This window comes from Podarcis erhardii (assembly GCF_964252035.2).
Source record: "Podarcis erhardii genome assembly, chromosome: 1".
Classification (NCBI taxonomy): domain Eukaryota; kingdom Metazoa; phylum Chordata; class Lepidosauria; order Squamata; family Lacertidae; genus Podarcis; species Podarcis erhardii.
The window spans coordinates 34,727,912-34,838,263 of NC_138497.1; the positions used below are offsets into that span (position 1 = coordinate 34,727,912).

General features: G+C 40.8%; 4 protein-coding genes and 1 long non-coding RNA gene across 12 annotated transcripts; 3 read left to right on the forward strand and 2 right to left on the reverse strand.

Annotated features, from left to right (window-relative positions):
* Positions 1 to 976: 976 nt before the first annotated feature.
* SRP54 (signal recognition particle 54) lies at positions 977 to 16,005 on the reverse strand. Its single transcript, XM_081862827.1, has 16 exons — positions 15,800 to 16,005; positions 11,649 to 11,758; positions 11,226 to 11,317; positions 9,875 to 9,959; positions 8,069 to 8,173; positions 7,177 to 7,243; positions 7,035 to 7,092; positions 5,984 to 6,134; positions 4,703 to 4,851; positions 4,139 to 4,239; positions 3,935 to 4,021; positions 3,716 to 3,789; positions 3,449 to 3,557; positions 3,040 to 3,210; positions 2,217 to 2,312; positions 977 to 1,431 (listed from the first exon to the last, which is right to left on the reverse strand). Exons 2-16 carry the CDS (start codon positions 11,724 to 11,726, stop codon positions 1,340 to 1,342), a joined length of 1,515 nt encoding a protein of 504 aa, XP_081718953.1. The 5' UTR covers positions 11,727 to 11,758; positions 15,800 to 16,005; the 3' UTR covers positions 977 to 1,339.
* A 1,306-nt stretch (positions 16,006 to 17,311) lies between these two features.
* LOC309343687 (uncharacterized protein) lies at positions 17,312 to 34,074 on the forward strand. Its single transcript, XM_081865462.1, has 8 exons — positions 17,312 to 17,738; positions 25,396 to 25,517; positions 27,276 to 27,414; positions 28,837 to 28,958; positions 30,641 to 30,751; positions 31,733 to 31,839; positions 33,104 to 33,194; positions 33,782 to 34,074. Exons 1-8 carry the CDS (start codon positions 17,642 to 17,644, stop codon positions 33,896 to 33,898), a joined length of 906 nt encoding a protein of 301 aa, XP_081721588.1. The 5' UTR covers positions 17,312 to 17,641; the 3' UTR covers positions 33,899 to 34,074.
* Positions 34,075 to 51,492: 17,418 nt separating this feature from the next.
* BAZ1A (bromodomain adjacent to zinc finger domain 1A) lies at positions 51,493 to 94,010 on the forward strand. 7 transcript variants are annotated; one of them, XM_081858385.1, is made up of 28 exons: positions 51,493 to 51,894; positions 52,751 to 52,879; positions 57,704 to 57,982; positions 60,091 to 60,234; positions 60,675 to 60,776; positions 62,089 to 62,176; positions 62,996 to 63,130; positions 63,580 to 63,682; positions 64,343 to 64,497; positions 65,693 to 65,788; positions 66,935 to 67,073; positions 67,668 to 67,814; positions 70,597 to 70,692; positions 70,818 to 71,042; positions 71,861 to 72,026; positions 73,386 to 73,496; positions 74,041 to 74,165; positions 74,917 to 75,522; positions 77,473 to 77,636; positions 79,460 to 79,614; positions 81,321 to 81,469; positions 82,555 to 82,638; positions 87,166 to 87,413; positions 87,506 to 87,735; positions 88,433 to 88,917; positions 90,505 to 90,647; positions 92,117 to 92,204; positions 92,823 to 92,963. In XM_081858385.1, coding segments are annotated over exons 2-28 (4,578 nt in total). In that variant the 5' UTR covers positions 51,493 to 51,894; positions 52,751 to 52,766; the 3' UTR covers positions 92,825 to 92,963. The 7 variants fall into 7 exon arrangements, with proteins under 7 accessions (XP_081714511.1, XP_081714507.1, XP_081714506.1 ...); XM_081858381.1 differs by having other exon boundaries at positions 51,495 to 52,097; positions 92,820 to 94,010; XM_081858380.1 differs by having other exon boundaries at positions 51,496 to 51,894; positions 92,820 to 94,010.
* Positions 94,011 to 94,134: 124 nt separating this feature from the next.
* On the reverse strand, positions 94,135 to 96,670 carry LOC309345646. Its single transcript, XR_014158336.1, has 2 exons — positions 94,590 to 96,670; positions 94,135 to 94,349 (listed from the first exon to the last, which is right to left on the reverse strand). It is a non-coding gene; the product is annotated as an uncharacterized lncRNA (long non-coding RNA).
* Positions 96,671 to 97,833: 1,163 nt separating this feature from the next.
* Positions 97,834 to 102,415, forward strand: CFL2 (cofilin 2). Of its 2 annotated transcripts, none has more exons than XM_081866847.1 (4): positions 97,834 to 98,228; positions 100,823 to 101,130; positions 101,220 to 101,296; positions 101,486 to 102,415. In XM_081866847.1, exons 1-4 carry the CDS (start codon positions 98,226 to 98,228, stop codon positions 101,596 to 101,598), a joined length of 501 nt encoding a protein of 166 aa, XP_081722973.1. In that variant the 5' UTR covers positions 97,834 to 98,225; the 3' UTR covers positions 101,599 to 102,415. The 2 variants fall into 2 exon arrangements, with proteins under 2 accessions (XP_081722973.1, XP_081722974.1); XM_081866848.1 differs by lacking the exon at positions 97,834 to 98,228 and adding an exon at positions 98,340 to 98,486.
* Positions 102,416 to 110,352: the final 7,937 nt, after the last annotated feature.

The following is a 110,352-nucleotide window of genomic DNA, read 5'->3' on the forward strand; positions in this document are numbered from 1 at the left end:
AAATTAGTAGGTTATGCAGCATAGTCCATGGAAAAAGTGACATAAAATCACTTAGCTCTTTATTTTAAAAATCTGAAAATGTGCTAATTTAGAGATCGTGGGGCTTTATTGACCCCCTCCTATACAGCAGACCCCTATGCAGTCTAAAACCCACTTCTAAGGATTGATGGATCCTCTGAAAATATATGGAATGAGGCACAGGGGGCTACAGCCAGTCAGGGGACTTGGAGCAACCCAGCAGGACCACCAAGCTAAAAGTGGTGCCTGCTCATGCGTGAATCTCTGTATCTAAGGCAGGGTGTTGATAGACAACATCTATCCAGGTATTAGTATAATTAGCTTGGTAGTTAGGCTCTGAGATTGTACTTCAAATTAACTGAATATAGTAATGAGGCTTGTTAATGGACTTAAAAACCGGTTGATCAGCACTTTGATTATGTAGAGCTTAACTAGCGCAGGCCCTCGAGTGCCACACATTTGCTTTGCCCCAACCCCCACCTATGGGAAGCCTCCCACCATTTTAACCAGTTGGTTCAGAAAATTGAAGCCGCCTCTGAAAGAAAAAGCAGCTTTGAGAGGTACACAAGCATTATTAGATCTTTGTCTATAATTGGTTTGGGGCCTTAAGATGCCAGTGAGAAAAGCTCTGGAAAAGGTAGCATGAAATATCAATTGGGAAAGTAGTTACCTCCAAAAGAATGCCAAAGTGAACGAGACACATCAACGTTTCTAGGTGACATGGCTCTTGACATTTTGGAAAGTTCTTGGATCTGTTACACAGAACTGGAAAAATAGTAGAGATTCGGTTCCAGACAGAATCTCTCCATTGAGCAATCTTTGTCCAAAGTAAATATTTGAATCAAGAAAAGCCATCCAGGAACACTTCAATACACTCTAAAGTTAACACTGGCAATGCTTCCCTTACAAGCAGCTTACTTCTGAAGCCCAGTGCAAAGTCACAAAGAAACCCCCACTCTTAAATTTACAACCACTTTATTTTACAGTATATTTGTGACATATTGGTATTAACCAAAGTTCTGAATTGTTTACAAATATAACGGCTGCCATGAGGCAATTAAAAAGTTCCTCTAAATATTAAATTTGTACATGATTTGATTTTTAACTTAATTCTCCATGTAACATCAAAATTAAAACAGAAAAGAACCAATTTAAGCAAAAATATAACCACTTTCTAGAAATAAATCTAGAAACTCTCAGATTGAAGTTTCAAAAGCATCACTTGTTGCATTAACATTCTCCTTCACTGTAAAAAAAGGAGATCTCATTCTTTTAGTGATGTTCCAGCAAATGGTTAATCAAGTCAGTTTATTAAGGCTTTTTACATGTTATTGAATCCCATCATGCCTTTCATATTTCCAGCAGCACCTTGTTGAAACTGCCGCATCATTGACTGCAGTCCTGCCATGCCACCTGGAATAAAAGAGGAATATTAAATATGGACACTTCAACATTACAGTTTGGAAGAAGCCTAGTAAGATGGAACATTTATATAAGAACCAGTCAACTGGAATCCAAAGAGTTGCACAATTAGTTCAGTGTGTGCAATGTAACTTTTGGCTAGCATTTATCCAACAGAAGCCCTTTGTGTCATATTGCAAACAGGCGACTTTTCATAGCATGCTGTGATATCTATTGCTCTTCAAAGACAAAAAAGAATGAAGATTCCACAGGGCATACAGCATGGAAGGGATAGCTTTGACAGAACAGAACAAAGTGTATTAAGCATAGGTGTGTGCTAATGCTGGTAGCACAAGCTCTCATTTAACAGTTGCTAAAGTACTTGAGCTCTATTAAAAATTTATGGAAGGCAATAGCTGTTTACTCCTGCTCCAATTTGTTTTAAGAGGAAAAATTCAGTTTCAAACTGTTTGAACCCCACAAGGTGTCCTCAGCACTGATATCCGGCACCAATATGCTACTGATAGATAATTTCCATCATTCCTTCTGCAGAGAAACTGAAATTTGGCAACAACAATTGAACTGTCCTTTAAATTTTGAAACATAACCACATAACCATAGGCGTGTAAGTACTTTAGAATTCTTGTCAAGATAGTTGCTTTCCAAAGCAAGTTAGACTTCAGCATTGGACAATGTGAAATTATGAGAATTAAAATAGTTGTTAAATTACTGTACATGATGTACCTATTTTGTTAGCCTCCTACAGTAAGCGGGGGGGGGGGGAGAATAACAATTACCCATATGATGAAGAACTCTGGGATCCATCATCTTTGCCATCTGTTGGTTCAATTTTGCCATCTGGGATGGATTTACGTTCTTTGACATATCACCTCCTTAAAGGGGGGGGGGGGGAAACAGGAGAAGGGGAAAGGGAAATGACAAACCCATCAGAAACATTACATGGTATTTATCCTCTTAGTGTGCTGGCAGTTGTGTATTTTAGAGATAAGCACAAGAAAAGTCAGTAATCTCAATTTTGCTAGAAATCATGCTTATTCACTCTAGAGAACTGGATTGACTGTCTGGCTTGTACAATACTATTAAAACTTATTTGATTGTCTATAGATTGCTCCTTTTCACATTGAGCCTCCACAGCATGGAAAAATATGGCATTTGAATCCAAGACATTATCGGTGAACTGCCCTGTGATCTTTGGCTGCAGGTTGGTATACAAATTTATTAAACAAAACAATGAATCATAGTCTAATTAGAAAAGTCTGCTTTCTTTTCAGAGAGACAAGCAAGACCTATTATCTCTACCACGTTTCAGCTTCATCTCTTAAACAGGGTCAAACACAATTCTCTAGTTCGATTCCAAGGGAAGTAGAAAAATACTGTTTGTGTCTTTTTCAGGACATGTCTATGAAACTGATGTTTTAAAACCAAATTTACATACAGCTTCTCTACACGGCGATGCTCATGTAATCTATTTTTAACATGGGAATTCATAAGCACAAAACATTATTTGTTTTTACAATTGGTCCAGAATTGGGGCTTCTAAAGTTATGCAACTGATTAAATTGGAGAACATGAAAGCCATGCAACTGTAATTATTCTCACCTTTGAAAAGTCCTTTTATGCCTCCCATCTTTTTCACCATTTGTGCAAATTTTGTGTACTGTGTCAGGAGTTCTTGAACATCTCTAGTTGAAACACCAGAACCTCTTGCTACTCTTTGGATTCTTCCTGGTTGTTTACTGAAAACTTTGGCCCCGTCTGTACTATCAAGTTCTACATTAGAGAAGCCATGGGAAAATAAACAATTTATTGTGCACTGTTAAAATGCTGATGAGTCAATTACAGGTTTTTTAGAAGGGCAACCACTCAACATTCTATACTAATAGCTTGGTATTTTAGTTTTATAAACAGTAAAGATTAGGTATAATTCATTTAGGCTTTTATTCTGACAATGTAGTAAGTACACTTCAACACATCGGTCACTCAGTTGCTCAACTGCAAGAAACTTTACCTTGATCATTCATACTGTCCATTATTGTCATCAGTTTCTTTAGCCTTGCCATTGATTCCTGTTCGTTGCCTTTACTCATAAAATCTGTTCCGAAACCTGGGATCATACCCTACAACAATTATAAGTAAATATGAAATGCCATTTTCAAATATATGTAGCATTTTAGTTCAGACTGAATTTTAATGTTTTAGTGCAGAATTTTCTGAACTCAGGAGAAAAAAGAATCTTATCAGACTGCAAAAGAAAACAAGTTTCAGCCATAGTTACCAGGATTTGACTGAAGGGCCCCATTTTCATAATGTTTTGGAACTGTTCATACATATCTCTTAAAGTAAATTGACCTGAAGAGCAAAAGAAGTGGGAGTCAACGATAAATAGTTACATTAAAAAAATTAGGTTGCTACACTCAGTCATTCAAAACACACTTATGAATAGGTGTTTTGAGCTGTTACACAGCGTATTAGTAATACTTTTGGCACAGCTTACCATGTTTTAATTTCTCTATGAGTGCCTCATTGTCATCCAATTTCAATTCATTTACTTTATCTATCAGTCCTTCAATATCTCCCATACCTGTAATACAAAAAGGCATCTTCAGGAGCTAAAATAAAAACCATATGAGATTTTTAAACACTGAAGAATATATTTTTAGAGAGGGTTTTTTGGGTTCTATCGGCAATTAATACATACCAAGAAGCTTGCTGATGAAGGGTTGTGTTTTAAAAGGTTCAAAGTCATCTATATGTTCTCCAGTACCAATAAAAATGATTGGACTTTTAGTGGCAGCCACTCTGCAATGAAGGACAAAGTCAACTGTAAGTCAATTCAACACAGAGCATTCTAGTGTGCAAGATGGATTTTAAATAAAATTTATCATTCTGAATTTGAAAAACGTTAAAAATTGTGAGCCAAATCACAGTAGATACAGCATAAACCTACTTAAATTTATTTATGCTTAAAGAATAGGTAAAGTAGCCTCATCACAATACTTAAGTCACTGGATTCTGCTGCTTGAAAAATGGATTCCACCTTATTAGAGACAGTTTAGCACAGAGCCAAACATGCACACCCCAATGTAACAAGAAGTGGCAATTACTCAATGATTTATTTCCCCTTGAGGGAAAATAAGGTTCTTCAAAATAATATCACCAAAGCAAAGGATTAGCATTACTTTCTGAACAGTTTTACTGTACTCAGCTATTTACAGTCACTGCAGTGCTACTTAGTTCCATAATTAAGTGAAAATATACTTACGCACTGAGTGCTCCACCTCCCTTTGCATGGCCATCCAGTTTTGTTACAATCACAGAAGCAACATCAACTTTATCTTTGAAAGCCTTTGCTTGAGCTTCACAGGCTTGACCAATAGAGGCATCCATCACATAAACAATATTGTCTGGTTGCTGTAAGTATTTACACAAGTAAGAGCAAACAATTAATTTCTCTCTTTCCAACTGCTTTTATATCAGCAAGTATAAAGAAAACACGCAGGAAAGTGTTTTACCATTTTTGCATGTTATCAAAGGAGAAGACAAATCATTTGCAGTACTACACAATGCTAATAATTACTTATAACCAATAATTATTCCGATCTTAATTTTAATATGGAGGCCCAGTTTAAGATTTCCTAAAATTTTGAACTTTTAAAAGTTGGAAGGTTTACAGTGCCCTCAAAAGCTAGTTCAGCATGACTAATAGGATTATTTTGCCATTAAAATCATGCATCTGCAACATATACCAGACTTATCGGTAATAGTCTGCATAAATATAGCCCAGCATCAGTCTATTTAGCTCTGTATTAGATCTGGATCATCAAAGAGAGACCAAGTTGAGGGACTCAATTTTATGACTCCTTCAATTAATACTATTTATTAAATTTGCATACTGTCCTATATCCAGCCTCAGGGCGGTTCACAGGATAAAATCAAAATATAAAACCACAAAATATTTAATCAAAATAAAAACAAAAGCAACCCAATAACCCTCCAACACATTTTAAAAGGGCATAGGATATCAATCAACCAAAGGCCTGGTTAAAGAGGAACGTTTTTGCCTGGCACCTAAAGGTGTATAATGAAGGCGCCAGGCGAACTTCCCTGGGGAGAGCATTCCACAGACAGGGAGCCACTGCAGAGAAGACCCATTCTTGTATTGCCACTCTCCGGACCTCTTGTGGAGAAGGCACATTGAAGAAGGGCCTCAGAAATTGATCTCAAGGTCCGGGTAGGTTCATATGGAAAGAGGCAGTCCTTGAAATATTGTGGCCCTGGGCCATTTAAAGCTTTATAGCTCAAAACCAGCACTTTGAGTTGGGCCCTTCAAAACAGTCCCTGACCCAAAAAGCAAAAATTGTTCATGATCATTTGCCCTATGTTATGCACAGACCCAAATTTGCAATCCTGTGCACACTTACTAAAGAGTAAGCCCCACTGAATCTAGGGATTCATTTTGATAAGGCAGTACGTACTTCAGGATTTCAGCACGACTAATTTCAGCACGGTTGTCAAAACTAAAGCTATTGTGTACAATACTTACTATGGCATTGGCAACTTGTAACATTTCTTCAAAGAGTGAGTCTTCCTGCTTGTGACGACCACTTGTATCGACAATTATTATTTCAAAGTTTTCATTCTTAAATTTTTCAACACCTTCTGATGCAATGATCACAGGATCCATTTCTGTGTAACTGTTCCAACAGGAACACACATGCTTCAGTTACATGGACAATGTTACCAAGCAGATTTCAACGAGATGGTTCTCTGACAGGAAACACCCCTATCACTGTGTGCAATTAAGGGGAGGGGGAAGAGTTCCTCCTTCCTATAGTCAGCAGGTGTCCCAGCAGCCACAGTGCAAGTATGTAGTTGTCAAGCAGACAGCATAAACTGTTGCTATCAGCAGCCTGCTTGCATGGTGCTGACACAGCCCAACACTTAGTAAGGAAGGGCTTCTTTGGCCCTTCACTGCCTCACTGAAGCAGCTCACTGCTTCCACACGCGAACTGCTTCACCAACCACTGCTATTCTAGACTATTTCCTATGACACTAAGAGTCTGCAAATTTTCTGTGCACAATCAAATGTTTTCAAACGCATTTCCAAAGCAAGTTATTGACTGGTTTACAATCCCCACCCCAACACACAAATGCACACACACTTTAAATTTCAGCCTGTAACAGTAGAGGAAAAGGAACGAGCACACTGGGTGCACTATGAGTGCCAGTGCAATGAACGCAGGCTTGGAAACAAAGTTAGGCTAAGGTCCTGTTACTGAAACCCCAACTGACTTCCTTCTGGATGTAAGACATTGATTCCAAGTTACGAAGCTTCTCTCACAGCCATGAGAAGTACTTTAAAAATCAGAAAGAGTGAAATAGTTAAATTCTAGCACGCTCTCTCTCTCTCTCTCTCTCTATATATATATAATGCCCTCCAGATGTTGTGGCCATCAGCCTCAGCCAACATAGCCAAGGGTCAGGGGTGATGGGAGTTTGAAACAACTTCATCTTGGGGGCAGCACATTGACTAATATTGTTCTTCAAATATCATTTCATAATTTTTGCAACAGATCTTAGTTAAAGATACATACCTGCCGTAGAATGGAATTCTTGCTTTTGTTGCGTTCTGTTTTAACTGGTCAAAAGCACCTGTAGAATTCAGACAGTATTTGTTAGCCATGTAGAATATGCACATCTAGTGAAAATGAAATCGCTGGGGGGAAAGTATTTTACCGGCTCTGTAAGTATCTGCACATATCAAGCATGTCTTCCAGCCTTTCCTCTGGTAGTAGTATGCCAACTGTTAATAAAAAATCCAAAGATGTAATGATAGTGTCAAGTTTAGTATTAAGAACTCTCAAGAACATTACATCATGTTTTCATTAGTTTTCAGTGCCCAATAGGAAGACCAAAATGGGCCTTGTGGCACAAAAGCAATTAAAGCTAATCAATATGGTGCATGAGAACAGTAAGGTTCTTTCATTTCAGACTTGCTTACATTTGTAAGCTCTTAGGGCAGAATACTGAGCTGCAGAAGATACGGGTTATGCTGCCTTTATATGACATTTACAGTGAAGTTTTACTGTCATGCAGTGACAGGTGGCTTGCACTATATGCCACTATTTTCAAGTCTTGTCAAGGTATGGCTATGTACAAGATGTAGACTCTATAAAAGGACAACAAAAGTGACCTTCATTTTATGATCTCCTGCAATGATAGGATTAGATCCATCCTTGACCAGAGAGGAACACACTAACTAGATGCCACTCCAGTGCTAAGAGACCTTCTTAAATGGTAATAGTCATGCTAGTGGCTGCAAAGAGATGTTGGAAACTGATGAATGTCATGTCTTTCCCTCTTCAAGAAGCAGCTTCCACTGGATCAACATTCCTTTTGGAAATGAAAGAAGCCTTTCTGTTCATGGACCAGAAGGTCTAGATTCAATCAAAAGTAGTTAAGCTCCAAGTCCCAGAGATCTATCTGTGGCAAATTCTTTATACAAGAAAGATTTTGCCTCGTAACACCTCAATGCACCCCTAAAATTTAGTTCAGTTTTGTTCATAGTCACAAATGTCTATCTGAAAGCAAGCAGTCTATATTAAATATTATGAAGAATGCAAGTTACCTTTGAACATGATGTTGTTTTGCCACTTCCTTGCAGCCCTACAAACATTATGATATTCTGTTTTCCTTTTGTTGGTGTCCAGGCTTTTACTCCAGGATCTACGAGCTATAAAGCAAAAAGTATACATGTGTGCTACGAAGCAAAGCTTCAGAATGACAGTAACACATAAGATTTTCAGTGTGCAGTTTTGCTTGAAGATTTAATATATTTTTCCAGCATCATGGATGCTTTCTTGGAAATCAAAGTAAAACAACGGTAAATGGTAACATTGCCCAGTTCTGTGCCACTCAAAACCCCTCCAATTACGTAGCAGTGATACAAACCAGTGCCAGTGAACAAGTTTAACAAGACCATCCTTACAGTCATTAAGACAGGGGTGGGTAAACTCTGGCCCAGCACAGGTCCCAATTTCTCCCACAAGGTCACATTCCCCACTTGCTCCTCATATATGACATCACATGCAGAGATGGTGGAGACACAGCAGGATCAGCTGTGAGACTAACACACCACCAATCCCTGGAGAAAACGGGCTTGAAGTCTTTGAAGCAGTGTTTCTTTGCAAGCATGGTGCACTAATGTCCCTACAATCATCACCCCACTGTGAAGTCAGGTGAACAGCACATACACCTGCTTTTGCAGTACTCTCAACTGGGGTATTCTAGCTATACAATTGGTATAAAATCCAGTTATTCATTTAAACTACACCATTGCTCCTTTTGGACATCACACTTAATCACAGTTCAAGCTAATCATAGTCTGGAAGTCAACCAGCCATAATTTCAGCTCCCAAATGTGCAGGCAAGCCACTGATTAGAACCATTTGTCTTTCCTCCGCATCTGCTAAGCACTGTTGCTTCTGTGCACAATAGACTCCAGAAGCAGAGCAATTGCTGTAACTACAGTTTTGTCAATATAACCACCACACTAAAACGGAGGTAGCACAAACTTTGGTTTGGTATTAATTTGAGCCACTGTCAACTGTATAAAGGGTATAAAGATGTCGCCAATGCTGGCTAACAAGCTACTCCACTCAACAGATTATTGCAACCCATGTAACACAATGCTTAAGATTATAGCTTCTGCAGTAGAAAGAAATATGTAAAATGAGTAAGAATAAAATCTGCATTGTAGTATAAAGATGTCCCATAACCATTGTTGTTTAATGTCTGTCAGATGCGGGTGGTGGTTGCTCATGAGTAACCAGGCAGAACTCCGACCTGTTTTTTACAGGTTTCATTGGTGCAAACTATTTACAGTGCAGAACCAACAAGTTCATGTCCGTCTTAGTCACTTGCAGAATCCGGGAGTGGCCTCTTCTGGCTTCTCCCCCACAATAAAAACTTAAGACACCCCAAATCTCCGCCTCCCCTCCTTGCATTTCACCCCTGCGCAGGCTGAGCAACGGAAGTGGCGTGCCTGCCTCCCAGCAGCATCTTCGAGCCCTCTCCTTGCTTGGCTGCCCCCTTCCCTCTCTGCTCCACTAGAGGTGTGGCTTTCCCCACCGCTGGGCGAGGAGCTGCTCCTCAGAAGCCTTGGAGGCTCTCTGTATTCCCCTGCCCCCCTCCCCTGTTCCGATGGCAGTCCCCTGACAATGTCTTAGCGAGATTGCACATACCTACAATTAGAATGGCAATGGTCACTCAATATTCATATAGAAATGTGGCAACAACCTTCATATGAGAATGTGAGGTAGAAACAAGGAATGTTTGATCAAAAAAAGAAGGAAACCTTGAGTGCTAGGCTGTATTAAAACAAGCAACATATGGATTAGAAAAACCAAGTGTACTACTATTTAATATATTTTACCTTAACAAGTTCTTTAAAGACAGCATGTTGAATCATTTTCCTTTTATTTAGGCCAGAAGCCATTTCTTCAAGATCAATAGCAGATCTATAGTTCAAACAGAAAATAAGCAATACAAGATCAAAAGCAATACAACAGAAATGTTATGTTAAATTCAATGGGAATTGCATCCAAGAGCATGCTTAGGAGCATGGAGTTATCAAACTTACTCAAAGACCCCCTCTCCCTACAATTTTCAGTAACAGCTGCTCATCATGTGCCCACTCTGCAGGAGGCATGAAGAATGGCAACATAAGAACAGGCCTTCTCAGTGGCGGCTTTTACAGGGAGGCATGCCTGGTGTCATGTTTATCTATTTTTAGGCATAGGCAAAGACTTTCCTCTTTACTCATTTTCAGGCCTTTTTGACCCTTTTTTGTGGGGTGGGATCTGTAAGGCCTATGCTTTATCCATATACTGTAACTGTTTTTAGATTTTCATTATTTGTGTTTATTTGAACTGGCTTGAATGCATGTCGCTTTGTGGATAACAAATATAATAAATAACAGAACAACAATGTTAATGTTAATCAAGTAAAGATGGACAGATAATCAATATAGTATACTTTTGGGCAAAAACATTTGTGTATTCAGAATAGTGTTTTGCTCATCCACATATAAAACAACTAACACCTTTCATATGTCACTCATACGTATTCCATGCACCAAGTAAATTTCATTGCAAGCAGGATTCCAGCTTGCTATTTCAGTTCGGTCTTGGCAGCTTGCCCAGAAGTACATACAGCTACTCATGTCTCCTACCCTTCCCTCCGAGCAATCAATTTGTTATAGAAGTGCTGTATCTTGTATTATTCTGAAGGTCCTGGATGTTAGGACTACTTATAACAGAGTTACTACAGGCAGAATTCAACAGGCAAACTTCTACTTGTGGAACAAGACTTCTCCCTAGCACCACCTCTGCAGCCATATACTCACATTCTAAATCTGCCCTGGAGGCTCATCACCCCCAACTCTCTGGAGCAGATTTTGAGGGTGCACTGCTGGGAGGAGAGGATGGAGAAGTATTGTTGCACAAGAGGAAGTCTATTCCATTTGCATATGGGCAGAGTTGTATAATACCCCATATTTTTACAATGATTGTACTTCGATTTGTGTGGGGCAGATAAGCTATGTCAGAAGAGCACTTATTGAGACATCAGTTATTCCTCTGAAACTAGAAATTGAACTGATTTAAGTTGGGTATTAATTAAGTAGTATGAAGAAGTCACCCATGGCTCTCTCAAGACACAAGCAAGCAAAGATAATCACTGCAGAAAATTGTACATCTTTATGTTATCTTGGTTGGATCACTTACTTGACATTTTCTCTCAGTTGTTTCACTAACTTAATGTTGACATCAGCTTCCAGTAATGCTGTACATACTTCTTTTAACATAGCATTTAAAACCTTGTAAGGAGAAAACAAAGACAATTCAGAAAATGTTAACGTCCTGAATTTTGTTAATCCAGTATTTCAAAGTAAATTACATTTGTAGTAGAAAGTTGTCGTTCAACCATTCCAACAATACAAATTAAGTCTCAGTTAATTAGTTGCCACAACTGCCACACAGTATGTTTTAAGCAGCTCTCACATGTTTCATGATATAGTATGTACAAATTTAACCTTATTACTTTAAGCTTGGGCCATTTTCTTCCAAAGCCAAATTTGATTGTGAAGAGATAATTCTTACCTTCTAGTTAACTATCATCATTACAACACATATGGAAATGCTACGTACCTCTTCATTGATAATTGTAGCATTGCTCAGAGAGCGCAATGCTGAGGTTATTTTTCTCCCAAGATCTGCTAAAACCATTTTGGCAACTTCAAAGACAACTCAAATATGATCTGTAAAAGAAACATTAAAATATCAATGACATATTGTCCCTCGTGAGAACTAAACTTTCAGTATTATGAACATAAAAAAAAAATTAGAAGTAGCACATGAAGATTTTTTAAAAGGTGTGGTACAAAAGAACAAAGCTAATCAACAAGGTACTGAGATAGAAACATGCTCTGAAAATTGTTCTCACTAATATATTTTGATTTTTTCATAGAGTTAACATGTTGAACAATTACAGCCATCATATTTTGCATGTTAAATTATTCAAATATTTAATGCTTCAATGTTTATATAAAATTTATAGCTGCAAAGAAAGACAAGTTCTGTTGAGTTTCCTAAGCTTCCTTTTGTCAAAAGATAAACCTTCCATAATCACCAGATCAAGAACATTTAGACTGCAAACCTATACACACTTGCAAGTCCCACTGAAATCAATTAGGCTGAATTCTGAATATACATGGATGGGACTGTAGCGCACATTTGAAATGCATTTAACTTTCTCGAACATTTTCTAACTATTTTTTTTCAATGTCAACTAGTATTCTTTAAAAAACAGATTTGTGATCATATTCAAGTGGGATTTGTATCTTTCCTTTCAACAGCAGGCCCCCACCTGAACTGCATAAAGATCCGACTACTCTGAGAGCTTCCTCTATTTCAAAAGTTGTTTGCAGCATTAGGAAATGCTATTGCAGAAACATACCTAAAGCCTTTGTGGGCACACAGGAATAAATGCAGTTCTTTGGACCCCAACCTGCGTTGTGCCTCAGCTAAAAGACTATATTCATTTCTGAGGACAGGTAATGTGAGAGGAATCAAATCTTAAGAAAGGAAACAATGAAAGCTATCTAGGTTACTCTGCTTTACTAGATAAATGATGGACTATGGATACAAGCTGTGAGAAAGGTAATAGCATATTTTCCTATGGGAATGAAGAATGCTTAAACAAGTTCTGGATTATGCATCAAGTATTCAAATCTACTACTGGCAAAGCCCAATGTTACAGCTGTATCAATTTTCAAGAGTAAAGGAATCGTAAGTTAACACAACCCACAAATTAACCTGAGCAATCAAATTACTCATGCCAAAGAACGTAAGTACTTGTTGGATCGGGCCAATTCCCCATCTGGTCCAGCATCCTGTTCCCACAGTAGCCAAACAGCTGCTTGTGGAAAATCCATAAACGAGGACTCTCCCTTCCTGCAGTTTCCAGCAACTGGTATTCAGAAGCATTATTGTTCCCATCAAGGCTAGTAGCAACTGATACCCTTATATTTCATGAATTTCTCTCATTCTCCTTTAAGGCCATCCAAGTTGGTCATCACTTCCTCATGTGAGAGTAAGTTCCATAGATTAACTATGTGCTGCATGAGGCCGTAATTTCTTTTACCTGTCCTGAATCTTCCAATATTCAGCTTCCTTTAATATCAACAAGTTCTAGTATTATCAGAGAGGCAGAAAAACTTTTTTCTATCCATTTTCTCTAGCTGATGCATCATTTTATAAACTATCATGTCACCTCTTGCCTGCCTTTTCTCTAAACCAAAAAGTCTCATGTACCGCAGCCTTTCTTCATAGGGGAGTTGCTCCATCCTCTTGTTTTTGTTTCAAAACTTTTCCAGTTCTACAATATCCATTTTGAAGTGAGGCAAGCAGAACTGTACGCAGTGTTTCAAATGTGATCACACCAAATATTTCTATATGTGTGTATAATTATGCCTGGTGTGGAATTTGCCATTTTCACAGCTACCACACACTAGGTCAACGTCTTCATTCTGTATTACCTTAATTATCTGCATATTTTGTCACAAGTAAGTCTTGCTATATTGAGTTAAGAGTTACTCCCAAGTTATTGTGTATGGAATAGTAGCCAAAGGTAAGCTTCTTTGTTTTGGACTGTCTAATTAAAGGCTAAACATCATGCTTCAAATGGCAGGCATTAGAGATAATGGGAAACATTTCATAACCTAAAACAAACTCATCAAATTAGGTTTACTGCAACTATCTTACTTTAACTGATTTCTTTTATGTATAAAAGTAGATACAAATTTGATTCAATTTTAGTTGCTTAATTTAAAATATATCACAGCAATGTCGGGGGTTTTTAACCATTTGAATTAAGCAATATTTTGGTGCGGTTTTTAAAGTCTTTTCAATAACATTTATTATGAAAAATCAAAGAAACTAGTCTATGCTAACTGTATAACCAGAAAACATAAAAACTGGCTGGGATTGGTAACCAGCCTTTGTTTACAGAGTTTTGCTAGATAAGCCAAAAACTGTGGCCTTAGTCCGGCTGTGCATTTGTGGTGCTCCAGACACATTGGCCTCAAAACAGCCAAGGAAGCTCCTGCCATCCTCCTTTGTAGGAAAGAGTATAACAAGCTTCAGCAACCAAGGAGCCAAACCACACTTTCCTTTTAATCTTGGCACTAGGGAGGGGACAGGGAGCACAAGTTCACCAGAGAGTAGAAATGGACTCCACAAAAATGTTAAAAAACCAGTAAGACTTGCATTTCCTCAATAGTTCAGAACAGTATTTGTTAAGAGTCCCTTATCACCAGTAGCAGAAATTGAAACTGAAAGGTAAAAAAATGTGCAACCTTACCTCTAGTGCAGATCATCTTAATTTGTTCAACTCATGAGGGAAACATATGGTTAAACTGGCAAAATATGTCAGTGCAGAAGGAAGCAAAGCTCCCAGTTCATCTCTACTTTTACCTTCAGGTAGCTAGTTCAGCACCTACCCACTATACCTTCTAGTGAAAAGAACCAGCAACAACCTCCATGGATCACAATAATTCTTTATGACTTAGTTCCCTGCTGACTGACACTTCCTGATACCTGCAAATGTGATATCTAATTGTGGTGTCCCACTTACACAATGGATGTCTGCTTGTGAACTTATTCTCCGCCCCACCTGCAGCTTGCCCCAGAGCTCACTGTGTGTATGGAGGGAGGGCTGGATATGGAGGGAGGAAAATTCTGTTGCACCTGCTGGCACCACACTGGAGCTCCCAAAAAGGTACTAAAGATGGGGCTGTTACTTTTAGTAGGTAAGTATTAGCATACTGTTGCAAACTGAAAGAGCTTAAGTGTTCCCAGAATAAAGGAGGAGACCTGGAACTATTTACAGTACGATTTTCTTGGACTACAATCTTAAAAACACTTAGTAGAAAGTATGTTCCAACAAACTTAGAGGGGCGTAATTATAAGCAACCTCATTTACAACTGCACTACCAGTGGCTAAACTTTTTATTTTCACTGTAAACAGATTGCTTTTATTATGTCTTGTGAGCTGCCTTGGAGTCACGGATGTGATAGAAAATTGAAGTGTTTTAAATAATCTACACACATACAGGATTTTTTTAGTTGAACTAGCCATTGATTTCACAGGTAACAAAAAAACTGAAACTAGCTCAAAAACTTTAACAGCTGATGAAATACACCAAACAACTCGGGGCCACTTCACATATAACATTTCTCAAGATGGTTTAAACCTCTATAAAAGAAAAGCTGCTGCATTTCACGAGTTATATATTTTTAAAAGGTCACTGGGAAGCGACTGCACACACAAATTTCCCAACTGAATACTTTTGGTTAAAAAAATGAGTATTTGTGTTGTACTTTGCACTTTCACGGAGGTTTTTTTTGAATGTGGTCCTTTGAACTATGTCGTTGTTAATCTGAATGGAGGCTCAGAATCTGTTTTGAATGTAATAGCACAGCCCTACATCGCGCGGAATGAGAAATAACGAGCATATGGGATTACATACGGAGAAAAGCTTCGAGATTATACAGCAAGGCCGCCGAGGGCTTAAGCAACAACTGTCTCGCCCGATTCAGACTGAGGAATTTTGGCCTCGCCGCAAAAGCAAGTTTCACCTCACCAAGACACCACCCGGCGATCTCCTCCCAAGCCAAGCTGCCCACAGCCCTGAAGTTTGGAGAGATCCAGGGCAACAGCTGGGCAGAACCCAGAAAGGAGCGCCAAGTTTTTATTCGCACCCAAGCGCTGCAGCCACCCGCCCCGTCACAAGACTCACCCAGAACAGCGGCTTCCCCCCTCCTTTTGCCTCTAAAGCGGCGGCGGCCTGGCCCGGCCCGGCCCCGCGACGAGAGCCGCGCGACAGGAAGCCCTCACGAAGCCGTTAACTCAGGCCCAGCACCGGTAACGAGCACCGTCCCCTCCAGTCTCCCCCAGCATAACCGGGAAGAATGTCACGTCACCACTACACGGAGCTTGCGAAGTTAACAGCCTCTCACACAAAAAGGGGGGGAAACACCCCGCGCGCACTTCCGCTTCCGGGGCATTTATAAGACCCCGCCCACTATGAGTCCGGGTATTGAAACCATGCGTGCGCCAGGGAGTGCAGAGGTGGAGGGAGGGTACTGCACGCCCGTAGGGCGCAGCCGGGGTTGGCGAGGTTTCCTTTCGATTCGGAGCTTTAGAGCAATTGTTCAGCAGGGGTTTTAGACTTCTAATCTGTTTTAGTATTTTGTTTTGTTTTAAAGCAGGGTTGAAAATTTGTCTTAGTTTTACTTTTTGTCTTTGATAAACCGCTTTAAAGTTTTGTTTTGTTTTTTTACGTTCCAGCGGTGCATGTGTTTTATGAAATAAATAAGCAGAAAGGAAATGGTATGATGACCTCTTAAGTGTGAGAACGAAAGCGGTTTGCCCCATCAAATGTTGATGTGCGTCATCTGGCTTTAATCTTTATGAATGAACTTTAAGGATTTTAATTTTATTTGCGAACCACCTATATTATGCTTAAGGGTCGCTGGGGTTTTTTTATTTAAAAAAAACAAGCGTCTAGCTATCAAAAAAGCGAGTGTGAACTAAATGCAAATCGCTGTTAAACCCAATAAGGAATTGCTTGTGAATATATTATAAACGTGCTTTTGGAAACTCGGTGCTTCTGTCAGTTCTCGGTCTAATCCTGCCCCAACACTTACGAAGCAACATTTCACCTACTTAAGTGATCTGGTTTGGCACGCTAAGCAAGTAAAAGTTAAAAATAAGCATTTACTTAAAGGAAAGGGGGGCGGGGTGGGAAACAATCATCTTGGATAGAAAACAATAAATGTATTGTGTCCAGTGGCTATTTTAAAAAGAACATACTTAAACTTGTCCTTCCTGAGTTATCCATCTGTGGATAGTAGGGCATGCTAGATAAATAAACCAGTTCTTTTATATGCTGCTACCAACAACAATAGTTGGCATCCGTTTTGCTTGGGAGACGATGGAAGAGTGGCCCCCTCTCAAAAAGCTGAACCAAAGGACGTTTATAACTTAAGCAAGGTGACCACATTTTTTTTGGGAGGGGTGAAAAATGTGGATCCTTTATTGTAACGTTTTTTTAAACAGAGCATTATTGTTATTTCTATGAAAGGGAGCCTATTTAACGCCGTGTTGGCGTATGTTCATTTTAATTAACTTTGTATTTTCTTGCTTTTGCCACTATGATGTGGGGGCAGGTTTCTGCTAACTGCACGTGCGAACCAGAAACCGTTGGCGGGGGGGGGGACCCACTGCGCGCGTTCCTGTTGGATACTGTATCAGAAAACCTTCAGAAAGCGGGCCCTTTGCCAACAAGGGGCGTTGGGCGTCACCATTTCGCACCGTAATGTTAAGCCGTGTCTGTCATAGCGCCTCGGCGTATCTCTCGGCGAGAGCGATTCCTCATTTTCTCCCAGGGCTGGTGAGCATAGCGACTGCTCAGCGCATGCGTCCAACAAGGATGGGTTTTTTTTTTTTTACATAAATGGATTCAGCCGCCGAACGGAGACGTCAGAGCCTTTGCTGACGTATCTCGATTCCGCCAGTCAGGATTGTGAAGGGAGGGCGGTCTTCCCGGCGCATGCGCGATGTGTTCGTTAGGTAAAGCATGGATTTCCCTTCGGCTCGCCAGGCTGTTTTGAACGTGCTGCGGGGTGCGCGGGCGGGGGATCTGCCCCGCCTGCTTCACTGGATGAGAACGACCAGTAAGCAACGTTTCTCCTCGGTTCTTATCAGTTTCTTCACTGCCTGTTTCTTCCTGCGCTTGCATTACAGTTTTCTTACGAGCGAGAGCTGCAACAAAATGTTGCAGCATGGGGTGTTCTTGTTCAGGATACCCCTCCCCCAATTCAGTCACCCCCAATAATCGGTCAGTATTCAGGGCCCACTGAGTATGCTCAGTCATCGACCAGCTGTTTGGGGCCGTCTTCCCTCCCTTGCCCCAATTTAGTGTGTTACTTTGGGTTCCACCAAGCCTAATGATAGTTTGCATGTTTGATGTTCCCAGTCATTACACCTCTGTAACCAGGTTATACAAAAGCACAAGGGTCAGGACTGTTTCCCTCATGATCAGCTTTCTGTCACAGGCATCTGATGGCTGGCATGAGAAGCATGATGCTGGACCTAAGGGCCATGTACTGGTTTTGGAATCCAATGCAGTCTTAAAATACTGTAGCATGTTCTTCATATTCGGGCTGGAAAATCCTGTACGTATTTTGAAGGCGAACCTGAAAAATTGGGGGAAGTTTCCCTTTTGATATCAAGATGCTTTCAGTATGTTGAGTATGTAGCAATACCTGATGAATTTATAACCCTTGGGCAACTTAATCTGTTATTAACAGCCAAAAAGCAAAAATGCATTATCAATTATCTGTGTATGCATTTTTTGATCATAACTGCTTATGAGTGCAAGGTATCAATGTTATACCTCTTACCAACATTGATTACCTGTGCTGAAATCACATTTCAAAACACTTCAGACGTGTGTGTGTGTGTTGTTGTTGTTGTTTTTATGCAAAGCACAGACTATAAACCAGGGTAAAGGAACCTGTGATCCTTCATATATTGTTGGATTACAAACCCCCTTCACCCCTGATCATTGGCCATGTTGTCTAGGGTTGATGAAAAGTGGAAACTTAGCCACATCTGTTCCCCATACCTGGCATAAACTGCATGTAGAACAAAATTGTCACATAATTCCTTAATATGCATTTATGAATATAACTAATAATTGAAATTACTCAGCATCAGTTAGTGCAAATTTGCAGTATGGAAAGCCATTATCTGTTATTTGCTTCATCCCAATAGTGATCATCCTCACAGTGTTGGTACCACTGTGTTAGGTTGTTGAAACAGTCATGTTCTCTAACACATGTAAAGCTGGTAATGAGTACATTGCTTCCATCTTGAACCTGAAAACAGTTGTCCTCAAAGAACATTTGCAATACACCAGGCAGAAGAACAAGGGAGGTAGTACTTTCTTCCAGGATGAATGTCATGGCAAGAGGAAGACTTTTGGCCACAACCACTAACTAAAGAACAAGTAGTATTGGGGAATGTATCCTCCTCCCAAAAAATGCACTGCTCCAGCTGTTGGTTTCTTTGGGAGTCTCTGGCCTTTGTTGTTGGCCAAATGAACAGGGATGTATAGTTTGGGTTATCTTAATATAGACTTTGAGATCATTTGATTAAAATATTTTAAAATAAAATAGCATTACAAGATAATCAGCGGCTGATGGATTTGAGCTCAGCACATTGAAAAATATGGAATCATCAACATAGCCCCTTACTTGTACCTGCTTTCCAGATGTCCCTCTCTTGCACCCTGATTACAGCTGGTGTGAATTTTTTCTCTGGTAAGCCGGTGTTTGGATCTTTGCAGCACTGCCCCACAATGGCATTGTGGTGCTGCTATTAAGAATTCTTGGGTGGCTGCATCAGTAAAAGTTTGTGACCAGTCTTGCTTAGAAAACGCTAAAATACTTTTTCCTTTCGCATACGTAGTATAAGAGAGGAGTTCTACCAAATTACAGAAACCCCATGGTTTTATACCGTAATAGAAATAGACATTGCTATCTTTAGGCAGCTGCTTAGCAACCCTTCCTTCACTGTTGCGCAGTTGGTGTGGTCTACCCACAACTGTGAGGTGTATGTTTCTAAATTTACTGATGGTTTAAATTCATTTTCCCCATTATGGTGCAAATGAGCTCAAATAGCACCCTGAAATCATCAGCCATCTCATTTATTTATTTATTTATTTATTATATTTGCATCCTATCTTTCCTTCATGGAGCTTGAGGAGGTAGCAGATATGATTTTCCATCCTTCCATTTTATCCTCAGAAGAACTCTCTGAAGTAGGTTAGACTAAGAGACAGTAACTGACACATGGTCAGCTTCATGGCTAAGGTGGGGTTTAAACCCCTGGTCTTAGTCCACCACTTTAATTACTACACCATACTGACTGAACAGATATGAACAAGTATTGAACAGACGACAGGCACTGAATGACTTTAACATCTGTGCTGGGCCCACCTTGGGATGGCCAGCTTAGAACTTCATGCAACTATGACAACCATGGCACTTGGCCTGTATACTACTGGCCTGTATTCAGCAGGAAAATCTCTGGATCTGGTCTTTGTTGCTGGGTTAATGATCTGGAATTGAGGGTAATACACCATGTGGTAATACATATTAAGGCCTTCTCTGTGGCGGTATCCCAATTGCAGGATATCCTTTCCCTGGAAGCTTGAGTAGCACCAATGCTTTTGGCATTTCAGTTCCAGGGGAAGACCTGGTTGTTTGCCAATACATTTGTGGGATGTTGGACTGCTGCTGTAATTCTGGGTGTTTTTATGACTGAACTTTTAATGCCATGTTTTTAACCTGCACTTAACTATCTGTAATTGCTCTTGTTTTATGTTGTAACCTGCCTGGAATCACATAATGAATTTCAAGCTAAAAATACATTTAATAAAGGGAATATGTAGGCCACCTCTACTTCCATCTCCGAGACAAGGGCAGGTTACCCTTTATCTCAATCATCTTCTTAAGAAACATTTGTGCTGTACTATTAGTTTGCATGGGACGCGGGTGGCGCTGTGGGTAAAACCTCAGCGCCTAGGACTTGCCGATCGTATGGTCGGCAGTTCGAATCCCTGCGGCGGGTGCGCTCCCGTCGTTCGGTCCCAGCGCCTGCCAACCTAGCAGTTCAAAAGCACCCCCGGGTGCAAGTAGATAAATAGGGACCGCTTACCAGCGGGAAGGTAAACGGCGTTCTGTGTGCTGCGCTGGCTCGCCAGATGCAGCTTGTCACGCTGGCCACGTGACCCGGAAGTGTCTGCGGACAGCGCTGGCTCCCGGCCTATAGAGTGAGATGAGCGCACAACCCTAGAGTCTGGCAAGACTGGCCCGTACGGGCAGGGGTACCTTTACCTTTACCTTTACCTTTACTAGTTTGCATATGGGAACGGAGTCTGTGCATATCTGCTGAGAAGGAAAGCCCATTGAATTCAATGGGTTTTACTCCCAGGTAACTCTGCAAAGGATTACAAGCAAGACATGTTGCAGCCTTGGAGAATGCATCCTGTTTCTTTTCTTTCTCCTGAAGGAGAGTTTTACAACTGATGTATTGGGATCCTGGTTTCAGATTTCAGAATACTGGAGGGCATCTACCCTATTCACCTGGATTTTGGGTGGGGCAGCACACCTTTGCTGGAGAGACAAAAATAGCCTTTGCTTTGTTCTGTTGCTTCTCTAGTTAGTGAAGTAGGTGTCTTGCTTAAGCAGCTGCTTGCAAGCATCAGGGAAAGAACAGGGTGAGGAGAGTAAAGTCATAGACTGCATGCATGTCATATATTTAAAGCATATCACTTTCCCCGAAGAATCCTGGGAACTGTCGTTTATCTGCTCACACTTAACACCCTTAGCAAACTTCAAATTCCAGGATTCTTTGGGGGGCAGAAATTTATGCAGCCATTGTTTAGGCAGGAAAGCCCCTCAAAACCCATCAGTACCAGCTATTGCACATAAATGCTGCCCTCATGTTACTGGTGAATGTTGTCAGCCTACAGTCATGAGCTGACACCTGGCATGGGGTGGTAGCTAAGCTGAAGGGAGGTGTCCTCTCTGCTAGAGTATGGTGCATTAAAGGTAAAAGGTAAAGGACCCCTGGACAGTTAAGTCCAGCCAAAGGTGACTATGGTGCTCATCTTGCTTTTCAGGCCGAGGAAGCTGGCATTTGTCCACTTTCCGGGTCATGTGGCCAGCATGACTAAACCACTTCTGGTGCAATGGAACACCATGACGGAAGCCAGGGCGTACAGAAACGCCTTTTACTGTACCTTCCTGCCACAGTGGTACCTATTTATCTACTTGCACTGGTGTGTTTTTGAACTGCTAGGTTGGCAGGAGCTGAGCAGAGCAACAGGAACTTGCCCCATTCGGCAGATTTGAACTGCCGACCTTCCGATCAGCAAGCCCAAGAGGCTCAGTGGTTTAGATCACAGCGCCACCTGTGTCCCACTCATCTTATTACCAGGTGCTGGAAACTAAAAGAGAGTCGAGTGTTGTTGCACTCAGGTCCTGTTATATGAGCCAATAGTGTGACACGGCAGCTAAAAAAGCCAATGCAATTCTGGGCTGCATCAATAGGAGTATAGCATCTAGATCAAGGGAAGTAATAGTGCCACTGTATTCTGCTCTGGTCAGACCTCACCTGGAGTACTGTGTCCAGTTCTGGGCACCACAGTTCAAGAAGGACACTGACAAACTGGAACGTGTCCAGAGGAGGGCAACCAAAATGGTCAAAGGCCTGGAAACGATGCCTTATGAGGAATGGCTAAGGGAGCTGGGCATGTTTAGCCTGGAGAAGAGGAGGTTAAGGGGTGATATGATAGCCATGTTCAAATATATTAAAGGATGTCACATAGAGGAGGGAGAAAGGTTGTTTTCTGCTGCTCCAGAGAAGCGGACACGGAGCAATGGATCCAAACTACAAGAAAGAAGATTCCACCTAAACATTAGGAAGAACTTCCTGACAGTAAGAGCTGTTCAACAGTGGAATTTGCTGCCAAGGAGTGTGGTGGAGTCTCCTTCTTTGGAGGTCTTTAAGCAGAGGCTTGACAACCATATGTCAGGAGTGCTCTGATGGTGTTTCCTGCTTGGCAGGGGGTTGGACTCGATGGCCCTTGTGGTCTCTTCCAACTCTATGATTCTGTGACTTCCCATGGGTGCCTGGTTGCCCACTGTGAGAACAGGATGCTGGGCTAGATGAGCCACTGGACAGATTCAGCAAGTCTGTTGTTATGATATTTTTATTAGGCCTTGTTTTTATCTGACCCATAAATTACAACTACAGATTATAAAGGTTTCTTACATGTCTCTGCTTCCTTGAAAGGCGATTGCTGCCTCCAGAAGCAGGCCCAGGGAGCCAGCTATAGGGTAACTTGGCTCAACTTCTCTGCTTGAGAGGGAGGGAGAGCATAAAGCGTAGGTGAATTCTCCCCTTGCTCTGCTGCTCTTGTGAGAGAGAGAGGTTTGGAAGATAGTATTACTTTCTCATAGCAGAGTTAGCACAGTGGTGATTGCTCCAAGCACATTAAAACTCCATTAGATTTTACATCTGCCCTCGTTCACCTTTAAATATTTCCCACAAAATACTTAGGCTAGAATAAATCACAGACACAGCATTGCAAATAAGTGAATATTTTACTCAAGAGTTTCAGCAGTTACAGCAAACAACTCTCCATCTGTTGGCAGTAAAGTAAAGAAGAAAAGGTTCCAAAGGAATGACATTTGTCTTCTTACACAAATGAATCATGCAGAAGATGCAGGCTGTAAAATTACTTCAGAGAGATTTTTCATTCATGTGGTTTTTCTTCAGCTGAGAGCCATGCTTGGCTACCAGCTTCTTCAAGGAACACAGGGGTGGGGTGAGGAAGCAAAGGCTGCTGGGAGCCTGCTGAGTTCCATCCTTGTTAACTTGTGATCAGAATAACTCTTTCATGCACGTAAGTGTGCGTCAGCAACTGCATATTACTACAACTTGTCTCTGATATTATTTTCTCTTCATGTGGCAGCACTTGCACACCATCAGAGATATCATTTTATCTCCTGAGTCCAGAGGCATTTTAGGTTCTGCAGTGTGTTTCTGGTATGATGGGTGTATGGGAGCTCCTATCAGCCTCAAGCCTATTATGGAGGTTTTTGCTGAGCTGAGGGGAAGCAAACAGAATGGCACTTCAGTTCAGTTATCTTGGTTTCAATCTAGCTGGCTGAGGGGTACATTTTTTTTCTGTCAAGGTTTTCTGTGTCAGCATGAGGACAGTAAACATGCATATTCAACTTTGAGTCTGTAACCCTTCTTGAAGATCTTGTGGAAGTAGAAAAGAGTTGTTTGCTACCGGAGCACGTCTACTGCATTTATATGCTTAGAAAGATGGCTAAAGAAAAAGTTGGCTAATTATAGAGTTGCATCCAATTCCGTGCGAACTAACTTCCCCTGCCTCTCCTCTCACCTGCCTGCAGGCCACCAGTCCTCTTGAACATATTTTAAGAGTTCGCAAGGAGCTGCAGCCAGGAAATCCCACTGTGTGGGAACACTTGCGCAATGGCAACATTGCGTATAACCCATGGTACTTTCTGTAGCCACACTTACAACAGCCACTGAGATAGGAGGATGCATTTTTAGCTCATGTGGGATTTCAGTTCTTGCTGGGTTTTGCCTGCCACTTTCATACTGGAGTAACCGCAAGGTTTCAAATTCTTTTTTTCCTCTCCCTTAGGAAAAAAACATCTCCTCAAGATGTTCCTTTAATTGGTAAACTGGGTGGGCCTGTATGACCAGTTTTGCAGTGAAATGCTGGCCTCCACCCTCCTTCTCAAAATACTGTAACTACAAATAATGATGCTTGAAACTACTTTGGGGAGTTACTAAGCTAAAAGAAATTGATTTAAAATAGTCTTAAGGTTCCAACCTTAAAACTGTGTCATAGCAGAATTCTATTGTGTCTGAGCTTTAAGTAGCTGGGTGAAAGGAAGATGGCAATGTTGCCGGTGCATCTTCAATCCTAACAGTATTCTTCCTGTTTACAGTTCTAGCCAGTCACTGCATATCAGCCATGCCCACCTTTTAAAAGGCTTTTTGTACTTCTGCCTGCCTCTTGTATCTCAGTGGTCTTGTTTTATCAAGGGAGTTTGCTATTAGAGGCAGTAATTTTCAGGGAAGAAGAGGGTAAGCAATAATACAGAAGGTAGCCTGAGCTGAAAAAGTCACCACGTTGCAGAAAATAGCTCTACAGGGAATAAAATGTATATTAACAGCCTGCAGGTCAAATTCTTAGTTTTGGAGACTATATCACATTGATATTTCATACTGTTGAAGATACCTCATAAATGTCACTACTGAGCTATGCTTTCCCTCCATTTTCCATTATTTTCTCAATTACTGTTCCAACAAACCTTTGCTTATACCTTTTTCCCAAATATGAAATGTGTTTTAAAATGTACAAGCAAGCAGTTGCATGTTTTTGCCTTTCTTCCAATACTTCAAAAGCATCTTTGATGTTTAAATAGCTAAGTGAATGAAATACGATAACTTTGGGGGGAGCAAAGATTGCCGTGTTGGTAGGTTTCTACATCTTAAAGTAAATCTTAAAATAACCGAGTGCTTTTTGAAATGTAATGTCATCGGCATGTAAATCTGTCGCCTATAGGAAAAATAAGCAACAAAAGTTGTGCAACTGCTCTTCAAATAAAAATCCTGAACATCTGGAATTGTGTGCAAATCACCGTTGCATTAATATTGTTGATGCCTGAGAGTGCCACATGATCATTTATTTATATATACATATATATTTTGTAGATGACTTTGATGAATTCACATCCAGTAATGATGATATTATTCTCAGAAGTATTGCTGAAGATCTTAGAGATTGTTTGCCAAAAGAGGCCATGCTCAGCTCCGAGCACCTTGCTCTCCAAAAAGTAAGTTTAGCCTTTGAGGCCTTCCCGTGTCAGATGGTTTAGTGATGTGGGTCCACCACTAGGACTATCAGGGACTTCTGTCTGATGGAGGTTGCTGAATGACCTGATTGAGTCACTGTCAGAACTTGAGCCCAGGGCATCTGTATTTAACAGCTCAAGAAAGAGAAGAGCAGGGAATAAGCTTTAACTGCTGAAGAAGTGTCCTTGTGCTGATTGGCCCAGTGTAGGTCAGGTGATGCTTGGTCATGCTTAATCATCTAAGCAGCAAAAACAGAATAAAACACTACAAAGCATTGATCAAGTTTTCAAGTTCCTCAGAATTCTTCTTCTGCCTAAATGTTCCTTTGGTGTGTTTTTTTCCTATTATGCTCTGAAACATATTTCTTCTCCCTCTATTTCACCTATCTATCCTGAATAAGATAGGGACACGGGCGGCGCTGTGGGTTAAACCACACAGCCTAGGACTTGCTGATCAGAAGGTCGGCGGTTTAAATCCCCGCGACGGGGTGAGCTCCCATTGCTCGGTCCCAGCTCCTGCCAACCTAGCAGTTAGAAAGCACGTCAAAGTGCAAGTAGATAAATAGGTACCGCTCCGGCGGGAAGGTAAACGGCGTTTCCGTGCACTGCTCTGGTTCGCCAGAAGCGGCTTAGTCATGCTGGCCACATTACCTGGAAGCTGTACCAGTAAAGCGAGATGAGCGCCGCAACCCTAGAGTCGGACACGACTGGGCCTAATGGTCAGGGGCCCCTTTACCTTTTATCCTGAATAAGAGTTTTGAAGAACTCGGAAGCTTGCTCTCTGTGACTTCTCAGTTGATCCTAATAAAAACAGTATACTGCAGTTATTTTTGGATCCCACCTCTCCAGATGAACCAGCATAGCTAGCTGCAATCTTCATTTGTTTGGGGCAAAAATACTGAATTTAGCTGCCCGGGAGAGGGAGCCTAGAATTTCTACCACCTAACAGTGGGACCTGGGTTATGAGGGTTACATGTCCTCTGCCTATGGGGGAGCTAGTTTTGCTTCCATTGGCTCCTCTTAATCAGCTAAAATTAGTCACTATCTTTCCTCATATTACTCCACAATTTCCCCCCTTTTGCTGTTTGCTTTATAACAAAGATATATATTCCAGCTAGCACTGATGACATATTAAGTATCACGCAAGTAAATGCAATCTATCTATCTATCTATCTATCTATCTATCTATCTATCATCTATATCTATTTATCTATTTCTCATTTATAGCTGCAGAAACTGCCACCTTCAAAGTGCATTCTTAGTAGACAGCAATGTGGGGTCTCCAAATGAAACGCCTGGCCGTGAATATAACTCATTGATGTAGCAGTATAATATATAATACTGACTCCTTAGACAGAGAAAACATGTTAAATTAGAGGTACAAAATAATGAGGAAACAGGCATAATTTAGGTCAAGGGTTCCCAAACTGTGGTTTGTGGACCACCAGTGGTCTGAGAGCTTCCCTCGGGTGTTCCATGGTGTGCCTATAAAAATACAGTTAAAATTCATAGAGCAACCAGCGCAGTGCATTATTATTGGTTCAATAGACAGGAAGATCATGAAGTGGCCAGCCAAGACTCACCGCAATTTTCAAGTGGTCCTTTGTGGGGGCAGGGAATTTTGGAACCACTGACTTATGTCCAGTGGAACAGAAAGTCTAGGGCTTAAATTGTGTGCAGCTAGTACTGGGCGAAATGTGCTGATTAATATACATGTTCAGCTTTATGCTTCTCCTTCAGCTGCAACAGCAAACAAAACCCACAGTTCATATTGATGCATTCCTTTATGATGATGACTGTATTGACTCACTGTGTGAAGAAGGGAAGATGAGCAGATATTACTGTCTAATGTGCGGCTCTCACCGGACAGCATCATTAGGTAAGTACATAGATGATGTACTTGGAGGCCAAATGACAGCATTGGTCAATGTGTGCCTATGCAGTTGATCCAATGTTTTTTTTCGAAATCAAATATGGAGTAGCTTCAGGTTTCAGTCAGATGTGGAACTATGCTTTTCAGAGTGAGCTGCGGAAGCATCTACAAGTTATTGTGCTCCCAGATGAAATGGGAAATAAGGTGAAAGTCCATTAAAAAAAGGAAAATGGGTTTGACTGCATGGTCTCAATTTATATAGTTTATTAACAATAGTAAAGTAATCTCCCTTTCATCTTGTCACAGCAGCTACTATGGAGAAATTATCTTAATGCTGTTGAAGTGAGCTGATTTTCCAGGTTTATTTTGATGCATGCAAGACTTAACATGTGTACATGTATTGTCTTGGAAGACAGCACTTTGCGTTTTGTAGTTGTTTTTAAAATTTGCAATAAAGTTTATAAAAAAGGAACAAAACCAATAAACATAAATTAACTTTTAATTTTAGTTCAGGTAAATCGGTGGGGTTGTTTATGTCTTAGGTGTAACTTGTAACTAAAATATGTGTGTGTTTATTATACCAACATTAATTTTTCCAATTAAAAGTGTGTTGGCTAAAACCATTGAAGTTGAGCAGAAACAGTTCCCTTTAGGGAGAAAGTTCCAAAGTCAGGATGTCATTACAGAGAAGGCCCTAAGTTGCATTCAGGGAATGTCTGGAGGACAGAGCAGGCTCACAGCTGCAGGTCCCCCCTTTCAAGCTCTTTACCGATAGCTGGAATGTAAAAACGAAGCCTGCACTTGTGCAGAGAAAAGCTTTGTATGTGTAATTAGGAACCCTGCCCGTTGCAAGTTTCTGTTTGCACAGAGAGAGCTCGTCTATATACCAGTTGTGTATGCATCCTAGGCTCTGTTCAGACTTTCGGTTGAACATATGGCATTCTAGGTTGGAGGATATGGTCCTGATTTCCCCACCATGTGTTCATATGTGAAAAGGACTCCAATCTGTTCTTCATTTTGTTCACAATTCTGTTCAAAGAACAACGTGAAGCAGACCCATAGCACTTACTAGACAGTTAAGATCTCACAGAGTATCATTTAAACCGTTTACTCTTCAGTAGTTGCACTTAATTTATGCTATATTACTTAAAATTGAGTGGGAAATGTGTCCAGTGCTACAGTCTCACCCTGTATTATTAAGGTTATTTTTTAAGTAAAGAAATACAAGATTGTGTCCAGTTTGATGTTTTACTCAAAATTATAAAGATGTGAATGTGGCGGGGAATATTATTCTCAGCAGACAAGTGGAAAAATGATCATTCTTGTTGGAAAGGTGTTTTAATCCATGTTCTACTAAACATTTGAGAGTGTTTGATGATTGTTCCAGCAAGGTTGCATATTTAAAATTATTTTGCTCTTATTTCCCAGAGTTCATTTCTCATTCCTTTTCCATCTCGGAACTGAAGTTTCTCTTTCGGCATGTACTGCCTGATCTGACAGGAAAGGTGGTGGTTGACATTGGTTCCAGACTTGGTGCGGTCCTCTTTGGGGTAAAACCCAGTCCAGGAATTTGTTAACAATTTCCTGTGATGTATCTTTTTTCCTGTTCCTGGTGGTTATTCTGTGCTTCTGTGCTATGTGTTGTCCTGCAGATACACTGTTTAATGTTATAACCTACCTTGCTCAAAATCTTGTTCAAAACATGAGTGGTGTATTACTGGACATCTTACTCCAAACCCAGATGTGATATGACTACATTCTCTTCTCTAAGCCAGAAAGATACGCGTGTAATGACATATTACAGCCACTTTGTTATTATAACTGCTCGATAAGTCTCTGGATAAGGAGGAGGGTTGGGCTGGTGATACTTTTTTTGAGTTTTGGGCAAATCCAGCTCAATAGTTAAAAGAATTGTTTCAGCAGTTTTTAGGAAATAGATATCAGGAAGCCATTGCCCAGGTTCAGGTTTGCAGTCATGTTTTGCTTCACCATAAAGTTGATATCTGTGTATAATTTTGGTTCTCAAACTGTGTGTGTGCCTTCATAGGCTACAGCCTTAGGGAAGGGCTGGAATTTAATATTAGAGCACAGGCCTCAGACACTGAACAACTTCTGCAAGTCAGTGTAGATACTTCAAAAGGTCCAAGACAGCCTCATATTTTATTATGTTCCCCTTGTTACCAAGAAAAATCAGCAGTTGCTTACCTAGCTAAACTCTTCCTTATCAGAGACTACAGAGAAAGTCTACTACTCCTCCCAATTATGTAGTATCATCAGGTAATGTCTGTGTTGCTTAAGCAAGATTTTGGCTTGTCTCCTGCCTGAACCTGAATTTGTTATAGTCAGTTCTTTGTTTACTGTTGTTGTATTATCTTATGGTTTGATTGACTGACATTGATCCCTTTAGTGCTCCTTCAGATTTAGGAAGGCAGGATAAAAACCCCTTAATAAATAAACAAAAGACGAGCATAGGACCATAGCATTTTATCAAAAGGTCTTAAGAAGCTCTTTAAAAATACCAAGCTGCCCCCATGGGCATAATCTTGATCAGAAAGGGGAGCTTTTTTCTTGATCAGAAAGGGGAGCATCTTCCTAGATGCTCTGACCACTTGTGTTAAGGATCCAGTTATTTCTTGGCATTCCCTTTTTTCCTGGAATAACAAATGAAGTAGATGCAGTGTCAATTTTTGCTAAATTTATCTTAAATTAGAAACACCTGTTAACATTTGGAAAGCTGAAGCACTTTATGGTGTTAAAAATGGAATATATCCTCCAGATAAAGCATAACTCATATTTTTAAAAATAGTTCTTTTCATCATATTCTTTGCTTCTATTTACAGAAGTGGCAATCTGCCATATTTAATCTGAATAGACTGTTTTTCTAGCCAGATGGTTAAGAGTTTCAGAAAGCTGTAATAGTTATCATTTAGGGGCATCTTAATATGTGGGTTTCTAGCATTTGTCATGTTAAATCCATATAAATTGATCAAGCTTCTTGTGAAACATTTATTCTAATTTATAAGATAAATTATTATGGCAGGGTAGACTTTCTATTGTAGCGCTAAACACTATTTTGAGCACTTGCTACCAAGCCCTCTGGAACAGGGCCTGAAACTTTCTAAGATTCTTACAATCTCATCTTATATATATATATAAAATTCAGTAAAGCTTAACATTTCATTTCAGTCCACCTATATATATATCTGTCTATCTACACTGGCTTTTCTTTTAGGGCTACTTTTATAGCTCAGCGTCTCAGATCTATGGTGTTGAAATGAATGCAGACTTTTGCCGGTTGCAGGAAGTTATCATTGCAAAATACCAACTTCATAGAAGAATAAAGGTAGTAACGTATTTCTTAGTTTGTTTTATTTACAGAGAGATTTTGAACTAGCAAGTCAATATTCATAGAAAAATAATGTCACTGGAGTTGCAATATCTTCGCAGTCATGCACATATCTGGTAGGATACCTCAAATAGTTGAAGTTTGTAAATGTTTTTGACTGAAACCATCATGTGATTCAAAGCAACTCCATAGCAGCCTGTACACTCAGCTCTGGAGTTAAACGTAGGCTGGAGGATATTCAATATTAATAATATTGAAACAATTAAAAAGGTTTAAGATGATTTTAAGATTTTCCCATGACCAACAAGCAAAGAATAATAGTATTTAGTATTTGTATAATCAGATGTTCCAAGCACTTTATGTGTGCTATCTTGTGGTAATACATATAATTCAATAAGAAAGGTCAGTATTTTTACACCCATATTGCAAATGGGGAGGCTGAGGCCAAGAGTAAGAGGCTTGCTTAGGGTCAGGGTCAGGGAACCTCTGGCCTGTGAACCAACCTTAGCCCACCAGGTGTCCCTTTGGGCCTGCAAGACCATTTTGGACAAAGCAGCCAACAATCAGCTGGTTGTCAGGAGTCATTAAAATGCTGTGCAAAGCAGGAACCCAGCACAAAGCAGTATCACACCCCCAATCAGCTGATAAGATGGGAGGGAGCACTTCCTTGATCCAGCTGTTCTCACCACCCTTTCATTTCAGTAGCTGTTTCACTATAAAGTGAAGCAGCTGCTGAAATGAATTGGGTGGGGAAGTCTTAAGTAGGATTCACCAAATGCACCCCATCAGCGGAAGCCCTGTGCAAAGCCTTCTGCTTGTGCAAGATGGCTTTTTCCTCCTTTATGCCACTGCACCTTCAAAAATGGCTTTTTGGGGGGAGAACCCCCAGAACATTGGGTGGAGTGGGCTAATTTCAGTATTTGAGATTGTTGCCAGATGATCTTTCATGTTAGAAGCTTACAGATTTTCCCCCTTCAGGTACTTCATGCAGACATTTGTACTCAGGCGTCACTTCTTCAGAATGCTGACATTGTTGTGATGAATAATGTTTTTGAATATTTCCTTGACAGCTCAGAACAGGCCAGGTAAGATGTGTGTTCGTGAATTTTTTAGAAACTAGGAATACATTCCTGAGGATACATTTAGACTTACATATGTTTCTCCTCTTTTAAAATGCTAGAATTGAAATGTATATTTAAGAAAAACGTAAGTTCCAGACTCTCAAACTCAAGTAGTTATTATGAAGCAAGTTGTTTAAGCGATATATGACACATTTAATGTCAGCTAATAATGGAGTCCAGTGGACAATATTAGAAAACCTGGAAACTGATGGTGATCCTATAAGTGCAAAATTAAAAAATGAAGCTACCAGGCAGTTAACAACCTATGAGAAAATAATAGTGGGAGGAAACATAGTGGCGTAATGTCTAATTTCATCCATGCACAAAATTATTACAGAGGTACAATTTTGCCCACAGCAAAATTTAAGAAGTTGGTGGGTGGTAAATTGGAATTTAGACAAAGAGGAAGAAGAGTGGAATAAATTATGGACGTAAGAGCCATGCAAATCCCTATCAGCAATGACAAGGAAAAGATCTCTCAATATAGTTGTTAAACTACAACACCTACCAGCCCCAACCAGCATGGCCAGGAGGTTGGAGTGTTTTAGTCCCCCACAGCTGGAAGGCCACAGGTTTCACATCCCTGTCCTCGCAGCAGCTGTGATAATAGTTGCCTCAAATAAGAGCCAGCCAACTTGCTCTCCTGTTATGCAGTGGCAGATATGTGACATTGCCTGAGGCTGGGATTGCAGCCATTATTTGGTACAAGTTCCTTGACCCAATTCCAGGCAATTCAATTAACACATACACTGTGACCCTGGATGACCCATTCTACAATGTTTGGTAAGCCCCACTAACCCTATAGGCTTTTGGGGATGGGATACAGGGCTGTAGGATGGAAAGGGAAAATCCATTGTATTGAGGTGCCTTGTGCTTATGCGGTGGTAGATGCAACCTGTTATAAACATTGGTAGTATTTCTTTTTGTATTTTTCAAAATGCAGATGTTTTATAAATCTGGTTAATATTATTTCCCACAAACAGTGGGGTACACTCCATAATAATACTGCACTATAAAATAATTTTGCATATATGTCAGGCACATATCAAAGAGGCTGTAATGCTCATGCAGGCCAAGCTAAGCTTCTAGTATTTTTCTCTCGGAGCACAAACGCCAAATGATGGATGATAATAACTACACTTTGTTGGAACATGTTAGTTCGTGCTAAGCAAGTAATTTTCCATAAGGGTTGCACAAGCAAGTGAAATCTAAACTTACTTTCCCCTAGATCCTGGAAATTTATCAGGCAAAATGTAAGAAAGAAAGGTTCCTTATTAGTGACGTTGCCAAGCCTTGAGAAGTCTCTTTCGGAGCTTCAGGTAAGTAGTTATTTCTCAAATTTTTCTGCAGTCAAGTCTCTCCTTTTTATGGAAAAAGCTTTTTTGAGATGTGCAACAGAAGCCCTCCTTGTGTGTCCACCTCCTAGATCAGTGAGGTTGGTGGCAAGAGAGAGGACCATGGAGGTCCCATGGCTTCCTGCCAGTAGGTCTCATATTTGGCACTTTGGGAAGATCTGAGCATAGTTCTAGCAAACTGCCTGTTTCTCCCCTCAGGTTCTTAATGATTATACCTGTGAGAAAGAAGGACTGGGGTGGGGGGAAGCAACGTGTGTCAATGGCAAGATGAAAATGTGATTTTGATCAGTTCACTGAGGGCCACAGTACTATCATTTGCAATGATATCGTTGAGTGAGATAGCAATGTGTGAATACTACCAATACTGCAGTCCCAAATCCGTCACAAGATACTGAAAACACACATGTACATTGCAAACCTTACCTATGTTAGTCTTGCAGCAGAATAATATTTTATTTTGATAACCTTTTATTACCTGCCTTTATCAGTAGTCAAGAGGTCTGCATGCACTGGAAAGCAGGTGCAAATATGAAATTTTAATTTCTTTTCAGGTCGACATTCAGCTCAGCCAATGGGTAGAAGCTCTGCCGTTGGACTACGATGTGTTTTTCGAAGAAGTTGCTGATAGAGAAGCACTTGAACAAATTCACTTGTACAGAATTCTCTAATATAAATGTGTACTGACATTGAAATTGCATTGAATTGCAGTTCTACAGTTCTTTTTTCAAGAATTCTTATTTTTTTTCCTGTTTTTCATAATGCAAACACATAAACAATGAGCAATAAGAATAACCCAATCAGAGGGGCATACAAAAGCTCAAATAAAGTTCTTCTTTTGATATATCTATTTTTGTCAGTTGAGTGAGTCCTTCCATAAAGAGCCATGAGTTGTCGGTAGGGTTGGAGTTGAGTGTGAGGAGGGCACAAATGATATAAAGCTGAACCTTATTGTATCAAAGTCACTTTCTTGTCCTCTGCCATTTTTTTGTCTGCTACTAAGGGATCCCAAGCCCTCCTTGTTTGGTTCATACAATACAATTTTTGATAACCAGGATATTTTGCCATTGTGTATAAATTAATTAGTAGGATTTTGTTTTGTTTTTTTGCCAGTTTTGAATCTTGTTGTGAGTTAGTGGTATGGGTAGTACTTGGAATAAGTATGTCAGTGGAGGTAATGTATTCATTTTGATTGTTGCAATCTTGCTTAACCTTGCTATATTTAATTTTGACCAGTTCATAAGCTTCTTGTATATCTTCCATGATAAAGGATTATAGTTAAATTTTTCTATTGGTTTTTAATTATTAGGTATAAAAATTTCAATGTATTTTATAATGTGTTGATATGCCTGTTTGTTCTGTGCTTTCTGTGTTTATATTCCTTATATGACTGATTTCTTTCCGGGTTTGTGAACAATAGTAAGATGTCATCTGCAAACATGCCTATTTTATGTTGTGTGTTGTTACTGAAACTACCTGATATAGTTTGATCTGATCTGATTTTGATTGATAACAAAGGGGAGAGTTCAACATCCATATGCATGGCCCCACTTGCTGTTTGGGCGGTATTCTCCATTTTGATGGATCATTGATACTATCCCCTAATGCATGGGTAGGCAAACTAAGGCACGGGGGGCCGGATCTGGCCCAATTGCCTTCTAAATCCGGTCCACGGACATTCTGGGAATCAGCGTGTTTTTACATGAGTAGAATGTGTGCTTTTACTTAAAATGCATCTCTGGGTTATTTGTGGGGCATAGGAATTCGTTCATTCCCCCCACCCCCCAAAAAATATAGTCCAGCCCCCCACAAGGTCTGAGGGACAGTGGACCCGGCCCCCTGCTGAAAAAGTTTGCTGACCCCTGCGTCTAATGCTTTTATTACTGCATTCCATTTAGAAACTAGATCATTGTGCATTTTAGTTATATATTCAGGAGGTATTGTCTCTTTTTGGGTAGTTTTTAAGACTTTTACTCATATCAGGACCTATTGTTCCTTCTTCAGTTAATGTGTCACTTACCCCTCATTCTCTGATAGCAACATAGCTGTGAAGATTTCTTTATTTATTCAGAGATGTGGCAGATACCATTCCTTGTGATCTTTGCTGATAAAGTTTTGAGGAGGACTAATGGGTAAGTGTATTAAATTGTATATTTAATGCTGTTCAAGAGTCAGGAGCTCAGAGTTAACCTGCCATCTTTGGTGGTGATGTCAGCACCACCCAGTTGTACACTGAGCACTCTGTGGAGGGAGCAGCCCTTTGTGTCAAGATAAAATATGTGGAAAGCAAGAGATATATTCTTCTTTATGTAAATGAGGAAAGATTTTAAACAGAACCTGCCCGGTTTATTTCAAATTAGGATTGTTAATTACTTTTGTCCCTGGTTAAAGAACTGTGGAAATGCTGCCTTTACCAAGTTCTAAAATAGTCCCCCCCCCCTTTGGACTAGAATTATTTTCACTTGTCCCTAGTGTTTAAATATATGGTTCTTAGCAGAGGTGACTCTTCTTATGTACTGCATCTTGTTTTAAAGGGCTTACCCAAAAAAAATTCTCTAGGGAATGCCTTTTTTGCTAGCTTCTCAGCATTAAAACCAGAACTGAAGACAGTTGTTGTAATCCAAAGGTTGGAAGCCTTATACCACAAGCAGATCATTCGGATGATGATCTGACTTTTCTTTGCACATGTTTCATGCATACATACCTGCATTTTCAGTCGGTTTATTCTGCTGATTGCCATCCACACCAGTGGGCAGATCAAATATTACCAACCTTGAGTCACAATTGGCAAAATTGAGGCTTTTGGGGGAAGATGCAGTATCAATTTACGTTTGGTTTTATAAATAAAATACTTACTTTTATTTCATAAAATTTATATACTGCTTGATTGTGAAAAACAAAACAAAACAAAACATGAAAGCAAGGGGGGGGAACCCCCCGTCAAATACCAAGGTCTGGAGCAAGTGTAATAATTACCTAACTAAAAGGTAAAGGGACCCCTGACCATTAGGTCCAGTCGTGGATGACTCTGGGGTTGCGGCGCTCATCTTGCTTTATTGGCCTAGGGAGCCGGCGTACAGCTTCTGGGTCATGTGGGTAGCATGACTAAGCCGCTTCTGGCGAACCAGAGCAGCGCACAGAAACGCCGTTTACCTTCCCGCTGGAGCAGTACCTATTTATCTACTTGCACTTTGACGTGCTTTCGAACTGCTAGGTTGGCAAGAGCTGGGACCGAGCAACGGGAGCTCACCTCGTCACTATGTATTTACTTTATTTATTCTTTTAAAACTTGATGTCCATACTATAGTTGTAGTCTCAGTGTTCTCCCACACGTACTGTGTGGTGTTGACAAAACAGCTCCCTTAGCCAAATTGTTAAAATGTGAATGTGCCATCAACATGTAAAAACTGATGGAGCTAAGCTCCCTTGTGTTTTTTGGACTGCCAGAAATAAAGCTTCCGCACCGCAGATTATAACAGGTTATTTTTAATCATTACACAGTAAAAGGAAATTGGATTAATTTTTTATTAATATAGCTTTGTATTTTGATAGCTAAAGTGTTGTGAGCACACTGCAAAAACTTGTGTGCGTGAACAGCACCAATCCCAAAATAAACTCACATCTGGAAGCATCCTGATTTTTCCCTTCGAGTCTGATTTTCATGTGACAGTTGGGTGTAGGTTGATTACTGAACTACACTTAAAAGGTGTGGGGAATGTAGGAAGCATGCAAGAACAGGGAAGCGTGCATACAAAGTAAATGCTGTTTTTCTTTTGAATAGGAAGAAGCAACAAAATATATCTTGTAGCTCAGGTATAAGAAGGTGCTTGAAACAGTGTTCACATGGATGAAAGATACCCAGGCACTTCTTGTTAAAGACAAGGCCAAAGACACGGGCCTAAGTTTATATTACCACAGCCAAGGGCATCTGTGTGACGATCCTGCCACAATTTAAGGTGGAGTTCCCTGAAGCAGAGAACTTTCACAACATTGCTTGAGAAACTGGGAACATGAGCCACATCTGCCTTACTCCATAACTGCTTTTAACTAAAGAAGAAGACAGTAACAGTGCAATCCCAGCACATCTAGTTTGGCGCTTGTATATAACCCAAGCTGTGTTCTTGATTAATGGCTAATAATAATAGATAATAGTAATAATAATTTATCTATTAATTTAATAACCAACAACAAAGACATTGCATTAATCCACTAAGAATCATACTGCAACTTGATTATTTTACTAATCCCTAAAACACAGACATATGTGATTAGGAATTTATGGGGGCTAGCTCAACACGTATTTCTTGTATTTATTATAATCCTACCACTAGATGGCATTCAAAACATTAAGGTCCACATTTTCGGAAGCAGGTGCTAGTCTTTGGCTTTAAATGTCATTTGTGAAATGGCCTCAAGCTTTCATTGAGCCTCTAATATGATGTGTTACAGCCATCAAGAAATGAATATTGGACTTGACAATTTACTTTTCTAGCCACTTATGGAGGAAAAGTGCCCTCTCTACCCCACCTGCTTTAAAAAAAAAAATGCTTCAGCCCAATGCTTATACATAACTTTTTATATTATATGGTGGGTGTTGAGATAAGCAACTACCTAAAAAAGGGGGGGGAACAAACCATTTAGGGGGAAGAACTACAGTGCTGGGAGACACTGCCGCACTGAAACTCATTTGTTGAAAATATGAAATTACATGAAGTGAGTACAGATGAACCAAAGGCAAGTGAAGAACATAGTGGTCAGTCTAATTCTCGTTTCTTGTTCAGTGAGGGATGTCTTGATCCTTTTTATGTAGGGTGTGTTTGGAGTGTGTGTGTGTGTAAAATGGCTTTTTGTGAGGCAAATACAACCTGGGAAGAAGGTACCTGTGCAGGACAACTCCCATATGAAACTGCTTAGCACTGCAGCCACCTTTTGAAATGAGGTGCAGTGACATGAAAGAGGGGCTTTTTAGTAGCAGCATCTCTTGAACTCATTTTACCCATTCTTTTAATGGTTTTTAGTGAATTTGTTGACCCCTTTAATCTTCCGGGCCAGCTCTTTTAAGTAAGCTTATTCTATTAGCAATATCTGGCCTGGCTAAGGTGAAACCATTTACTTCTCTAAGAGGCCTTTTTGTTCCCTTCCAAAACTGAGCATAGACAGGGGAGACTGACGAAGATTTCCTATCTTTGAAATCTTCTTTGGCGATCACCTGTGGCAGAGTAAGATTGACTTCCATGAACACTATTTTAACGGTGTGTCCATTACTGTGGAGGCCAATTCTGGATATATCTTTGAAATATCCATATACTACCACCACTGTTAGCCCTCAAGGAGGTTTAATAACACCATTTATTACAACAAGAATAGTGGCAAAAAGAGGAAAAGCAACATAAATCATTAAAACTATACAGAGCTAAAAGATTAAAAGATCATTGTAACAAATGTGCCAGAGGAACAGATTCCATAGACTAGGAGCAACCAAAGGAAAAGGCTTTTATCTTTAATCTCACCTCTAAAAGCCAAGGCATTTTAGCAAAAGAGCTTAGCACAAGGACAGGTTCAAATTCAAATTGGAGTGGGAGACTATTGCTAACTGCTCTACTCATTCACACTTAAGAAGGTTTAACTATTGTTATGAGTTCTGTTGAACTGATTAGAATGAATAGGCTTATCTTTTTTCCCTGACATCCCTCATGGATTAGCAGAGACTTGACAAAAAGGTGAACTGTTCCTTGAGGGATTGAAACTTCTACCTTTTGGAAAGTGATATCCTCAAGGACAACACAAAACCTTTTGCCGGAAGCAGAGCATCAGAAGGCACCACAAATCTGCACCCACGCCCCTAGTCATGGTTCATGGTTCCCAAAGGCTGTTCAAGTTATTTTGGCACCTGAGGCAAAAAGTTTTAAAGTGCCTTTCACCCTCCCAGCAATAAGAATACAGTAATAAATGAGGTAACCAACAATTGACTGACTTTAAATGACACCCACAGCCAGCAACCTTAGATAGTCACGCCCTCTATCTAATGGTAAGATCAACCCTGATTGTCCCCCAGTTTGTAGGAGAGACAGAAAAATATATTTTGCTGTTAGAATTTGAACACAGAGGCAGTCTGAAGCTGGAGTTGGGTAAAACTAGCATTCAACCCCAGGGAGTCCACTTAGTTGTTGGGAATACTTCCCAGTTTCCTTTGGGTTTATCCCTTGCTATAAGTTTCTTAGCAGAAGCAGTTGACTGCAGGAGCTCCAGCTTAGACCTGTGTACTGCTTTTGCCACTTTGGTAGGAAGCTGGCAAAGTGAACGATACCTGCCAGAGATGTGGGCTAAGATTTATTATGCCTTGTGTGATTTCTTAAATGCTGTGTACACCTCCCATAGTTTTATCTCTGTAGTGGATCTCAGATGTTTTGCAATTGCAGTACAGCATAGCTGAGGAGCCACACTCCCTTCAAGACAGCCTTCTGAGGGTCATCTGCTAGTGGTGTGTTGGGTCAGAGGCAGAAGTTGGTGGAGCAACTGATGTAAATTTAAACTTTGGACAGCAGGCTAGTTTTTGCATACACTCACACACCCCACTTTAGCCACCATTCAGAGAAGGGAGAGGCATTGCTGGACTTCAAGGAAGCCGTCTAGAAAGACAGAAATACTTGGGTTGCAAAGTAGGGCCTATGAGGAAAATGCCCTGTAGAGTTATGAGGACCACACACAGACCTTCCAAGTGTCCCTATTTTCCAGGGACAGTCCCAGATTAACAGAAGCCTTCCCAGTTTCTGATTTCATCCCAGAATGTCCCCCTTTTCCTTAGGACGTCCCTATTTTCATTGGAGAAATGTTGGAGGGTATAGAGTTCTGTGAGCCAAGGTGGTAACTCCACAACCTTTAGAAGACAGCTGAAGGCAACCCTGTATAGAGTCCGTCCCCCCAATGTTTAATGTTTTTATATATGTTGGAAGCTGCCCAGAATGGCTAGGGCAACCCAGTAAGATGTGTGGGGTATAAATAGTAAAAGTATCATTATGAAATGGGATGTCCCTATTTTCATCAGAGAAATGTTGGAGGGAGGCCTGGAAAGCTGCATTCAGAACCTGAGCCTGAAGCCCAACTTCTACCACCCTAGCTTCCAGCAGACAGTCCACCCAGCACATCTACAAATTCACCTGATGGGCCTTTGTCAGGTACTAGGCACATAGAAGCAGGTGGAAACCTTATGTACTTTACAGGTCTGTGGCAGGGCTCTTCTATATCATTGCGGCTGACTGGAGTTTTGGGGGAGGGGTGCTTCATTCAGGAGATACTGCATGTGATGCTGGCATGTTATACATGTGTTGTATAATGGGGGGGGGGTTCAATGGCTGAGATGTTCTAAAGTAGTATACAGGATCTAGTCCACATCTCCTTTCCCTTTGCTAACAATCTTTAAGAGCACCAATGGGTGGATGGCGGTACAAGAGCCTTCATGTAGATTTACTGTTGGCCTTAATACAGAACCAGAAAGAGGATTTGAACAAGCAAAATAATAAACTAGAGCAGGATAGCCAAAATGGTCCTGAGGTTAATGGACTACAATTCCCATCATCTCTAGTCACTGGCCACATTGGCTGGGGTTCAGTGATGGTGGAGGCCAATAGCATCTGCAGGACACCTGGTTGGCTGTCCCTCACAAAAAGAGAAGTTCAGGACCTGCTTTGCCATTGTTTCCCTCCCATGTCTGGATTTGTGTCCCTCTTCCCTAGTGTGCCCCCTACTCCCAGCAGCCATGAGCCACATGATCAGGATTATTATATGCTTCATCAGTGAGAGATTGCAGTACAGTGGTACCTCTATTTACATACACTTCAGGTTACATACGCTTCAGGTTACAGACTCCGCTAACCCAGAAATAGTGCTTCAGGTTAAGAACTTTGCTTCAGGATGAGAACACAAATCGTGCTCTGGCAGCGCGGCAGCAGCAGGAGGCCCCATTAGCTAAAGTGGTGCTTCAGGTTAAGAACAGTTTCAGGTTAAGTACAGACCTCCGGAATGAATTAAGTACTTAACCTGAGGCACCACTGTATCTATTCAATTTAAGGATAGGTTATGGAGCTTTCTCAGGAGCAACTGCAACCTACCTATTTATTTGCCTGGACGAATATTGCAACTCATCTTAAGCAAGCAGGCCAGTGACAATCACACTTCTGCTAAAATACTGTTTTTGGTTTTTTTAACTGTTTAATCATCAGACCATAGTTTTGCAGAACACAACACTGCTTGCAGTTTCATATTCAAGCTCTTTATTACCGGTATGTATTTTGAGGGGAAAGGGTGTTTAGTTCCAAGCAAGTGTGCACAGAATTGCAACTTTATGTGATTACAAGCCCACTGTTCTGAAACCACTTCAAGGCAGTTTGAGGCCCAGAGTTCTGCTGAAGCAAGGAACTTGCAACTAACTGTTCAGATTGAAGACTTTGTCCCCCACCATATTTGTATGAACAGGGTTTTCGTCTATAAACAACCCATCCTGTGCAATTAGGCACAACAAAATGATGCCATTTAAGGCATCATTGTAAATAAAATGTCTCAAGTGCTGCATATGAACGACTGCAGAAATTGCATATTTGAAGTTGACCCGTGTACAGTATATTTAGGATCCCAGCTGTGTTAGTGTGTTGCAGAAAACACAATAAAACTGTTTTGTATTTTAGCAAATTTATAAGCCTTTATGGGCCAGAACTCACTTCATCAGCTACGTGAAGTGGTCTCCATAGTGAAAAACCATAAGGCCTCTTGAGCAGTAGGTAAAATGAATACAAGATCCAATCAACATGGGTGTGGCCCACTGTTAGATTGCATTAAGTGTTATAATTGTGCTACCACCAAGAGCCCATTTACTTTGAATCCATTTCAATGGAACTGACAAAAATTAAATACTTGGGTTTTAATTTTAACATTGGAATTGGCTGCACTATTGTACCAAGTAAAGAAGTAATCCTTTCTGGCATAACCTTATAAAGATGCAAAAAAATAAATATTTCTTTAATGGACCACCAGACTAGCCTTTAAGTAAAATTCCACTGAATGAGCCCGATAATTTATTTGTTTAGTTGTTCCATTTATTCACCACCTTTTCTTCCAAGGAGCTCAGTGTGGTGTACATGGTTCTCCTCCTCCCCATTTCACCCTCACAACAACCCTGTGAGGTAGGTTAGGATTATAGATGATGACTGGCCCAAGGTCACCCAGTGAGCTTTATGGCTGAGTGGGGATTTGAACCCTGCTTTCCTAGGTCGTAGTCCAGCACTCTAACCATTAAGCAACACTGGCTACTGAAATAACAATGGGTACTGGACTTCCGGTCGGCGCCAGCGTTTGATGGCGGTCCTAGCCTCGAGCTCCGAGGCAGGACTGCTCCGTAAGTTCGGGTCTTACCCGCTACGGCAAGCGGGGGACCCCTAAAATCACAGGCGCTGAAGCCTGTGAGCAAGGAGATTCGGTGGGCACCTTTGCGCCCCCCCGGCATCGTGAAAGAGCCTTTTTAAAGGCTCCGGAGCGGCATCGGGGTGAGCGCGGTGCTGAGGATCGCTACCCAGCTTACGGAGTGAAGCCGCGTCGCCATTAACGGAGAGCGCCGATTCCTTTCTGAAATCAACGATTGGCAACAACAATACCCGTGAGTAAGATCGCAAAAGTAAAATGGGACTTAAAAATTAGAAGATTTGGCTGAAAACGGGAAGGCAAAAATTAAGGAAGTCAGCCTCCCGGAACTGCATGATTAACGGAGCAATGAAAAGACTAAGCTGTGTTTAAATGGACTTTCCTTTTAACTCTTATTAAACCAGACATCGAAAGGATCTCCCCCCTGTTGTGCAGGAGAAGGGGGGGAGGAAACAGAATTAATTTAACCTGCAAAAGAAAGGGATAAGGAATAAAAAACCTCTGCTGCCGATACTTCTGGCCAGGCTGCCGGAGCAGCGATCGCCTGAAAAAAGGAACTGTCAAGTGAGCTGTCAAAGGACAGCGGCTACAAAATAAGACTTATTTTGAAACATACTCGGGACTTTGGTGGATTACAATTCTAACAGTAAAGTGCTACAAACTAAAGACTTTTAATGGGACTTTTGCCTTTGGACTTTCTGTTTCTTTGTTCTGGGTGCCTTTGGATGGTTACAATTTCCTCCTCTAGAGGGCTTTAGTTACATTACGGTGTATCCAGTGGGATTTTCCACTTGCAACTTTCCTGTGTGAATGACCTTGAGTTATGAGCAACCCGCCAGAAGAGATTTCAACAAGAAGTAAAACAAAGCAGGCTCAAAAACAAGCTCAAAAAAGAGGCTCCTTATCAGGAGCAGCAGCTGCACAAGAAAAAATAACAGCAGCATCAATGGAGTCAATGACACAGGCCCTGCTTAAAATAAATCAGTCACTAGAAGTACTCACTAAGCAATCTGCAGAACTTACCAAACAGTCTACAGAGAACTCTAAGAAACTGACGGAGTTGACAACAAGACTAGACCTGAATACAACAACAATTTCATCTAATACAGATTCTATAAACCGTTTGGTTCAAGAATCTACGGAAACAAGGAGAATAGCTGAGAGTGCTAGGTCCACTGCTGAAGAAACCAAAGGAAAGTTTGCGCCTATTGTAAAAAAAGTACATGAACATGATTCAGCATTAGCCCTACTAGAACTGGAAAGGAAAAGTAAGAATCTGAAATTAAGACTGGTTCCAGAAGAGGAAGAGGACAAGCTTGGGGAATTCCTCACAGATAAATTTCAAGACTTCTGGAATGATGAGCTAGATGGAGAGGAAGATGAATTTATGATAACTTCAGCCTTTCGGATTGGCAGGAAGCAAGGGAAGAAGCCAAGAGATTGTTTAATTACCTTAGGATCAAAGGAACAAAGAGACAAAATATTGAACCTACACTTCCAGAAGGCCTTGGTCATTAAAAATTCTCAGATTCAAATCTTCAAGGATATTCCTAAATATTTTTTGGAGGTTAGATCTCAATTTAAAGAACTAGTTGATCTACTTAAGAAGAATAATATCCCATTCAGGTGGGAATTTCCACAAGGGCTGTCCTTTAGCTTCAAAGGGAAGAAAATTAAAATAAAAACAAACCAGGATAAAGAGTTCTTTTTGGAAAGAAATCAAGAGGATCTTCAGAAAGGAACTGTCAGTGAGGAGGAAGTACCGGACATCTCAAATCTATCTTTTGGACTGAACCGAGCACCGACCGAGGAGGAACAACAACTTGGTGCAGTTGGTGGAAGATCTACCCAGTAACCAAAATGTCTCTGCAACTCTTTAGTTGGAACTGCAATGGTTTGAACCACCCTCGAAAAAGGGGCCAAGTATTTCATTTATTAAAGAAGGAACATCTAGATGTAATCTGTTTACAAGAAACCCACATTGCCAGGATACATAGAAAACTTTTAACAAACAAGAGATTAGGACAAGAATTTATTTCATCAGATAGAGTCAAGAAAAGAGGAGTTGTGATTTATGTCAAGGAAAAATTTGAACCAAAATTGATCTTTAAGGATGACCAAGGAAGATACCTGGCAGTGGAAATCCAAATTCATGGAGAAAAAATATTGATTGTTGGAGTTTATGCACCAAATGAGGGGAAGGCTGAATTCTTCAAGAAGTTGCATGAGACTTTAATGGACTTTTTGGACTTTAAAATTATAATGATGGGTGACATGAATGGAGTCGTCTCTACAAATATGGATAAGGCCCAAAGACAAACAATATCTAATGATGGAAGACTACCAAAGACTTTTTTTGACCTGACTGACACTATGGATCTGATTGATATTTGGAGAACTAGGAACCCTCTGGAAAGGGAGGGGACCTTCTTCTCTGAAGCAAAAATGACATGGACTAGAATCGATCAAATATGGATTTCTAGTAATCTGGCATCAAAGGTTAAAAAAACAGAAATCTGCCCAAAGACCTGCTCTGACCACAATGCTGTCAAGATGGAAATGAAACTGACAACAGCTGGAACCTTTAGATGGAGAATGAATGACACCCTCTTTGGAGATGAGGAAATTTGCAAAAAGGCCCAAAAAACACTTAAAGACTACTTCGAGATCAATTTAAGATCAGACACAGAAAAAAGAATCATTTGGGACGCAAGTAAAGCCGTGATGCGTGGCTTCCTAATACAACAGAATTCAATAAAGAGGAAAAAACAGAATGAGAAGAAAGAGAAAATTTGGAATCTAATAAAAGAAGGGGAGAAGAAACTGAGATCTAAGCCTAAATCCCAGGAGATATTAAGAGAAATAAAATTCTATCAAACACAATATATGGAATTGATGAACCAGGAAATAGAATGGAAAATTAAACAAATGAGACAAAAGACTTTTGAGTCTGCAGATAAATGTGGGAAGCTACTGTCTTGGCAACTGAAAAAGAGACAAAAACTGAATACAGTGACATCACTCGAAGTAGATGGGAAGTCTATTAATAAACCAAATGAGATAAGTAATTGTTTTCAAAGTTTCTTTAAGAAATTATACAAACAAGGGCCAAAAAATGAACAGGAGATAGAAGAATTTATTGGAAAATACGGATTATCAAAAATCTCTGAAAACAACAGAAGGAGTTTAAATGAGAAAATTACAGATCAAGAAATAGAGAGTGCCATCCAGGATATGAAGCTGGGAAAATCCCCAGGACCAGATGGACTAACTGCGAGATATTATAAAGTATTGAAGGATTGGTTAATACAACCACTGAAAGAAGTTTGCAATCAAATTTTGGAGGGGAAAAAGGCTCCCGAATCGTGGAAGGAAGCATTCATCTCACTTATACCAAAGACAGAAACTGAGAAACATCAAGTTAAGAATTACCGCCCTATATCACTTTTGAATGTGGATTATAAAATTTTTGCAGACATTCTAGCAAAAAGATTCAAAAAAGTTTTGTTAGAGGAGATTCACAGGGACCAAACAGGCTTTCTACCAGGCAGGCAATTGTCAGACAATGTGAGGAATATTATAGATATTCTAGAACTTTTGGAAACTGATATAAATAGAAAAGCTGTTTTGATTTTTGTGGATGCAGAGAAAGCCTTTGACAATATTTGTTGGAGCTTTATGAAGAGGAATCTCCAAGGAATGGGGGTAGGCAAGAACTTTGAAAATGGTATAAGTGCAATTTATTCTGAGCAAAAGGCCAAACTTATTGTAAATGGTATGGTTATGGATGAAATTCCAATAGAGAAAGGGACACGACAGGGATGCCCAATTTCCCCTCTATTGTTTATATCGGTACTGGAGGTTTTCCTTAATATGATTAGAAGAGACCAGCTGGTTAAAGGTATACAGGTCGGAACTAAACATTATAAGCTAAGAGCATTTGCAGATGACTTAGTTTTGACATTACAACAGCCAGAAACTAGTACAAAAAGAGTTCTGGAACTTATTGAAATATTTGGTCAGGTAGCAGGTTTTAAATTGAATAAACACAAGACAAAGGTGTTGGAAAAAAATCTTACGGTGGGGGAAAAAGATAGTTTTCAAAGAGAAACTGGTTTGGAAATTACTAAAAAGGTAAAATATCTGGGGGTGAATTTAACATCTAAGAATGTGAACCTATTTAAAGATAACTATGAGAAATGCTGGGCTGAAGTGAAGAAAGATTTCGATATATGGTCAAGATTGAGACTTTCCTTGTTAGGCCGAATTGCTGTAATTAAGATGAATGTATTGCCGAGATTGTTGTTTTTGTTCCAGACATTGCAAATTTTAGATAAGATGGACTGTTTCAAGAAGTGGCAGAAAGATATATCTAAATTTGTCTGGCAGGGCAAAAAACCCAGAATTAAATTTAAGATTTTGACTGATGCAAAGGATAGAGGGGGCTTTGCCCTGCCGGACTTAAAACTTTATTATGAAGCAGCAGCTTTTTGCTGGCTGAAACCATGGCTACTTCTTGAGAATACAGACATTCTGGACTTGGAAGGTTATGATAATAGTTTTGGTTGGCATGCATATTTATGGTATGACAAGGTAAAGGTACATAGAAATTTTAAAAATCATATTATTAGGAAAGCATTGTATAATGTATGGAATCGATATAAAGATTTGTTTGAAAGTAAAACCCCCAGGTGGCTGTCACCAATGGAAGCTAAGGCGGTAAAAAGATTGAACATGGATACAGACTGGCCAAAATATTGTGAAATTATAGAATATGATGGTGAAAAGTTGAAACTACAGAGTTTTGAGAAATTGAAACCTAAAGTCCGAGATTGGTTACATTACTACCAGATTAATGAAACTTTTAAGCAGGACAGAAAACTAGGATTTCAGAAGGAGAGGTCAAAGTTAGAAACAGAATTGCTAGAACCCAATACTAAGAATTTGTCTAGAATGTATAATCTGCTGCTAAAATGGAATACACAAGATGAAACGGTTAAATCAGCCATGATTAAGTGGGCACAAGATATTGGTCATGATATTATGTTTGCTGACTGGGAGCAGTTATGGACCACAGGTATTAAATTTACGGCATGTAGTGCCCTGAAAGAGAACATAATGAAAATGATCTATAGGTGGTACATGACCCCAGTCAAGCTTGCAAAGATATATCATTTGCCCAATAACAATTGCTGGAAGTGTAATGAATGTGAAGGAACCTTTTATCACCTTTGGTGGACCTGCCCAAAGATTAAGGCCTACTGGGAAATGATCTATAATGAAATTAAGAAAATCCTTAAGTGGACATTTGTAAAGAAACCGGAGGCTTTTCTCCTGGGCATGGTCGGCCAATTGGTACCAAAGAAAGATAGGACCTTTTTTATGTACGCAACAACAGCAGCAAGAATCCTTTTGGCGAAGTATTGGAAGACTAAAGAATTACCTACTCTGGAAGAATGGCAGACCAAGGTGACTGAATTTATGGGACTGGCAGAGATGACCGGCAGAATCCGTGACCAGAGGAAAGAGACAGTGGAGGAGGACTGGAAAAAATTTAAAATCTATCTTAAAAATTGTTGTAAAATTTCGGAATGTTAAGATGTCAGGGGATTGGACACAAAGAATTACAGCTATAAATCGAAATTTATAAAGCAGAAACTCTTTTTAAAGAGAATTAAATATAAAAATGGGATGAAGAATTGCTAAAAATTTTGAAATTTGGATGCAGTGAAGGGGAGGTTTGGGGAAGTCGCATTATGTTTGTTTGTTTTTTGTTTATGTTGTAAAATCAATAAAAATTATTATTAAAAAAAAAAAAATGAAATAACAATGGGTACTGAAAGCCATATAGGTCCGTATAGTTAAAGCCATGGTTTTCCCAGTAGTGATGTATGGAAGTGAGAGCTGGTTCATAAAGAAGGCTGATCGCCAAAGAATTGATGCTTTTGAATTATGGTGCTGGAAGAGACTCTTGGGAGTCCCATGGACTGCAAGAAGATGAAACGTATCCATTCTTAAGGAAATCAGCCCTGAGTGCTCACTGGAAGGACAGATCGTGAAGCTGAGGCTCCAATACTTTGGCCACCTCATGAGAAGAGAAGACTCCCTGGAAAAGACCCTGATGTTGGGAAAGATAGAGGGCACAAGGAGAAGGGGACGACAGAGGACGAGATGGTTGGACAGTGTTCTCGAAGCTACAAACATGAGTCTGACCAAACTGTGGGAGGCAGTGGAAGACAGGAGTGCCTGGTCCATAGGGTCACGAAGAGTCGGATACGACTAAACGACAACAACTGAAAGCCATACCTAGACCTACTTGCAGGATGAGGACTGAAAGGAATACAATTTGGGATTTTAAAAGAAAAACAGAAACTGTCCTAAGCATATGAACTGGATAAAGAATCAATTGTAAGACCTGGGATGAGGACAGGGATGGTTTTTTGGGATTGATACCAGTGCTCTGATAGCCCAAGTCTAATCCCATTGATTCAAAAGTAATATCTCACCTGGCATTCATAGTGCTTACTACTTGGTGAATATTTAGTTACTGTTAGGTCCTGTTTTCTCCTCCAGGAGTTTGGGGTGGCTAACAATCACCATAAATTATAATAAATACAGTAAAACAATAGTTTAAACACTGACAAATCCACACCAACAATTAAAATATCATATAGTGGACAATAAAACTTTTAAGTTATTCTTCATTCCATTTGTTCCAAAAGCGGCTGGCTTGGTCATGCCCACAGAATGGAAGCTCGCAGGATCCTCAAGGATGTGCTCTTCGGGGAGCTGGCTTCTAGCACCAGGCCAACTGGCAGACCAAAGATGTCTGCAAACATGACATGAAGGCTGGCAACATCAACCCTGCCATGTGGGAATCCCTTGCAGATGACCACAGTGCCTGGAGACAGGCAGTCAAGTCACGTATCCATAGCAGTGACCAGAGGAGGAATGACCGCTGCGAAGTGCCATGGTGCATCTGCAACAGTACAACTGGACACCTTCATCTGCCCCCAGCTGTAACAAAACATGTCTCTTCCCGCATCAGTGCTACAACCTTCCAACAGTTAGACCTCATTCTCCAAGGCGCATACTTCCATTGTCTCCCAAGACAGACAGATGCCAATAACCACTCTTAAGTTTGCACCTCATTTTTGTCAAGGTGGAAGACAACTAAGCATCACCTTGAAGGGAGTTCCACAAATGGGGGATGCCCCCAAGAAGCCCTGCTCAATCATCATCTCACAGGCCGTGCTTACCAACTGAACAATGAGTAGGAAGAAGAGGAGTTTGGATTTGATATCCCGCTTTATCACTACCCAAAAGAGTCTCACAAAGCGGCTAACATTCTCCTTTCCCTTTCCTCCCCCACAGCAAACACACTGTGCGGTGAGTGGGGCTGGGAGACTTCAAAGAAGTGTGACTAGCCCAAGGTCACCCAGCAGTTGCATGTGGAGGAGCGGAGGAGCGAACCCGGTTCACCAGATTACAAGTCTACAGCTCTTAACCACCACACCACACTGGCTCTCTCTCCAGTCTTAAAGCAGGGTTGGTAGTTATTGGGAAGACACTCCTTTAGCTATTTGGGCTCAAGAGTCATACAAGATTTTGTACATCTGTACACCATTAATTGGGCCTGAAAGCTAACAGGCCAGTGCTGAGTTTTAAGTATTGTAATGTGGTCTCATCAACACCAGCAGTTACAATTTGTTTTAAATGGTTGCATTTACATGACAAATGGTAAAACAGCTTTAGGATCTGTGCTGGTATGAATTAATTTTAATTGTTCAATCAGCTTTATGTGTAAGAGGACATTCTTTTAAAATATGTGTGTTTTAAAACCAGAACTTATCTTCTGAACAAGAACTCTAGAAATACAATGTGTATGTATTACTGCTTCCCTATTTTAACTCTTTTCATGTGTGAATAGGGATATTGGGATTGATCCTGCATGCAATATAGTTCTCATCCATAGAATCATAGAATCATAGAGTTGGAAGAGACCACAAGGGCCATCGAGTCCAACCCCCTGCCAAGCAGGAAACAAGTACTGTCTTATATTATTTCTTCATTTAATTCAGATTTAGTGTTTCTGTGGAAAATCCAGTCAGTCACACCCACCTACCCAAAATGGTAAAACTGGAGTGAACAGACAAGGGGGACACAGGGTGGTGTTTTGATAAGTACACTGTAAAAAACTTTCATTCAGGAGCAGCATCAAGTTCACAATAAAGTGTGTGCAAGCACTGTAAGAAATATATGTGTTATGGGTTTATTAAAGTAACCTTTGTGAACATGGCTTGGGATAGGAGAGCATTTATTGTGGATTTGAATATAAAACAATTGCCATGGAATAATCTGTGTATATGTAGCTTGTTGATGAATCCTCACAGCACTGGAAAAAAAGTCCAACATCAGTGCTCAAACTAGGCTTGCCATATTTCAAAAAGTGGAAAACCTGGACACAAAAGTTATGCTTTTTTTAAGCAAAGTTGATGGGCTTTTTTGGGGGGGGGTCCAAGTTCTTGAACTTTTTGTTTTGTTTTGTCCAGTTGTCTTTTTTTTACAAGATCTACAGACATAGGCTGCCATACGTCTGGATTTTCCTTGACATTTCTGCAGACGTTGTTTACGAGGGCTAAATACTGGGTAGGTCCAGACATATAGCATACCTAAAAATAGTGACCTGTGACCCAGGTCAAGGACCTGGCCTTGCTTGAGGTTATTCCCTAATTTGTTAGAAATACATGATAGTGTTTAACCATGAACAGAAACAACATTCTGCATGTACATTCTGTATCAGATACTTGATTTTCTTCTTAGAATGTAATGATCACGTATTATTTTAGCTTTCAAGTATCTTTTACTAGAAAACCAACGAACCTTATCCAACCTGCTCCCTGGGTATCAGGGTTAACGACGAGTCCTAATGACCAGGCTAGGCCTCTAAGAGCCTCGTCACTCGCCACTGAGCTTTGGGGCTGCTAATTCAAAAATGGAGGATGAGCGCCTCAACCATTAATTAATAATGTAGCTCTCTGTCTTCCTGCGTGTCACAAGCTGGAAAGGCGGTGATCGGCCAATAAAGATGTAGGGGAAAGAAGTCGAAAGCTCCTCCCAACAGCTCTTCCTCATTGAGAGCTGAAGTAGTAGATCAAAAACTTCCGAGGAGCGGGGTTGGTGGGGGGCAGAAATAAAAGAGGGGAGACGCATCAGATACCAGCCGGGCGGAAGGGGCAATCGAGTTACTAATCAGGTAGGAGGAGATGGCGCAGCCTTTACCTCTGTCTCAGGAGGGTCAATTTGCCTTACAGACCTTTCCGGGAAGACAGGGGAGGAGGATGGGGAGGCGGGGGGGGGGGAGGCACTCTCGTGTATATCCTGACAGCAGGAAGGGAAGGCTCATCTAACAGCCTCTCAGCTGGAGGGGATCCCTCATTAAACATCAGATCAGACGGGGTGTGTGTGAGAAAGAGAGAGGAAAGGGGGGGGGGAGAGGAGAGAGTCCCGACAGAAGCTGGCCGGGAAAGCAGATAAGCGATCAAAAAGACTTGCCCTCCTTCTCTTCCCTGTTTGCTTGGCATTTTGGAGAGAGAGCGGAAGGAGGTGCGCGGAACAGCGCGCCGGGCCGGTCAGAGGGCGACCCCCGTGGGCGGAGCGGGGGGGGGAGAGGCGGTGAGTCCAAGGGAGGCCTTAGACACCGGGGGAGGGGAATCCCCGGGTCGGTCGAGCACGTTGTGTGGCGGCGGCGGAGGAAGAAGGGGGGGGGAGTAGTAGTAGCAGCAGGAGGAGGAGGAGGAGGGAGTAGTCGTTGCCGCCGCCGCCGCCTGCTGTTCGGCGTCATGGCCCCATTGTGAGGCGGCCTAGGGGAGGGGGGGGGGAGAGAGAGAGAAGCGGGGGAGGAAAGGAAGGATCCGCTCTCGCTCTCTCCCTTGCGCACACAGAGCTCGCTCAGTCCCAGGCGAGGCAGCGGCGTGTCAGGCGCACGCACACAAAAGGAACCGTCTTCGGGCTGCTGCTGCTGCTTTCGCCGCTCCTCTTCGCCTCGACCTGACGCCCTCCTTTCTCTCTCTCCCCCCCCTCTTGCGCTACTCCTCCTATACTCCACTTAGAAACGGGACCCGGGCGATGCCACTGTTACACCGAAAGCCCTTCGTGAGGGAGAAGCCCCCCGCTGACCTTCGGCCGGACGAGCGCGTCTTCTACTGCAAGGTCACCAACGAGATTTTCAGGAACTACGAGTAAGTCTCTCTCTCTTTCCCCCCCCCCTTTCCTCGTGGGCTCTGGCGGGCTGATTTGAACAGGAAAGCGCGGCGGAGGCGGCGGGAAATGGCTGACACCTGGCCTGGGAAAAGAAGAGGGTGGGGAGGGAATCCCCCTCCGAAAGGTCGGGGAAACCCCCTGACCACCCTTCTTCCGAGGGGAGGAGGGGGCGTCGAGCCAGGTCCTGCCCGCTGTCCTTTAGCGCGCGCTCTTGTGTCTCCCCTCAGGACGGGGGGGGGGGGGAGAGAGAGGAGGAATAAAAGTTTGTGGCAAGCGGTGGGGGGGGGTGTTGTTTCTGGTCCCTCCCCGCCGCCCCTGTCCTTCTGGTATCCCGAGACCTACTCCCGCCGCATGTCAAAGCGGCTTCCACTTCCACTAGGCCTTTCGTAAGGTGCTCTCCTTTGCCTCCGGTTTGTGGAAGCGACTTGGCGCGTTGGACCGAACCCGAGCGCGGAAACTGCCTCACAGAAATCAACGGCCGGTCGGCCGGCCGCGTCGTATAGAGCCCGCTTTGGGGTCGGCGCGAAAAGGGAGCCTCCGGACGGGCGCTGCTAACCGCCCCGCGCGCGCACACTCTTGTTTTCCCAGCAGCTGGCAGGACGGGGAATGAACGCGCCGCCTACTGTAGCCGCCCTCCCGCTCCCAAATGCGCCTCCGTTGGGTTTGAGTTCAAAACATCGACAGCCCCTCCTGCCGTCTCCTTTCATAGTGCAACCGAGCCGGGTTTTTATCGGTTTAAAAGCGCCCGACCCCCCTCAAACCTCTTTTGAAACCTTCCCCCTTCGCCCTCTTTTCGACCCGCTAGGCGTTTTAGTACCCTAAACTTCCACCCGGGCGAGTAGGACTCGTCGGCACCTGTTTCTGAAGCTCCAAATGGGGTGATAATTCTGTTTCCGTAGTATCTGTCAGGGTTCTTCTAACGTTGGCAAGTACAATAGTTGAGCGCATTCAAGGGAAAGTGATGACGCATTTGAATGTGCTGGTTTAGCTAAAGCTGTGTATCTCAGTATTGTGCTTTATTGCCATGCATTAAGAGTGCCATTGATTTTGTGGCTTTCACTCTGGCTTGTTCGGTTTAAAAAATGAAAGAGGAGGACAGTTGGTCCACAAGGTATTCTTTGTAATGGCAGGCTATCAATTAATTAGCTAAAAGTACTAGTCTAGTTAGTTAATGAAATAAAGCTCAGTACATCAGCACTACTTTTGAGTGAGATTTTAATGAAAATAAGAATTACGTATTTCCCAGTTTAGAGGAGCCTTCAGTTTCTATAATAGCTTTTCACAGGACTGTTTCCCCAGGAGATGATGTGAATAGTAATTGCATGTAGTATTCAATTAGCTTAAATTTAAAATATATATATATATTTATAAATATTTATTAAAGTTTTTAAATACAATACATAAATAATAAACAACATTACTTATATCATAACATAGTTTCATCACTTCTTTGGGCTCCCTCACGTCTCCCGCTCCCACTTACATCGTTATAAATTTTTTTCAAGCAAATTATCATCTTGTTTAGAACCCTATATCCGCTCATTTAAATAAAATCTAGCAGTTCTCCAAAAAAATTATATTTTCCTTAATCTCACTTATCGTCAAATTCAAATCTAATTCAGTGGTGGACAGTTATTTAAAATATATTTATAAACTTCATTAGTTTATCCTTTTTCTTAAGTATTGGCATAGGTATGAAGAGAATATGTGAACTTTACATATTAAATGTAATATTAGGAAGGAGAAAAAGTTCTTCAGGACAAAAGTTTTCATCCAGAACTCTGATAGCTAAGAAGCTGGAATATGTTTTTCATCCTTCCCCTTTATTCACAACACTTTATGTATAATCCAGCCAAAGTTGAGCACTTTGAAGTCCCCAAAAAATTAGCTGGAGAGGTGAGCTATGCACAATTCTTCTACTGACATCAATAGGGTGCAAAAATTCTCAGTGTTGTCCCAGGAACTGATAACATGTACATAAGAGCATGTGCAGAGTTCCTTTCGCTCAGCATTGAAGAAACCATTTGCTAGACCTCTATTTGTTGGAGATGTGAGAAGGGATCTGGGGGCAAGAAAATTCCTATCAAATTCTTCCGTTTAGAAATATAGTAGCAAGAGAAGAAATCTTACATTATTTTAAGAATTGGACTGATTTTAGACATACTTAGATAAGGATATGTAAGTTAGTAAAATACAGGATGCTCTTAATGCATTCTTGTATTTAACAATTTATCTTGTAGTCAGAGGTAGCAAGTACGGCAATTCCATGTAGGCAAATGAGTGTTCTGACGGGGGGGGGGGCGGCAAGCAGGCACTCATCTGTGTTAGCCACAGGGAATGGAAAGTCTCTTCCTCCATGAACAGTGTGGAACTGTAGTGGGCCAAACAGTTTTTTGTGTTTCTGTTTTTTACTAATAGGCTACACACAGAAAATGGATCTTCCCTTTTCCACAGCCAATATATTGTTGCTATTATTATTATTATTGTTGTCATTATTATTATTATTATTATTGTCATTACTAATTGTCCTTAATGCTTTTCTTAACAAAATGTATTCCAAAGCAACTTGCAAAATAGTATAAAGATTAAAACCAGTATAAAACCAAAACAGAGTAAAAAACTAAAATTGCAGTTATACATTTAAGAGACACATTCCCACACAATTGTGGATTGTGGTTTTGCTCCCATCAAACTACAACCTATCACCAAGGTTCATTCTTGGCTTATTGACTATGGTTTATTTGAGTAAAACATCCATAGGCCCTGGTTTGGACATAATACTTAACCCAGGGATCATGGTTTGTTATCCCTGGCTGCGTGCTTGTGGAAAGAAGCAAAATCGTCAGTCACTATTATATAAGAACTGGTCTTACGTTTCTGATTTATCAAATTTGTATGCATATATATATATATATATAGTGTTGCAATTATATACTTGCAACAGCTCAGTGAGGTGGAGATAAAGTGGCTACTCCAGATTAATCAGGATTTCGGGCCAGGTATTTTGGGCTAAGTCCAACAGTTTTATTACATGATGCTGGCTGTCAGGTTTGGAGAGACACCATGTTCTGTGTACAAGGAAACCATGGGACATGCATGCTTTCCCAGGTTACTGTTTCTGTTACAGTGATTGCAAACCTGCATGAATCTCATTAGCTAGGTGATAGACTGATTCAATTTTTGCTTGTAGTGCTTTTTAAACTTTTATATATATGTCTATTTTATTGTAAGCTGCTTTGGACAGGTATTTGCCTAAAAGCAGCCTAAAAACTAATTAATATAAGTCGTAAGATTCAGTACCATCCACACAACAAATCCACAAATTCTGCTAAATCAAAGTTTCAGGAATTTTTATACTACTATAAAACACTTCTGTAGCACCAGAAGATTTGGCATTTTCTCCACTCCTTATTCAGTTAGAAGAGAGTGGCAAAACTTTCATCTTAGTACAGTGGTGTAGCGTGGGCGGTGCAGGGGGGGGCGGCCGCACCGGGCGCAACATCTGGGGGTTAGGGTTAGGGGGCGCAAATCCATGGGTTAGGGGGCGCAAATTACTTGCCTTGCCCTGGGTGCTGACAACCCACGCTACGCCACTGTCTTAGTAGTATCAACTCTTTGCCACCTAAGAAGTTAATTGAACCCATAAAGTGCCGTATTTAGTAGTTGTCCATAAAATGGACTGTAGCCCAGCAGCCAATCATTAAAATCATAATCATATTATTAGTATCTCTAGACCAATTGAATCTTGGTTGCTTTGTTGACAGTCCCCCTGGTTGGAAGTCTTGCAGCTGAATGCTAGTTCAGTTAATGGGAAGACAGCTGCCATCCAGAATTTAATCCTGGATGAGCATGCTGACCTGGCATATATTACAAAGACCTGGCTGTATGTAAATCTTTCCCAGCTTTTGTCTGCCAGTTTTTCCAAACAGTAGCAGGTGGCCTAGTGGGCTATAGTGATTCCATTCCCATACCCAGGTGCCTCATTCAACATTACAGTTTTCATTATTCATTTAATTATAGTTTTGAGCATGTTTTTTTTATGATGGGTGTTCAGAATAGGGATTCTGTTGGTGTATAGTCCTTAAGCAGTCTCCTTATTTAAGATAGCCAGGGTGATATTGCTGGGAACTTCAACATTCCCTGTTGGAAGTGGCTCAGTATATCATTGCTTCATGGCAATCATGGGTCCATGGGTTCGGGTCATACTTACCTGTGTCTCTGATGGGATTGTGCTCCCTTTGAAAAGAAAATGAAATGAATGAAACTGATATAGAAGGAGACAAAGTAAAATTGGTAACCTTAGGACGTTACCAGTACACATGAACAAAAATGCTTGTGACTCCCACATCTCCAGACCTGCCTCCCAAATCAAGCTCACATTTGAGCAAGTGATTAGGAGATTAGTGTGAGAAGAACAGAATTCTATGATGAATCAGGTAAAATCTGAGGTTTAGTCACAGTTGTACCACATAATTGATGTCCCGCATAAGACATGTTGGGTCTGGATTTGATTTTATTTAAACTCAAATGAGATTACATCTCCCCAAAGCATAATGAGGTACAGTATTCTTTTTGAAGACCAATATATGCGATAGAAAGAAGCTTTAATGGAAGTGTTGGCCTCAAGGTCAAGTTTTGAAACCAGGAGCGGGGCAGAGCAGGGTGTTTGTAGACTTTTCCAATTACATGTGATTTCACAGAACGTGCGATGGCCTTGAATGCAATCCCCGTTCAAAGTGGGGGTTGCCTGTACTTAAACATGTATTTGACATGTTCAGTTATTTTAACTTTCTCTGTTGTAGTGACTTTTTTGAACGAACCATTCTGTGTAATAGCCTTGTGTGGAGTTGTGCTGTTACCGGTAAACCTGGACTCACCTATCAAGAAGCACTAGAATCAGAAAAGAAAGCCCTACAAAATCTCCAGAACTTTCCAGAGCCACTTATTGTTCCAGTTCTATACTTAGTTACCCTCACTCAGCGCTCACGACTTCATGAAGTTTGTGATGACATCTTTGCTTATATCAAGGACCGTTATTTTGTTGGTGAAATTGTTGCAGTACTTAGGAATAATGGTGAAAGGTAAGTATTTCTTATATTTGCCAGTTTTGAGATAAATATTTATGGCTCTTGTAAAAAGAAAACAAAATCTAGGTTTATCTTGTGAACAGCTTTATTTTAAGTAGCTTTGGCTGGTCACACAGCTAGAATCTGTGGTTAAATTTGTAGCTAGATCAGATTCTTCAACCCAGTTCCTTTTTTCCTTATCTGGAAGATTTTGACTGACAGATTAAGGGTTTCTGAGATACAAAGCATTATTCTGTATTTATAGAATGGGTGGGATATAAATATAAATAAAAAGCACACTGCCTACATGATAATGAATGCTTTATTTTGCTGTGTTTTCAATCATTTAAAAACCAATGGCCTCAATGCAGATGCATGAGATGCTCACCATGTTTAAATAATTTGGAATATATAACAGATTTGAACTCCCTCCTCCCCTCTGTGTCCCAAACATTATGTCTGCATCAGCACTAACTTAATTTCCTTTTAAAAATAATCTGGAAACCCACTTCAAATATTAATTTCAAAATATAATTAAGAAAGCAAACATGGTTTTAGTGATAACTGGGGCTATTCAGCTATAATGCTACCCCATGGCTAAATGAAACCATAATTGGGAAGGAGAAATTCACACATGAGGAAAGGGAGAGTAGAAGGAGCCCATACCTTGTCCCTGATCTTCTAGCCATTCGTAGGATATCAGGAGCTTCAGGTATACAACTGATTAATTTCAAACTGGAATCAACTTGTGAATTATGCTGGATGAAACCAAAAATTAATCCTCGAAACATGGAAGTTCTGTCTTCAAGTGCTCACCAAGGTTTGTTCTTGGCTTATGGCTCATTATAATATGGGTCGAAGCTAAGCTATTGCTGGCACATTCTCCCCCCTCCTCCTAAGCTAATAGGTTGTCTTCTCTCATCCCTTTCTGTCATCTTACCTCCCACCCCCTATGTCCTTGTGCTAGTCTACACAGAATGCAGCTGAACTGAATCAACTGAACTAACAAACACAGCTGTTTTAATGCAATGAACCCTAATATGCTAAACGTAGTCTGGTCTATTATACAATTGGCAAGGCCTGTCCTGTACTTTTCAGCAATAGCAATATGTATGTAAGTGTATGTAAGTGTCTACGACAAGAGGTGTTAATTGCATATTTTCCTTTTGCATTGAACAATTTAATGGTTGTCTTCATTAGGTGACGTGCTCACAAAAAATGGAGGCTTACAATGTGTCAGGAAGCAAATGGGCCATTATTAAGACGAGATTAGACAACAATCATGTTATCCTTGTTTATTTGGGTCATCAACTGTAATAAAGGATAATCTTTTTTGCTAGTGTAGATACACAGACAACATAGAACCTTTTATTTTCCCACTTTCTTGTGTTTAATATCTAGTTTCTCAGTAACATAACAGACATTCATTTTAAGATGTTTTCTTATCTGGATAAAACAAGAGGCTTTGTGATTAATGCTGAAAACCAAAACAGATAATTTCATATGACTGCTGTGATAGGACATTGTCAATAGGGTAAATGTATTACTGTATATAGCAGATGTACTCTCATACTTGCAATGTGCTGAAGACTCATATGTGGAAATTCTCCCTACTCTTGCATTGGTTTTCATTTCAGAGTACTGTTCTTCATGCAGAAAGTCTTGCTTCATGCAAATAGTCTTTGCATAAGGAATGTGAAAACAAATTAAGACTTTTGCCTTTTCAGGCGCTTACAAAAGGCATGAGAACAGCTGTAATACCCACCTATTATAGCACCACACAAACTTACACTAGCACTTATGCATTTGCAGAATATCACTAGTGACTGTTTTTCTTCCCATGAAGACCTCTGTTTGCATCCCATAATAAATTATGGAACTACATGGATATGTGATAAGAACCTAGATAAAGTAAAGCTGATTTTAAGTTCACAGACTATTCAAGGATTAGAAGGAATGAGCACATACTTTACATTTGACTCTGTTCTTGAAACATTCTTCCCACTTTTTATCTGTCTGTTAGTATAAAATGATATTGGATGCAAACTACTTTTAGGTATATATTTCAGTAAATCTTTTTTGCACTAAAAAAATGGTATGTTCTTATGTTTGCTTTGTTTCAGACTGCAGTGTAAGATTTTGGAAGTTAAAGCACCAGTGCATCAAAATGGAATGGCTAATGGCCACGTTAACAATTCCGATGGAGTCACTATCGTAATTAGTGATAGTGATGATTCAGACTTGGATACCAGTTCTGCACAAAATGGGTAAAAGATTAGTTTTATATTTGGAAAATATGGATAGTTTTAAAAGGTTACAAAAACTGGATTAGAATAGTTGCTTAATGTAAAACCTCTGTGCAGCCATTTTGCCTATAGTGGAATGGAATTACAACATTCCAGAATCTGAGAGGTCACCTGAGTTATGTGCATTTGTAGGAGCAGGTCAGCATATAAGCCTGGAATGCTGTGTCTGTGTGAAAATTAATACAATTAAATATTTTTCCTGTTGTTTAGGGGCAACCATTTGGTTTTAAAAATACTAATTATATTCAAACTCTTTATGTGAAATTATGTTTTGTACATTTTAATTACATTTAACTACATAATTAATTTCTTGTAGTTTGAAGGAGTTAATTCATTGAAATGGTGCACATTTAGAAATGTTTCTGTTCAGAGAGAGGAAATTAATTGATATTTGTTTTTAGGAAGGAAAAAGCCATAACTGAACCCTCCTTGTTCAAGTACAAAGTGAAGCCTATTAAGAAACAATTGTATGAATCTGTTACAGTGAAAGCATCTCAGATATGGTAAGCATTGAAGGCCATGGTCCTACTGACCTATATGCATATGAGGAGCAATGTTGAGTGGATAGCTCAAAAATAAACCAGTGGCCACACACATACTAAAATGTCTGACAGGCAGAATGTGAATGGGTGAGCCTTTTCTCATAATTGTATTTTCATAGTGGAAAAGGCTTAACCTGTTCAGTGTTGGCCAGCTACACAGCTGTTAAAGGCACAAAGACCCAAAGCCAACGCTAAACCAAAGTCTAGGTTGTAATCCTTGAACTTACTCTCCCTGCACGCGTACACACTCACCGTACACATACAGACCACAGGCACACATACATCTCTTCCTCTCCCTTTGCCAAAGTGCACCTCTCATAGGCCAACACATATAAACACACACCTCTTACACACAGCAGATACATCTCTCCTCTCATAGACCATCCATCCATCTCTCTCTTTCACACACACATGCATACCTATCTCCCACTCTCTCATCCCAAAGTCTCGATCATGTACAGGCATCCCCCCCATCTGCTCAGTTCAGTTCACATGTGACTGCATGTATGCACAGCTCTGGAAACCCGGAAGTGGGGGGGGGAGAGACCTGAAGAGCATCAGCAAAGCCCTCCTGCTCCTCCAGCTTGCGAGGAGACCCTCCCTGGAGCCTGAAGGGTTCGGGGAGCGTCTCCTTGCGAGCTTGAGTCGCAGCGGGGTTTTGCTGAGTCTCTTCAGCCTCCTGGCTAACATCTGACATGCTGCTGCTAGGCTTTCCCAATGGAGGCTAGTTGAGGCTGCTCAGCTGGTGTGTGGGGTCAGCTGATTAGCCTCAAGCCTCTGACTCACAAGGAGTTCCTCCCTAGAGCCTGAAGAAGACATCACCTTTGAACTCCAGGAAAGGTCTCCTCAAGAGCTGGAGGCGCAGCAGAGTGCCCCCCATTTATGCAGATTTCACTTATGCTCGCAGGGGGCCAGAACGTAATGTCTGCCATTCAAAACAAAAGAAAAACCTCCCTCCAAAACATTCCCATTTGCCCCACCAAAAATAAAAAAAATACACAAGGACCACAAACCTGGCGCCTGCAGATGCTGGGTTAGCAATCTCTGGATTATAGTACTGTAAGAGCACTTAGTTAATCTTGACTCTTTCAGAAATTATTTGGTATTTATATTACTTAATTAGAATTGCCAGGAACAGGAGTTCCTGAAAAAAATACTTGATAGAATAGTTTCCTCTTGAAAACTAAATTTAGGAACTATTTTAGTGTGCCAGTTCAGTTGGGAATCATCTTTGATATTGATGCATGTTCCTTTTCTTTTTGGCCTACTATAGCCGGAGGAAACATCTATTTTCTCGTGACAGACTGAAGCTCTTTTTGAAGCAACACTGTGAATCGTATGATGGCATTGTTAAAATTAAGGTAATCAAAATAATTAAACAAGTTGAAGCAAGACTGTAGTTTGATCACATTATGGGCAGTGAAATTAGTTTAATACCCATTTTAGTTGTTGTGTTATTGTGTGTGTGTGTGTTTGTGTAGTTTGATGCTACCATTAATTACTGCTTTATTGTTTGTTTTTAGCTGTTCTTTAATATTGTGAACCACCTTGATTTTTTTTTTAATCAAATAAGTATATAATTACAGTTTTCATGAAATGGTAAACTATGGTTTGACTGTCATCAGACCTACATATACTGTACTATACTGTCCTTGTCTGGCCCAGGTTTTAGGTAAACGATAGCTTGCTGTCAGTCGGGCATGAGAGCACACTAGGAGTGCATGAGCCCAAGCTGTTTTTATATGAATCAGCCTCAAGGTGTTCAGGCACCACACTTCAGAGATGAGAAAAACTCATTTTAAAAAAGTCTCTAGTGGTAGTAGCAAGTACTTCTTTTATTTATTAGCCCTTGTTTTCCAACTATTGTGCAATGCTACTATGGTTTCGTATAAATTGGAATCTGATTTGAGACAATAGTGGTGTATTTTTCATTGCAATGTTGCATTTGTGTTAAAAGGACACAGAAAAAGAAGATAATTCTCCACCCCAAATTCACTCATGATTAATTTATTTCAGTGATGCTTACTAAAGTGTTCCATTTACTACAGATACCTCATTCCTGTGGTGTTGATTAGGAAATAATGGCTAATGGTGTCTCTAAAACAGTAGCTTGTTAGCCAGTGTGTACATGCAAGAGCAGGCAGCCTTCTCAACAATCTTTCCCCATCTTTCTCTACAAGGCAATATCAGTTGCAAAATACAAGATAGCAGAACAGAATTTTTCCTACCTCTTTCCTGATGATCCACCCACTTTTGTATTCAGTCCTTCAAACAGACGGCGAAGGAGACCTCCAAAGATGGCATCTGATGATCATGTAAGTAATGTAGTACTTTTTAATCTGCTTTTCAACAAGAAACAGCAGTGGATTGCATCCTACAGCAATTCAAAACTGCAAAGTACCTTGCTATCTTGTGTTTTTCATATTTGCCATTAGTTGTCTTAGGTAAGTCAAAATTGTTCCACAGTTGGCCATATAATACTCTGAGAGATAATAATTTCTATACCAAGGCCCTGAAAGTCCATGGGCACAGGTGGGACTTAAAAACCTGGCCTCTCATATGCAGTGAGGCTGGATTAAACTGGTGTTTACATTTGGAATGACAGTAGTCAAAACTTGCTATTGCCACAAAATAAAACACATTTCTAGCTTTATTCATTCATCATATATATTTTAACTTGGCGATATGTTCCATCTATCAAGCTGTTAAAAGATTTTGGTTTTTCAATTATTGCCCTTTCATGAGTTTCTCCTTTTGTCTTCAGGAGGATTTTGTTGCAAAAGAGCAGCTTAGTCCTAGAAATGCAAGCAGTGCAGCAAAAGAAAGGGCAAGACTCCAAAAAGAAAAAGACGAAATGAGGGCCATGGGTAAGTACAAGCTTACGCGATGAATAAGCTTTTTTTTAGATGAAAAACGTGCATAATGGGCTGGCTTTTGTTGATTCTGTAGAACTAGTGCTGTAGTGTATTACCCTTCAAAGAAAGAAGCTGTTGCAGTCCCGTCTCAAAAGAGGGCCTTTTCTGAAGCTGTGCTTCAGTTGTGGAACTCTTTTTGCCACAGGTTCATTTAGCCCCTTCACTCTTATGACTACTTTGTTTAGCTGGGCTTTCTTTTTCTTTTTAGTCTATGTAATTTTACGCCATGATACATGTTTTAACTAGTTGCTGATTTTCCTCTTTACTATTCCCCCCCCTATTATTGTATTACTATTGTCTTTTATTTATGTGCTAGCTGAATTCAACACTATGTTTTTACCTGAAAGGTGGGATATGATCATAATACATCATATTAGCTTGGAAATAAATCCCTCTGACATACACTTATAGCCAGAACTATAATTACTTACCAATAATTGGGATTGGGATTGTAGTCATAGCATGTCTGTTTGGGGCTGTTTCCTTGAACGTAATGGCATCACCCACAGGTGGCCAGATTTGATTAATTTGATCTTGAAGTGTGGTTTATATAAATAATTTCTTTAAAAAGAATAATACAACTCTAGTTCTCCTGTCCACTTTTTGAAAAAGAAAAATTGAAAAGAGAAAAGACAACTGCTATAGAATCCAAGAAGAAAGAAAGAGAAGATAAGGAAAAAAGGAAGGAAGAACTTAAGAAGATTGTGGAAGGAGAAAGGCTGAAGAAGAAAGAAGAGAGAGAGCGACTAAAAATAGAAAAAGAAAAGGTCAGGTACTCCCCACCTGGGTTCCTAATAGTTTGAAATGGCACTAATAGTTTAAAATATATAGCTACATGTAGAGGTTCCCAGTACAGTCGTACCTTGGTTTTCAAACAGCTTAGTTCTCGAATGTTTTGGCTCCTGAATGCCGCAAACCCGGAAATGGCCGTTCCGGTTTGCGAACTGTTTTTGGAAGCCGAACATCCAGTGGAGTTTCCAATTGGCTGCAGGACCTTCCTGCAGCCAATCAGAAGCCGCACTTTTGTTTCCAAACATTTTGGAAGTTGAACGGACTCCGTTCAAATTACAAGAAACAACTGTATTTAGGAATATGAATCACAGTACAAAGAAGAGTAGGACACATTGATGTTTCTTCACCTGCGTGGTAAAGGAGAATGTGTCTGCAAAATTGTAAATAGTTTCCTACATGGAGCTTTTCATCACTATCCAGAGCCCCCTGGATAGTGCGAGTTAAAATTCTAAATTGCGGTCTCAGTTACAAGGTTTAATTTTCAGGACATTGTTGCAATCCTTTCTTAATGTGTGTAGTGTTATGTTGAGGCATTACCAAAATTAGGTTACCTGTGTCTAATCAAATACAAGCTATTTTCATACTGTTTGAAATAGGACTTTTATTCATAATATTTGATGGTTTTTTCTAAAGTAATAAAGGAAACTTAGGAGACAAGGGTTCAAATCATCCATCGGCCATGAAGTTCAGTGGGTGACTTGGGGCCAATCACTTTCTCTTAACTAACCTACAACAGGTTTGTTGAGGGGGCTGCAGAATGGGAGGAAAAATCTTAAGTATACCACCTTGAGCTCTTTGAAGGAAAGGTGGGAAATAAATGATACATTTCTTTTGGAAAAAAAATTCCTTTATTGTCATTACCAAGATATGTAAATAAATAGAATCATGTATACATATGGGAAACAGTCAATATCCTAATTATGTTATCTATTCTCTTAATTAAAGTAGTAAATTCCATAAGCATCCAGAGCAACAGTTAAAGAAAATTATGCAATACCAATAATCAGTAAATTATAACTGTTGCTTAGATTAAATTATAAACCTAACTTCTTACAAGATTTTCAATAAAAGTACATGGATTGACATTATCTTGAATTTTATTACTCCAATGCATAATCTAAATACAGCTGTTTTTAACTATTTTGGTAGTCATTTTCTTTGTAATTGCAGGAAAGAGAAAAGCTTCGGGAAGAGAAAAGGAAATACCTGGAACATCTAAAACAATGGAGTAAGCGTAGAGAAGACATGGAATGTGATGATCTTAAGGTAATGGAACTTCAGAGAGAGAGAGAGACTCCACAATCCAGAAATATTTGTGTGTTTATTTATGCATTGTTTTTCAAACCTTTATGCATTGTTTTTCAAACTATATGATTATCACATACATTCTCCCCTTGTGGGGAAAAAGGACTTAAAATGATGGTTGTGTGGTTTCAGAACTTTTTATATTTAATAGATAATAATTTAAGTCATAAGTTTTGTAACTTGCAAAGCAATCCTCTACTTGCATTAAGTGTGCCATTGTGAGTGAGTCCTGCAGTCATAGCCCTAAACATGCTACCATCCCATCCCTGGGAAATAGCAAGAACAGGAGGCCATTGCCTACTATGGGGCACAGAGGGCATATGAGCTTTAATCAGGGCAGCAGAACACAGCCCACATCTGCCAGCCGTCATGTGGAGTGCCAAAGCAGAGGCCACAGAGCGATGGAGGCACTTGGGACATGCAATGTCTGCCTGTTTTCTATTTATTAATATTTATACATCACTTGATTGTTTTAAAAAACAAAACCCGGCAACCTCAAAGCAGTTTACAAAAAGAAAATCAAGAAAATTTACAATACTTTAAAACATACAAAAAGTAAAAATACTATGAGCTATTGCTTCAGATATGGGGAGACCGTCACAGTAGTTAATTTTGCAGTGCGTGATCCCGTCATTCCTTGCTTAATTGTGTGGGATGTTTTCTGGCACCCACAGTTGCCTTTCCCACCCTGCTGTTTCCCTTCTGTAGGGTTTATATGCTGGTGATGGTGTGCTGTAGATGGTATTGAGTTGCACCATATCCTGTGTTGAGGCTGACATGCACCAAGTGGCAGCTATTATTTCTCCCATTGAAATTAATGGGAGGAGAATTACTTTTTCTCAGTTTGGCAGGACCAGCACAAGACATTGCACTACATGTGGTCACCGCTTTTCTTCTTCCACTGCCACCTTCTTTCTGCTCTGTTTTTCTGCCTGTTATTCTAACACCGACACTCACTCTGGGTAGTCATTGTAAACTTTTTGGCCATCAAAAATATATCTGTTCAACATAATAAACATGAGCCAAATCTGTTGTGATGTATGTTGTTGATTATTCACTGCATATGTATAACTGAAACATACAATAAATATTTACTTTGTATCACAGGAACTTCCAGTTCCAACTCCAGTGAAAACCAGACTACCTCCTGAGATCTTTGGTGATGCCGTCATGGTCTTGGAGTTTCTCCATGCTTTTGGTGAACTCTTTGATCTTCAAGATGAGTTTCCTGATGGAGTGACTTTAGGCAAGTGAATCTTTAGGCAAACTGAATCTACAGGAAACATGAGTAGCAGATTTTGCAAACATCCTGTCTACAGATTTTGTTTTGCGGGGGAAGAAAGAAACAGTTTCTCTTCCTTCCCAGAATGCATGAATGCTGCAATATTGGGAGTACAGCTGTGGATTTAGGTTGGCTTAGGTGCCTCCAGTTGACATTAGTTTTAATGTATTTTATTCACTCTGCTCTTTATTTCTTATATACTGCTTGTCAGCAATCATCGTGATCTGGGCAACTATATGTGCTCAGATGCATGCATGTGACCAAATATGCCCATTCATTTCAAGTGTACATGCTGCCCTGTGGAATTCTGCAAAATGAACTTTGCCCTTCCTTTGAAACAAATGAAGAGATGATCCGCCTGCCTTTCTATGCACTTGAGCGTGGAATAAATTGCTGGATCACAGCAATTGTTTCTCTAGTTGACCTATTTGGAAAATATCCTGTGTATTGACTTGATTAATATTTTGACAATCACATAACATAGGAACAGCTTTCAGTTTTTTCACTGTGTAATGTATTTGTAGCAGTTTGAACAAATCCACTCTATCTTATTTACAGAGGTTTTAGAGGAGGCTCTTGTTGGAAATGACAGTGAAGGTCCGCTATGTGAATTGCTGTTTTTCTTCTTGACGGCTATTTTTCAAGCCATGGCTGAAGAAGAAGAAGAAGTGGCCAAAGACCAAATAGCTGATGCTGAGACCAAAGGTCAGACTTCAACTGTGCTTCTTAATGCAAAGCTTGCATACTAATAGGCACGTATACTAATTTGCATGCATGGGAATATTTCAGTTAACATTGCTCCATATCGGTGCGCATGATTGCTATAGAAAAACAAAAGTTTGTCAGGTGCTAGCTGCAGGGTTGATTCTGGTTAGTACTGCAGGTGCTCTTTTATTTTTTTTTTAAAGGCAAGCTTTCCCATTATTAGACATAGCAAGAATTTCACATTGGCGGTTTTTCAAGAAGTCTCAAAACTTAACACATCCCTTTCATTAAAAAAATTCTTCAGAATCTTTGCTGAAGATTCAGAAGATACTTCTTTCTCACCAGCAGTGTAAGCTACAATAACTTTCAGAGGGGTATCTGTGTTGGTCTCTTGTGCAAAAACTAAAAAATTTTTTAAAAATTGTTGTAAGGCTTTTATGGACTATATGGTCTACTCATTGGATGAAAGTTTGCCATGATAAATTTGTTGCTTTTTTAAAAGTGCTGTAAGACTTCTTGTTAATGTCAGCTAAATCATAATCAGGCATCATAACAGTGCATAGCTTTACTATTCATTTCTTCAGTGACAGTAGTATTGTCATCTACACACTGGAACACCTGGTCCAGATTTGTTATAGCACACTTATTAGCTAATGTAATTATTTTCCAAAGGACACACTTTTAGATCTATTGCAGCATTTGCAGACTTTGAATACTCTTTCCAAGGTGTGCTGTAGCTCAGGTTGTGGTTTATTTTTATTTCCTTTGTTGCATACTTGTAAGAGAAGAGAAACCACATAACAGATAGCTTGTTTGTTGATTTATAGTGATATTTTTACCACACACAGCAGTCACATCTGAATAAAGTAATAAAAGAGCAAACAGAAAAGGGGCATAGCTCAGTTGCAGAAAATCCACTTTGCTCGCGGAAGGCTCCAGATTCAATCCCTGGCATCTTCAAGAAGGGCTGGGAAAAACTTCCCTGAAACTTGGAGTGTTTATGCAAATCAGTGGAGACAAGACTGAGCTAGATGAGCTACTGGTCTGACTGTGAAACCTTTGCTCCAACATTCATGTTTTGTTTTGTTTTTAACTCTGAGGACTAGAATATTGATGGGATCCCCCACTGCTCTTCCATTTTTTTATCAGAATTTGTCTGGTAAAGGCATTTTCTCTAGATTAAGTGTTTGCATTCCCTTAGCATGGGTGTGGGGAACCTTCTGCCCTCCAGATGTTGCTAAACTATATAACACCCATCATCACTGGCCATTGGCTATGCATGCTGGGGCTGATGGAAATTGTAGTTCAGCAACATCTGAAGGACTAAAATTTCCCCACACCTGCCCCAAATTGAGTACTTTTACACCTCTTCTCTGGAACCAGTACATAATAGTTGGGGTATAGTGCATAAAAGAAATATATATAGAAAAGAAATATGTATAGTTGATGAGTGCTTTGTAGAGTCAAGTGCATCAATCTGAAAATTCTGTTTGATCTCACACACCATTCAGAAATAGGGTTTTTGGGGAGAAAGCAAAGCTGCATGTGATTCTTCCTTTGTGCAAGGAAGATTCAGTCATTATTCTGTTGAGAGGAAATCCAAATGACTTCTTTCTGGCAAATCAGTTGCAGGGGGGAATTGTGCTTTTTCCACACTCAGTCAATAGTCATTGTTGAACATGAGATTCCTTGGACCCACAAGTGAAACTATTATTGCTGTTTGGAGTAATTTAGTCGTATGTAGACTGTTCCGATCTGATTGCCTTTCTCTCATGCATATATTATGTTAAACTTTGACTCACTTAAATTGAAAACTTCCCACTGCAAGATTCTAGATGCAATACTCCTTTGCTTAATTGTAAAGTCAAGTTTTTGTTTTGAATCATTCATAGCTTTGACTGAGGCATTCTAAACAAACTCACAATTGTAGGGTAGGCATGCCCATAGTTCTGTATTATGGCTTTCCATATTATGGTTGGGCTGCATTCAGACATATAACTTGGCAGAAGCTGTTAAAGAGAAAATATATTAACTTTTGTGAATGGAGGCTTACCGTATGTCCAGTATAGGATAGCGCAGTTCTGCTTTGTGGAGGTTGGTAGTTCTCTCTAGTGATCCTGAACTGGGATGTGAGAGGACCTCAGTCTGTAAAAAAAGGAAAAAGAAATAACTTCAGGAATAAGGAATTTGCTTTCTAAAAAGGGTATTTCATCTTGCTGTTTCCTACCCTTAAAGAATAATACTTATAAGCCTATCTTTGGTGATATGTAGAAACTTCTGTCTTGGATAACCTTGATACTGCTGTATATAAACTTCTGAACCTGGCTTATTGATGTGCTTCACTGATCAACTGTGTGGAATATGGAATTGCATGTGTAATGTGGTAAAACAGCCCTGACTGGCTGCACAGACAGGCTGCTGGCATCCATAATACGTTTCTGTAGGCATAATCATAATGAAGTAATTATAAGAATGTAGTAATAAGATGCTATTTGATTTCTCGCAGTAAACCTTTTTTACAAGAGCATTTCATGGGTTTATCTTTCTTTGCATGTGTGTGCTTGTGCTCTTGCGGTCAATTTGTGTGCAATGCAAGAAGCTTTTAGGGAGTGCTGCATGCTTACTCTGCTTTTAGGTAGTATGCATATGTTTGTTGCACGGCAACTTACAAAAATACCAAGTTTATATGCTGTCTCCGCATTGCTTAGAAAAGACTTGCTTGCTTCGCCTCCGAAATGCAAGTGTTAATTTTCACTAGAATAAAGTCTTTATTTCCTTAAAGATTTAACAGAGGCTTTGGATGAAGATGCAGACCCCACAAAATCTGCACTATCTGCAGTTGCAACTTTGGCAGCTGCATGGCCCCAGTTACATCAGGGTATGTGTGGGTTTCACTTTTTGTTACGTTTTGCACTATTTTACAAAAAAAAGTATAATTCACATTGTTTGCTAAATACTCTTAGTAGCCAAATAGTCTAACACTCATTCCGTTGTTAACTGTAGGTTGCAATTTGAAAAACTTGGATCTTGATAGCTGCACTCTTTCTGAGATTCTCAGACTTCATATCCTAGCATCAGGTGCAGATGTAACATCAGCCAATGCTAAATATCGTTACCAGAAGCGAGGAGGATTTGATGCTACAGATGATGCTTGCATGGAGCTAAGATTGAGTAATCCTGGGTTGTTGAAGAAACTCTCGTGTACTTCCGTGTATGATCTATCATCGGGTAATAGAGCCAAATTAATATGTCAAGTTACATGACAGAGGTTTTCAAGAATGGTTTTCTAGCACAATGTCAAGAAAAATCTTATTTTGTCTCTTGAAGCATAACCGCTAATACCTTTTAGCCCTAGAAGTTATACAAATTTAATTAAATAATAATGATAATAAAGATTGGGGCTAGGTAGGTGATTTAGGCTGCAATCCTATATAGGTTTACCTGAGAGTAAGTTCCATTGAAGGCAGCGGGCTTACTTTTGCACTGGATTGCACTATGTATCTTGTGGAAGTCTGTTTAATTTTCTACATGATTTTTCTAAGAATCATTAGCCATTATCAATTGAGCTATATGAATGTTGGGTATTTTTACTTGCTCTTTTGTGTTTGAACAGCAGTTCCTCCATTATATATAACAAACTGCTTTGTTTCAAAAGTGTTTTGCTGTATGGCACAAGCTGGGTGGGTTCATAGTCAGAAAAACAGAAGCTCCTTAGTGCATGGGAACAGTTGATTGCTTCTTTGGATCAGGTTTATATTAGACTGAAAAATAGCTTGCAAGAAGTTCATATACTGTACACACAGTTAAACATGTTGAAGATTCTATTGGTAAACTATGCCATAAAACAAGGTGGCTAAACTCTGAAATGGCACAACCCTCCTTGTACTAGGTTTACATCTTGTCAATCTCTATGGATTAATGAGCCCAATGGTCACTGACAGATTAAAAATAGATACGTTACTTTATTGGTGAAGCTTTACTGACCAGTTCACAGGATTATTCTGTGACTTCTGTAACGAAGCATCAATCTATATTCATTTTATTAGGGGAGAAGATGAAGATTCTTCATGCCCTCTGTGGGAAGCTTTTGACTCTTGTTTCTACTCGAGACTTCATTGAGGACTCTGTTGATGTATTACGACAGGCAAAACAAGAATTCAGAGAATTAAAAGCAGAACAGCACCGGAAAGAAAGAGAAGCTGCAGCAGAAAGGTGACAAGAACACAGATGCCCAAATATGAGCACGATAAAGCTAAACGGGGGCTCTTCTAGAAGTGTGGCTTCTAAAATTGAAAGAGCCTACTAGAAATATTCAATTTTAGAAATTGAAAGAGCCTAGTAGAAATATGGGGCGCAGGTGGCACTGTGGGTTAAACCACAGAGCCTAGGGCTTGCGAATCAGAAGGTCGCTGGTTCGAATCCCTGCGACGGGGTGAGCTCCTGTTGTTCGGTCCCTGCTCCGGCCAATTTAGCAGTTTGAAAGCACGAAGCGCAAGTAGATAAATAGGTACCGCTCTGGCGGGAAGGTAAACAGCGTTTCTGTGCACTGCTCTGGTTCACCAGAAGCGGATTAGTCATGCTGGCCACATGACCCGGAAGCTGTACGCCAGCTCCCTCGACCAATAAAGCGAGATGAGCACCACAACTCCAGAGCCGGCGTTGACTAGACCTAATGGTCAGGGGTCCCTTTACCTTTACTAGAAATATAATAGTAAAACCTGTTTGTCTGTCATAATCCAATTTAGAAAAGTAAACACATTTATGGTGTATTTGATTAATCTTATTTCTGCCTGGCGCAAGGGGCGCTCTGCTTCAGGGCGCCCCTCGCGCTGGGTGGCAGGCTGCTATCCGCAGCGTGGGGAGCCCTGCGGGGAACTCCTGCAGGGCTCCCCATGCTGCGGATGTCTGCCCGACACGAGGAGTGCTCTGCTTCAGGGCGCTCTTCGCGCCGGGCGGAAGGCTACTATCCGCAGCGAGGGGAGCCCTGCGGGGAACTCCCGCAGGGCTGCCTAGGCTATGGGTGTGTTCCCGAAGCGCCGGGCGCTCTGATTTCAGCGCTCCGGGAAGCAGACTGCTATCCTCTATAGAGGCTCCTTCCATAGCCGCGTGTCACCTCTCCAGCCGGAAGAGGGTAGCGGGGCTATGGCGTCTTCGCTCCATAGGACGCACACACATTTTCCCTTCATTTTTGAAGGAGAAAAAGTGCGTCCCATAGAGCGAAAAATACGGTATCTGGGCATGCCATAGATCCACAGGTGTTTTTTTGGGAAAAGATGCTTAGATTGAGTTCTTTCCCATCCCTGCTTGTAAATGCCAGGGAACGAACCTCAGACCTTTCAAGTGCAAAACATATGCTCATCTGTTGAACAATAAGCTTTTAGTACTATTCATTTTAGTGATATTTATTATGTACCATGGCCTTCATCCAGAGATTTCTGTGCATCAAGATGCACATAAGGATCTCCTGCATGTTGGGTCTCTGTTCTTTTCAGTAGAGCGATGTAATTAGAGGAAATGGTTGATTACACTATATGCTCCAAATAACCATCTGTGTGTATTGTATAACATCAGAATCCGCAAGAAAAAAGAAGAAAGACTAAAAGGACAAGAACTAAAGATGAAAGAGAAGCAAGAGAAACTGAAAGAAGAGCAGAAAAATCCTGCAATTGACGTATCAGTTGGGTATGATCAGTTGTTAATAGTTAAATATATAATTAGGATAGTGCTTAATTTCACATGCTGGGGTTAGTGTACACAGTTTCAATTTAAATATTTCCATCAACAATAAAAACTTCTTAGATTATCTTGCTTTCTGGTTATTATATTTACGTAATACGCTCACAGGAAGATAAAACAGTTAAATATATATATATCAAATTTTATACTATAGGTGGGATAACATAGTAAAAGAGTTCAATACACATGCATGCTCTTTGATCTTTATTATAAAACACTTTGGAAAATCAAATGTGACCTATCAAAAGCCAGCACAGCCAGATCTGTTTTCATCTCCAGTAAACATGACAGTGTGGACATTTCAAAACTTGGGAGTTCTCTGCTTGTGGGAGTAACTTTATTCTGTGTGGGGTTTTTTTTTAATGTGGCGCACAGTGCAATTTTGCAGACTGTGTTCTATGGTGTGTTACAATATGCAATGCATGTGCAATTCCCTATAACTCTTTGAACTTGAAGGGCTTTATACTTTTTGGTATGTCTATTGTATCAGTGAGGAGGAGCGTGAAGAGCTTGATACAAGCACAGAGAGCAAAGAAACTGAATCTAAGGAGCAAGACTTAGATGCTATGACAGATGAGGAAGATGACATTGTGCCAAACAAAAAGAGAAGAGGAGGTAAGTTCATTTCTAGTGCATTTTCATTGCTATGTATTGATTTTCTATTTCTGTATGTTCTTGCTTCTAGGGCTTTTAATGGAAGGCAAGCGTAGAGTTAACTTCACTACCTGCATCATCCTGTTAGATAGAGCTTCATTTTTAAAAATGGATTTATAATTCCATTGATCTAGTTTGATACTTAAGTCTGAATCATTCATTACTCTTTTCCATCATGGGTTTCTAATGCTTGTGTCTAAGGTACAAAACCTTTCCCCTTGTTTTATGAGCCAGCACAGTAGAGTAGTGGTTAGAGTGATGGGCTAGAACTGAGGAGACCCACTTAACCATGATGTTCACTAGGTGCTCTTGGGTGTAACTTATCTCCCTGGGTTGTGAAAATAAAAGAGGAAGGAAGAAGAGCCGTGTACACTGCTTTGAGCTCCTTGAAGGAGAGGTGGGATGCAAATGTAAGAAATTAGTTCAGAAACATGCAGAAGACAGAATTTCCATATAAAAATTGTGAATGAAGCCACACATTGGGCCTATAAAGACATTAGTTGATTGATGGTAGAAAAAGAGCAGAAGAAAAATTTAGAAGTTACGATATCATGCTACCTGCTTGAAGTTTTCTTGTGTTATTTGTTTGGGCAAACGCCTGCTTATGCTACTCTAAGCTACCTGTGCTATGTATAGTTGTGTCACTTTGGTCAGTGAGTGGCCAGGTAATGAATTAAATAAAGAAATAAAACATTTTTGCTTGCTCTTTCAGGAAGAAGACAGAATGGCTTTAAAGATCTGGCAAAGCAAATAGAGACAACTGGTGAAAAACGTGAGCCACTCACTCCAGAGGAGGAGGAAGCTTTAAAACAGGAACAGCAAGCAAAAGAAAGGGAACTTACAGAAAAGATTCAGAAAGCCACAGCCTGTACAAATATCTCTCCTTTGGGCCGGGACCGCCTATACCGACGCTACTGGGTTTTCCCATCTGTTCCAGGATTATTTGTGGAAGAAGACTATTCTGGTCTTACAGAAGATATGTTGTTGCCTCGGCCATCTTCATTTCAAAATAATGTACAGAGTCACATTGCAGATAAATCTCAGACTGCTACTAAAACTTCAGAGTCTTTGAAGACAGAATCTACCTCTAACAGTCACCAAGATTTTCATACTGGTGCTACTGTACAGGTGTCATTGCCAATACATAAGCCAAACCGGTGGTGCTTTTACAGTTCTCAGGAACAACTGAACCAACTTCTAGCAGCTCTCAATTCCAGAGGATACAGGGAAAGTGCCTTAAAGGAAATTCTTTTGCAGGAAAAAAACAGAATATCTAAACAACTGGACAGTTTTCCTGTAGAAAAATTCCATATTTCAGGTAAATATTCTGGATTTTCTTGAATATATCGTGGGTGGGGCTTGCCTGCGCCTTACCTTCTCCACTCCTTCCTTCCTTCCTTCCTTCCTTCCTTCCTTCCTTCCTTCCTGTGCTGGGTACCGGTTTCACCCCAGTGCCTCGCAGGGCCAATGCAGCTTGCTCCTTCCTCAACTTTTCAACGTCACAATGTGTCACTATAGCACAATGTTTGGCTGGTGATAGCAATGTTGAAAAGCTGATATCACCCAGTCCTATTCACAGTACAAAATGCGAACAGAAAATACATAATTAAAAACAAGAACGAGAATGAAAACAAGCCAATAACCCCTGCTCCCACAAACACATTTAAATGTTAAGACATAGAATGTTAAGCAGCCAGAACCAAAGGCCTGATTAAAGAGAAACAGTTTTGCCTGATGCCTAAAGATATGCAATGAAGGTGCCAGGTGAGCCTTTCTGGGGAGAACATTCCACAAACAGGGAGCCACCACAGAAAAAGCCGTGTACACCTGCTCATTCACATTAAAACCAAGTAGTGTAAACTATGGCTTAATGTAATATTCAAAGCCATAGCCTAGCTTGCCATTTTCTGCTGGAAAACAAAGTTGTCTTACACAAAACAAACCAGAAAAATATATAAAAATATACAGTGGGACCTTGGGTTACATATGCTTCAGGTTACAGACTCTGCTAACCCGGAAATAGTATCTCGGGTTAAGAACTTTGCTTCAGGATGAGAACAGAAATCATGCAGCGGTGGCGCAGTGGCAGCAGCAAGAGGCCCCATTAGCTAAAGTGGTGCTTCAGGTTAAGAACAGACCTCCAGAACGTATTACCGTATTTTTCGCTCTATAGGGCGCACTCCCCCCCCCGAAATTAAGGGGAAATGTGTGTGAGTCCTATGGAGCGAATGCAGGCTCCTTGGCTTCAGCGATAGCAACGCGAAGCCTCCAAAGCGCAGAGGGAGTGCTCCAGAGGCTTCACATTGCTTTCGCTGAAGCCTGCAGAGCGAGAGGGGTCGGTGCACACTGACCCCTCTTGCTCTCCAGGCTTCAAGGATAGCCGCCTGAAGCCTGCAGAGCGCAGTGCCACTTCCTGCTGCGCTCCGCAGGCTTCAGGTTCCTTTTGCTGAAGGCGGGAGAGCAAGACTCTCCTGGCTTCAGCAGAGAGGGAGAGCTGCACAGCACCCCTTCAGCCAAGCGGGAGGAGAAATGGAAGGGGCTCCGTTTCTCCTGCCGCTTGGCTGAAGGGGCGCTGAGCAGAGGGGGGGAGAATTTGTTTTCTTGTTCTCCCCTCTAAAACAAGGTGCATCCTATGGTCCGGTGCGTCCTATAGAACGAAAAATACGGTAAGTTCTTAACCTGAGGTACCACTGTAGTTTATGGATGTTGTTTGATACAATAGCACACAAGTGGGGAACCATGTCCCAGATCCTTAGAAGAATTGACCTTGCTGGCCAAATGAGGTAGATGGCTTCTCTCATCAACCTGTGGGTGCTTGTTTTCTGCTAGGAACATGTGCCCTCAGTGCAGGATTGAATTCCACCCTCTCATCCTTTAACTGACATCACAAGTGCAGTCAGTTGATTGAGAGGTAGGTGTGGTTTGAGGGAAATGGGATTCATGGGACATATTGGACCACCCTGCAGGCCAGAGGTTTCCCACCCCTCTGCAATAGCAATTTACTACTGCATTCCAAATAACAGCCTTCTAATTTGAAGCTGTCTTGGGTTTTACACTTTCCTTATTTGTGGTCATTTGAGCTGATGTGAATTTTTTGTTTTGGGAGAAAAAACTGTAATTGGCTTTGGTGATACTCACCTGTCTATACTGCTCTTAGACAATGTGTTTAGGTGGCATGCTTTTGGTCTTGGTTTGAAGGAGCTGTAACTTCTTGATATTTTAATGTTCATTTGGAAACTGCTACTTAAGGTATTGGTTGCTTTTACAGAGAAACCTCAAAATGAAAGCAAGTTGTATCCAGTACGTGGGAAAACACAGAATACATATGATGCAGCTCCAATGTCTGCAGAAAAGCAGCTTGAATTGAGACTCAGAGACTTTCTTTTGGATATTGAAGACAGAATCTATCAAGGAACTTTGGGCTGTATTAAGGTATTTTACTATTTGTGTTTTTATGATGAATATTGTGCCTTAAAACCTGCTTGACCTCTGTAGACATAATACCTTTCCCTCAGTCCAGAAGATCATAATAATTTTAAACCAATAGCAAATGTCCTCTTTTGGGCAAGGTTCTTGATAGTGGTTGCCAGCCGGGTCCAGGTATTATTAGAGGAGGCAAATTTTCTAGATCCATATAAATCTGGGTTTCGGCCTGATTTTGGTATGTAAACTGTCTTCGTCACCCTGTGCGATGGAGAGAGACAGGGAGTGCTGGCTATTTCTTGTTCTCCTGTGATGTTATACAGTGGTGCCTCGGGATAAGTACTTAATTCGTTCCGGAGGTCCGTTCTTAACCTGAAACTGTTCTTAACCTAAAGCACCACTTTACCTAATGGGGCTTCCTGCTGCTGGCGCGCCACTGGAGCATGATTTCTGTTCTCATCCTGAAGCAAAGTTCTTAACCCGAGCTACTATTTCTGGGTTAGCGGAGTCTGTAACCTTGAGCATATGTAACCCAAGGTACCACTGTACTGAAAAGTGGGATTAGCTCTCCCAGTGCTTGAAGCCAGGAATGAAGTCGCCTCACAAGAAACTTTTCCAGCTCCATTTCCTTGAAGCAACCCCAGTTACTTTCCTGCCTTTCACTTGAGGCAGTAGCATTTCTGCATTTTATTTATTTATTTTGCATTTCTGCTATATCAGTGTGATTCAGGCCTGTGTTCCTGTGTCTGGTTTTTGTTTGTTTTTTGTTCGCTGTATACTCAGGACACATTTAGTGTTGTTAACAGTGGATACTTGTGATTTTTACTTGTTAAGTGAATCAATTTAGAAAGTGAGTTAATTTGGATAATGGACTGGAAGAGCGCCAAAACTGAAGCTTTATCCAAACAAGATTGAAATGCTGCTGGTGGGTGATTCCTCTTACCAGCTGAATAGTGTGCAGCCTGCTCTATATGGGGTCACACTCCCTCCGAAGGAAGTGAGTTTGTAGTTTGATGATTCTCCTAGATCCATTGCTGTCACTTGAGGCACAGATGGCCTCTGTGGTGTGGAGCAATTTCCATCAGCTTAGACTGGTAGCTAAACTGTATCTGGACAGGATAACTTGGCTACAGTAATCTATGCTCTTGTAATCTCAGGGTTGGACTGATGCAATGTGTTTTATGTGGGGCTGCCTTTGAAAACAGTTCTGAAGCTTCAGTTAGTGCAGAATCCAGCTGCCCAGCTGTTGACAGGTTCCAGGCAAACAGTTCATATTACACTAAATCTGATACATCTGCAGTTAGCTGCCTGTATGCTTTCAAGCCACATTCAAAGTGCTGATTTTCACTTAGGAAGCTGTTTATGATTCAGGATCTTTTGGAACACCTATTCCAATACGAACCTTCACAGACTCTTGGAACTTCTTCAGAGCCCCTTCTCCAGGTCCCCCCTCTGAGGGAAGCTTGGAGGGTGGTGGCAAGGGCGTGGGTATTTTCAGTTGTGCTTTTCTATCTGTGGAATGCTCTTCCACAGTGAGGTCCACTTAGTACCATTCTTGAAATCTTTTTGGTGCCAAGTAAAAACTTCTCTTTTTTCCTCAGTGTGCTGTCAAGCTCTCTGTGGCTGTTACGGACATTATTTCTTAATTTTTAATGGTATAATGTATGTATATTTATGTTTTTAAATGTGTTATAAATCACTTGGAGACCTTTGGGTAACAAGTGACTAACAGGTCTAATAATTAATAATTTTCCATTTGCTTGAAAATGCAACTTTAAAAATCGTCTTTATCTTTGTGTTAAGCCTTTCAATAAATGTATTATGCTTTATAGGTAGCAGACAGGCAAATTTGGAGGACAGCCTTAGAAAGTGGGCAATATGAGTTACTAAATGATGAAAACAAAGAAAATGGTATAATGAAAACTGTGACTGATGACGTAGAAGAGATGGAAGTAGATAATCAAGCAAGAGGTATTGCAAGAGACAGGTAATACCAGCAACCTTTTAGTTGTGCTATTTAAAATTAAATATGGGATGGCTAGTTTGCTTTTCATTCTTTTGCTCCACTTTATCCAGTGAAGAATGAAATTTTTGAGGGGGGTGGTTCTTAACTAAAAGCATTTCCCTGCATTGTGGTATTTTTAGCAAGGCCAATTCTTCTAAGGATCTGGGACATGGTTCCCCACTCCTGTGCTATTGTATCAAACAACATCCATAAACTATATTTTTTCTGGTTTGTTTTGTGTAAGACAACACTTTGTTTTCCAGCAGAAAATGGCAAGCTAGGCACTCTCCCTCAAAAGCATGGCTTTGTTTTGAAAACGCTCGAGTACAAAAATTTGGCACAGCCCTAGTAGTGATGCTGTAATCATGTTAAGTATATTTGATGTTTGGCTTTCTCTGGAAATTGCTGAACAAATGACACCTTATTGATTATTACCAATTATGATGTCAAGAGACAGCATTCCTATTTTCAGTTCCGTGAAGCAATAAAATAGTATAGGTGTTTCATTGTGAAATAATGGCTGCATTATTTCATTACTAAAATTTTGTGTTTGATCTACGCGACTCAAATATATCAGTGTATTTGGATTATAAGATTTCTAAACTAATTTTATTTTCTATTGCTGAATTTTTCTTTTTGTTTCGGAGTTTATAAATCCTCAAAGCACCTATATTGTAGCCCTTATTTCTTTCCAATACAGTGGTACCTCGGTTTACGAACTTAAACTGTTCTGGAAGTCCGTTATTAAACCAAGGCGCACTTTCCCTAATGAGGCCTCCCACCGTTCAGCTTCCATTCGTAAACCGAGGTAAAGTTCGCAAACCGTAACAGTACTTCCGGTTTTGCGGAGATCGTAAACCGAATAGTTCATAGACAGGACTGTTGTAAACCAAGGTACCACTATATTCTGTTTCTTGAGATGACACCTGTGTGAGGTTTTTCCATAACTGATTTAACTGACCTGAGAATTGTGCTCTTTGTTAGTTTAAAGTTATGTTTAACACCATTGATGCCATATTAGACTTGCACGGCTGAGGCCAGTTTCACATAAGATAAATTTTGTACACAGATACTCTGTGTCAGGTGAATCAAGTATGTAGGTCTTTTTTGCTTCATGTACTTAAGGGCTGTGATTAGTGCTTATTTTTGTGGCTAATACATATGCAAAAATAAGTGTGCTAATCACACATTACTGGGTATATGCTGGCTATACACAATTGCTATACAGAAATGATTGTGTAAGAGATTGTGTGAAGTGGCCCTGTTAGGGATTTTGTAACACACAAGAGTGTGTTTGAGGTGGTATCAGGTAATGTTGTTTTGAGATCTTACTTGGAGCAGAAAGCATAGCTCCTGGAAAACACTACTTCCAAAGTTTGTTTCATTTCTTTGGATGAGGCCTATATAGAAGTTACTAGTACACTGTGCACAGTGTCCATGGAAATCGCTCTTAGTGATTAGATTAATATAAATATTTATATATGTATTAATGAAAGTGCCAAGAGTTATATTATTCTGCATATACACTACTTAAACTTGATTTGTATACTTGGTTGCTTGTGGAACAAATGCTTATTTATTTCAATGAAGTCCACAGAATGCATGTTTGTACATTCTTGTTCTGCTCACACCACCAATGTAAAAAGTATATGTAGTTTAAAACTGATGAATTTTAAACTTTAATTTAGATTGATTGTATTAAAACCTGAACCTAGAAGCACCGCTTCAACTAATACAAGCACTCCGCAGCCCGTGAATAATGTTGTCCATTACTTGGCATCAGCACTGCTTCAAATACAGCAAGGCATTGAACGTAAATTCCTCAAAGCTCCACTTGGTACGTACCTACTTCTAGAGCCCTGTGCTGCTTATGAACAAAAGAATAGTCCATGTCCAAAGAATGTGTTGACAAATTGCTAGTTACTGTGCTGAACAAGTCATTGAAAATGCAAAATTGCTTTAAACTGTGTTTTAATGTTGTGTTTTAAATTGCTGCAACCCACCCGGGACCTTATGGTGGTGAAGGGCAAGTAAACTCAAAATAAGAATGGTGATGAAAATGCTCTAGAATTGCCAATCTGGAGTAAGGTGGCCTGGAACATATTTGAAATCAATCCGCCACAAAAGTGGGATGAATGGATTGTGTGGGTGTTAGGCCACACCTGAACACAAGATTCACTTCCTTGATTCACTGTGATCATAAATGTTGGGGGAAATGTGATCCACTTGGCAAATGATGAATGATGGTAACCAGAGGTACCAGATTGCGAGGGCTAATGTCATGTGTGTGATGCCACACATGACATTGATGTCCTGTGTACAATGTCAGGAGGAACTGGAGGCAGAGCCAAACACGGCACCTGCAGGGCTTCAGTGATGGGGGCTCCTCCTTCCCTTCCTTCCTTCCTTCCTTCCTTCCTTCCTTCCTTCCTTCCTTCCCTCCCTCCCTCCCTCCCCGATGGGAGGCTGCTTCGACCTTCCTTCCCCTCTGCGGTGGCAGGAGGAGGAGTGGGCCACTGGAGCCGCACTACGTGTGTCTCCGTACTTTGCCTCTGCACTTTTGGACATTGAGGGGGTGGGCCCTACCCCCAAAATACTCAGGGGGCCCAAAAGGGCTCAGTCCCCAGGAGCTGATACCCCTGATGGTAAGAAAGCATCTTGTGTACTGTGAGCATAGGCCTAGGGTATGCATGGTTACTTTTGGAATAGGAAGCACCTCTTCCTATCCCTTTGTACTGATCTGGGAATGTACTAATACGTCATGTCAAGAGGCATGTGATGTAACACAGCTCTGGATATTGATGCAAATCCAAATATCAACATTAACTGCTTAGTTTTAGGGAAATAGGGTGAGCATGCTAGTGAAAGGTTCCTGTTTATTTCCAAACCGGGCTTGAAATAACTGTATGCGTTTAACACTAGGTGATGCAGAAGAAAATAAAAGAGACAGAGACCAAAAAGGGGATAAAAGGAGGAAAAGAGAAGATCAGTCTAGTCAGAAAGATGGTAAATGATTGACATTATTCCATGTTTAATCTTTTAAAATTACACTTCATCTGCTGCAGGTGTCTTTAGTATATTAGTCCCATGATCACCTTTTGAGCATAGCAATGCAGCTTTGAAATCGTGGGCAGTATCAAACTAAACCTTTCCACGAGCATGAGCAATTTGGCTGCACAACAGAACCTTCCCTACCTTGCCTCTTCCCACAAGCCCCACCAAAGCTGTTGTTTGCTTTCCTCCAAACATCCAGAGCCGATTTAGGGGGCCGACAGGGAAAGGAGAGGGAGGGGAAGTTCCTTGCACAGCCAAATCTGCTTGTAATATTGGAAATGTTTAATTGAATACCACCACATAGAATCACAGTTGTGAAAGTCTTTTTAGAAAGGAATAGTGAAGAGCTTAAGGATAAAATATTTCACTGAACTTTTACCTTTATTTTGGTGTCTTGATCTGTAAAAGATTCCTAATCCTACAGCAATCTCTGTAGCCAAACTGAAATCCAACCATATATCTTGAGCTGGTTCAGTGCCTTCTGAAACCAAAGTTTTCCTCTGTGAAGGCAGTGTTTAACTAGAAAAAAGTGAGGACAGGGCTACATTGTCCCTTAATCAAAATCTGCTTCACTATTGATATTGAGCAAGTTCTCTAGTGCACCTAAAACATTGCACTAAGGGAGAGGAATCTACTTCTACTTGGGGAGCTGCATTTGCATGTTGCAATAAACTGTAGTCAATGGTTTACCGTGAAAGCAGACAGCTCCCATTTCACTTCTCCGTTAGCACAAGTAGAGTGACAGACCATGTTGCCCAACATAGTGCTACATCTGAATTAAAGGATTGTGGTTGCTTCACTTCAAACTATGATTGGGAAGCCCAAAGTTGTTCTTGGCTACCCAGTCATGGTTTGTTCGTATGAAACAAGCCATGATCCTCATCTGAGATGCAGCGCTCAGTCAAGGATCATGTTTTGTTCCCTCCAATAGCACTAGGGCCGTGTTTCCCAATGTGGGGCACACACCCCACAGGGGGGCAATTTGATTTTTTTGGAGGGGGCAATTCGAGAATGAGTTAACAGTGAATGGCCTTTTAGGCTTCCTCCATGTGAATAGGAGTTCACCTTTTGAATAATAAGAATTATATGTCATGGTGGGGGAGGCATCAGGATTTTAAAGATGCTTAGGTGGGGCATGGCCAAAAAAAGGTTGGGAACCACTGCACTAGGGGAAGAACAATATCCGTGCTCACAACAAACCATAAGCTATATGTGCAAATGTGGCCACTCATGTCCTTTTTGTTTAAAACACTTTGAGCTCACTCTTCTGCCTTAATGTGAGGCACTCAAGATGACTTGCAACGAAAATAATAAAAAATAGAATGCTCATGAAATTATATAAGATAAACTTAAGAAGTTAAAGAAACCATGAAACAGTAGAAAACCAGCAACAGGCATTCAAGTGTTTGACAAACCAAAAGCTTGTTAGAACAAAGAGAACTTTAGCTTGACACAAATGGTTTAGGTGATGGTGCCAGTGTTGGGATACTGCCAGGGAGACAGAGTCCATCATGACCCCACGTTGTCTCCGTTGCGATCCATCGGCCTCCCGTAGACACGGAGTATCATTCAATTAGCGACACGAGCTCCAGAAATAGCTTGCCACATTCCAGAGCTGATGCACGCTCTATCAGCAGATAATGCACAGCGAAAGATGCACGCAGGAGAGCATTATTTACAATTTTATTCAGCGTTGGTCAGAACAAAGAAAACATGACTGCCTGCTTCGGTGTCTCAGGCACAGAGAGAGAAACGAAAGCATAGACACAACAGAAACATCCTGTGAACAGGAAATACGCAGACTCGGTGACTCACAAAGCCTGCTCCCTTTTAAGGTGGAACGGAAATATCCTAACATCCAGCTGGTATTCCAGAATCAGGACTCGGCCACAGAGAAGGCCTTGCTTGTATTCCAAATGAACGAAGCTTGCAGCAGGCCCTCTCCTCTTGATCTTGAGGGAATGGGCAGGTTGATACAGTTAGAGGTAGTCTTTCATATAAGCTGGTATCAAGTCATTTAGAACTTGTCTCCAGTGTAGCTTGTGTACAAGGACAACCTAAGCTATCTCAGTGATGCAGCCTGCCCAGTGGCTCCTCATTTGCACACCCTGCCTCTAGCTGTCAGCAGCAGTAGGTCTGTGCAATGCATGAGCACATGTGGGAGCAGAAGCTGGTTAGAGAGGGAGGCTGAAGCATTCAAAGTTGGAGGGAAAGCAAGAAAGAAAGATGGACAGTGTGATTCGTGCCAGAGATGGAGGGGGAGGAAAGAGGGGGCGCGCAAAAGGGATGGTTGTACCGAGAGAAAGAAGAAGCACCTGGTGGCTGCTGTACCTTCTGGCCTTTCCCTTCTTTCTTCCTCAACCCCCACCCCTAAGTCTTCCTACTTTGTGCCTGGTCTGCCACCAAGCCAGGAAGTCTGTCCTGACTGACTCCTAAGTGATAGCCATCTCTTCTAGTCAGAAGAATGAGGCATTGAGCAGTGATGCAGGAACTGGAGAGCCAGTGTGCCAGGGTGGGTGGAGAAGGGGGAACTGAGTAAAGGTGGCTGGGAGATGGAAACGTTGCCGGGGGGGGAGGGTCCCCCACCTAAGGTCAAAGAACTGGAGAGTTCACTGAAATAAATTGGAAAGAGAAAATACTAATATTTTAAAATAAGAGTAAACTGGGAGTAGAGAGGAAGGGGATAAAAGAGGGAAGCTGTAATAGAGGAAGAAGTAGACATAAAAGGAACAGGAATTAAGGAAACAGACATTTTGGGTTTGGGGCAGAGATTGCAAGTTAATTGAAAGGAGGAGAGAAGGTCCCCTAATCTGAGTAAGTTTGTTTTCTCCTGCTCTAGAGGCTAGTACCTGACCCAAAAGATTCAAGTTACAGGAACAGAGATTCTGATTAAACACCAGGAAGAACTGTATGACAATAAGAGATGTTCCACAGTGGAACAGATTCCTACGAGAGGTGGTGGACTGTTCTTCATTGAGGTTGGGTGGCCTTCTGTCATGGATGAGATTCCTGCATTGTAGGGGGTTGGACTAAATGACCCTCTGGGTCCAACTCTACAATTCTCTGACTCTATGATTCTATGCAAATTGTTGGAGCTTTTATTGCCTTAAATCCTTATCTGTCAAGGGTAATGAAGCTTCAAAAAGGATTATCACCCAAGTGCCTATACATGATTTCCTGAATGGATGAATTGCTTATTGGGAAATGCGCTCTCTCTCTCTTTCTGTGTTTGTGTTTCTGTGTGTGTGTGTGTTTGTGTGTGTTTGTTTGTGTCTGTCTTTGGAAGAGTGAGGATATTCTCTTATCTTTTATTATGATTGGAAGGCATCAGGCAAATTGTAACTTTAATCATCAGTTTTCATATTATTGGTCCTTACAATGAACACTCAATTGTCTGTAAGTGATATGCCCTGTATATTTATAATTTGATTCCATTTTTATGATTGATTAATTTAATCATGTCTTCTAATAGCAAACTCATGTGGTGAGTGCCATCAGGATTATAGCCAAAATGGGGTGATTGAGAACAGGAGAAATATATCAGCATGTTTAGGGAACCTTGAAGTTTGCAAACGTAAAAAGAAAATAAAAATTAAAAATAAGCAGCAGAAAGAAAAATGGAAATGTGGACTTGGAACGGAATGCCCTGCTAGAGGAAGGCAAGGCTGACTGGATGAGTATCTGAACAGGAACCATTCCATTGGGTGACATACCGTATTTTCTCAAATCTAATGTTCACCTTTTTTTTGGCTAATTACGTTGCAAAAATTAAGGTGCGCTTTAGATTCGACGGCACATTTACATTCGCCAACAAATACTTTTGGTTTCAAGGTTCTGAAATGGAAGTGCGCATTAGATTCAATGGTACATTAGACTCGAGTAGATACGGTCATAAGACATCTCTCCCTATCAAGAGAGAAGTCAGGATAGAAAAGTTATCATAGCTGCCACAAACTGAGTTAACGTTTTATCTATCATGGCCCCAAGATGGCTTTCTTAGAAATTCCACAGCCAGTTCAGATTCCAAATCAGTGTATATGTGAATTTAGGATTTTTTGGGGCCCAGTATGCCTCTCATTTTTTCTTGCTGAATCTCATTTTCCATTTTGTTGCCCATGTTTGGAATGAGATCCCTTTGGAGCTGTTCCCTGTTCCCCAGGTGGGCTACAATTTGGTAGTGTTTGCAAATTTGTCTGCCTTTTAACCCACCCCTAACTCCTTATCATTTATGAACAAGTTAAATAGCACCACCCAACTCATGTCGTTGGAAGATCCTATCCTTTTTTCCCTCCATTGGGAGAACTGTCAAATCTATTCCTACTTCATTAAAGAGGCAGCAGAAACCTGATTTGCATCGCTCCCCCCTGCCTACAGGAGGACCTGGCCTCTAATTCTATGAATAAGTTGTTTTTTGTATTATGAATACAATTATTGGGAAGTTTGCAGCGTAATTGTTCTTTATCACTCTTTCTTGTAAAGATGCCAGTGATGGTGGCCGTTCACATAAAACAGTCTTGGACCGTTGGAGAGAATCACTTCTGTCTTCTGCTAGCCTCTCTCAAATCTTCCTCCACCTCTCAACACTGGAGCGAAGTGTAATCTGGTCCAAATCTATCTTAAATGCTCGCTGCAAAATGTGCAGAAAGAAAGGAGATGCTGAATGCATGGTGCTGTGTGATGTCTGTGATCGAGGCTATCACATTTACTGTATAAGACCAAAGCTCAAGGTAATTCAACTTTTGTCTTGTTTTGTTTTGTTTTAAAATTGTAACCATAAGTAGTAGTTGCATTTTACAAAGGCATGCTGCCTCTTTGTTAGGTTGTTCCCGATGGAGACTGGTTTTGCCCAGAATGTCGACCAAAGCAGCGTTCCAGACGCCTCTCATCCCGACAGAGACCTTCTGTGGAAAGTGATGAAGAGGCTGAAGAACAGATTGAAGAGGAGGAAGATGAAACCAGTTATGAAGAAACTGGACATAGTGAGGAAGAAGGTTATGAAGATGAAGAGGATGAGGACAACTCTGATTCTCAAGAAGAGGATGATGAAAGGTAAATCAGCCACCAAGTTGGCTCTATCCATGCAGAATTCTCACAGCCTTTAATATGATACGTCACATGATCGACTTACTTAAAATTTTAAATTTAAGGTACAAAATGTTAATTTGTTAAAAGTGATTTTCAAAATATGATTGAAATTTCCAAAAAGTGTATTGATTATTTAATATTTCTGAGAGCTACCTGCAAAATTTCATCTTGGGATCTCAGTGGGATCACATTTTTAAAAAATATTTTGTACATATATTTTAAGTAAGTCTGTCATGTGACATACTGTATAGTAAAGCCCATGAAGTTCTGAAGAGATTGGTGTTTTTGGCTTTGACATATCTCAACCCTGGGCTGAGCTTTAAAGGTTTTGATCATTCAACAAGTGTACAAAATATTAAGAAAATTGGACAACATGAGGTAAGAAAGCTGGATCACTTGATATGAAATCACCCAGGGGTATAGTGTTTTGTTTAAAGTGTGTACTTGCAATTAAGACAGGATAACTATGGGTAGCTTCTTAGTTTTAAATTTGCAAAGAAGAAGTTGTCATTCTATAATTGGTAACCTGACAGTTAGTGAGACAGTGCAAATTTATCCACCTAAAACGGCTAATTGAGTGCTAAATTCACAACTTTGAAGAACAGAGAGGAGCAAAGATACTAGCTGTATCACAGAAATTGATACTTGTAACTTCTTACAGCTTATCCAAATCAAGAAAACCTCAAGTAAAACTTGCTTTAAGAACAAGAGCTGCAAAACTTGCAACCAGCATCTCAGGTCAATACAGCCAGCGTCAGAGTACTGGAAGATACAGTTCCCGGAGTCAGCAGAATACACCTAAGCAAACCGGATTTGCAAGTAAAGCTACTGGGAAGGGCATAAGAAAGACAAGGTCTGCTCCTTCATCAGTAGCAAAATCATCAAGACTTAGCAGCCGTACAACTCGTCAGAATCGAGATTTGCTACAAGTAGACACATTTATAGAGTTGACCAGTCCCCAGAGGCGACGCCGAGGAAGGAAGACAGCAGATAATACTCCAGAGAGTAGTCCTTCCAGTTCTCTCGGCTTCAGAATTGTTGATGCTACAGATTCAAAGGAAAAGAAAAGTTCTCCTATTCCTATTGTAAAAAATTCTCCTCAAGACACAGAGCCCAAAAAGAGGGGTAGGAAACGACAATCTACAGGTATGTTGAATCCTTAAAATAATATTGGCTGAAGAATGAATTCAGAAGTTTCCATCATAGTATATATCAGAGCTCTCCAAACTTTTCATGTTGGTGACATACATTTCAGTGGGGTTTTGCCATATTTCAAGAGGTAAAAATCTAGACACAAAAGGTTGTTGAGCCTTTTTAGGGCAATCGCCTGATAGCCCTTCTGTCGCCACCGGGCCCAAGCCACCCACGCCCGCCACAGCCAGCACATTAACCAGTGTTCCAAAATCCAGGACATTTGGTTTAAAATGCAAAATTCCTCCCAGATGGGCATGTAAGGCTCCCAGAAGAAGAGTTGTCTGGGAATTCCAGGATGTATGGCAACCCTACTTTTTAGACATGCATCATTTCGCGACATAGTAATTCAGTTTTACTAGCAAACTGGAGGTTAAACTAACCCCTTTCCAGCCCTGGGAGGAACACGGGGAGCATTCATGCGACATACCTACACACTGCAGTTGATAACTAACGTGTCGCAACACAGTTTGGACATCTCTGCTTTATGTAAAAGTAATGTGAATTGGCCTTAAAGCATGGCAAAACGGATGTAGAACTAGGGAGGTTTGTTATTGTATCCTGTGGCTTTTCATACTCTTGCTGCCAGAAATACATGGCATAGCACTATGGATCAGAGTCTTGCATTTTTTCATTGTCAAGAGAATCAATTCTTTTCCATTTTCTCATTGGTTGTCTCCCTCCAATCTCATTCTTAAGGCTTTTCTAGGTAGGGAGGCCACCTAGCTGGAGAATAGAGAAGATTCAGAACATTTAAATGGCGCACGGCAATATACTAGAAAGCTTTTCTAGTCTGGTCAAGTAAAGGTTATAGGGGTAGAAGGCTTGGAGTAATCGGGTGAATTGTTTCATCTTAGGGCTTAGAGAGTTTGCAACTTGGGGCAGGCCAGCAAGAGAGATTAAGGCTGCTCCTCTCTGACTGAACTTGATGTCGTCTTTGCCCCGAGTTATATCAGGAATGGGCAAAAGTTTGGGGTAGTGTAATGCACCCTTGTTTGAATGTGAAATTGCTGATCTTCTAACAAAAAGAAGAAACATCTTTCAGATCAGCCTCCATACCTGAGGAAAACTCAGCGCAAAAAGAGCTTTTAAGCTCTCTGCCTTGCTTGCATTTACCTTGCAGAATTTCAACCAGCTGGTCTTCAATTGTGTATGATTTAAAACTGTGCAAGTTTGATGTGCATAAGATGCCATCATACTATACACCAGTTTGTTTACTAATCATTTTTCTTCATTCTGAAAAGGAAGCCAGCTCCTTTCAGGTCAAGTCATTACTCAGTACTTAGTACCAGCTTACACAAATTGTGTAGTTCTGTAAACAGTTGTATCTGAATGAATGTCTTTTGAGGGGGCTGTTTCCTTCAGAGGACACTGGAGGTTGGTGGGCAGGGAGACCCATTCTAGCTTTCTTTATCCTCAACTGTAGCACTTTGAGTAAGGATGAACTTAGATCATATTGTTTCTGTACCACTTTAGCTTTTCTTAACATGTTCCTATTCCCTCAGCATAATGTATTTCTTAAATAATTTGTTTTTCCCCCAGAGCCGTCTCCAATGCCTTTGAATAGGAGAAGTTCAGGACGTCAGGGTGGAGTTCATGAACTGTCTGCTTTTGAGCAGCTTGTTGTGGAATTGGTGCGTCACGATGACAGCTGGCCTTTTATGAAACTAGTGTCCAAAATCCAGGTAAATAGATGGGGTCCAGTGTAGTAAAAAGTGACATTTACTGACAAACCAGGAATAGTCAAAAAGAGGAAGAATAGAAAAATACTTCTGAAATTCAATCTCTACATTTGAGTCATATCTAGAACTAAAAGTTTCATATGTTACTGTAATAACTTGGGTATGCCTCACCTATCTATTTTGAAGATGTAAATTTGGTGGAATATATGGGCTAATGTCAGGGACATGGGTGGTACTGTGTGTTAAACCACTGAGCCTAGGACTTGCTCATCAGAAGGTTGGCAGTTCAACTCCCCGTGACGGGGTGAGCTCCCGTTGCTTGGTCCCTCCTCCTGCCAACAAAGCACATCAAAGTACAAGTAGATAAATAAGTACCACTCTGGTGGGAAGGTAAACGGCGTTTCCATGCACTGCTCTGGTTTGCCAGAAGTGGCTTAGTTATGCTGGCCACAAGATTGGAAGCTGTACGCCGGCACCCTCTGCCAATAAAGCAAGATGAGCATCACAGCCCCAGAGTCGTCCGTGACTGGACCTAATGGTCAGGGGTCCCTTTACCTTTACGGGCTAATGTAGTGCTAATGCCAGAGAGATTGACTTTTCTCCAATCCTTATTTGAATGCTATGACAACAGAAGTGTAAGAGACAGTTCAGCAAAGTCAGTGTTGGGTCCTGAAATTCAGAAAGGCTTCTTTTGTTGGCTGTGTGAAGAGGGAGCTTGTTAACTCCAGGTTCAGCATTTTCTGTTTTGTTCATAGCTCAGCGATTATCAGGAGGTAGCTGAACACACACCATGCATGGGCAATGTCACCACCTTGCAACTGAAGACAGGAAATGCAAACTGATGTTTTGCATTTTAACTTGGTCCAGTGAATGACAAACTGCAGGAACAGACTTAATAGATCCAGAAAGGGAAACATTAGGGGGAAAACTCAAGAAAGTTTAAATTGACTTGTATTGTAAAACATTGTAATGGCCACAAGATGGCGATGTTACCCAGCCATGTTGCCTGTTAATCACCTAGAAACACCCTTCAGGTGAGAACCAGCTGTTCCACTTTTTGAACATTGAAGTAGAACAATGAAAAGTGCATACAAATTCAGGACATGATTCTGTACTGTAGTTTGAAAACAGGCTGATCTATTGACCTGTTCTTAAGAGACAATGGATTGGAAATATGTAAAATACATACCTTGTAACTGCTGCATTGTTGTTTAGTCGTGACCCCATGGACCAGAGCGCGCCATGCACGCCTGTCTTCCACTGCCTCCCGTAGTTTGGTCAAATTCACACATTCCTGATATTCAGAAAAAGGCAGGGCTGCCTGTTTGGGTGGGCAGATTAAAAAGATTTAACTTCTGAATGAGGTCTCTTGATTTATTGCCTAAAAATCATGAAAAATATTTTGATTGTATGTCCTTTTTTGCTCTTTCTCTCTGCATTTTTAAAAAATGTACTTCTTTACCTAAATGCAGGTACCAGACTACTATGATATTATCAAAAAACCTATTGCCTTAAACATAATTCGTGAAAAAGTCAACAAATGTGAATACAAACTAGCTTGTAAGTAAAGTTTTCTAAAATAATTCTATTTCTGTTGCTTTAAACACAGTTTAATTTACAAGGCATCTGAATGACTTTAGTTTTATGCTATTCTGAAACAGTGGAGTTATGCATTAGGAGTTATGCTCCCAGCAGTGGGTGTTCAGCATATTTAACAATACAGTGGTGCCTCGCAAGACGATAATAATCCGTTCCGCGAGTCTCTTCGTCTAGCAGTTTTTTCATCTTGCGAAGCACGGCCATTAGCGGCTTAGCGCTATTAGCGGCTTAGCGGCTATTAGCAGCTTAGAAAAAGGGGGGAAAGGGAAAAAACTCGCAAGACGTTTTCGTCTTGCAAAGCAAGCCCATAGGGAAATTCGTCTTGCGAAGCGCCTTGAAAAACGGAAAACCCTTTCGTCTAGCGAGTTTTTCATCTTGCGAGGCATTCGTCTTGCGGGGCACCACTGTACACACTTTATTTACCTCTAGCTGAAATGTGAGAATACTCTCTTGTGCGCCAAAGTAATCCACCGTAAGGGTGGTGGTGTCTTTGTCTAGGAAACATTGATTTTGGGATTATCTATAATTTTTATAACATTATGGACTAAATGTGTATTTGTTTTTTCTTCCTTACAGCAGAATTCATTGAAGACATTGAACTGATGTTTTCAAACTGCTTTGAGTATAACCCACGCAATACAAGTGAAGCAAAGGCTGGAACAAGACTTCAGGATTTTTTCCGTGTTCAGGCTCACAAGCTTGGACTTCCTCTTACTTCTGGTTACATGGACCGTGCTGCTCCAGCAGCCAAAAAATCCCGAATCTAACGTCTTCCTTTTAAAGGACTTCTATTAGAGGAATCCTCTTATATTTTCATGGAAATGAAATATTTAAATCATGCAGCCATAGAAAGCAATAACATCTGTCACACCTTGGAAGTGTGACCTGCACTATGTTCTCAATTATTAAGCACTCAGGAGAATGTAGGAAAGATTACCTTTGCTACAGTTTTGTTCAGTGACTAATAACTTTGATCGATGTGTTTTGAATACAGTACTGGTTTACAGTAGCTTTTGTACTTTTAATGACCATTTTGTGTCAAAATACCTTCCAGAAATATTTTTCTTCAGCACCAGATATTGTTATATTGTTTAGATCTTGTAGGAGCTGTGGCATTGTCTTGTGAGGGTTCTACCTAGGCTAAAACAGTCATCTGCAACGCAGTGGACATCTGAAGTCACTTGAGCACAAAGTTTTGACACTACAAGTGAATGAGTACACCTTTTTATCATTTAAATTAGTGTGCTGGTGCTGTTTGGAGAAATTCAGTCTGACTTTATTAAGTAGATATTTATTTAGCGTTCAAATAATTTGTGGATTTGTTTTTGTATTTATAAAAAAAATTACTTGGAGGATAAAGAATTCATTAATTTGTTTACTCTGTGTTTAGTTGTTTAAACCTCTCATGATCAGTTAATTGTCCTCTACCTGGCAGTTTTTACAGCAAAACTGAAAGTTTATTTGTACAACTTCTGAGTGTAAAAAATAAAGTGAAACATTTTTCAAAGTACTACTTGCTTATCTGTATACTAGTGGCTGCCCAGTTCTTGGGTGAAGCAATAATAGATAACAGGACTTGCCACTTGTTGATTCTATCAGCAGCATTTCTTAATTGATGTGTGATCCTTTAATGTTTGCAGATCTGTCATGATGAACTATTCCAATACCCGTGTCCATACTACTCCTGCAGATGTCTTGAAAACTACTTATTTAATTTTTTCTAAAACTTTTTGTCAATAAAGTAAAACACAAAAACTTTTGCCTCAATATTAATCTTGGGTGACTTGGAAATTTGCCTCTGTACAAAAGACCAGAAACATAAGGTTTCTAGTAACAGTCAATTTTCATACTTTGTTATCAGAATAGAGTAGCCCAAATGTGAGTTACTCAATTCAGTCAATCAGTCGTTTTATTTGTATGCTGCCTTTCCAAAGTTAAAACAAAGCAGCTTACAACATGTTAAAATTACATAATTACAAACATAACAAAACAAGTCTGTGGTTTTCTAGAAGTTGCTGGACTACAATTTCCATCATCCCAGACCATTGGCCATGATGCCTTGAAACTAATTGGAGTTTGAGCTTGACATCGATACCAGGGAAGGTCCTGAAGATAATTCAACAAAGATTAAGTATGGGTTTCTCAAAAATGTCATGCCAGACCAATCTGATTTCTTTTTTTGATGGAATTACAAACTTGGTGGATCAGAGAAATGTGATAGACACAGTGTATCTTGATTTCAGTTAGGCTTTTGACAAAGTCCCCCATGATATTCTCTTGAGGAAGCCTTCAAAATGTGGGTTGAATGAGATAAATGTTAGGTGGATTTGTAGCTGGTTAACTTACCAAACTTGAGTACTCATTAATGGTTCCATGTCATCCTGGAAAAAAGTGACAAGTTGGGTGCCACAGGGTTATGTCTTTATAAATGACTTGGATGAAGGAATTGAGGGGATGCTCATCAAATTTGCAGATGACACTAAAATAGGAGGAGTAGCTAATGCCGTGGAAGACAGAATCAGAATTTAAAATGACCTTAACGGATTGGAGAACCGGGCACAAGCTAACAAAATGAATTTCAATAGAGACAAATGTAAAGCACTTAGGCAGGAAGAACCAGGTACACAAATACAGGATGGGGGACACCTAGCTTCAGTGCTTTTTTCTCTGGGGGGATGCAGGGGTACGCATACACCTAAACATTTTGTGAATCTGTACTTTTGTCCATTTACTGTATTTTTCCCAATTTGAACTATAAAATGGTGATTTTCTTGAGTCAAAATGAGGGTACCTCTAAACCTTTTTTTTTTTTAAGAAAAAAAGAGCACTGCCTGGCTTACTAGCAGTACATGTGAAAAGGATTTAGGGGTCTTGGTGGACCACAAGCTTAATATGAGTCAACAGTATGATGCAGCAGCAAAAAAAGCTAATGCTATTTTAGGCTGCATCAATAGAAGTAGTGTCCAGATGAAGGGAAGTAGTAGTACCACTCTATTCTGCCTTAGACCACTCTTGGAATACTGTGTCCAATTCTGGGTAGCACAACTTAAGGATATTGACAAGCTGGAACTTGTGCAGAGGGCGGCAACCAAGATGATCAAGGGTCTGGAAAGTAAGCCTTATGAAGAACGCTTGAAGGAGCTGGGTATGTTTAGCCTGGGAAAGAGGAGACTGAGAGGAGATATAATAGCCATCTTCAAATATCTTGGAAATATCTGTCACATGGAAGGGGGCATGCTTGTTTTCTCCTGTTCTTGAGGGTAAGACTTGAGGCAACGGCTTCAAGGTGCAAGAGATTCCAACTAAACGTTCGGGAAAACTTTTGACAGTAGGAGTTGTGTGGCAGTGGAACAGACTTCCACAAGAGGGAGTTTTTAAGCAGAAGTTGGATGGCTGGCCATGTGTCATGGATGCTTTAGCTGAGATTCCTGCATTGCAGGGGATCGGAGTAGATGACCCTTGGGGTCCCTTCCAACTCTTAAGATTCTGAGTCCAACAACATCTGGAGGGCCACAGGTTATCTATCACTGTTTGGAAGTCATCTAACTTGTAGACAGATGGAGAGCTAAGCAGGATAAGTACTCCTGAAAACTGGCTGAAGTCTTGGCCATGAGCAACAATGTGCTTGTAAGAATGTTTGTTTCATTTACCTTACCTATTAATGTGAGGTGTGCTGCGTAAATTTAAATGGACCACAAGAGAATCTCACCCCTGTCTGTAAAGCACCCATGGGCATTGCATTTTTGTACAGGTCAAGCATAGGCATAACTTTATACTTATACTTTTATAAAGCCATTATAAAAGAGAGCCACTCAATTACTTTTTATAAATTTTTTCTTGATCATTTTTTACCCATGAACAAACACTACAGAACAAAAAAACAGTAAACATATTGCTGTGTGCACTACATGTGTATCCTTTGACTCTTGATTCTTGATTAAAATACAAAAAAACTACTTTTCTTTCCCCCAAATGTAAGGCCCTTGTAACATCATCTCCCTTTCCTCCAATTCAAAATTCAATATTGACCCACAAATTAGCTTTATATTCATGTATTAATGCCAACAATTGCCTAACTTGGAAGGCACTAAATACCAGAAGTTAGGTATTATGGGGTCGGTCTCCTGCTGCTATGTGCATCCATCCCCCCTTTGTTTTTTCTCTCTGCCTTTTATCATTATCTACCACTTTGTAAATTCATCTTGTTGTATATAAACTGGTAGTACTTCAAAAATGTATGCCAATTTTGGTTACCACTTTCGTTTTAATGAGTGCTATTTTGCCAAGCCAGATTTTTAGGCAGATTTTTCCATAGACCTGAATGCTCTACTCCAACCTTCTTACAGATTTATTAGATTGTATTTCGGACTGCTTTGACATGAATTTAAATCTGCTTTATTTTCTGTTTTAATATATGCTACATCTTGTTGTGTGCCTACCTTCATTCTGATACTTTGCCTTAGCCGAGTTTTTTTTTAAAATTATTATTGTTGTTGTTGTTGTTGTTGTTGTTTTTGTTTTCTGTTAGTCCCTTTGGACAAGAGAGGGACCTAAGCTAAAAATGAAAGGCATGCCTCTGTTATTTGGTGCTCCATCTGACGCAGGTGCCTTCACTCCTTCAGCAACTCTGTTGCCCCTTCTCTTTAAGTCACAAGGTGACCCAAACCCAAGTGCTGGCTGTCCACAGAAGCACTCAGAAGAGCCGGTGCAGTACAGTGTGGTACAGTGGTTAGAGTATCGAACTAAGATGGGAAGCAGGGATAGGTGTAGCCAAGGGGGGCAACTGCCCCCCTAAATCAATACTTACCTGAGGTTCTGTCCCCACAACATAAAGCCTGCCCCCCCACATAAATCCGGGCCACGCCCATGGAATAGGGTTCAAATCCTCACTCGGCCATGAAACTTACTGGGTGACCTTGAGCGGGCCACTGCCTCTCAGCCCAACCTACCTCACAGGGTTGCAGTGGGGATTAATACAGGAGGGGGGGGGGGAAGAACCAGGTACGTCACCTTGAGCTCCCAGCAGATTGCCTGTTTGCGAAGAGCTCCCCGGCCCCCTCGCTCCGTCGAGAGCGCGGAGAGAGAGGGAGGCAGCTGGTCCTCCTTCCTCACGGCTCCCTCAGCGGCCCGTTGAGCGAGGAGGCCAGGCTGGAGGCCGCTGCAAGAGCGCCCGCCGCTTCCAGGCGGTGCCCCGGCGGGCCGCTCCCTCCCGGGGAGAGCCGGCGGCTGCAGCAGCAGCAGCAGCAGCAGCTTCGCGGCCACCTCCGCGGCTCCCCCTCAGCCTGCGGCTTGGCTTGGCCGCGCAGCGGAGGAGGAGGAGGAGGAGGGAGAACCGGCCAAAACGAAGCAGCACCGAGAGAGGGAGGCGAGCGAGCAGCTGAGGCGGCTGGAAAGCGCCGTCGCCGCGCGGCCGCCCTTTGCTCGCCTCCTCTCCGTGGGCTGCGGAGGGGATGTGGGCGAGACTGCAGCAGGTGGCGGCGGCGCTCGCCTTGGGGTCAGCCTGGAAGCGGGCGAGGGAGTTGTAGGGCGGCCCGGTGGGGCGGGGCGCAACCCTAGGAGTCGCCCTCTGGCAGAACAAAGCCGGAGGATGGCGCGGGGAGGGGGTGCCTAATTCTCCTCAGGAAATCCCCCTCCGTCCTTCCTTCCCGTTAGGGAAGTTTCCTCGTCGAAAGAGGAGTGGGGGCGTCGTTCACGAGGAGGAGGGAGGTGGGCGGCCCTCCGTCCCCTCCCCATTTTGTGCTCTGCAGGGCTGGGCCGGGCCTGCAGCACGTGGTGACAGAAGGCGGCGCCCATGTGACCGGCCTTTCCTCCCCCCCCCCGCTTTCCCCTCCAGCCCCCCGCCTGTCTCCTCGCCTCAGCCCAGCCTGCGCTTTCCGAGCTGTGCTGCGAGCAGCGTCAAGCAGACCCCTCCGCTCCATAGGCAGCAAGCAGCAGGAGCGGCCTCCGCCATCACCGCCGCCGCCGCAACAGGGACCCGGCACCATGGTAAGGGCGGGGCAGCCTGACTCGCCTCAGCGTGGCCCGGCCGGCTTGTGCCAGGCTGGGTGTGGGACTAGGCCCCCCGCGAGGGTGAGAGGGGCTCAGCGGGGCCCGCGGCCTCTGGCGGCCATTTTAGTCTAATTTTAGCCCGGGGAAGGGGCACCGACCCTCTCCCCCCCCCCCCGCTCCACCGCCGCCCCAACTCGTGGTCGGCGGGCGGGCGGCCCGCTTCCCGGGGAGAAGCGCCCGCAAGTTCTTCGCCTTGTGAGTGACGGAGGGGGTTCCCACGCATACGAGTCTCGCACGCTTTCTTTTCACAAGTCTGCAAGCCCACGCACAGCTCCATGGGCGAGGAAGCAAAAGAAAGGGCGGCTGGTTCCTTCCTAGGTGTGGCGGGGGGCAGCGGCTCTTTGTAAGATGGCAGGGTATATACATGGCCCTCTTCTCGGGTTGTTGCTGAGGACCAAGTAACGGGACAACTTACCTTCACACATCCTTTCTTTCCCTTCCATGGAGCCATAGGGACAAGTGTGTCGTGTGCGCGTGTAGTGGGGCTTGGCTCCCCCTTTCCCTGGAAAGGGCTCTTTTTTTTCTGTGTTATGGTAAGCCCCGTCTAGTTCATCGTGGGGGAATGATACGTGTTATGCCCCGCTTGTCATTTGGGAGAAGCTAGAGGTAGCAAATCACTTGTATCTCTATTTATGGAAGGGTAAATGTACAGTATGCGGGAGCCCAGACCACGGAGAAAGGTTTGGTTCCTTTTGCTTGGCTCTGAAACGGGAGTGAAAGAGCAGGTTTTGCCGCCTCCTTCATTCTCTGCCTCTTTGTGGGGGCTGATCGTTTCCAATAGTATACATATGACACGGCGAGGATGGTCTCCTTTTCATTTTGGGCTTAAGTGCCTTAGAGTGGAATTCCCCCTTTCTCGTAGTGCGTTGTAAGAATATAGGCTTTCTGCTTCTCTTAGTTGGGATTGTGATGCCAGTGGGGGTGGGTGGAATGACGCATAGTTGGGTTTGCCCCTCTCCATTGTGTCTGAATGTGTCAAGGGGGGTGGGGAAGGAAGCACCAAGCCGAGAGATGGCTGCTTCCTTTGTTGGAGTGCTTTAATCATAATTTGTGGGCAGGGTGCTCTTAACTGGGAAAGCTGGAAGGTGAGTGGCATTTACCATTCATTGTGTTTGGATGGTGTCTGGTTTATGGCAGAAATTCAGTGTTTGTTTGTGAAACACATGGGGGCATCTATCTCTCCTTGTGTTCTTGTTGCAGTGTACCATTAGGAGCTCTGCCCTAGAACTACATTGCTGAGAATCCAGCAGAAGGGCAGGAATGTTCTGGCTGTATTTGGGCAATAGTCATTACATTGGCACTAGATGGCTCAAAAACTGACTGGGGCGGGGGGGGGGGGGTGAGAAAAGAAAAAATAGTAAAGGAGCTGTATTGTCTCATCTTTCCATAGAAGTGAACAATATGGTATAAAACATGCTGGTCCATTATCAGTTTTAATTTTTCTTTCTTTTCTCTCTAAATTTTTGAGATATACAACTAAACTAAATGGAGTCTTTTGGACAAGAAATAGTGCTTGAGAACTAGTTGTAAGAAACATTTTTTTAAAGATGAAGATTCCTACTTTGTGTTTTAAATAACAAGTCAGAAATGATTAAATATTTTCTACCTTCATCTGTCACTGTTCTGCTATATATTTGCAGTTTCTCCTAAACTAATGTGCTGTAAAAAGCTTTAAAATCTTTGCTCTTTTAAGGGGGTTGTTTATCTGAAAACAAGTATAGTTAGTTATTTTTAAGTGTTTAAAAGAAAAACCTTTTGGTTCCTTTGCCATGTTACAGCAGTGTCATGGGAGCGGCTATTCTCTGGGTTTACCCCATGATAACATTTAAATGCCCTCAAATATAGGTGGGAACAGTTGCCTAGGCCTTTAAAACAGAATTAGCACTCATTAACTGCAGGCCTATTAACCTACAGCAACACTATAGGATGAAAAGCAGAAACTAAAAAAAAATAGCAAAAAAGCTTATGGGTTTCCAGTGTACCCTTACAGAACACCTCTGTCCAGTCAGAATGAGAGAGTCACATTTTTGTAGGCTCGGCTTCTATAAGCCTCAATACTCTTGGGAGGAATTGTACATTCTGTCCTTGATTCTTTCATCATGTAGTAACTTCACTAGAATATTTATAGGGTATTAAATAAAATCTAGGAATTTTAAATACATAATATTAAACCTGACACGATACAAAAGGCATTTCTTCTCTTAGAGGCTTACGTCACTGAACAAAACTAGAATAATGACAGAGCTTGATATGAACTACTGCAAATGCATTTGATTATTTCTGTGCAAAATCCCATGTAGTGTTTGCTTAAGCATGTTTACTCATTAGTAAGCCCCAATGAATTCAGTGAGAGTTACTCTTGGCTAAATGTGCTCTTAAATGAGTCAAAATTGCTATCTTAACCTAAAACTAGATAATTGTGTTTTGTTGTTGTGTTGTATTAAGGTAATGGTGGCTGGCTTTGGACCAAATTGTATGTTTCTAATAGATGATGTTTATTATAGTGGATGCTGTTTTGCTTTGTTTTGTAGGCTTCTGGAGTAACAGTGAATGATGAAGTTATCAAGGTTTTCAATGACATGAAAGTACGAAAATCTTCAACGCCAGAAGAGATTAAAAAACGAAAGAAAGCAGTTCTCTTCTGTTTAAGTGATGACAAAAGACAAATAATTGTAGAAGAAGCAAAGCAGATACTAGTTGGTGACATAGGTGATACAGTGGAGGACCCTTATACATCTTTTGTGAAGCTGTTACCTCTGAATGATTGTCGATATGCTTTATATGATGCAACATATGAAACAAAGGAATCTAAAAAAGAAGACCTGGTATTTCTATTCTGGTGTGTAAATCAAAGGATTATTATTTAAATAGAATTTTGTTTCCAAAATTCAATGGGTTAAATAACAAGTCTTTACTCCCCGTCTGTAGGGCTCCAGAGAGTGCGCCTTTAAAAAGCAAGATGATCTACGCAAGCTCAAAAGATGCCATTAAAAAGAAATTCACAGGTATGAGCAGAAAATATTCCACATGGCAACTTTGTATTTAGCTACTTCCTCAGAGTAACAATTCTTTTTGGATAACTACCGTGTTTAAGCTGCTATTGATGTAGGCAGGTATTTGATACTTGAGCAGGAAGGCACTTGTTGCTATGAAAATACTGAACAAATATATCTCTGTTTATTTATCTTTTTCAGGTATTAAACATGAGTGGCAAGTAAATGGGTTGGATGATATTAAAGATCGATCAACACTGGGAGAGAAACTAGGAGGCAATGTGGTAGTTTCACTTGAAGGAAAACCCTTATAAAAGGACAGACAAGTGCCATCTGGAGCTTCCATTTTTGCAGCTCATTCAATTGGAATAGCATTAGTTCCTTTTGCCCCACCTTCCCAGATCCCAAATTCCTGAAGGAGACGTCATTATACAGTCTATAAGTGGTCACCATTAGACTGTTTTTAAACCTGATAGTTTATGTAGAATCCAAGGAATGCCTCACATCATATTCTTAGCCAAAACTGATGTGGGCATTCCTTGCAAATATGTACAGTGAATGTGATAGTTGATGTGGATAGTCTAGCCAAGCAACAAAAGGTTTAAGCTAATTGATTGCCTTTAAAGTATTGTCCAACAGTCAAATGGTAGACTCTATTCAGTATTACTTTACAGTTGCACTTGATCGCAGTTCCATGAGGCTCTTGTGCATTCATACACCTCACCTGCCTTGACAAGCCTTTTTTGTGACATGGCAGCACTCAACACTATGCATTTAAATTAAAGCACTTTTTGTAATATGTTTTATTTCCCCTTTCCCAAGGAATGCCAATTAAGTTTCTGTAATTGTCATCAAACTGTTGTAGTACCCCAGTTTTCATTCCTGTTACATGCATATCTTTATAACTGAAGTAGCTGTTAACGATGCCTTTTTGTTTTTCTGTTGAATGTACACTACTGAACAGGAGTAGGAACTATCTGTTTACCATGCAAGTCTTGCAACACTAATGATGTTTTGTAAAACATCAATCATAATGGCAATTTCTGTATAAAAAGAGCCTTAAATGGAACATTGTTTTTGAGATCAAATATATTAGCCACGTTGCAATAAAACTTGTGGCTTATTACAGAATGTTGCCTTGTTTTCATTGGGAACTACAGAATGAAATGTATTTTAACATTTTGCAGAGTTTTGTTTTCAGCGGTACCTCTCCTAGATACTGAGCAGTTGCTCTCAACTTCAGTAATAAATCTCTTTATATTTATTCATGATCCCACTGTAGGAATGATTTGAATAAGGGACTTTCCTCTGCAATCTTTACTGTAATAAATTGCCATCATTTTGGGAACAACTGGGGCATCAGTCTACAACTAGCTTATATCTGAAACTTAAAAGGGAAACAATGAGGCATGTAATGCACTATCACAGAATATCCTTCACAGTTTTACATGTTAAGTATTGCAAGTACCATCTTTTGTTCAGTCACAGGGCAACTCTTGCCAGTTAATTTTTGTGCTAATAGGACTGGAAAGCTTTTGCAGCTACTAAGTCTTGCATCAGGAACATGATTTGGCTAAGAGCCAAACACTGCTCTCCTTATAGAGAATTTGATCTGCTCTGTGCGAGCAGTCCTCCGTTGGCCAGAGCTATTTATGGCAAACACATGCTTTTGTATCTTGTCATCAGTTCTCCACAAATGGCAAAACTGGACATGATTCTACTGGTATGCATAAAGGAACTCTGTTAGGGAGCCAATTGCTGTTGCAGTGTACATACCACCAGGAGGAATGCTTTCATCAAAGGATAGAAATTGAAAATGGTTACGAGTTTTTTAAAAGAAGGTAGCAGAGAATAGAAATAAGTTTAAACTGATGTAAACTTTTTTTTACTTAAGTCTGGAGGAGAAATAGACAACAGTAAATAGGTTTATGAAACAATGTAATTTGTCAGTGGCTCTGTAGAATGTTACTATTTCAAGCTTTCAGCTGTTTCTGACTTATTGGAAGTGAAATGCATCTCTTTTAGTGTACTGAATTCTATTGTAGAATACTGACTGGCATGCTGAGTTGCTAGATGTTAACTATTTCTATGCAAAAAAGGAAAGCGAAAATTCTTTTTTGCAGATTAAAACATTTGATTGGAAAGTGTCTTCATTATCCCACATCTCTTAAATATTATGCCTCGTAAAAACCTGGCTGGTATAAAAACTGCTCTATTTTGTTACCTAGAATTGAGAAAACCCAAATGCTTTGAAATGAATGTTAATAATAATAATCTGTACCTGAGCAATGCTCATCTGTGTAAAGCACTATTTTTCAGTTCATGTAATCCTCTGCTAGTAATGTCATTTGGTGCTTGCAAATTGTGTTGAACAGATGTCTGAGGCTTTAGAACTGAATATTGAAGAGGAGAGTACGTTTACTTTAAAATTGAGCCCAGTTTTGTATTCATGCAAAAGTCTACAGGGATTTATGTAAAATGAAAGCTTATTTATATTGACAAAGGACAGAATTCTGCATAATAACTTTGGTCCAAAAAGCATGTTTACAGCTGAGAGTACTGACAGAGATCTGATCAAATCCAGTAAACTATAACTTGCTTTTGGAAATGCTGCTACAAACCTCTTACTGCTCGGACAATAAAACAAATGAGAGACAGCTGGCATGTGTTCCAAATGGGCTGTCAGCTGTTGTTTTCTATCATGCAAAATGACGAAGGCCTCATTGTGACTTAAAAAGGTTGAAGGAAAGCTTCAAAACAGCATCTTGCATGTCTCTCCCATCATAGATGGGACGTTGGGTGTTGGCTTCAGTTACTTTACTTTATTGACAAAGAAATGTTAAAATAAAAGTTTTCATGACAGTGCTAAAAAATCTCTGTAGATATTGCATTTTTGTTTTGAAAGTCCTTTTTGATCTGTGAGAATTGAGCAAATTTAGCTTAAATTTTTAAAACATGAACATGCTTTGTATGGGCTGAGTCTGAAAGGAGAAAACAAAACCAGGTACAATATAGTATAGAAACTAAGAGCGACTTTAGTAATAACCTTGAATAGCTACTAAGTTGACGTCAGATGCTATTTGTTTATCTGACAAACCTATCCTAATTTAATCTCTGACAGTCTTCCTTAGGTGAAGGATTTCCATGTTTAGTTACTAAAGCAAAGTTTTGAATAATCTGATAAACTGATCAAAATAATAAACTGCTCAATTTCCAGTTTACAGAAGATTTAATTTTTTATAGAGACATATTAAAGGATGAATCCCTATTTTGGCCAGCTAATCAAATCTCAGATACCTGAAATGTTCAGGTTCAATAGTATTTTGTGATTATATACAATGTAGTTATTCTACATACGTGTTAAGAATGGGTTAAGTCTACCTTGATTGTAGGGTAAATAGTTAATACACTTTGTAACCTTGATTTTTTTATAAGTAAGATGTGTACGATAGTGAAAGGAGTATAAATTACTGCTGTGATATATTGAATTGTGGACCTGACAGATTTAATAGCCCCAAGCTTAGTGAAATGTCAATATTCATTCTTATTACATGGTGCCTTGTAATGGAACATAAACAAAAATACAAATCACTAACCCAAGGTGGTTAGAGTTTCATTTTGATGGTGGAGGATTTATAGAGAAGGGAGGAAAGCAAGAAAATGAAAAAGGTAAGTATAAGGAATGCCTGTGAGGAGAGCTGGCCCACACATATGGCAAGGTAAGACAACCGTCTCAGGTGGCAGGATCCACAGGGGCAGCAGATCCCAATGCAGAACTTAATCTGCCCTTGTAGTTCTCCACTCATCCCTTCTTCCCTTGCAGGAAAGGAAAGCACTACTTAAATTTGCCTCAGGTACCAAAATGTCTTGGGCCGGCCCTCCCTGTGAGCTGACTTTTGGTTGAGGGTATGGACAAAATGTTTGTGGAAAATCTTAGAAGCTTGAAAGATGGATGGTAAAAGGTTTTTGGTGCAACAGATTCCGTGCTAGGATGTATCTTGCAACATGGGCAGAAAGAAGGGTGGGGCAGTGCCATTGTGGGTTTTAAAGGTAAAGTGTGTAGATGTGAAATCCATGAACAACTTTACAGTAGAAGCAAGAATTGTGGATAGAACGGGGGAAAGTGAGGCATAACCAGGCAAGTCCCAAGATCATGTTTTATTCTACCACTGTAGGATTACGTTGTTAGTTTTTGTCTCTGTATCTGACTGACTTCTCCCCTATTTCGATTGATCTTTGAATAACTGGTGAGTATGAACATGCTAATATTTTCCCTGTGTCATTAATAAAGGCTAGAAAAATAAGGTGCTGTATTCAAATAAAATTTCTTCCATAATGGTTCAATTTCATTTGCCCTGTTGATTGTCAAATAATACTAGTAATATTTATACCCCTGCAAAATGGAACTGTTAATAGTCCCCAGAGAGGAAGAAAATAAATGCTTCCTGGTAGCACATAGCATATGGCCATGTCTTTTGACTCGCATCACTGCTGCAAGATTGCAAAGCCCTGCGTCAGCCAATTTTTAAAGCAAATGTTGGAAACAACAAAACTGTATTCTTTCTTCTCTACAGTAATCTACTTAAAAAAAACCCTACCATAGCCCTGTTCCATTTAGAATCCAGCTGTCTCACTGATTGCATGAGTCTATAAGAGTGCTAGCAAACGCACAGATGCACCAACTGCTGTTGATTTATGAAATATGTTTTTAATGGCTCTGCAAATATATGTTAGAGAAAATGGTGTTGCTTGGGAGTAATAGGCAATAGCAGAGTAAATGTTTTAGACATATGTGCTTAGAAAGTGGAAGGAAAAGAGATGACTGCCAGCTCACTGCACGTACAACCTATTCATATTAATATTTCTGCACGCATCTGTGTACATAGTACACAGTATGGAAAATTTTAGCAAAATAATAATAATAATAATAATAATAATAATAAATTTTATTTATATCCCGCCCTCCCCAGCCGAAGCTGGGCTCAGGGCGGCTAACAACAGTAAAATAATACATCATTCTAAAATCATTCTAAAAATCACCATTCATTATAAAATTAATTCAAATCAAATTGATGGCAACCATTGGGCTAGAGTTCTGTGAAGATTGGCATGAATTGGCATTAGTTTTTATTTATTTATTTACTTAGCTTCTTTGTATTTACAAAATCTTGAGAACCCATAGTACCATGTACTAGAGTAAGTTTAAATGGCTGCTGATGTCATTACAGAATGTTCTATCCAACTAAGTTTTATGCTGAATAGGCCCATTGAAATTGATGGATTTGACAGTCCTGTCCATTAATTTCAGTAGGTTTGGAGTCTAAACCAGGTGAGGGTAGCCAATGAGTTTCAAACCCTTGGTGAGTTAGGGACTTTCTGCATGCAAGAGAGGCACCAGCAGATACAGCTGCTTTGTGGGACATTTTCAAGAGAAGAAAAGGCTAAGGAGTAATTCCTACACAACTCCAGAGCAGAGTCCCTAAGACAGTTGGATGGCATCTTGTACACCTTCTGGAAACTCCTGCAGCCCAGTTGGTGCAAAATGTATTGCTCTGCTTTCCTTTCAACCACATCAGCAAGGCTAGGAGAGGTGGTTGATATGGGAAGCAGGGATGTGGGCCATTAATTTGAGGTTGAATCCTGAAAAGCAGGGGTGTCATATGTCCCAAGTTCTCACTTCCAGGAGGTGGGGAGGCAACCTGTCCCCTTGATGAAGCAGATCCACAGCTTGGGAGTTCTCCAGGGTTTAACACAGTCACTGAAGGCTTAGGTGGCCCCAGTGGCTAAACGTGCCTTTTTTTAACACCTTGTATGTCAGCCACAACCCCTTTTGGACAGAAATGACTTGGCTGCTGTACTCCACGTTCTGGCAACTTCCAGACTGGATTATTGCAATCTGCTCTATGTGGGACTGTCCTTGAAGATAACTCACACTTCAGCTGGTCTAAAATGCAACAGCCCAATTACTGGCTGGGGTTCCACTTAGTTCACATATAAACCTGTTTCAAAGCAGCACCCCTGATTATCATTTCACTTCCAGTCCCAATTCAAGGTGCTCACATTAGTGTTTAAAGCCCTAAACTACTCTGGCCCCAAATATCTGAAAGACTGTCTCCCTTCCCTGCAGAACATATTGGGTGTTAAGACTGGCAGAGGGCAGTTCCACAACTAAGAAGCTTGGGATGGTGGTGGCCTGGGAGAGGGTATTTTTTCTGGCAGTCCCTAAATTGTGGAGCTCCCTCCCCACATGGGTGAAACTGTTAACTTCACTATATAGTTCTTGGCAAATGCTGAAGATGCACCTCTTTACCCTGCCCAGGAAGCAGGCATTTCACTGTCTGGGATAGAGCTATGTAAAGCCTTTTTGTGCCTGTAAAATAGATCTGTACAAAGCTATACTTTCATAATGGGAACAGCTGCTGTATTTTTACCATTAGAATACACCCACAGCTTATTTTTAATTATGCTAAACAACAGAAACTCAAAGAAAGGACACTTGGATTCCTGTACTCATTTGATTTACATTAGTTTTTTTTCTCTTAAAAGCCGAACATGCTTAAAATTGTAAAGTCTCCTTGGTTTCTAGCAGCTGGACTGTTAAGGTTTGTAATGTCACCCATACAAGGGAAATTCTTTTTGTAATTGGAGCCTATTCATAAATCTTGCCTGAACTGGTAGCAATGTTAAAATTATACCCTTAGCACCATCTATTGACAATGAAGAGGCTTGCAGCTTAATATTTGTACCTAATTCACATTACACTTACGGAAGCTGGATAAAGTACACATTGGTTATTTTTTATGAATTTGCAGAGTGAACCTTCTATATTAGTTAAAAGTTTATGTTCTTTCAGATGCAACACCTATTCACTATACCCAATAAAAATGTATTGCATAAAAACTTGCCTATGCATTTGGTTAGACACAGCTCTCTCGAGAATCCAGGTCATGATGACCCTGGCTACAATCTATTATGCTTACTGTTTGGGAAAGATTCAGCAATGCTGGAGGGGTTGCCAATACAACTGCCAAGTGCTCAGTGTGATAGGTTGTGGGTTGGGTTGGCATGACACAATTGCCACTGTGCTCTTCTTAACAGAATAAGACACAGATTATTCTTTCTGCTAAGGGAAAGGAGCCACAACTTTATTTTGAAGGAAACCTACAGAACTACCTTCCCTTCTCATTTTTATTTGCTTGTTTCTAGCATCTGTCACATTTAAAACTCTCACTTCACAATTTTTCTAGAGACAGGTAAGCTCAAATATTTCTTCCATCAACTACTATTCCTGTTTTCATTTACTGAGGGGTTATTTTGTTGGGTGCGGGCAAACTTATGTTCCCTTTCTACAGATAATAACAACCTGAGGGGAAACCATATACTATTCAAGAGAAACAACGCTTTTTCAAAACCAACCTTTGATATCCTCAAATATCTGAAGGGCTGTCATATGGAAGATGCAGCAAACTTTTTTTCTGCTGCTGACCCAAACTGATGGATTCAAATTACAAGGAGATTATGACTAAACAGAAGACTTGTGGTATGAGATGCTAAGAGCTATTTGACAGTGGAACAGGCTGCCTTGGAAGGCGGTAGACTCTCCTTTATTGGGGGTTTTTAAACAGAGTTTGAAAGGCCATCTGTCAGGGACTCTTTAGTTGTGATTCCTGCATTGCAGCAGGTTACACTGGATTACCCTTGGGGCCCCTTCCAGCTCTGAAGTTCTATGATTCTATTGTATGCAGACTTGCTAAGTGCTTTATTCTCTGGGTAACCCTTTTGTAATCATCTGTTTATGACAGCAAGGAAAGAAATAAAATTGTTTATACAGTCAAGCACGGAAAGTCTAGGCTGTAGCTGGTAGATGCAACCATAAGCCTTACTACAATACACATAGTCAGGGCTGTTCGTTCTCTCTTGCTCTTGCTCTCTGCAAAATTCTACAGTTTTCACTAGCAGAAATCGATCAAGCAATCATGGGGCGGGGCAAGAAGCTTTATGAGGCACTGAAATCCTGCCCTTGTAGTATTGTTTATGTCCAAGTTTAAACTCTCAGAACATGTTCTTCGTTACTTAGTTGGATACTGGTGGCTAAAATTAAGCCAATAGGAATGATCTTTCGGGCATGTTTTACACTCCAGCTGTTTTTATGTATTTGAGTGTTGCTGGTCGGGTTTTTTATATATATAAAAAACTACTGTTACTTCTCTGTGAGCCATTAATCTGAGTGTGAGGTAAACATCTCTAAACTGTAACCCAGAACACACTGGTAATGTGTCAGTCAAAATTACTTTTGGATAAGTAAATGCTTACAAGAATGCAACTAAACATCTTAATTAAGGAATTGACCTGTAAATATACTTGTTTGGTTTAGGGTTAGGCATGCTCTCTTGTGTCAACTGCGGTCCAGAGTTGCTGAGAGTTGCCCATATGTATAAGACTGCAGCTCTGAGAAGAAGAAAATATCTGCAGTTTACATTCTCAGATTTTACTTAATATCCCCCCACCCAAATCCACCAATTATTTATTAAAAGCTGGTTTTAAAAAGCAAACTTAATTAGCATGCTTCCTATGAACTGTGAAGACCTGAAATTTGCAAACGTTAGGTCAGCTGCGCGCAATGCAGTGCTCATACTGCTTCTGTGTAAGGACAGAGGATGTGGAGCAGCAGTCTGAGGTGAACTAGTAACTAGGAGACAGGCAAGGCAACAACCACAATACAGCTCAGAAAGACTGTAGTATTCAAGATAGCTCAGCTGATCGAGCATGAGACTCTTAATCTCAGGGTTGTGGGTTTGAGCACCACATGGGGCAAAGAGAATCTAGCATTGCAGGGGGTGGAGTAGATGATCCTTGGGGTCCCTTTCAATTCTACAATTCTGTGATTCTGTTGGGAAAAGAGGCTTGAAAGATCCCAAGGCAAGCCTGGGTGGAGGCAGTCTGATTCGTCAATGAAAAGGCTACTTGCTGTTCAGCGGTTCACCACATGGAGTAGCCACTCACAGATTTTAGCAGCTCCTGACATCCTGTTTATCTTCAGGGCACTAACATGGACTTGAAGGACTGAA

Bases quoted from the DNA above. Each gene is read 5' to 3' on its own strand.
- SRP54 (XM_081862827.1), bottom strand. From the start codon at position 11,726: ATGGTTTTAGCAGATCTTGGGAGAAAAATAACCTCAGCATTGCGCTCT. The intron at 7,244-8,068 runs GTAACTTGCATT...TTTTATTAACAG, and splicing joins AAACAACATCATGTTCAAAG to TTGGCATACTACTACCAGAG. The intron at 6,135-7,034 runs GTATGTATCTTT...CTGTTGGAACAG, and splicing joins AGAATTCCATTCTACGGCAG to TTACACAGAAATGGATCCTG.
- LOC309343687 (XM_081865462.1), top strand. From the start codon at position 17,642: ATGGATTTCCCTTCGGCTCGCCAGGCTGTTTTGAACGTGCTGCGGGGT. The intron at 27,415-28,836 runs GTAAGTACATAG...CTTATTTCCCAG, and splicing joins TCACCGGACAGCATCATTAG to AGTTCATTTCTCATTCCTTT. The intron at 31,840-33,103 runs GTAAGATGTGTG...ACTTTCCCCTAG, and splicing joins GACAGCTCAGAACAGGCCAG to ATCCTGGAAATTTATCAGGC.
- BAZ1A (XM_081858381.1), top strand. From the start codon at position 52,767: ATGCCACTGTTACACCGAAAGCCCTTCGTGAGGGAGAAGCCCCCCGCT. The intron at 64,498-65,692 runs GTCAGGTACTCC...TTGTAATTGCAG, and splicing joins TAAAAATAGAAAAAGAAAAG to GAAAGAGAAAAGCTTCGGGA. The intron at 92,205-92,819 runs GTAAGTAAAGTT...TCTTCCTTACAG, and splicing joins ATGTGAATACAAACTAGCTT to CAGAATTCATTGAAGACATT.
- CFL2 (XM_081866847.1), top strand. The intron at 101,131-101,219 runs GTGTGTAAATCA...CCCCGTCTGTAG, and splicing joins GACCTGGTATTTCTATTCTG to GGCTCCAGAGAGTGCGCCTT. The intron at 101,297-101,485 runs GTATGAGCAGAA...TATCTTTTTCAG, and splicing joins CATTAAAAAGAAATTCACAG to GTATTAAACATGAGTGGCAA.